We start from the raw sequence: 142,289 nt of genomic DNA, 5'->3' as shown, positions 1-142,289 counted from the left end.
CATAAAGGCTTCCTGGAGTTAAAGCACCGCTTTGACACACGCTGCCTTGGACCTGCCGCCTGCCTGTCTGTGTGACGAGAAAAAGAGAGCTTGAGCTCGAGGCTAGTAGTCCCATGTGGTTTACCTATTCACTAACAATCCTTAGTGAATCCCTTCAAAGCCTATTTTCCAAAGGGACCACAAAGCACTCTCCCTTTGCCTTCCTTCGATCTTTGGGGTTTCCCGGTGCTGTAGAAGGTAGTTACTTCTGTTGTTCACATTGACACCTTCTAGTGCCTTAAGAAAACTCTGAACGTTTTCAGGTCAGGTTTCAAGCCCTGTTCTCCACAGGGACCACAGAGCATTCCCCCTGCGCCTTTGTTCTGTGTTTTGTACTTCCCAGCTGCGGTAGAAGGGAGATACATCTGCTGTTCACATTTACACCTTGTAGTGGCTTATGGAAAGAAGGCCTCCATTGCCCTTCTTTTGGCATATAGTTGTCCTCAACTGAACGTGGCTTACATGTCCCACAAATGTCGGGCAGGCCTTCGCCTACATCTTAGAATCTAGTGCACAGCCTAGTGGCCTATGATATCGTAAGGGCTTTCTGGAGTTAAAGCACCGCTTTGACACAGGCTGCCTTGGACCTGGGGCCTGCCTATTTCTGTGACGAGAAACGGATTGTGTTAAGAAGAGAAGATATGGAACAACAGTGTTTCCCTGCCACAATTGAGACTGCAACACTCTAAATCCCAGTGAGGAGAAAAACGTTTCCCTTCAAGCTCTCTTTTCCAAAGAAAACACAGAGCATTCTCCCTGCACTTTCCTTTTGAGTTTTGTACTTCCCAGGTGTGGAAGAAGGGAGATACTTTTGCTGTTCACATTTACACCTTCTAGTGGCTTAAGGAAAGAAGGCCTCCATTGCCCTTCTTTTGGCGTATAGTTGTCCTCAACTGAACGTGGCCTACAGGTCCCGGCAGTTTCGGGCAGTCCGTCGTTTACATGTTGCATCCTAGTGCAGAGGCCCATGGCCTAAGACACCGTAAACGCTTCCTGCATTTCAAGCACCGCTTTGACACACGCTGCCTTGGACCTGCGGCTTGCTTGTCTGTGTGATGAGAAAAAGAGAGCTTGAGCTCGAGGCTAGTCGTCCCATGTGGTTTACCTATTCACTAACAATCCTTAGTGAATCCCTTCAAAGCCTGTTTTCCAAAGGCACCACAAAGCACTCTCCCTTTGCCTTCCTTCGGTCTTTGGGGCTTGCCGGTGCTGTAGAAGGTAGATACTTCTGTTGTTCACATTGACACCTTCTAGTGGCTTCAGAAATCCCTGAACGTTTTCAGGTCAGGTTTCAAGCCCTATTCTCCACAAGGACCACAGAGCATTCCCCCTGCGCCTTCGTTCTGTGTTTTGTACTTCCAAGCTGCGGTAGAAGTGAGATACATCTGCTGTTCGCATTTACACCTTCTAGTGGCTTAAGGAAAGAAGGCCTCCATTGCCCTTCTTTTGGCATATAGTTGTCCTCACCTGAAAGTGGCCTACAGGTCCCGGAAGTGTCGGGTAGTCCATCGCCTACATCTTAGAATCTAGTGCACAGCCTAGTGGCCTATGACATCATAAAGGCTTCCTGGAGTTAAAGCACCGCTTTGACACACGCTGCCTTGGACCTGCCGCCTGCCTGTCTGTGTGACGAGAAAAAGAGAGCTTGAGCTCGAGGCTAGTAGTCCCATGTGGTTTACCTATTCACTAGCAATCCTTAGTGAATCCCTTCAAACCCTGTTTTCCAAAGGGACCACAAAGCACTCTCCCTTTGCCTTCCTTCGGTCTTTGGGGCTTGCCGGTGCTGTAGAAGGTACTTACTTCTGTTGTTCACATTGACACCTTCTAGTGCCTTAAGAAAACTCTGAACGTTTTCAGGTCAGGTTTCAAGCCCTGTTCTCCACAGGGACCACAGAGCATTCCCCCTGCGCCTTTGTTCTGTGTTTTGTACTTCCCAGTTGCGGTAGAAGGGAGATACATCTGCTGTTCACATTTACACCTTCTAGTGGCTTATGGAAAGAAGGCCTCCATTGCCCTTCTTTTGGCATATAGTTGTCCTCAACTGAACGTGGCCTATAGGTCCCAGAACTGTCGGGCAGGCCTTCGCCTACATCTTAGAATCTAGTGCACAGCCTAGTGGCCTATGATTTCGTAAGGGCTTTCTGGAGTTAAAGCACTGCTTTGACACAGGCTGCCTTGGACCTGGGGCCTGCCTATTTCTGTGACGAGAAACGGATTGTGTTAAGAAGAGAAGATATGGAACAACAGTGTTTCCCTGCCACAATTGAGACTGCAACACTCTAAATCCCAGTGAGGAGAAAAACGTTTCCCTTCAAGCTCTCTTTTCCAAAGAAAACACAGAGCATTCTCCCTGCACTTTCCTTTTGAGTTTTGTACTTCCCAGGTGTGGAAGAAGGGAGATACTTTTGCTGTTCACATTTACACCTTCTAGTGGCTTAAGGAAAGAAGGCCTCCATTGCCCTTCTTTTGGCGTATAGTTGTCCTCAACTGAACTTGGCTTACACGTCCCAGAAGTTTCGGGCAGTCCGTCGTTTACATGTTGCATCCTAGTGCAGAGGCCCATGGCCTAAGACACCGTAAACGCTTCCTGCATTTCAAGCACCGCTTTGACACACGCTGCCTTGGACCTGCGGCTTGCTTGTCTGTGTGACGAGAAAAAGAGAGCTTGAGCTCGAGGCTAGTCGTCCCATGTGGTTTACCTATTCACTAACAAGCCTTAGGGAATCCCTTCAAAGCCTGTTTTCCAAAGGCACCACAAAGCACTCTCCCTTTGCCTTCCTTCGGTCTTTGGGGCTTGCCGGTGCTGTAGAAGGTAGATACTTCTGTTGTTCACATTGACACCTTCTAGTGGCTTCAGAAATCCCTGAACGTTTTCAGGTCAGGTTTCAAGCCCTATTCTCCACAAGGACCACAGAGCATTCCCCCTGCGCCTTCGTTCTGTGTTTTGTACTTCCAAGCTGCGGTAGAAGGGAGATACATCTGCTGTTCGCATTTACACCTTCTAGTGGCTTAAGGAAAGAAGGCCTCCATTGCCCTTCTTTTGGCATATAGTTGTCCTCACCTGAAAGTGGCCTACAGGTCCCGGAAGTGTCGGGTAGTCCATCGCCTACATCTTAGAATCTAGTGCACAGCCTAGTGGCCTATGACATCATAAAGGCTTCCTGGAGTTAAAGCACCGCTTTGACACACGCTGCCTTGGACCTGCCGCCTGCCTGTCTGTGTGACGAGAAAAAGAGAGCTTGAGCTCGAGGCTAGTCGTCCCATGTGGTTTACCTATTCACTAGCAATCCTTAGTGAATCCCTTCAAAGCCTGTTTTCCAAAGGGACCACAAAGCACTCTCCCTTTGCCTTCCTTCGGTCTTTGGGGCTTGCCGGTGCTGTAGAAGGTACTTACTTCTGTTGCTCACATTGACACCTTCTAGTGCCTTAAGAAAACTCTGAACGTTTTCAGGTCAGGTTTCAAGCCCTGTTCTCCACAGGGACCACAGAGCATTCCATCTGCGCCTTTGTTCTGTGTTTTGTACTTCCCAGCTGCGGTAGGAGGGAGATACATCTGCTGTTCACATTTACACCTTCTAGTGGCTTATGGAAAGAAGGCCTCCATTGCCCTTCTTTTGGCATATAGCTGTCCTCAACTGAACGTGGCCTACAGGTCCCAGAACTGTCGGGCAGGCCTTCGCCTACATCTTACAATCTAGTGCACAGCCTAGTGGCCTATGATTTCGTAAGGGCTTTCTGGAGTTAAAGCACTGCTTTGACACAGGCTGCCTTGGACCTGGGGCCTGCCTATTTCTGTGACGAGAAATGGATTGTGTTAAGAAGAGAAGATATGGAACAACAGTGTTTCCCTGCCACAATTGAGACTGCAACACTCTAAATCCCAGTGAGGAGAAAAACGTTTCCCTTCAAGCTCTCTTTTCCAAAGAAAACACAGAGCATTCTCCCTGCACTTTCCTTTTGAGTTTTGTACTTCCCAGGTGTGGAAGAAGGGAGATACTTTTGCTGTTCACATTTACACCTTCTAGTGGCTTAAGGAAAGAAGGCCTCCATTGCCCTTCTTTTGGCGTATAGTTGTCCTCAACTGAACGTGGCTTACACGTCCCAGAAGTTTCGGGCAGTCCGTCGTTTACATGTTGCATCCTAGTGCAGAGGCCCATGGCCTAAGACACCGTAAACGCTTCCTGCATTTCAAGCACCGCTTTGACACACGCTGCCTTGGACCTGCGGCTTGCTTGTCTGTGTGACGAGAAAAAGAGAGCTTGAGCTCGAGGCTAGTCGTCCCATGTGGTTTACCTATTCACTAACAAGCCTTAGGGAATCCCTTCAAAGCCTGTTTTCCAAAGGCACCACAAAGCACTCTCCCTTTGCCTTCCTTCGGTCTTTGGGGCTTGCCGGTGCTGTAGAAGGTAGATACTTCTGTTGTTCACATTGACACCTTCTAGTGGCTTCAGAAATCCCTGAACGTTTTCAGGTCAGGTTTCAAGCCCTATTCTCCACAAGGACCACAGAGCATTCCCCCTGCACCTTCGTTCTGTGTTTTGTACTTCCAAGCTGCGGTAGAAGGGAGATACATCTGCTGTTCGCATTTACACCTTCTAGTGGCTTAAGGAAAGAAGGCCTCCTTTGCCCTTCTTTTGGCATATAGTTGTCCTCACCTGAAAGTGGCCTACAGGTCCCGGAAGTGTCGGGTAGTCCATCGCCTACATCTTAGAATCTAGTGCACAGCCTAGTGGCCTATGACATCATAAAGGCTTCCTGGAGTTAAAGCACCGCTTTGACACACGCTGCCTTGGACCTGCCGCCTGCCTGTCTGTGTGACGAGAAAAAGAGAGCTTGAGCTCGAGGCTAGTCGTCCCATGTGGTTTACCTATTCACTAGCAATCCTTAGTGAATCCCTTCAAACCCTGTTTTCCAAAGGGACCACAAAGCACTCTCCCTTTGCCTTCCTTCGGTCTTTGGGGCTTGCCTGTGCTGTAGAAGGTACTTACTTCTGTTGTTCACATTGACACCTTCTAGTGCCTTAAGAAAACTCTGAACGTTTTCAGGTCAGGTTTCAAGCCCTGTTCTCCACAGGGACCACAGAGCATTCCCCCTGCGCCTTTGTTCTGTGTTTTGTACTTCCCAGCTGCGGTAGAAGGGAGATACATCTGCTGTTCACATTTACACCTTGTAGTGGCTTATGGAAAGAAGGCCTCCATTGCCCTTCTTTTGGCATATAGTTGTCCTCAACTGAACGTGGCCTATAGGTCCCAGAACTGTCGGACAGGCCTTCGCCTACATCTTAGAATCTAGTGCACAGCCTAGTGGCCTATGATTTCGTAAGGGCTTTCTGGAGTTAAAGCACTGCTTTGACACAGGCTGCCTTGGACCTGGGGCCTGCCTATTTCTGTGACGAGAAACGGATTGTGTTAAGAAGAGAAGATATGGAACAACAGTGTTTCCCTGCCACAATTGAGACTGCAACACTCTAAATCCCAGTGAGGAGAAAAACGTTTCCCTTCAAGCTCTCTTTTCCAAAGAAAACACAGAGCATTCTCCCTGCACTTTCCTTTTGAGTTTTGTACTTCCCAGGTGTGGAAGAAGGGAGATACTTTTGCTGTTCACATTTACACCTTCTAGTGGCTTAAGGAAAGAAGGCCTCCATTGCCCTTCTTTTGGCGTACAGTTGTCCTCAACTGAACGTGGCTTACACGTCCCAGAAGTTTCGGGCAGTCCGTCGTTTACATGTTGCATCCTAGTGCAGAGGCCCATGGCCTAAGACACCGTAAACGCTTCCTGCATTTCAAGCACCGCTTTGACACACGCTGCCTTGGACCTGTGGCTTGCTTGTCTGTGTGACGAGAAAAAGAGAGCTTGAGCTCGAGGCTAGTCGTCCCATGTGGTTTACCTATTCACTAACAAGCCTTAGGGAATCCCTTCAAAGCCTGTTTTCCAAAGGCACCACAAAGCACTCTCCCTTTGCCTTCCTTCGGTCTTTGGGGCTTGCCGGTGCTGTAGAAGGTAGATACTTCTGTTGTTCACATTGACACCTTCTAGTGGCTTCAGAAATCCCTGAACGTTTTCAGGTCAGGTTTCAAGCCCTATTCTCCACAAGGACCACAGAGCATTCCCCCTGCACCTTCGTTCTGTGTTTTGTACTTCCAAGCTGCGGTAGAAGGGAGATACATCTGCTGTTCGCATTTACACCTTCTAGTGGCTTAAGGAAAGAAGGCCTCCTTTGCCCTTCTTTTGGCATATAGTTGTCCTCACCTGAAAGTGGCCTACAGGTCCCGGAAGTGTCGGGTAGTCCATCGCCTACATCTTAGAATCTAGTGCACAGCCTAGTGGCCTATGACATCATAAAGGCTTCCTGGAGTTAAAGCACCGCTTTGACACACGCTGCCTTGGACCTGCCGCCTGCCTGTCTGTGTGACGAGAAAAAGAGAGCTTGAGCTCGAGGCTAGTCGTCCCATGTGGTTTACCTATTCACTAGCAATCCTTAGTGAATCCCTTCAAACCCTGTTTTCCAAAGGGACCACAAAGCACTCTCCCTTTGCCTTCCTTCGGTCTTTGGGGCTTGCCGGTGCTGTAGAAGGTACTTACTTCTGTTGTTCACATTGACACCTTCTAGTGCCTTAAGAAAACTCTGAACGTTTTCAGGTCAGGTTTCAAGCCCTGTTCTCCACAGGGACCACAGAGCATTCCCCCTGCGCCTTTGTTCTGTGTTTTGTACTTCCCAGCTGCGGTAGAAGGGAGATACATCTGCTGTTCACATTTACACCTTCTAGTGGCTTATGGAAAGAAGGCCTCCATTGCCCTTCTTTTGGCATATAGTTGTCCTCAACTGAACGTGGCCTCCAGGTCCCAGAACTGTCGGGCAGGCCTTCGCCTACATCTTAGAATCTAGTGCACAGCCTAGTGGCCTATGATTTCGTAAGGGCTTTCTGGAGTTAAAGCACTGCTTTGACACAGGCTGCCTTGGACCTGGGGCCTGCCTATTTCTGTGACGAGAAACGGATTGTGTTAAGAAGAGAAGATATGGAACAACAGTGTTTCCCTGCCACAATTGAGACTGCAACACTCTAAATCCCAGTGAGGAGAAAAACGTTTCCCTTCAAGCTCTCTTTTCCAAAGAAAACACAGAGCATTCTCCCTGCACTTTCCTTTTGAGTTTTGTACTTCCCAGGTGTGGAAGAAGGGAGATACTTTTGCTGTTCACATTTACACCTTCTAGTGGCTTAAGGAAAGAAGGCCTCCATTGCCCTTCTTTTGGCGTATAGTTGTCCTCAACTGAACGTGGCTTACACGTCCCAGAAGTTTCGGGCAGTCCGTCGTTTACATGTTGCATCCTAGTGCAGAGGCCCATGGCCTAAGACACCGTAAACGCTTCCTGCATTTCAAGCACCGCTTTGACACACGCTGCCTTGGACCTGCGGCTTGCTTGTCTGTGTGACGAGAAAAAGAGAGCTTGAGCACGAGGCTAGTCGTCCCATGTGGTTTACCTATTCACTAACAATCCTTAGGGAATCCCTTCAAAGCCTGTTTTCCAAAGGCACCACAAAGCACTCTCCCTTTGCCTTCCTTCGGTCTTTGGGGCTTGCCGGTGCTGTAGAAGGTAGATACTTCTGTTGTTCACATTGACACCTTCTAGTGGCTTCAGAAATCCCTGAACGTTTTCAGGTCAGGTTTCAAGCCCTATTCTCCACAAGGACCACAGAGCATTCCCCCTGCTCCTTCGTTCTGTGTTTTGTACTTCCAAGCTGCGGTAGAAGTGAGATACATCTGCTGTTCACATTTACACCTTCTAGTGGCTTAAGGAAAGAAGGCCTCCATTGCCCTTCTTTTGGCATATAGTTGTCCTCACCTGAAAGTGGCCTACAGGTCCCGGAAGTGTCGGGTAGTCCATCGCCTACATCTTAGAATCTAGTGCACAGCCTAGTGGCCTATGACATCATAAAGGCTTCCTGGAGTTAAAGCACCGCTTTGACACACGCTGCCTTGGACCTGCCGCCTGCCTGTCTGTGTGACGAGAAAAAGAGAGCTTGAGCTCGAGGCTAGTCGTCCCATGTGGTTTACCTATTCACTAGCAATCCTTAGTGAATCCCTTCAAACCCTGTTTTCCAAAGGGACCACAAAGCACTCTCCCTTTGCCTTCCTTCGGTCTTTGGGGCTTGCCGGTGCTGTAGAAGGTACTTACTTCTGTTGCTCACATTGACACCTTCTAGTGCCTTAAGAAAACTCTGAACGTTTTCAGGTCAGGTTTCAAGCCCTGTTCTCCACAGGGACCACAGAGCATTCCCCCTGCGCCTTTGTTCTGTGTTTTGTACTTCCCAGCTGCGGTAGAAGGGAGATACATCTGCTGTTCACATTTACACCTTGTAGTGGCTTATGGAAAGAAGGCCTCCATTGCCCTTCTTTTGGCATATAGTTGTCCTCAACTGAACGTGGCCTACAGGTCCCAGAACTGTCGGGCAGGCCTTCGCCTACATCTTAGAATCTAGTGCACAGCCTAGTGGCCTATGATTTCGTAAGGGCTTTCTGGAGTTAAAGCACTGCTTTGACACAGGCTGCCTTGGACCTGGGGCCTGCCTATTTCTGTGACGAGAAATGGATTGTGTTAAGAAGAGAAGATATGGAACAACAGTGTTTCCCTGCCACAATTGAGACTGCAACACTCTAAATCCCAGTGAGGAGAAAAACGTTTCCATTCAAGCTCTCTTTTCCAAAGAAAACACAGAGCATTCTCCCTGCACTTTCCTTTTGAGTTTTGTACTTCCCAGGTGTGGAAGAAGGGAGATACTTTTGCTGTTCACATTTACACCTTCTAGTGGCTTAAGGAAAGAAGGCCTCCATTGCCCTTCTTTTGGCGTATAGTTGTCCTCAACTGAACGTGGCTTACACGTCCCAGAAGTTTCGGGCAGTCCGTCGTTTACATGTTGCATCCTAGTGCAGAGGCCCATGGCCTAAGACACCGTAAACGCTTCCTGCATTTCAAGCACCGCTTTGACACACGCTGCCTTGGACCTGCGGCTTGCTTGTCTGTGTGACGAGAAAAAGAGAGCTTGAGCTCGAGGCTAGGCGTCCCATGTGGTTTACCTATTCACTAACAAGCCTTAGGGAATCCCTTCAAAGCCTGTTTTCCAAAGGCACCACAAAGCACTCTCCCTTTGCCTTCCTTCGGTCTTTGGGGCTTGCCGGTGCTGTAGAAGGTAGATACTTCTGTTGTTCACATTGACACCTTCTAGTGGCTTCAGAAATCCCTGAACGTTTTCAGGTCAGGTTTCAAGCCCTATTCTCCACAAGGACCACAGAGCATTCCCCCTGCTCCTTCGTTCTGTGTTTTGTACTTCCAAGCTGCGGTAGAAGGGAGATACATCTGCTGTTCGCATTTACACCTTCTAGTGGCTTAAGGAAAGAAGGCCTCCATTGCCCTTCTTTTGGCATATAGTTGTCCTCACCTGAAAGTGGCCTACAGGTCCCGGAAGTGTCGGGTAGTCCATCGCCTACATCTTAGAATCTAGTGCACAGCCTAGTGGCCTATGACATCATAAAGGCTTCCTGGAGTTAAAGCACCGCTTTGACACACGCTGCCTTGGACCTGCCGCCTGCCTGTCTGTGTGACGAGAAAAAGAGAGCTTGAGCTCGAGGCTAGTAGTCCCATGTGGTTTACCTATTCACTAACAATCCTTAGTGAATCCCTTCAAAGCCTGTTTTCCAAAGGGACCACAAAGCACTCTCCCTTTGCCTTCCTTCGATCTTTGGGGTTTCCCGGTGCTGTAGAAGGTAGTTACTTCTGTTGTTCACATTGACACCTTCTAGTGCCTTAAGAAAACTCTGAACGTTTACAGGTCAGGTTTCAAGCCCTGTTCTCCACAGGGACCACAGAGCATTCCCCCTGCGCCTTTGTTCTGTGTTTTGTACTTCCCAGCTGCGGTAGAAGGGAGATACATCTGCTGTTCACATTTACACCTTGTAGTGGCTTATGGAAAGAAGGCCTCCATTGCCCTTCTTTTGGCATATAGTTGTCCTCAACTGAACGTGGCCTACATGTCCCACAACTGTCGGGCAGGCCTTCGCCTACATCTTAGAATCTAGTGCACAGCCTAGTGGCCTATGATATCGTAAGGGCTTTCTGGAGTTAAAGCACCGCTTTGACACAGGCTGCCTTGGACCTGGGGCCTGCCTATTTCTGTGACGAGAAATGGATTGTGTTAAGAAGAGAAGATATGGAACAACAGTGTTTCCCTGCCACAATTGAGACTGCAGCACTCTAAATCCCAGTGAGGAGAAAAACGTTTCCCTTCAAGCTCTCTTTTCCAAAGAAAACACAGAGCATTCTCCCTGCACTTTCCTTTTGAGTTTTGTACTTCCCAGGTGTGGAAGAAGGGAGATACTTTTGCTGTTCACATTTACACCTTCTAGTGGCTTAAGGAAAGAAGGCCTCCATTGCCCTTCTTTTGGCGTATAGTTGTCCTCAACTGAACGTGGCCTACAGGTCCCGGCAGCTTCGGGCAGTCCGTCGTTTACATGTTGCATCCTAGTGCAGAGGCCCATGGCCTAAGACACCGTAAACGCTTCCTGCATTTCAAGCACTGCTTTGACACACGCTGCCTTGGACCTGCGGCTTGCTTGTCTGTGTGATGAGAAAAAGAGAGCTTGAGCTCGAGGCTAGTCGTCCCATGTGGTTTACCTATTCACTAACAATCCTTAGTGAATCCCTTCAAAGCCTGTTTTCCAAAGGCACCACAAAGCACTCTCCCTTTGCCTTCCTTCGGTCTTTGGGGCTTGCCGGTGCTGTAGAAGGTAGATACTTCTGTTGTTCACATTGACACCTTCTAGTGGCTTCAGAAATCGCTGAACGTTTTCAGGTCAGGTTTCAAGCCCTATTCTCCACAAGGACCACAGAGCATTCCCCCTGCGCCTTCGTTCTGTGTTTTGTACTTCCAAGCTGTGGTAGAAGGGAGATACATCTGCTGTTCGCATTTACACCTTCTAGTGGCTTAAGGAAAGAAGGCCTCCATTGCCCTTCTTTTGGCATATAGTTGTCCTCACCTGAAAGTGGCCTACAGGTCCCGGAAGTGTCGGGTAGTCCATCGCCTACATCTTAGAATCTAGTGCACAGCCTAGTGGCCTATGACATCATAAAGGCTTCCTGGAGTTAAAGCACCACTTTGACACACGCTGCCTTGGACCTGCCGCCTGCCTGTCTGTGTGACGAGAAAAAGAGAGCTTGAGCTCGAGGCTAGTAGTCCCATGTGGTTTACCTATTCACTAGCAATCCTTAGTGAATCCCTTCAAAGCCTGTTTTCCAAAGGGACCACAAAGCACTCTCCCTTTGCCTTCCTTCGGTCTTTGGGGCTTGCCGGTGCTGTAGAAGGTACTTACTTCTGTTGTTCACATTGACACCTTCTAGTGCCTTAAGAAAACTCTGAACGTTTTCAGGTCAGGTTTCAAGCCCTGTTCTCCACAGGGACCACAGAGCATTCCCCCTGCGCCTTTGTTCTGTGTTTTGTACTTCCCAGCTGCGGTAGAAGGGAGATACATCTGCTGTTCACATTTACACCTTCTAGTGGCTTATGGAAAGAAGGCCTCCATTGCCCTTCTTTTGGCATATAGTTGTCCTCAACTGAACATGGCCTATAGGTCCCAGAACTGTCGGGCAGGCCTTCCCCTACATCTTAGAATCTAATGCACAGCCTAGTGGGCTATGATTTCGTAAGGGCTTTCTGGAGTTAAAGCACTGCTTTGACACAGGCTGCCTTGGACCTGGGGCCTGCCTATTTCTGTGACGAGAAACGGATTGTGTTAAGAAGAGAAGATATGGAACAACAGTGTTTCCCTGCCACAATTGAGACTGCAACACTCTAAATCCCAGTGAGGAGAAAAACGTTTCCCTTCAAGCTCTCTTTTCCAAAGAAAACACAGAGCATTCTCCCTGCACTTTCCTTTTGAGTTTTGTACTTCCCAGGTGTGGAAGAAGGGAGATACTTTTGCTGTTCACATTTACACCTTCTAGTGGCTTAAGGAAAGAAGGCCTCCATTGCCCTTCTTTTGGCGTATAGTTGTCCTCAACTGAACGTGGCTTACACGTCCCAGAAGTTTCGGGCAGTCCGTCGTTTACATGTTGCATCCTAGTGCAGAGGCCCATGGCCTAAGACACCGTAAACGCTTCCTGCATTTCAAGCACCGCTTTGACACACGCTGCCTTGGACCTGCGGCTTGCTTGTCTGTGTGACGAGAAAAAGAGAGCTTGAGCTCGAGGCTAGTCGTCCCATGTGGTTTACCTATTCACTAACAATCCTTAGGGAATCCCTTCAAAGCCTGTTTTCCAAAGGCACCACAAAGCACTCTCCCTTTGCCTTCCTTCGGTCTTTGGGGCTTGCCGGTGCTGTAGAAGGTAGATACTTCTGTTGTTCACATTGACACCTTCTAGTGGCTTCAGAAATCCCTGAACGTTTTCAGGTCAGGTTTCAAGCCCTATTCTCCACAAGGACCACAGAGCATTCCCCCTGCTCCTTCGTTCTGTGTTTTGTACTTCCAAGCTGCGGTAGAAGTGAGATACATCTGCTGTTCACATTTACACCTTCTAGTGGCTTAAGGAAAGAAGGCCTCCATTGCCCTTCTTTTGGCATATAGTTGTCCTCACCTGAAAGTGGCCTACAGGTCCCGGAAGTGTCGGGTAATCCATCGCCTACATCTTAGAATCTAGTGCACAGCCTAGTGGCCTATGACATCATAAAGGCTTCCTGGAGTTAAAGCACCGCTTTGACACACGCTGCCTTGGACCTGCCGCCTGCCTGTCTGTGTGACGAGAAAAAGAGAGCTTGAGCTCGAGGCTAGTCGTTCCATGTGGTTTACCTATTCACTAGCAATCCTTAGTGAATCCCTTCAAACCCTGTTTTCCAAAGGGACCACAAAGCACTCTCCCTTTGCCTTCCTTCGGTCTTTGGGGCTTGCCGGTGCTGTAGAAGGTACTTACTTCTGTTGCTCACATTGACACCTTCTAGTGCCTTAAGAAAACTCTGAACGTTTTCAGGTCAGGTTTCAAGCCCTGTTCTCCACAGGGACCACAGAGCATTCCCCCTGCGCCTTTGTTCTGTGTTTTGTACTTCCCAGCTGCGGTAGAAGGGAGATACATCTGCTGTTCACATTTACACCTTCTAGTGGCTTATGGAAAGAAGGCCTCCATTGCCCTTCTTTTGGCATATAGTTGTCCTCAACTGAACGTGGCCTATAGGTCCCAGAACTGTCGGGCAGGCCTTCGCCTACATCTTAGAATCTAGTGCACAGCCTAGTGGCCTATGATTTCGTAAGGGCTTTCTGGAGTTAAAGCACTGCTTTGACACAGGCTGCCTTGGACCTGGGGCCTGCCTATTTCTGTGACGAGAAATGGATTGTGTTAAGAAGAGAAGATATGGAACAACAGTGTTTCCCTGCCACAATTGAGACTGCAACACTCTAAATCCCAGTGAGGAGAAAAACGTTTCCCTTCATGCTCTCTTTTCCAAAGAAAACACAGAGCATTCTCCCTGCACTTTCCTTTTGAGTTTTGTACTTCCCAGGTGTGGAAGAAGGGAGATACTTTTGCTGTTCACATTTACACCTTCTAGTGGCTTAAGGAAAGAAGGCCTCCATTGCCCTTCTTTTGGCGTATAGTTGTCCTCAACTGAACGTGGCCTACAGGTCCCGGCAGTTTCGGGCAGTCCGTCGTTTACATGTTGCATCCTAGTGCAGAGGCCCATGGCCTAAGACACCGTAAACGCTTCCTGCATTTCAAGCACCGCTTTGACACACGCTGCCTTGGACCTGCGGCTTGCTTGTCTGTGTGACGAGAAAAAGAGAGCTTGAGCTCGAGGCTAGTCGTCCCATGTGGTTTACCTATTCACTAACAATCCTTAGGGAATCCCTTCAAAGCCTGTTTTCCAAAGGCACCACAAAGCACTCTCCCTTTGCCTTCCTTCGGTCTTTGGGGCTTGCCGGTGCTGTAGAAGGTAGATACTTCTGTTGTTCACATTGACACCTTCTAGTGGCTTCAGAAATCCCTGAACGTTTTCAGGTCAGGTTTCAAGCCCTATTCTCCACAAGGACCACAGAGCATTCCCCCTGCGCTTTCGTTCTGTGTTTTGTACTTCCAAGCTGCGGTAGAAGGGCGATACATCTGCTGTTCGCATTTACACCTTCTAGTGGCTTAAGGAAAGAAGGCCTCCATTGCCCTTCTTTTGGCATATAGTTGTCCTCACCTGAAAGTGGCCTACAGGTCCCGGAAGTGTCGGGTAGTCCATCGCCTACATCTTAGAATCTAGTGCACAGCCTAGTGGCCTATGACATCATAAAGGCTTCCTGGAGTTAAAGCACCGCTTTGACACACGCTGCCTTGGACCTGCCGCCTGCCTGTCTGTGTGACGAGAAAAAGAGAGCTTGAGCTCGAGGCTAGTAGTCCCATGTGGTTTACCTATTCACTAACAATCCTTAGTGAATCCCTTCAAAGCCTGTTTTCCAAAGGGACCACAAAGCACTCTCCCTTTGCCTTCCTTCGATCTTTGGGGTTTCCCGGTGCTGTAGAAGGTAGTTACTTCTGTTGTTCACATTGACACCTTCTAGTGCCTTAAGAAAACTCTGAACGTTTTCAGGTCAGGTTTCAAGCCCTGTTCTCCACAGGGACCACAGAGCATTCCCCCTGCGCCTTTGTTCTGTGTTTTGTACTTCCCAGCTGCGGTAGAAGGGAGATACATCTGCTGTTCACATTTACACCTTGTAGTGGCTTATGGAAAGAAGGCCTCCAATGCCCTTCTGTTGGCATATAGTTGTCCTCAACTGAACGTGGCCTACATGTCCCACAACTGTCGGGCAGGCCTTCGCCTACATCTTAGAATCTAGTGCACAGCCTAGTGGCCTATGATATCGTAAGGGCTTTCTGGAGTTAAAGCACCGCTTTGACACAGGCTGCCTTGGACCTGGGGCCTGCCTATTTCTGTGACGAGAAATGGATTGTGTTAAGAAGAGAAGATATGGAACAACAGTGTTTCCCTGCCACAATTGAGACTGCAACACTCTAAATCCCAGTGAGGAGAAAAACGTTTCCCTTCAAGCTCTCTTTTCCAAAGAAAACACAGAGCATTCTCCCTGCACTTTCCTTTTGAGTTTTGTACTTCCCAGGTGTGGAAAAAGGGAGATACTTTTGCTGTTCACATTTACACCTTCTAGTGGCTTAAGGAAAGAAGGCCTCCATTGCCCTTCTTTTGGCGTATAGTTGTCCTCAACTGAACGTGGCCTACAGGTCCCGGCAGCTTCGGGCAGTCCGTCGTTTACATGTTGCATCCTAGTGCAGAGGCCCATGGCCTAAGACACCGTAAACGCTTCCTGCATTTCAAGCACCGCTTTGACACACGCTGCCTTGGACCTGCGGCTTGCTTGTCTGTGTGATGAGAAAAAGAGAGCTTGAGCTCGAGGCTAGTCGTCCCATGTGGTTTACCTATTCACTAACAATCCTTAGTGAATCCCTTCAAAGCCTGTTTTCCAAAGGCACCACAAAGCACTCTCCCTTTGCCTTCCTTCGGTCTTTGGGGCTTGCCGGTGCTGTAGAAGGTACTTACTTCTGTTGCTCACATTGACACCTTCTAGTGCCTTAAGAAAACTCTGAACGTTTTCAGGTCAGGTTTCAAGCCCTGTTCTCCACAGGGACCACAGAGCATTCCCCCTGCGCCTTTGTTCTGTGTTTTGTACTTCCAAGCTGCGGTAGAAGGGAGATACATCTGCTGTTCACATTTACACCTTCTAGTGGCTTATGGAAAGAAGGCCTCCATTGCCCTTCTTTTGGCATATAGTTGTCCTCAACTGAACGTGGCCTACAGGTCCCAGAACTGTCGGGCAGGCCTTCGCGTACATCTTAGAATCTAGTGCACAGCCTAGTGGCCTATGATTTCGTAAGGGCTTTCTGGAGTTAAAGCACTGCTTTGACACAGGCTGCCTTGGACCTGGGGCCTGCCTATTTCTGTGACGAGAAATGGATTGTGTTAAGAAGAGAAGATATGGAACAACAGTGTTTCCCTGCCACAATTGAGACTGCAACACTCTAAATCCCAGTGAGGAGAAAAACGTTTCCCTTCAAGCTCTCTTTTCCAAAGAAAACACAGAGCATTCTCCCTGCACTTTCCTTTTGAGTTTTGTACTTCCCAGGTGTGGAAGAAGGGAGATACTTTTGCTGTTCACATTTACACCTTCTAGTGGCTTAAGGAAAGAAGGCCTCCATTGCCCTTCTTTTGGCGTATAGTTGTCCTCAACTGAACGTGGCCTACAGGTCCCGGCAGTTTCGGGCAGTCCGTCGTTTACATGTTGCATCCTAGTGCAGAGGCCCATGGCCTAAGACACCGTAAACGCTTCCTGCATTTCAAGCACCGCTTTGACACACGCTGCCTTGGACCTGCGGCTTGCTTGTCTGTGTGACGAGAAAAAGAGAGCTTGAGCTCGAGGCTAGTCGTCCCATGTGGTTTACCTATTCACTAACAATCCTTAGGGAATCCCTTCAAAGCCTGTTTTCCAAAGGCACCACAAAGCACTCTCCCTTTGCCTTCCTTTGGTCTTTGGGGCTTGCCGGTGCTGTAGAAGGTAGATACTTCTGTTGTTCACATTGACACCTTCTAGTGGCTTCAGAAATGGCTGAACGTTTTCAGGTCAGGTTTCAAGCCCTATTCTCCACAAGGACCACAGAGCATTCCCCCTGCGCCTTCGTTCTGTGTTTTGTACTTCCAAGCTGCGGTAGAAGGGAGATACATCTGCTGTTCGCATTTACACCTTCTAGTGGCTTAAGGAAAGAAGGCCTCCATTGCCCTTCTTTTGGCATATAGTTGTCCTCACCTGAAAGTGGCCTACAGGTCCCGGAAGTGTCGGGTAGTCCATCGCCTACATCTTAGAATCTAGTGCACAGCCTAGTGGCCTATGACATCATAAAGGCTTCCTGGAGTTAAAGCACCGCTTTGACACACGCTGCCTTGGACCTGCCGCCTGCCTGTCTGTGTGACGAGAAAAAGAGAGCTTGAGCTCGAGGCTAGTAGTCCCATGTGGTTTACCTATTCACTAGCAATCCTTAGTGAATCCCTTCAAAGCCTGTTTTCCAAAGGGACCACAAAGCACTCTCCCTTTGCCTTCCTTCGGTCTTTGGGGCTTGCCGGTGCTGTAGAAGGTACTTACTTCTGTTGTTCACATTGACACCTTCTAGTGCCTTAAGAAAACTCTGAACGTTTTCAGGTCAGGTTTCAAGCCCTGTTCTCCACAGGGACCACAGAGCATTCCCCCTGCGCCTTTGTTCTGTGTTTTGTACTTCCCAGCTGCGGTAGAAGGGAGATACATCTGCTGTTCACATTTACACCTTGTAGTGGCTTATGGAAAGAAGGCCTCCATTGCCCTTCTTTTGGCATATAGTTGTCCTCAACTGAACATGGCCTATAGGTCCCAGAACTGTCGGGCAGGCCTTCCCCTACATCTTAGAATCTAATGCACAGCCTAGTGGGCTATGATTTCGTAAGGGCTTTCTGGAGTTAAAGCACTGCTTTGACACAGGCTGCCTTGGACCTGGGGCCTGCCTATTTCTGTGACGAGAAACGGATTGTGTTAAGAAGAGAAGATATGGAACAACAGTGTTTCCCTGCCACAATTGAGACTGCAACACTCTAAATCCCAGTGAGGAGAAAAACGTTTCCCTTCAAGCTCTCTTTTCCAAAGAAAACACAGAGCATTCTCCCTGCACTTTCCTTTTGAGTTTTGTACTTCCCAGGTGTGGAAGAAGGGAGATACTTTTGCTGTTCACATTTACACCTTCTAGTGGCTTAAGGAAAGAAGGCCTCCATTGCCCTTCTTTTGGCGTATAGTTGTCCTCAACTGAACGTGGCTTACACGTCCCAGAAGTTTCGGGAAGTCCGTCGTTTACATGTTGCATCCTAGTGCAGAGGCCCATGGCCTAAGACACCGTAAACGCTTCCTGCATTTCAAGCACCGCTTTGACACACGCTGCCTTGGACCTGCGGCTTGCTTGTCTGTGTGACGAGAAAAAGAGAGCTTGAGCTCGAGGCTAGTCGTCCCATGTGGTTTACCTATTCACTAACAATCCTTAGGGAATCCCTTCAAAGCCTGTTTTCCAAAGGCACCACAAAGCACTCTCCCTTTGCCTTCCTTCGGTCTTTGGGGCTTGCCGGTGCTGTAGAAGGTAGATACTTCTGTTGTTCACATTGACACCTTCTAGTGGCTTCAGAAATCCCTGAACGTTTTCAGGTCAGGTTTCAAGCCCTATTCTCCACAAGGACCACAGAGCATTCCCCCTGCCCCTTCGTTCTGTGTTTTGTACTTCCAAGCTGCGGTAGAAGTGAGATACATCTGCTGTTCACATTTACACCTTCTAGTGGCTTAAGGAAAGAAGGCCTCCATTGCCCTTCTTTTGGCATATAGTTGTCCTCACCTGAAAGTGGCCTACAGGTCCCGGAAGTGTCGGGTAATCCATCGCCTACATCTTAGAATCTAGTGCACAGCCTAGTGGCCTATGACATCATAAAGGCTTCCTGGAGTTAAAGCACCGCTTTGACACACGCTGCCTTGGACCTGCCGCCTGCCTGTCTGTGTGACGAGAAAAAGAGAGCTTGAGCTCGAGGCTAGTCGTCCCATGTGGTTTACCTATTCACTAGCAATCCTTAGTGAATCCCTTCAAACCCTGTTTTCCAAAGGGACCACAAAGCACTCTCCCTTTGCCTTCCTTCGGTCTTTGGGGCTTGCCGGTGCTGTAGAAGGTACTTACTTCTGTTGCTCACATTGACACCTTCTAGTGCCTTAAGAAAACTCTGAACGTTTTCAGGTCAGGTTTCAAGCCCTGTTCTCCACAGGGACCACAGAGCATTCCCCCTGCGCCTTTGTTCTGTGTTTTGTACTTCCCAGCTGCGGTAGAAGGGAGATACATCTGCTGTTCACATTTACACCTTCTAGTGGCTTATGGAAAGAAGGCCTCCATTGCCCTTCTTTTGGCATATAGTTGTCCTCAACTGAACGTGGCCTATAGGTCCCAGAACTGTCGGGCAGGCCTTCGCCTACATCTTACAATCTAGTGCACAGCCTAGTGGCCTATGATTTCGTAAGGGCTTTCTGGAGTTAAAGCACTGCTTTGACACAGGCTGCCTTGGACCTGGGGCCTGCCTATTTCTGTGACGAGAAATGGATTGTGTTAAGAAGAGAAGATATGGAACAACAGTGTTTCCCTGCCACAATTGAGACTGCAACACTCTAAATCCCAGTGAGGAGAAAAACGTTTCCCTTCATGCTCTCTTTTCCAAAGAAAACACAGAGCATTCTCCCTGCACTTTCCTTTTGAGTTTTGTACTTCCCAGGTGTGGAAGAAGGGAGATACTTTTGCTGTTCACATTTACACCTTCTAGTGGCTTAAGGAAAGAAGGCCTCCATTGCCCTTCTTTTGGCGTATAGTTGTCCTCAACTGAACGTGGCCTACAGGTCCCGGCAGTTTCGGGCAGTCCGTCGTTTACATGTTGCATCCTAGTGCAGAGGCCCATGGCCTAAGACACCGTAAACGCTTCCTGCATTTCAAGCACCGCTTTGACACACGCTGCCTTGGACCTGCGGCTTGCTTGTCTGTGTGACGAGAAAAAGAGAGCTTGAGCTCGAGGCTAGTCGTCCCATGTGGTTTACCTATTCACTAACAATCCTTAGGGAATCCCTTCAAAGCCTGTTTTCCAAAGGCACCACAAAGCACTCTCCCTTTGCCTTCCTTCGGTCTTTGGGGCTTGCCGGTGCTGTAGAAGGTAGATACTTCTGTTGTTCACATTGACACCTTCTAGTGGCTTCAGAAATCCCTGAACGTTTTCAGGTCAGGTTTCAAGCCCTATTCTCCACAAGGACCACAGAGCATTCCCCCTGCGCTTTCGTTCTGTGTTTTGTACTTCCAAGCTGCGGTAGAAGGGAGATACATCTGCTGTTCGCATTTACACCTTCTAGTGGCTTAAGGAAAGAAGGCCTCCATTGCCCTTCTTTTGGCATATAGTTGTCCTCACCTGAAAGTGGCCTACAGGTCCCGGAAGTGTCGGGTAGTCCATCGCCTACATCTTAGAATCTAGTGCACAGCCTAGTGGCCTATGACATCATAAAGGCTTCCTGGAGTTAAAGCACCGCTTTGACACACGCTGCCTTGGACCTGCCGCCTGCCTGTCTGTGTGACGAGAAAAAGAGAGCTTGAGCTCGAGGCTAGTAGTCCCATGTGGTTTACCTATTCACTAACAATCCTTAGTGAATCCCTTCAAAGCCTGTTTTCCAAAGGGACCACAAAGCACTCTCCCTTTGCCTTCCTTCGATCTTTGGGGTTTCCCGGTGCTGTAGAAGGTAGTTACTTCTGTTGTTCACATTGACACCTTCTCTTGCCTTAAGAAAACTCTGAACGTTTTCAGGTCAGGTTTCAAGCCCTGTTCTCCACAGGGACCACAGAGCATTCCCCCTGCGCCTTTGTTCTGTGTTTTGTACTTCCCAGCTGCGGTAGAAGGGAGATACATCTGCTGTTCACATTTACACCTTCTAGTGGCTTATGGAAAGAAGGCCTCCATTGCCCTTCTTTTGGCATATAGTTGTCCTCAACTGAACGTGGCCTACATGTCCCACAACTGTCGGGCAGGCCTTCGCGTACATCTTAGAATCTAGTGCACAGCCTAGTGGCCTATGATATCGTAAGGGCTTTCTGGAGTTAAAGCACCGCTTTGACACAGGCTGCCTTGGACCTGGGGCCTGCCTATTTCTGTGACGAGAAATGGATTGTGTTAAGAAGAGAAGATATGGAACAACAGTGTTTCCCTGCCACAATTGAGACTGCAACACTCTAAATCCCAGTGAGGAGAAAAACGTTTCCCTTCAAGCTCTCTTTTCCAAAGAAAACACAGAGCATTCTCCCTGCACTTTCCTTTTGAGTTTTGTACTTCCCAGGTGTGGAAGAAGGGAGATACTTTTGCTGTTCACATTTACACCTTTTAGTGGCTTAAGGAAAGAAGGCCTCCATTGCCCTTCTTTTGGCGTATAGTTGTCCTCAACTGAACGTGGCCTACAGGTCCCGGCAGTTTCGGGCAGTCCGTCGTTTACATGTTGCATCCTAGTGCAGAGGCCCATGGCCTAAGACACCGTAAACGCTTCCTGCATTTCAAGCACCGCTTTGACACACGCTGCCTTGGACCTGCGGCTTGCTTGTCTGTGTGACGAGAAAAAGAGAGCTTGAGCTCGAGGCTAGTCGTCCCATGTGGTTTACCTATTCACTAACAATCCTTAGGGAATCCCTTCAAAGCCTGTTTTCCAAAGGCACCACAAAGCACTCTCCCTTTGCCTTCCTTTGGTCTTTGGGGCTTGCCGGTGCTGTAGAAGGTAGATACTTCTGTTGTTCACATTGACACCTTCTAGTGGCTTCAGAAATGGCTGAACGTTTTCAGGTCAGGTTTCAAGCCCTATTCTCCACAAGGACCACAGAGCATTCCCCCTGCGCCTTCGTTCTGTGTTTTGTACTTCCAAGCTGCGGTAGAAGGGAGATACATCTGCTGTTCGCATTTACACCTTCTAGTGGCTTAAGGAAAGAAGGCCTCCATTGCCCTTCTTTTGGCATATAGTTGTCCTCACCTGAAAGTGGCCTACAGGTCCCGGAAGTGTCGGGTAGTCCATCGCCTACATCTTAGAATCTAGTGCACAGCCTAGTGGCCTATGACATCATAAAGGCTTCCTGGAGTCAAAGCACCGCTTTGACACACGCTGCCTTGGACCTGCCGCCTGCCTGTCTGTGTGACGAGAAAAAGAGAGCTTGAGCTCGAGGCTAGTAGTCCCATGTGGTTTACCTATTCACTAACAATCCTTAGTGAATCCCTTCAAAGCCTGTTTTCCAAAGGGACCACAAAGCACTCTCCCTTTGCCTTCCTTCGATCTTTGGGGTTTCCCGGTGCTGTAGAAGGTAGTTACTTCTGTTGTTCACATTGACACCTTCTAGTGCCTTAAGAAAACTCTGAACGTTTTCAGGTCAGGTTTCAAGCCCTGTTCTCCACAGGGACCACAGAGCATTCCCCCTGCGCCTTTGTTCTGTGTTTTGTACTTCCCAGCTGCGGTAGAAGGGAGATACATCTGCTGTTCACATTTACACCTTGTAGTGGCTTATGGAAAGAAGGCCTCCATTGCCCTTCTGTTGGCATATAGTTGTCCTCAACTGAACGTGGCCTACATGTCCCACAACTGTCGGGCAGGCCTTCGCCTACATCTTAGAATCTAGTGCACAGCCTAGTGGCCTATGATATCGTAAGGGCTTTCTGGAGTTAAAGCACCGCTTTGACACAGGCTGCCTTGGACCTGGGGCCTGCCTATTTCTGTGACGAGAAATGGATTGTGTTAAGAAGGGAAGATATGGAACAACAGTGTTTCCCTGCCACAATTGAGACTGCAACACTCTAAATCCCAGTGAGGAGAAAAACGTTTCCCTTCAAGCTCTCTTTTCCAAAGAAAACACAGAGCATTCTCCCTGCACTTTCCTTTTGAGTTTTGTACTTCCCAGGTGTGGAAGAAGGGAGATACTTTTGCTGTTCACATTTACACCTTCTAGTGGCTTAAGGAAAGAAGGCCTCCATTGCCCTTCTTTTGGCGTATAGTTGTCCTCAACTGAACGTGGCCTACAGGTCCCGGCAGTTTCGGGCAGTCCGTCGTTTACATGTTGCATCCTAGTGCAGAGGCCCATGGCCTAAGACACCGTAAACGCTTCCTGCATTTCAAGCACCGCTTTGACACACGCTGCCTTGGACCTGCGGCTTGCTTGTCTGTGTGATGAGAAAAAGAGAGCTTGAGCTCGAGGCTAGTCGTCCCATGTGGTTTACCTATTCACTAACAATCCTTAGGGAATCCCTTCAAAGCCTGTTTTCCAAAGGCACCACAAAGCACTCTCCCTTTGCCTTCCTTTGGTCTTTGGGGCTTGCCGGTGCTGTAGAAGGTACTTACTTCTGTTGCTCACATTGACACCTTCTAGTGGCTTCAGAAATCCCTGAACGTTTTCAGGTCAGGTTTCAAGCCCTATTCTCCACAAGGACCACAGAGCATTCCCCCTGCGCCTTCGTTCTGTGTTTTGTACTTCCAAGCTGCGGTAGAAGGGAGATACATCTGCTGTTCGCATTTACACCTTCTAGTGGCTTAAGGATAGAAGGCCTCCATTGCCCTTCTTTTGGCATATAGTTGTCCTCACCTGAAAGTGGCCTACAGGTCCCGGAAGTGTCGGGTAGTCCATCGCCTACATCTTAGAATCTAGTGCACAGCCTAGTGGCCTATGACATCATAAAGGCTTCCTGGAGTTAAAGCACCGCTTTGACACACGCTGCCTTGGACCTGCCGCCTGCCTGTCTGTGTGACGAGAAAAAGAGAGCTTGAGCTCGAGGCTAGTCGTCCCATGTGGTTTACCTATTCACTAACAATCCTTAGTGAATCCCTTCAAAGCCTGTTTTCCAAAGGGACCACAAAGCACTCTCCCTTTGCCTTCCTTCGATCTTTGGGGTTTCCCGGTGCTGTAGAAGGTAGTTACTTCTGTTGTTCACATTGACACCTTCTAGTGCCTTAAGAAAACTCTGAACGTTTTCAGGTCAGGTTTCAAGCCCTATTCTCCACAAGGACCACAGAGCATTCCCCCTGCGCCTTCGTTCTGTGTTTTGTACTTCCCAGCTGCGGTAGAAGGGAGATACATCTGCTGTTCGCATTTACACCTTCTAGTGGCTTAAGGAAAGAAGGCCTCCATTGCCCTTCTTTTGGCATATAGTTGTCCTCACCTGAAAGTGGCCTACATGTCCCGGAAGTGTCGGGTAGTCCATCGCCTACATCTTAGAATCTAGTGCACAGCCTAGTGGCCTATGACATCATAAAGGCTTCCTGGAGTTAAAGCACCGCTTTGACACACGCTGCCTTGGACCTGCCGCCTGCCTGTCTGTGTGACGAGAAAAAGAGAGCTTGAGCTCGAGGCTAGTCATCCCATGTGGTTTACCTATTCACTAACAATCCTTAGTGAATCCCTTCAAAGCCTGTTTTCCAAAGGGACCACAAAGCACTCTCCCTTTGCCTTCCTTCGATCTTTGGGGTTTCCCGGTGCTGTAGAAGGTAGTTACTTCTGTTGTTCACATTGACACCTTCTAGTGCCTTAAGAAAACTCTGAACGTTTTCAGGTCAGGTTTCAAGCCCTGTTCTCCACAGGGACCACAGAGCATTCCCCCTGCGCCTTTGTTCTGTGTTTTGTACTTCCCAGCTGCGGTAGAAGGGAGATACATCTGCTGTTCACATTTACACCTTGTAGTGGCTTATGGAAAGAAGGCCTCCATTGCCCTTCTGTTGGCATATAGTTGTCCTCAACTGAACGTGGCCTACATGTCCCACAACTGTCGGGCAGGCCTTCGCCTACATCTTAGAATCTAGTGCACAGCCTAGTGGCCTATGATATCGTAAGGGCTTTCTGGAGTTAAAGCACCGCTTTGACACAGGCTGCCTTGGACCTGGGGCCTGCCTATTTCTGTGACGAGAAATGGATTGTGTTAAGAAGGGAAGATATGGAACAACAGTGTTTCCCTGCCACAATTGAGACTGCAACACTCTAAATCCCAGTGAGGAGAAAAACGTTTCCCTTCAAGCTCTCTTTTCCAAAGAAAACACAGAGCATTCTCCCTGCACTTTCCTTTTGAGTTTTGTACTTCCCAGGTGTGGAAGAAGGGAGATACTTTTGCTGTTCACATTTACACCTTCTAGTGGCTTAAGGAAAGAAGGCCTCCATTGCCCTTCTTTTGGCGTATAGTTGTCCTCAACTGAACGTGGCCTACAGGTCCCGGCAGTTTCGGGCAGTCCGTCGTTTACATGTTGCATCCTAGTGCAGAGGCCCATGGCCTAAGACACCGTAAACGCTTCCTGCATTTCAAGCACCGCTTTGACACACGCTGCCTTGGACCTGCGGCTTGCTTGTCTGTGTGATGAGAAAAAGAGAGCTTGAGCTCGAGGCTAGTCGTCCCATGTGGTTTACCTATTCACTAACAATCCTTAGTGAATCCCTTCAAAGCCTGTTTTCCAAAGGCACCACAAAGCACTCTCCCTTTGCCTTCCTTCGGTCTTTGGGGCTTGCCGGTGCTGTAGAAGGTAGATACTTCTGTTGTTCACATTGACACCTTCTAGTGGCTTCAGAAATCGCTGAACGTTTTCAGGTCAGGTTTCAAGCCCTATTCTCCAAAAGGACCACAGAGCATTCCCCCTGCGCCTTCGTTCTGTGTTTTGTACTTCCAAGCTGCGGTAGAAGGGAGATACATCTGCTGTTCGCATTTACACCTTCTAGTGGCTTAAGGAAAGAAGGCCTCCATTGCCCTTCTTTTGGCATATAGTTGTCCTCACCTGAAAGTGGCCTACAGGTCCCGGAAGTGTCGGGTAGTCCATCACCTACATCTTAGAATCTAGTGCACAGCCTAGTGGCCTATGACATCATAAAGGCTTCCTGGAGTTAAAGCACCGCTTTGACACACGCTGCCTTGGACCTGCCGCCTGCCTGTCTGTGTGACGAGAAAAAGAGAGCTTGAGCTCGAGGCTAGTAGTCCCATGTGGTTTACCTATTCACTAACAATCCTTAGTGAATCTCTTCAAAGCCTGTTTTCCAAAGGGACCACAAAGCACTCTCCCTTTGCCTTCCTTCGATCTTTGGGGTTTCCCGGTGCTGTAGAAGGTAGTTACTTCTGTTGTTCACATTGACACCTTCTAGTGCCTTAAGAAAACTCTGAACGTTTTCAGGTCAGGTTTCAAGCCCTGTTCTCCACAGGGACCACAGAGCATTCCCCCTGCGCCTTTGTTCTGTGTTTTGTACTTCCCAGCTGCGGTAGAAGGGAGATACATCTGCTGTTCACATTTACACCTTGTAGTGGCTTATGGAAAGAAGGCCTCCATTGCCCTTCTGTTGGCATATAGTTGTCCTCAACTGAACGTGGCCTACATGTCCCACAACTGTCGGGCAGGCCTTCGCCTACATCTTAGAATCTAGTGCACAGCCTAGTGGCCTATGATATCGTAAGGGCTTTCTGGAGTTAAAGCACCGCTTTGACACAGGCTGCCTTGGATCTGGGGCCTGCCTATTTCTGTGACGAGAAATGGATTGTGTTAAGAAGAGAAGATATGGAACAACAGTGTTTCCCTGCCACAATTGAGACTGCAACACTCTAAATCCCAGTGAGGAGAAAAACGTTTCCCTTCAAGCTCTCTTTTCCAAAGAAAACACAGAGCATTCTCCCTGCACTTTCCTTTTGAGTTTTGTACTTCCCAGGTGTGGAAGAAGGGAGATACTTTTGCTGTTCACATTTACACCTTCTAGTGGCTTAAGGAAAGAAGGCCTCCATTGCCCTTCTTTTGGCGTATAGTTGTCCTCAACTGAACGTGGCTTACACGTCCCAGAAGTTTCGGGCAGTCCGTCGTTTACATGTTGCATCCTAGTGCAGAGGCCCATGGCCTAAGACACCGTAAACGCTTCCTGCATTTCAAGCACCGCTTTGACACACGCTGCCTTGGACCTGCGGCTTGCTTGTCTGTGTGACGAGAAAAAGAGAGCTTGAGCTCGAGGCTAGTCGTCCCATGTGGTTTACCTATTCACTAACAATCCTTAGGGAATCCCTTCAAAGCCTGTTTTCCAAAGGCACCACAAAGCACTCTCCCTTTGCCTTCCTTCGGTCTTTGGGGCTTGTCGGTGCTGTAGAAGGTAGATACTTCTGTTGTTCACATTGACACCTTCTAGTGGCTTCAGAAATCCCTGAACGTTTTCAGGTCAGGTTTCAAGCCCTATTCTCCACAAGGACCACAGAGCATTCCCCCTGCGCCTTCGTTCTGTGTTTTGTACTTCCCAGCTGCGGTAGAAGGGAGATACATCTGCTGTTCGCATTTACACCTTCTACTGGCTTAAGGAAAGAAGGCCTCCATTGCCCTTCTTTTGGCATATAGTTGTCCTCACCTGAAAGTGGCCTACAGGTCCCGGAAGTGTCGGGTAGTCCATCACCTACATCTTAGAATCTAGTGCACAGCCTAGTGGCCTATGACATCATAAAGGCTTCCTGGAGTTAAAGCACCGCTTTGACACACGCTGCCTTGGACCTGCCGCCTGCCTGTCTGTGTGACGAGAAAAAGAGAGCTTGAGCTCGAGGCTAGTAGTCCCATGTGGTTTACCTATTCACTAACAATCCTTAGTGAATCTCTTCAAAGCCTGTTTTCCAAAGGGACCACAAAGCACTCTCCCTTTGCCTTCCTTCGATCTTTGGGGTTTCCCGGTGCTGTAGAAGGTAGTTACTTCTGTTGTTCACATTGACACCTTCTAGTGCCTTAAGAAAACTCTGAACGTTTTCAGGTCAGGTTTCAAGCCCTGTTCTCCACAGGGACCACAGAGCATTCCCCCTGCGCCTTTGTTCTGTGTTTTGTACTTCCCAGCTGCGGTAGAAGGGAGATACATCTGCTGTTCACATTTACACCTTGTAGTGGCTTATGGAAAGAAGGCCTCCATTGCCCTTCTGTTGGCATATAGTTGTCCTCAACTGAACGTGGCCTACATGTCCCACAACTGTCGGGCAGGCCTTCGCCTACATCTTAGAATCTAGTGCACAGCCTAGTGGCCTATGATATCGTAAGGGCTTTCTGGAGTTAAAGCACCGCTTTGACACAGGCTGCCTTGGACCTGGGGCCTGCCTATTTCTGTGACGAGAAATGGATTGTGTTAAGAAGAGAAGATATGGAACAACAGTGTTTCCCTGCCACAATTGAGACTGCAACACTCTAAATCCCAGTGAGGAGAAAAACGTTTCCCTTCAAGCTCTCTTTTCCAAAGAAAACACAGAGCATTCTCCCTGCACTTTCCTTTTGAGTTTTGTACTTCCCAGGTGTGGAAGAAGGGAGATACTTTTGCTGTTCACATTTACACCTTCTAGTGGCTTAAGGAAAGAAGGCCTCCATTGCCCTTCTTTTGGCGTATAGTTGTCCTCAACTGAACGTGGCTTACACGTCCCAGAAGTTTCGGGCAGTCCGTCGTTTACATGTTGTATCCTAGTGCAGAGGCCCATGGCCTAAGACACCGTAAACGCTTCCTGCATTTCAAGCACCGCTTTGACACACGCTGCCTTGGACCTGCGGCTTGCTTGTCTGTGTGACGAGAAAAAGAGAGCTTGAGCTCGAGGCTAGTCGTCCCATGTGGTTTACCTATTCACTAACAATCCTTAGGGAATCCCTTCAAAGCCTGTTTTCCAAAGGCACCACAAAGCACTCTCCCTTTGCCTTCCTTCGGTCTTTGGGGCTTGCCGGTGCTGTAGAAGGTAGATACTTCTGTTGTTCACATTGACACCTTCTAGTGGCTTCAGAAATCCCTGAACATTTTCAGGTCAGGTTTCAAGCCCTATTCTCCACAAGGACCACAGAGCATTCCCCCTGCGCCTTCGTTCTGTGTTTTGTACTTCCCAGCTGCGGTAGAAGGGAGATACATCTGCTGTTCGCATTTACACCTTCTACTGGCTTAAGGAAAGAAGGCCTCCATTGCCCTTCTTTTGGCATATAGTTGTCCTCACCTGAAAGTGGCCTACAGGTCCCGGAAGTGTCGGGTAGTCCATCGCCTACATCTTAGAATCTAGTGCACAGCCTAGTGGTCTATGATATCGTAAGGGCTTCCTGGAGTTAAAGCACCGCTTTGACACACGCTGCCTTGGACCTGCCGCCTGCCTGTCTGTGTGACGAGAAAAAGAGAGCTTGAGCTCGAGGCTAGTAGTCCCATGTGGTTTACCTATTCACTAACAATCCTTAGTGAATCCCTTCAAAGCCTGTTTTCCAAAGGGACCACAAAGCACTCTCCCTTTGCCTTCCTTCGATCTTTGGGGTTTCCCGGTGCTGTAGAAGGTAGTTACTTCTGTTGTTCACATTGACACCTTCTAGTGCCTTAAGAAAACTCTGAACGTTTTCAGGTCAGGTTTCAAGCCCTGTTCTCCACAGGGACCACAGAGCATTCCCCCTGCGCCTTTGTTCTGTGTTTTGTACTTCCCAGCTGCGGTAGAAGGGAGATACATCTGCTGTTCACATTTACACCTTGTAGTGGCTTATGGAAAGAAGGCCTCCATTGCCCTTCTTTTGGCATATAGTTGTCCTCAACTGAACGTGGCCTACATGTCCCACAACTGTCGGGCAGGCCTTCGCCTACATCTTAGAATCTAGTGCACAGCCTAGTGGCCTATGATATCGTAAGGGCTTTCTGGAGTTAAAGCACCGCTTTGACACAGGCTGCCTTGGACCTGGGGCCTGCCTATTTCTGTGACGAGAAATGGATTGTGTTAAGAAGAGAAGATATGGAACAACAGTGTTTCCCTGCCACAATTGAGACTGCAACACTCTAAATCCCAGTGAGGAGAAAAACGTTTCCCTTCAAGCTCTCTTTTCCAAAGAAAACACAGAGCATTCTCCCTGCACTTTCCTTTTGAGTTTTGTACTTCCCAGGTGTGGAAGAAGGGAGATACTTTTGCTGTTCACATTTACACCTTCTAGTGGCTTAAGGAAAGAAGGCCTCCATTGCCCTTCTTTTGGCGTATAGTTGTCCTCAACTGAACGTGGCCTACAGGTCCCGGCAGTTTCGGGCAGTCCGTCGTTTACATGTTGCATCCTAGTGCAGAGGCCCATGGCCTAAGACACCGTAAACGCTTCCTGCATTTCAAGCACCGCTTTGACACACGCTGCCTTGGACCTGCGGCTTGCTTGTCTGTGTGATGAGAAAAAGAGAGCTTGAGCTCGAGGCTAGTCGTCCCATGTGGTTTACCTATTCACTAACAATCCTTAGTGAATCCCTTCAAACCCTGTTTTCCAAAGGCACCACAAAGCACTCTCCCTTTGCCTTCCTTCGGTCTTTGGGGCTTGCCGGTGCTGTAGAAGGTAGATACTTCTGTTGTTCACATTGACACCTTCTAGTGGCTTCAGAAATCGCTGAACGTTTTCAGGTCAGGTTTCAAGCCCTATTCTCCACAAGGACCACAGAGCATTCCCCCTGCGTCTTCGTTCTGTGTTTTGTACTTCCAAGCTGCGGTAGAAGGGAGATACATCTGCTGTTCGCATTTACACCTTCTAGTGGCTTAAGGAAAGAAGGCCTCCATTGCCCTTCTTTTGGCATATAGTTGTCCTCACCTGAAAGTGGCCTACAGGTCCCGGAAGTGTCGGGTAGTCCATCGCCTACATCTTAGAATCTAGTGCACAGCCTAGTGGCCTATGACATCATAAAGGCTTCCTGGAGTTAAAGCACCGCTTTGACACACGCTGCCTTGGACCTGCCGCCTGCCTGTCTGTGTGACGAGAAAAAGAGAGCTTGAGCTCGAGGCTAGTCGTCCCATGTGGTTTACCTATTCACTAGCAATCCTTAGTGAATCCCTTCAAAGCCTGTTTTCCAAAGGGACCACAAAGCACTCTCCCTTTGCCTTCCTTCGGTCTTTGGGGCTTGCCGGTGCTGTAGAAGGTACTTACTTCTGTTGCTCACATTGACACCTTCTAGTGCCTTAAGAAAACTCTGAACGTTTTCAGGTCAGGTTTCAAGCCCTGTTCTCCACAGGGACCACAGAGCATTCCCCCTGCGCCTTTGTTCTGTGTTTTGTACTTCCCAGCTGCGGTAGAAGGGAGATACATCTGCTGTTCACATTTACACCTTGTAGTGGCTTATGGAAAGAAGGCCTCCATTGCCCTTCTTTTGGCATATAGTTGTCCTCAACTGAACGTGGCCTACAGGTCCCACAACTGTCGGGCAGGCCTTCGCCTACATCTTAGAATCTAGTGCACAGCCTAGTGGCCTATGATTTCGTAAGGGCTTTCTGGAGTTAAAGCACTGCTTTGACACAGGCTGCCTTGGACCTGGGGCCTGCCTATTTCTGTGACGAGAAATGGATTGTGTTAAGAAGAGAAGATATGGAACAACAGTGTTTCCCTGCCACAATTGAGACTGCAACACTCTAAATCCCAGTGAGGAGAAAAACGTTTCCCTTCATGCTCTCTTTTCCAAAGAAAACACAGAGCATTCTCCCTGCACTTTCCTTTTGAGTTTTGTACTTCCCAGGTGTGGAAGAAGGGAGATACTTTTGCTGTTCACATTTACACCTTCTAGTGGCTTAAGGAAAGAAGGCCTCCATTGCCCTTCTTTTGGCATATAGTTGTCCTCACCTGAAAGTGGCCTACAGGTCCCGGAAGTGTCGGGTAGTCCATCGCCTACATCTTAGAATCTAGTGCACAGCCTAGTGGCCTATGACATCATAAAGGCTTCCTGGAGTTAAAGCACCGCTTTGACACACGCTGCCTTGGACCTGCCGCCTGCCTGTCTGTGTGACGAGAAAAAGAGAGCTTGAGATCGAGGCTAGTAGTCCCATGTGGTTTACCTATTCACTAACAATCCTTAGTGAATCCCTTCAAAGCCTGTTTTCCAAAGGCACCACAAAGCACTCTCCCTTTGCCTTCCTTCGATCTTTGGGGTTTCCCGGTGCTGTAGAAGGTAGTTACTTCTGTTGTTCACATTGACACCTTCTAGTGCCTTAAGAAAACTCTGAACGTTTTCAGGTCAGGTTTCAAGCCCTGTTCTCCACAGGGACCACATAGCATTCCCCCTGCGCCTTTGTTCTGTGTTTTGTACTTCCCAGCTGCGGTAGAAGGGAGATACATCTGCTGTTCACATTTACACCTTGTAGTGGCTTATGGAAAGAAGGCCTCCATTGCCCTTCTTTTGGCATATAGTTGTCCTCAACTGAACGTGGCCTACATGTCCCACAACTGTCGGGCAGGCCTTCGCCTACATCTTAGAATCTAGTGCACAGCCTAGTGGCCTATGATATCGTAAGGGCTTTCTGGAGTTAAAGCACCGCTTTGACACAGGCTGCCTTGGACCTGGGGCCTGCCTATTTCTGTGACGAGAAATGGATTGTGTTAAGAAGAGAAGATATGGAACAACAGTGTTTCCCTGCCACAATTGAGACTGCAACACTCTAAATCCCAGTGAGGAGAAAAACATTTCCCTTCAAGCTCTCTTTTCCAAAGAAAACACAGAGCATTCTCCCTGCACTTTCCTTTTGAGTTTTGTACTTCCCAGGTGTGGAAGAAGGGAGATACTTTTGCTGTTCACATTTACACCTTCTAGTGGCTTAAGGAAAGAAGGCCTCCATTGCCCTTCTTTTGGCGTATAGTTGTCCTCAACTGAACGTGGCCTACAGGTCCCGGCAGTTTCGGGCAGTCCGTCGTTTACATGTTGCATCCTAGTGCAGAGGCCCATGGCCTAAGACACCGTAAACGCTTCCTGCATTTCAAGCACCGCTTTGACACACGCTGCCTTGGACCTGTGGCTTGCTTGTCTGTGTGACGAGAAAAAGAGAGCTTGAGCTCGAGGCTAGTCGTCCCATGTGGTTTACCTATTCACTAACAATCCTTAGTGAATCCCTTCAAAGCCTGTTTTCCAAAGGCACCACAAAGCACTCTCCCTTTGCCTTCCTTCGGTCTTTGGGGCTTGCCGGTGCTGTAGAAGGTAGATACTTCTGTTGTTCACATTGACACCTTCTAGTGGCTTCAGAAATCGCTGAACGTTTTCAGGTCAGGTTTCAAGCCCTATTCTCCACAAGGACCACAGAGCATTCCCCCTGCGCCTTCGTTCTGTGTTTTGTACTTCCAAGCTGCGGTAGAAGGGAGATACATCTGCTGTTCGCATTTACACCTTCTAGTGGCTTAAGGAAAGAAGGCCTCCATTGCCCTTCTTTTGGCATATAGTTGTCCTCACCTGAAAGTGGCCTACAGGTCCCGGAAGTGTCGGGTAGTCCATCGCCTACATCTTAGAATCTAGTGCACAGCCTAGTGGCCTATGACATCATAAAGGCTTCCTGGAGTTAAAGCACCGCTTTGACACACGCTGCCTTGGACCTGCCGCCTGCCTGTCTGTGTGACGAGAAAAAGAGAGCTTGAGCTCGAGGCTAGTAGTCCCATGTGGTTTACCTATTCACTAACAATCCTTAGTGAATCCCTTCAAAGCCTGTTTTCCAAAGGGACCACAAAGCACTCTCCCTTTGCCTTCCTTCGATCTTTGGGGTTTCCCGGTGCTGTAGAAGGTAGTTACTTCTGTTGTTCACATTGACACCTTCTAGTGCCTTAAGAAAACTCTGAACGTTTTCAGGTCAGGTTTCAAGCCCTGTTCTCCACAGGGACCACAGAGCATTCCCCCTGCGCCTTTGTTCTGTGTTTTGTACTTCCCAGCTGCGGTAGAAGGGAGATACATCTGCTGTTCACATTTACACCTTGTAGTGGCTTATGGAAAGAAGGCCTCCATTGCCCTTCTTTTGGCATATAGTTGTCCTCAACTGAACGTGGCCTACATGTCCCACAACTGTCGGGCAGGCCTTCGCCTACATCTTAGAATCTAGTGCACAGCCTAGTGGCCTATGATATCGTAAGGGCTTTCTGGAGTTAAAGCACCGCTTTGACACAGGCTGCCTTGGACCTGGGGCCTGCCTATTTCTGTGACGAGAAATGGATTGTGTTAAGAAGAGAAGATATGGAACAACAGTGTTTCCCTGCCACAATTGAGACTGCAACACTCTAAATCCCAGTGAGGAGAAAAACGTTTCCCTTCAAGCTCTCTTTTCCAAAGAAAACACAGAGCATTCTCCCTGCACTTTCCTTTTGAGTTTTGTACTTCCCAGGTGTGGAAGAAGGGAGATACTTTTGCTGTTCACATTTACACCTTCTAGTGGCTTAAGGAAAGAAGGCCTCCATTGCCCTTCTTTTGGCGTATAGTTGTCCTCAACTGAACGTGGCTTACACGTCCCAGAAGTTTCGGGCAGTCCGTCGTTTACATGTTGCATCCTAGTGCAGAGGCCCATGGCCTAAGACACCGTAAACGCTTCCTGCATTTCAAGCACCGCTTTGACACACGCTGCCTTGGACCTGCGGCTTGCTTGTCTGTGTGACGAGAAAAAGAGAGCTTGAGCTCGAGGCTAGTCGTCCCATGTGGTTTACCTATTCACTAACAATCCTTAGTGAATCCCTTCAAAGCCTGTTTTCCAAAGGCACCACAAAGAACTCTCCCTTTGCCTTCCTTCGGTCTTTGGGGCTTGCCGGTGCTGTAGAAGGTAGATACTTCTGTTGTTCACATTGACACCTTCTAGTGGCTTCAGAAATCGCTGAACGTTTTCAGGTCAGGTTTCAAGCCCTATTCTCCACAAGGACCACAGAGCATTCCCCCTGCGCCTTCGTTCTGTGTTTTGTACTTCCAAGCTGCGGTAGAAGGGAGATACATCTGCTGTTCGCATTTACACCTTCTAGTGGCTTAAGGAAAGAAGGCCTCCATTGCCCTTCTTTTGGCATATAGTTGTCCTCACCTGAAAGTGGCCTACAGGTCCCGGAAGTGTCGGGTAGTCCATCGCCTACATCTTAGAATCTAGTGCACAGCCTAGTGGCCTATGACATCATAAAGGCTTCCTGGAGTTAAAGCACCGCTTTGACACACGCTGCCTTGGACCTGCCGCCTGCCTGTCTGTGTGACGAGAAAAAGAGAGCTTGAGCTCGAGGCTAGTAGTCCCATGTGGTTTACCTATTCACTAACAATCCTTAGTGAATCCCTTCAAAGCCTGTTTTCCAAAGGGACCACAAAGCACTCTCCCTTTGCCTTCCTTCGATCTTTGGGGTTTCCCGGTGCTGTAGAAGGTAGTTACTTCTGTTGTTCACATTGACACCTTCTAGTGCCTTAAGAAAACTCTGAACGTTTTCAGGTCAGGTTTCAAGCCCTGTTCTCCACAGGGACCACAGAGCATTCCCCCTGCGCCTTTGTTCTGTGTTTTGTACTTCCCAGCTGCGGTAGAAGGGAGATACATCTGCTGTTCACATTTACACCTTGTAGTGGCTTATGGAAAGAAGGCCTCCATTGCCCTTCTTTTGGCATATAGTTGTCCTCAACTGAACGTGGCCTACATGTCCCACAACTGTCGGGCAGGCCTTCGCCTACATCTTAGAATCTAGTGCACAGCCTAGTGGCCTATGATATCGTAAGGGCTTTCTGGAGTTAAAGCACCGCTTTGACACAGGCTGCCTTGGACCTGGGGCCTGCCTATTTCTGTGACGAGAAATGGATTGTGTTAAGAAGAGAAGATATGGAACAACAGTGTTTCCCTGCCACAATTGAGACTGCAACACTCTAAATCCCAGTGAGGAGAAAAACGTTTCCCTTCAAGCTCTCTTTTCCAAAGAAAACACAGAGCATTCTCCCTGCACTTTCCTTTTGAGTTTTGTACTTCCCAGGTGTGGAAGAAGGGAGATACTTTTGCTGTTCACATTTACACCTTCTAGTGGCTTAAGGAAAGAAGGCCTCCATTGCCCTTCTTTTGGCGTATAGTTGTCCTCAACTGAACGTGGCCTACAGGTCCCGGCAGTTTCGGGCAGTCCGTCGTTTACATGTTGCATCCTAGTGCAGAGGCCCATGGCCTAAGACACCGTAAACGCTTCCTGCATTTCAAGCACCGCTTTGACACACGCTGCCTTGGACCTGCGGCTTGCTTGTCTGTGTGATGAGAAAAAGAGAGCTTGAGCTCGAGGCTAGTCGTCCCATGTGGTTTACCTATTCACTAACAATCCTTAGTGAATCCCTTCAAAGCCTGTTTTCCAAAGGCACCACAAAGCACTCTCCCTTTGCCTTCCTTCGGTCTTTGGGGCTTGCCGGTGCTGTAGAAGGTAGATACTTCTGTTGTTCACATTGACACCTTCTAGTGGCTTCAGAAATCGCTGAACGTTTTCAGGTCAGGTTTCAAGCCCTATTCTCCACAAGGACCACAGAGCATTCCCCCTGCGTCTTCGTTCTGTGTTTTGTACTTCCAAGCTGCGGTAGAAGGGAGATACATCTGCTGTTCGCATTTACACCTTCTAGTGGCTTAAGGAAAGAAGGCCTCCATTGCCCTTCTTTTGGCATATAGTTGTCCTCACCTGAAAGTGGCCTACAGGTCCCGGAAGTGTCGGGTAGTCCATCGCCTACATCTTAGAATCTAGTGCACAGCCTAGTGGCCTATGACATCATAAAGGCTTCCTGGAGTTAAAGCACCGCTTTGACACACGCTGCCTTGGACCTGCCGCCTGCCTGTCTGTGTGACGAGAAAAAGAGAGCTTGAGCTCGAGGCTAGTCGTCCCATGTGGTTTACCTATTCACTAGCAATCCTTAGTGAATCCCTTCAAACCCTGTTTTCCAAAGGGACCACAAAGCACTCTCCCTTTGCCTTCCTTCGGTCTTTGGGGCTTGCCGGTGCTGTAGAAGGTACTTACTTCTGTTGCTCACATTGACACCTTCTAGTGCCTTAAGAAAACTCTGAACGTTTTCAGGTCAGGTTTCAAGCCCTGTTCTCCACAGGGACCACAGAGCATTCCCCCTGCGCCTTTGTTATGTGTTTTGTACTTCCCAGCTGCGGTAGAAGGGAGATACATCTGCTGTTCACATTTACACCTTGTAGTGGCTTATGGAAAGACGGCCTCCATTGCCCTTCTTTTGGCATATAGTTGTCCTCAACTGAACGTGGCCTCCAGGTCCCAGAACTGTCGGGCAGGCCTTCGCCTACATCTTAGAATCTAGTGCACAGCCTAGTGGCCTATGATTTCGTAAGGGCTTTCTGGAGTTAAAGCACTGCTTTGACACAGGCTGCCTTGGACCTGGGGCCTGCCTATTTCTGTGACGAGAAATGGATTGTGTTAAGAAGAGAAGATATGGAACAACAGTGTTTCCCTGCCACAATTGAGACTGCAACACTCTAAATCCCAGTGAGGAGAAAAACGTTTCCCTTCAAGCTCTCTTTTCCAAAGAAAACACAGAGCATTCTCCCTGCACTTTCCTTTTGAGTTTTGTACTTCCCAGGTGTGGAAGAAGGGAGATACTTTTGCTGTTCACATTTACACCTTCTAGTGGCTTAAGGAAAGAAGGCCTCCATTGCCCTTCTTTTGGCGTATAGTTGTCCTCAACTGAACGTGGCTTACACGTCCCAGAAGTTTCGGGCAGTCCGTCGTTTACATGTTGCATCCTAGTGCAGAGGCCCATGGCCTAAGACACCGTAAACGCTTCCTGCATTTCAAGCACCGCTTTGACACACGCTGCCTTGGACCTGCGGCTTGCTTGTCTGTGTGACGAGAAAAAGAGAGCTTGTGCTCGAGGCTAGTCGTCCCATGTGGTTTACCTATTCACTAACAATCCTTAGTGAATCCCTTCAAAGCCTGTTTTCCAAAGGCACCACAAAGCACTCTCCCTTTGCCTTCCTTCGGTCTTTGGGGCTTGCCGGTGCTGTAGAAGGTAGATACTTCTGTTGTTCACATTGACACCTTCTAGTGGCTTCAGAAATCCCTGAACGTTTTCAGGTCAGGTTTCAAGCCCTATTCTCCACAAGGACCACAGAGCATTCCCCCTGCGCCTTCGTTCTGTGTTTTGTACTTCCAAGCTGCGGTAGAAGGGAGATACATCTGCTGTTCGCATTTACACCTTCTAGTGGCTTAAGGAAAGAAGGCCTCCATTGCCCTTCTTTTGGCATATAGTTGTCCTCACCTGAAAGTGGCCTACAGGTCCCGGAAGTGTCGGGTAGTCCATCGCCTACATCTTAGAATCTAGTGCACAGCCTAGTGGCCTATGACATCATAAAGGCTTCCTGGAGTTAAAGCACCGCTTTGACACACGCTGCCTTGGACCTGCCGCCTGCCTGTCTGTGTGACGAGAAAAAGAGAGCTTGAGCTCGAGGCTAGTAGTCCCATGTGGTTTACCTATTCACTAACAATCCTTAGTGAATCCCTTCAAAGCCTGTTTTCCAAAGGGACCACAAAGCACTCTCCCTTTGCCTTCCTTCGATCTTTGGGGTTTCCCGGTGCTGTAGAAGGTACTTACTTCTGTTGTTCACATTGACACCTTCTAGTGCCTTAAGAAAACTCTGAACGTTTTCAGGTCAGGTTTCAAGCCCTGTTCTCCACAGGGACCACAGAGCATTCCCCCTGCGCCTTTGTTCTGTGTTTTGTACTTCCCAGCTGCGGTAGAAGGGAGATACATCTGCTGTTCACATTTACACCTTGTAGTGGCTTATGGAAAGAAGGCCTCCATTGCCCTTCTTTTGGCATATAGTTGTCCTCAACTGAACGTGGCCTACATGTCCCACAACTGTCGGGCAGGCCTTCGCCTACATCTTAGAATCTAGTGCACAGCCTAGTGGCCTATGATATCGTAAGGGCTTTCTGGAGTTAAAGCACCGCTTTGACACAGGCTGCCTTGGACCTGGGGCCTGCCTATTTCTGTGACGAGAAATGGATTGTGTTAAGAAGAGAAGATATGGAACAACAGTGTTTCCCTGCCACAATTGAGACTGCAACACTCTAAATCCCAGTGAGGAGAAAAACGTTTCCCTTCAAGCTCTCTTTTCCAAAGAAAACACAGAGCATTCTCCCTGCACTTTCCTTTTGAGTTTTGTACTTCCCAGGTGTGGAAGAAGGGAGATACTTTTGCTGTTCACATTTACACCTTCTAGTGGCTTAAGGAAAGAAGGCCTCCATTGCCCTTCTTTTGGCGTATAGTTGTCCTCAACTGAACGTGGCCTACAGGTCCCGGCAGTTTCGGGCAGTCCGTCGTTTACATGTTGCATCCTAGTGCAGAGGCCCATGGCCTAAGACACCGTAAACGCTTCCTGCATTTCAAGCACCGCTTTGACACACGCTGCCTTGGACCTGCGGCTTGCTTGTCTGTGTGATGAGAAAAAGAGAGCTTGAGCTCGAGGCTAGTCGTCCCATGTGGTTTACCTCTTCACTAACAATCCTTAGTGAATCCCTTCAAAGCCTGTTTTCCAAAGGCACCACAAAGCACTCTCCCTTTGCCTTCCTTCGGTCTTTGGGGCTTGCCGGTGCTGTAGAAGGTAGATACTTCTGTTGTTCACATTGATACCTTCTAGTGGCTTCAGAAATCCCTGAACGTTTTCAGGTCAGGTTTCAAGCCCTATTCTCCACAAGGACCACAGAGCATTCCCCCTGCGCCTTCGTTCTGTGTTTTGTACTTCCAAGCTGCGGTAGAAGGGTGATACATCTGCTGTTCGCATTTACACCTTCTAGTGGCTTAAGGAAAGAAGGCCTCCATTGCCCTTCTTTTGGCATATAGTTGTCCTCACCTGAAAGTGGCCTACAGGTCCCGGAAGTGTCGGGTAGTCCATCGCCTACATCTTAGAATCTAGTGCACAGCCTAGTGGCCTATGACATCATAAAGGCTTCCTGGAGTTAAAGCACCGCTTTGACACACGCTGCCTTGGACCTGCCGCCTGCCTGTCTGTGTGACGAGAAAAAGAGAGCTTGAGCTCGAGGCTAGTCGTCCCATGTGGTTTACCTATTCACTAACAATCCTTAGTGAATCCCTTCAAAGCCTGTTTTCCAAAGGGACCACAAAGCACTCTCCCTTTGCCTTCCTTCGATCTTTGGGGTTTCCCGGTGCTGTAGAAGGTAGTTACTTCTGTTGTTCACATTGACACCTTCTAGTGGCTTCAGAAATCCCTGAACGTTTTCAGGTCAGGTTTCAAGCCCTATTCTCCACAAGGACCACAGAGCATTCCCCCTGCGCCTTCGTTCTGTGTTTTGTACTTCCAAGCTGCGGTAGAAGGGAGATACATCTGCTGTTCGCATTTACACCTTCTAGTGGCTTAAGGAAAGAAGGCCTCCATTGCCCTTCTGTTGGCATATAGTTGTCCTCAACTGAACGTGGCCTACATGTCCCACAACTGTCGGGCAGGCCTTCGCCTACATCTTAGAATCTAGTGCACAGCCTAGTGGCCTATGATATCGTAAGGGCTTTCTGGAGTTAAAGCACCGCTTTGACACAGGCTGCCTTGGACCTGGGGCCTGCCTATTTCTGTGACGAGAAATGGATTGTGTTAAGAAGAGAAGATATGGAACAACAGTGTTTCCCTGCCACAATTGAGACTGCAACACTCTAAATCCCAGTGAGGAGAAAAACGTTTCCCTTCAAGCTCTCTTTTCCAAAGAAAACACAGAGCATTCTCCCTGCACTTTCCTTTTGAGTTTTGTACTTCCCAGGTGTGGAAGAAGGGAGATACTTTTGCTGTTCACATTTACACCTTCTAGTGGCTTAAGGAAAGAAGGCCTCCATTGCCCTTCTTTTGGCGTATAGTTGTCCTCAACTGAACGTGGCCTACAGGTCCCGGCAGTTTCGGGCAGTCCGTCGTTTACATGTTGCATCCTAGTGCAGAGGCCCATGGCCTAAGACACCGTAAACGCTTCCTGCATTTCAAGCACCGCTTTGACACACGCTGCCTTGGACCTGCGGCTTGCTTGTCTGTGTGATGAGAAAAAGAGAGCTTGAGCTCGAGGCTAGTCGTCCAATGTGGTTTACCTATTCACTAACAATCCTTAGTGAATCCCTTCAAAGCCTGTTTTCCAAAGGCACCACAAAGCACTCTCCCTTTGCCTTCCTTCGGTCTTTGGGGCTTGCCGGTGCTGTAGAAGGTAGATACTTCTGTTGTTCACATTGACACCTTCTAGTGGCTTCAGAAATCCCTGAACGTTTTCAGGTCAGGTTTCAAGCCCTATTCTCCACAAGGACCACAGAGCATTCCCCCTGCGCCTTCGTTCTGTGTTTTGTACTTCCAAGCTGCGGTAGAAGGGAGATACATCTGCTGTTCGCATTTACACCTTCTAGTGGCTTAAGGAAAGAAGGCCTCCATTGCCCTTCTTTTGGCATATAGTTGTCCTCACCTGAAAGTGGCCTACAGGTCCCGGAAGTGTCGGGTAGTCCATCGCCTACATCTTAGAATCTAGTGCACAGCCTAGTGGCCTATGACATCATAAAGGCTTCCTGGAGTTAAAGCACCGCTTTGACACACGCTGCCTTGGACCTGCCGCCTGCCTGTCTGTGTGACGAGAAAAAGAGAGCTTGAGCTCGAGGCTAGTAGTCCCATGTGGTTTACCTATTCACTAACAATCCTTAGTGAATCCCTTCAAAGCCTGTTTTCCAAAGGGACCACAAAGCACTCTCCCTTTGCCTTCCTTCGATCTTTGGGGTTTCCCGGTGCTGTAGAAGGTAGTTACTTCTGTTGTTCACATTGACACCTTCTAGTGCCTTAAGAAAACTCTGAACGTTTTCAGGTCAGGTTTCAAGCCCTGTTCTCCACAGGGACCACAGAGCATTCCCCCTGCGCCTTTGTTCTGTGTTTTGTACTTCCCAGCTGCGGTAGAAGGGAGATACATCTGCTGTTCACATTTACACCTTGTAGTGGCTTATGGAAAGAAGGCCTCCATTGCCCTTCTTTTGGCATATAGTTGTCCTCAACTGAACGTGGCCTACATGTCCCACAACTGTCGGGCAGGCCTTCGCCTACATCTTAGAATCTAGTGCACAGCCTAGTGGCCTATGATATCGTAAGGGCTTTCTGGAGTTAAAGCACCGCTTTGACACAGGCTGCCTTGGACCTGGGGCCTGCCTATTTCTGTGACGAGAAATGGATTGTGTTAAGAAGAGAAGATATGGAACAACAGTGTTTCCCTGCCACAATTGAGACTGCAACACTCTAAATCCCAGTGAGGAGAAAAACGTTTCCCTTCAAGCTCTCTTTTCCAAAGAAAACACAGAGCATTCTCCCTGCACTTTCCTTTTGAGTTTTGTACTTCCCAGGTGTGGAAGAAGGGAGATACTTTTGCTGTTTACATTTACACCTTCTAGTGGCTTAAGGGAAGAAGGCCTCCATTGCCCTTCTTTTGGCGTATAGTTGTCCTCAACTGAACGTGGCCTACAGGTCCCGGCAGTTTCGGGCAGTCCGTCGTTTACATGTTGCATCCTAGTGCAGAGGCCCATGGCCTAAGACACCGTAAACGCTTCCTGCATTTCAAGCACCGCTTTGACACACGCTGCCTTGGACCTGCGGCTTGCTTGTCTGTGTGATGAGAAAAAGAGAGCTTGAGCTCGAGGCTAGTCGTCCCATGTGGTTTACCTATTCACTAACAATCCTTAGTGAATCCCTTCAAAGCCTGTTTTCCAAAGGCACCACAAAGCACTCTCCCTTTGCCTTCCTTCGGTCTTTGGGGCTTGCCGGTGCTGTAGAAGGTAGATACTTCTGTTGTTCACATTGACACCTTCTAGTGGCTTCAGAAATCGCTGAACGTTTTCAGGTCAGGTTTCAAGCCCTATTCTCCACAAGGACCACAGAGCATTCCCCCTGCGCCTTCGTTCTGTGTTTTGTACTTCCAAGCTGCGGTAGAAGGGAGATACATCTGCTGTTCGCATTTACACCTTCTAGTGGCTTAAGGAAAGAAGGCCTCCATTGCCCTTCTTTTGGCATATAGTTGTCCTCACCTGAAAGTGGCCTACAGGTCCCGGAAGTGTCGGGTAGTCCATCGCCTACATCTTAGAATCTAGTGCACAGCCTAGTGGCCTATGACATCATAAAGGCTTCCTGGAGTTAAAGCACCGCTTTGACACACGCTGCCTTGGACCTGCCGCCTGCCTGTCTGTGTGACGAGAAAAAGAGAGCTTGAGCTCGAGGCTAGTCGTCCCATGTGGTTTACGTATTCACTAGCAATCCTTAGTGAATCCCTTCAAACCCTGTTTTCCAAAGGGACCACAAAGCACTCTCCCTTTGCCTTCCTTCGGTCTTTGGGGCTTGCCGGTGCTGTAGAAGGTAGTTACTTCTGTTGTTCACATTGACACCTTCTAGTGCCTTAAGAAAACTCTGAACGTTTTCAGGTCAGGTTTCAAGCCCTGTTCTCCACAGGGACCACAGAGCATTCCCCCTGCGCCTTTGTTCTGTGTTTTGTACTTCCCAGCTGCGGTAGAAGGGAGATACATCTGCTGTTCACATTTACACCTTGTAGTGGCTTATGGAAAGAAGGCCTCCATTGCCCTTCTTTTGGCATATAGTTGTCCTCAACTGAACGTGGCCTACATGTCCCACAACTGTCGGGCAGGCCTTCGCCTACATCTTAGAATCTAGTGCACAGCCTAGTGGCCTATGATATCGTAAGGGCTTTCTGGAGTTAAAGCACCGCTTTGACACAGGCTGCCTTGGACCTGGGGCCTGCCTATTTCTGTGACGAGAAATGGATTGTGTTAAGAAGAGAAGATATGGAACAACAGTGTTTCCCTGCCACAATTGAGACTGCAACACTCTAAATCCCAGTGAGGAGAAAAACGTTTCCCTTCAAGCTCTCTTTTCCAAAGAAAACACAGAGCATTCTCCCTGCACTTTCCTTCTGAGTTTTGTACTTCCCAGGTGTGGAAGAAGGGAGATACTTTTGCTGTTCACATTTACACCTTCTAGTGGCTTAAGGAAAGAAGGCCTCCATTGCCCTTCTTTTGGCGTATAGTTGTCCTCAACTGAACGTGGCCTACAGGTCCCGGCAGTTTCGGGCAGTCCGTCGTTTACATGTTGCATCCTAGTGCAGAGGCCCATGGCCTAAGACACCGTAAACGCTTCCTGCATTTCAAGCACCGCTTTGACACACGCTGCCTTGGACCTGCGGCTTGCTTGTCTGTGTGATGAGAAAAAGAGAGCTTGAGCTCGAGGCTAGTCGTCCCATGTGGTTTACCTATTCACTAACAATCCTTAGTGAATCCCTTCAAAGCCTGTTTTCCAAAGGCACCACAAAGCACTCTCCCTTTGCCTTCCTTCGGTCTTTGGGGCTTGCCGGTGCTGTAGAAGGTAGATACTTCTGTTGTTCACATTGACACCTTCTAGTGGCTTCAGAAATCGCTGAACGTTTTCAGGTCAGGTTTCAAGCCCTATTCTCCACAAGGACCAGAGAGCATTCCCCCTGCGCCTTCGTTCTGTGTTTTGTACTTCCAAGCTGCGGTAGAAGGGAGATACATCTGCTGTTCGCATTTACACCTTCTAGTGGCTTAAGGAAAGAAGGCCTCCATTGCCCTTCTTTTGGCATATAGTTGTCCTCAACTGAAAGTGGCCTACAGGTCCCGGAAGTGTCGGGTAGTCCATCGCCTACATCTTAGAATCTAGTGCACAGCCTAGTGGCCTATGACATCATAAAGGCTTCCTGGAGTTAAAGCACCGCTTTGACACACGCTGCCTTGGACCTGCCGCCTGCCTGTCTGTGTGACGAGAAAAAGAGAGCTTGAGCTCGAGGCTAGTCGTCCCATGTGGTTTACCTATTCACTAGCAATCCTTAGTGAATCCCTTCAAAGCCTGTTTTCCAAAGGGACCACAAAGCACTCTCCCTTTGCCTTCCTTCGGTCTTTGGGGCTTGCCGGTGCTGTAGAAGGTAGTTACTTCTGTTGTTCACATTGACACCTTCTAGTGCCTTAAGAAAACTCTGAACGTTTTCAGGTCAGGTTTCAAGCCCTGTTCTCCACAGGGACCACAGAGCATTCCCCCTGCGCCTTTGTTCTGTGTTTTGTACTTCCCAGCTGCGGTAGAAGGGAGATACATCTGCTGTTCACATTTACACCTTGTAGTGGCTTATGGAAAGAAGGCCTCCATTGCCCTTCTTTTGGCATATAGTTGTCCTCAACTGAACGTGGCCTACATGTCCCACAACTGTCGGGCAGGCCTTCGCCTACATCTTAGAATCTAGTGCACAGCCTAGTGGCCTATGATATCGTAAGGGCTTTCTGGAGTTAAAGCACCGCTTTGACACAGGCTGCCTTGGACCTGGGGCCTGCCTATTTCTGTGACGAGAAATGGATTGTGTTAAGAAGAGAAGATATGGAACAACAGTGTTTCCCTGCCACAATTGAGACTGCAACACTCTAAATCCCAGTGAGGAGAAAAACGTTTCCCTTCAAGCTCTCTTTTCCAAAGAAAACACAGAGCATTCTCCCTGCACTTTCCTTCTGAGTTTTGTACTTCCCAGGTGTGGAAGAAGGGAGATACTTTTGCTGTTCACATTTACACCTTCTAGTGGCTTAAGGAAAGAAGGCCTCCATTGCCCTTCTTTTGGCGTATAGTTGTCCTCAACTGAACGTGGCCTACAGGTCCCGGCAGTTTCGGGCAGTCCGTCGTTTACATGTTGCATCCTAGTGCAGAGGCCCATGGCCTAAGACACCGTAAACGCTTCCTGCATTTCAAGCACCGCTTTGACACACGCTGCCTTGGACCTGCGGCTTGCTTGTCTGTGTGATGAGAAAAAGAGAGCTTGAGCTCGAGGCTAGTCGTCCCATGTGGTTTACCTATTCACTAACAATCCTTAGTGAATCCCTTCAAAGCCTGTTTTCCAAAGGCACCACAAAGCACTCTCCCTTTGCCTTCCTTCGGTCTTTGGGGCTTGCCGGTGCTGTAGAAGGTAGATACTTCTGTTGTTCACATTGACACCTTCTAGTGGCTTCAGAAATCCCTGAACGTTTTCAGGTCAGGTTTCAAGCCCTATTCTCCACAAGGACCACAGAGCATTCCCCCTGCGCCTTCGTTCTGTGTTTTGTACTTCCAAGCTGCGGTAGAAGGGTGATACATCTGCTGTTCGCATTTACACCTTCTAGTGGCTTAAGGAAAGAAGGCCTCCATTGCCCTTCTTTTGGCATATAGTTGTCCTCACCTGAAAGTGGCCTACAGGTCCCGGAAGTGTCGGGTAGTCCATCGCCTACATCTTAGAATCTAGTGCACAGCCTAGTGGCCTATGACATCATAAAGGCTTCCTGGAGTTAAAGCACCGCTTTGACACACGCTGCCTTGGACCTGCCGCCTGCCTGTCTGTGTGACGAGAAAAAGAGAGCTTGAGCTCGAGGCTAGTCGTCCCATGTGGTTTACCTATTCACTAACAATCCTTAGTGAATCCCTTCAAAGCCTGTTTTCCAAAGGGACCACAAAGCACTCTCCCTTTGCCTTCCTTCGATCTTTGGGGTTTCCCGGTGCTGTAGAAGGTAGTTACTTCTGTTGTTCACATTGACACCTTCTAGTGGCTTCAGAAATCCCTGAACGTTTTCAGGTCAGGTTTCAAGCCCTATTCTCCACAAGGACCACAGAGCATTCCCCCTGCGCCTTCGTTCTGTGTTTTGTACTTCCAAGCTGCGGTAGAAGGGAGATACATCTGCTGTTCGCATTTACACCTTCTAGTGGCTTAAGGAAAGAAGGCCTCCATTGCCCTTCTGTTGGCATATAGTTGTCCTCAACTGAACGTGGCCTACATGTCCCACAACTGTCGGGCAGGCCTTCGCCTACATCTTAGAATCTAGTGCACAGCCTAGTGGCCTATGATATCGTAAGGGCTTTCTGGAGTTAAAGCACCGCTTTGACACAGGCTGCCTTGGACCTGGGGCCTGCCTATTTCTGTGACGAGAAATGGATTGTGTTAAGAAGAGAAGATATGGAACAACAGTGTTTCCCTGCCACAATTGAGACTGCAACACTCTAAATCCCAGTGAGGAGAAAAACGTTTCCCTTCAAGCTCTCTTTTCCAAAGAAAACACAGAGCATTCTCCCTGCACTTTCCTTTTGAGTTTTGTACTTCCCAGGTGTGGAAGAAGGGAGATACTTTTGCTGTTCACATTTACACCTTCTAGTGGCTTAAGGAAAGAAGGCCTCCATTGCCCTTCTTTTGGCGTATAGTTGTCCTCAACTGAACGTGGCCTACAGGTCCCGGCAGTTTCGGGCAGTCCGTCGTTTACATGTTGCATCCTAGTGCAGAGGCCCATGGCCTAAGACACCGTAAACGCTTCCTGCATTTCAAGCACCGCTTTGACACACGCTGCCTTGGACCTGCGGCTTGCTTGTCTGTGTGATGAGAAAAAGAGAGCTTGAGCTCGAGGCTAGTCGTCCCATGTGGTTTACCTATTCACTAACAATCCTTAGTGAATCCCTTCAAAGCCTGTTTTCCAAAGGCACCACAAAGCACTCTCCCTTTGCCTTCCTTCGGTCTTTGGGGCTTGCCGGTGCTGTAGAAGGTAGATACTTCTGTTGTTCACATTGACACCTTCTAGTGGCTTCAGAAATCGCTGAACGTTTTCAGGTCAGGTTTCAAGCCCTATTCTCCACAAGGACCACAGAGCATTCCCCCTGCGCCTTCGTTCTGTGTTTTGTACTTCCAAGCTGCGGTAGAAGGGAGATACATCTGCTGTTCGCATTTACACCTTCTAGTGGCTTAAGGAAAGAAGGCCTCCATTGCCCTTCTTTTGGCATATAGTTGTCCTCACCTGAAAGTGGCCTACAGGTCCCGGAAGTGTCGGGTAGTCCATCGCCTACATCTTAGAATCTAGTGCACAGCCTAGTGGCCTATGACATCATAAAGGCTTCCTGGAGTTAAAGCACCGCTTTGACACACGCTGCCTTGGACCTGCCGCCTGCCTGTCTGTGTGACGAGAAAAAGAGAGCTTGAGCTCGAGGCTAGTCGTCCCATGTGGTTTACCTATTCACTAGCAATCCTTAGTGAATCCCTTCAAAGCCTGTTTTCCAAAGGGACCACAAAGCACTCTCCCTTTGCCTTCCTTCGGTCTTTGGGGCTTGCCGGTGCTGTAGAAGGTAGTTACTTCTGTTGTTCACATTGACACCTTCTAGTGCCTTAAGAAAACTCTGAACGTTTTCAGGTCAGGTTTCAAGCCCTGTTCTCCACAGGGACCACAGAGCATTCCCCCTGCGCCTTTGTTCTGTGTTTTGTACTTCCCAGCTGCGGTAGAAGGGAGATACATCTGCTGTTCACATTTACACCTTGTAGTGGCTTATGGAAAGAAGGCCTCCATTGCCCTTCTTTTGGCATATAGTTGTCCTCAACTGAACGTGGCCTACATGTCCCACAACTGTCGGGCAGGCCTTCGCCTACATCTTAGAATCTAGTGCACAGCCTAGTGGCCTATGATATCGTAAGGGCTTTCTGGAGTTAAAGCACCGCTTTGACACAGGCTGCCTTGGACCTGGGGCCTGCCTATTTCTGTGACGAGAAATGGATTGTGTTAAGAAGAGAAGATATGGAACAACAGTGTTTCCCTGCCACAATTGAGACTGCAACACTCTAAATCCCAGTGAGGAGAAAAACGTTTCCCTTCAAGCTCTCTTTTCCAAAGAAAACACAGAGCATTCTCCCTGCACTTTCCTTCTGAGTTTTGTACTTCCCAGGTGTGGAAGAAGGGAGATACTTTTGCTGTTCACATTTACACCTTCTAGTGGCTTAAGGAAAGAAGGCCTCCATTGCCCTTCTTTTGGCGTATAGTTGTCCTCAACTGAACGTGGCCTACAGGTCCCGGAAGTTTCGGGCAGTCCGTCGTTTACATGTTGCATCCTAGTGCAGAGGCCCATGGCCTAAGACACCGTAAACGCTTCCTGCATTTCAAGCACCGCTTTGACACACGCTGCCTTGGACCTGCGGCTTGCTTGTCTGTGTGATGAGAAAAAGAGAGCTTGAGCTCGAGGCTAGTCGTCCCATGTGGTTTACCTATTCACTAACAATCCTTAGTGAATCCCTTCAAAGCCTGTTTTCCAAAGGCACCACAAAGCACTCTCCCTTTGCCTTCCTTCGGTCTTTGGGGCTTGCCGGTGCTGTAGAAGGTAGATACTTCTGTTGTTCACATTGACACCTTCTAGTGGCTTCAGAAATCCCTGAACGTTTTCAGGTCAGGTTTCAAGCCCTATTCTCCACAAGGACCACAGAGCATTCCCCCTGCGCCTTCGTTCTGTGTTTTGTACTTCCAAGCTGCGGTAGAAGGGTGATACATCTGCTGTTCGCATTTACACCTTCTAGTGGCTTAAGGAAAGAAGGCCTCCATTGCCCTTCTTTTGGCATATAGTTGTCCTCACCTGAAAGTGGCCTACAGGTCCCGGAAGTGTCGGGTAGTCCATCGCCTACATCTTAGAATCTAGTGCACAGCCTAGTGGCCTATGACATCATAAAGGCTTCCTGGAGTTAAAGCACCGCTTTGACACACGCTGCCTTGGACCTGCCGCCTGCCTGTCTGTGTGACGAGAAAAAGAGAGCTTGAGCTCGAGGCTAGTCGTCCCACGTGGTTTACCTATTCACTAACAATCCTTAGTGAATCCCTTCAAAGCCTGTTTTCCAAAGGGACCACAAAGCACTCTCCCTTTGCCTTCCTTCGATCTTTGGGGTTTCCCGGTGCTGTAGAAGGTAGTTACTTCTGTTGTTCACATTGACACCTTCTAGTGGCTTCAGAAATCCCTGAACGTTTTCAGGTCAGGTTTCAAGCCCTATTCTCCACAAGGACCACAGAGCATTCCCCCTGCGCCTTCGTTCTGTGTTTTGTACTTCCAAGCTGCGGTAGAAGGGAGATACATCTGCTGTTCGCATTTACACCTTCTAGTGGCTTAAGGAAAGAAGGCCTCCATTGCCCTTCTGTTGGCATATAGTTGTCCTCAACTGAACGTGGCCTACATGTCCCACAACTGTCGGGCAGGCCTTCGCCTACATCTTAGAATCTAGTGCACAGCCTAGTGGCCTATGATATCGTAAGGGCTTTCTGGAGTTAAAGCACCGCTTTGACACAGGCTGCCTTGGACCTGGGGCCTGCCTATTTCTGTGACGAGAAATGGATTGTGTTAAGAAGAGAAGATATGGAACAACAGTGTTTCCCTGCCACAATTGAGACTGCAACACTCTAAATCCCAGTGAGGAGAAAAACGTTTCCCTTCAAGCTCTCTTTTCCAAAGAAAACACAGAGCATTCTCCCTGCACTTTCCTTTTGAGTTTTGTACTTCCCAGGTGTGGAAGAAGGGAGATACTTTTGCTGTTCACATTTACACCTTCTAGTGGCTTAAGGAAAGAAGGCCTCCATTGCCCTTCTTTTGGCGTATAGTTGTCCTCAACTGAACGTGGCCTACAGGTCCCGGCAGTTTCGGGCAGTCCGTCGTTTACATGTTGCATCCTAGTGCAGAGGCCCATGGCCTAAGACACCGTAAACGCTTCCTGCATTTCAAGCACCGCTTTGACACACGCTGCCTTGGACCTGCGGCTTGCTTGTCTGTGTGATGAGAAAAAGAGAGCTTGAGCTCGAGGCTAGTCGTCCCATGTGGTTTACCTATTCACTAACAATCCTTAGTGAATCCCTTCAAAGCCTGTTTTCCAAAGGCACCACAAAGCACTCTCCCTTTGCCTTCCTTCGGTCTTTGGGGCTTGCCGGTGCTGTAGAAGGTAGATACTTCTGTTGTTCACATTGACACCTTCTAGTGGCTTCAGAAATCCCTGAACGTTTTCAGGTCAGGTTTCAAGCCCTATTCTCCACAAGGACCACAGAGCATTCCCCCTGCGCCTTCGTTCTGTGTTTTGTACTTCCCAGCTGCGGTAGAAGGGAGATACATCTGCTGTTCGCATTTACACCTTCTAGTGGCTTAAGGAAAGAAGGCCTCCATTGCCCTTCTTTTGGCATATAGTTGTCCTCACCTGAAAGTGGCCTACAGGTCCCGGAAGTGTCGGGTAGTCCATCGCCTACATCTTAGAATCTAGTGCACAGCCTAGTGGCCTATGACATCATAAAGGCTTCCTGGAGTTAAAGCACCGCTTTGACACACGCTGCCTTGGACCTGCCGCCTGCCTGTCTGTGTGACGAGAAAAAGAGAGCTTGAGCTCGAGGCTAGTAGTCCCATGTGGTTTACCTATTCACTAACAATCCTTAGTGAATCCCTTCAAAGCCTGTTTTCCAAAGGGACCACAAAGCACTCTCCCTTTGCCTTCCTTCGATCTTTGGGGTTTCCCGGTGCTGTAGAAGGTAGTTACTTCTGTTGTTCACATTGACACCTTCTAGTGCCTTAAGAAAACTCTGAACGTTTTCAGGTCAGGTTTCAAGCCCTGTTCTCCACAGGGACCACAGAGCATTCCCCCTGCGCCTTTGTTCTGTGTTTTGTACTTCCCAGCTGCGGTAGAAGGGAGATACATCTGCTGTTCACATTTACACCTTGTAGTGGCTTATGGAAAGAAGGCCTCCATTGCCCTTCTTTTGGCATATAGTTGTCCTCAACTGAACGTGGCCTACATGTCCCACAACTGTCGGGCAGGCCTTCGCCTACATCTTAGAATCTAGTGCACAGCCTAGTGGCCTATGATATCGTAAGGGCTTTCTGGAGTTAAAGCACCGCTTTGACACAGGCTGCCTTGGACCTGGGGCCTGCCTATTTCTGTGACGAGAAATGGATTGTGTTAAGAAGAGAAGATATGGAACAACAGTGTTTCCCTGCCACAATTGAGACTGCAACACTCTAAATCCCAGTGAGGAGAAAAACGTTTCCCTTCAAGCTCTCTTTTCCAAAGAAAACACAGAGCATTCTCCCTGCACTTTCCTTTTGAGTTTTGTACTTCCCAGGTGTGGAAGAAGGGAGATACTTTTGCTGTTTACATTTACACCTTCTAGTGGCTTAAGGAAAGAAGGCCTCCATTGCCCTTCTTTTGGCGTATAGTTGTCCTCAACTGAACGTGGCCTACAGGTCCCGGCAGTTTCGGGCAGTCCGTCGTTTACATGTTGCATCCTAGTGCAGAGGCCCATGGCCTAAGACACCGTAAACGCTTCCTGCATTTCAAGCACCGCTTTGACACACGCTGCCTTGGACCTGCGGCTTGCTTGTCTGTGTGATGAGAAAAAGAGAGCTTGAGCTCGAGGCTAGTCGTCCCATGTGGTTTACCTATTCACTAACAATCCTTAGTGAATCCCTTCAAAGCCTGTTTTCCAAAGGCACCACAAAGCACTCTCCCTTTGCCTTCCTTCGGTCTTTGGGGCTTGCCGGTGCTGTAGAAGGTAGATACTTCTGTTGTTCACATTGACACCTTCTAGTGGCTTCAGAAATCGCTGAACGTTTTCAGGTCAGGTTTCAAGCCCTATTCTCCACAAGGACCACAGAGCATTCCCCCTGCGCCTTCGTTCTGTGTTTTGTACTTCCAAGCTGCGGTAGAAGGGAGATACATCTGCTGTTCGCATTTACACCTTCTAGTGGCTTAAGGAAAGAAGGCCTCCATTGCCCTTCTTTTGGCATATAGTTGTCCTCACCTGAAAGTGGCCTACAGGTCCCGGAAGTGTCGGGTAGTCCATCGCCTACATCTTAGAATCTAGTGCACAGCCTAGTGGCCTATGACATCATAAAGGCTTCCTGGAGTTAAAGCACCGCTTTGACACACGCTGCCTTGGACCTGCCGCCTGCCTGTCTGTGTGACGAGAAAAAGAGAGCTTGAGCTCGAGGCTAGTCGTCCCATGTGGTTTACCTATTCACTAGCAATCCTTAGTGAATCCCTTCAAAGCCTGTTTTCCAAAGGGACCACAAAGCACTCTCCCTTTGCCTTCCTTCGGTCTTTGGGGCTTGCCGGTGCTGTAGAAGGTAGTTACTTCTGTTGTTCACATTGACACCTTCTAGTGCCTTAAGAAAACTCTGAACGTTTTCAGGTCAGGTTTCAAGCCCTGTTCTCCACAGGGACCACAGAGCATTCCCCCTGCGCCTTTGTTCTGTGTTTTGTACTTCCCAGCTGCGGTAGAAGGGAGATACATCTGCTGTTCACATTTACACCTTGTAGTGGCTTATGGAAAGAAGGCCTCCATTGCCCTTCTTTTGGCATATAGTTGTCCTCAACTGAACGTGGCCTACATGTCCCACAACTGTCGGGCAGGCCTTCGCCTACATCTTAGAATCTAGTGCACAGCCTAGTGGCCTATGATATCGTAAGGGCTTTCTGGAGTTAAAGCACCGCTTTGACACAGGCTGCCTTGGACCTGGGGCCTGCCTATTTCTGTGACGAGAAATGGATTGTGTTAAGAAGAGAAGATATGGAACAACAGTGTTTCCCTGCCACAATTGAGACTGCAACACTCTAAATCCCAGTGAGGAGAAAAACGTTTCCCTTCAAGCTCTCTTTTCCAAAGAAAACACAGAGCATTCTCCCTGCACTTTCCTTTTGAGTTTTGTACTTCCCAGGTGTGGAAGAAGGGAGATACTTTTGCTGTTCACATTTACACCTTCTAGTGGCTTAAGGAAAGAAGGCCTCCATTGCCCTTCTTTTGGCGTATAGTTGTCCTCAACTGAACGTGGCCTACAGGTCCCGGCAGTTTCGGGCAGTCCGTCGTTTACATGTTGCATCCTAGTGCAGAGGCCCATGGCCTAAGACACCGTAAACGCTTCCTGCATTTCAAGCACCGCTTTGACACACGCTGCCTTGGACCTGCGGCTTGCTTGTCTGTGTGATGAGAAAAAGAGAGCTTGAGCTCGAGGCTAGTCGTCCCATGTGGTTTACCTATTCACTAACAATCCTTAGTGAATCCCTTCAAAGCCTGTTTTCCAAAGGCACCACAAAGCACTCTCCCTTTGCCTTCCTTCGGTCTTTGGGGCTTGCCGGTGCTGTAGAAGGTAGATACTTCTGTTGTTCACATTGACACCTTCTAGTGGCTTCAGAAATCGCTGAACGTTTTCAGGTCAGGTTTCAAGCCCTATTCTCCACAAGGACCAGAGAGCATTCCCCCTGCGCCTTCGTTCTGTGTTTTGTACTTCCAAGCTGCGGTAGAAGGGAGATACATCTGCTGTTCGCATTTACACCTTCTAGTGGCTTAAGGAAAGAAGGCCTCCATTGCCCTTCTTTTGGCATATAGTTGTCCTCACCTGAAAGTGGCCTACAGGTCCCGGAAGTGTCGGGTAGTCCATCGCCTACATCTTAGAATCTAGTGCACAGCCTAGTGGCCTATGACATCATAAAGGCTTCCTGGAGTTAAAGCACCGCTTTGACACACGCTGCCTTGGACCTGCCGCCTGCCTGTCTGTGTGACGAGAAAAAGAGAGCTTGAGCTCGAGGCTAGTCGTCCCATGTGGTTTACCTATTCACTAGCAATCCTTAGTGAATCCCTTCAAAGCCTGTTTTCCAAAGGGACCACAAAGCACTCTCCCTTTGCCTTCCTTCGGTCTTTGGGGCTTGCCGGTGCTGTAGAAGGTAGTTACTTCTGTTGTTCACATTGACACCTTCTAGTGCCTTAAGAAAACTCTGAACGTTTTCAGGTCAGGTTTCAAGCCCTGTTCTCCACAGGGACCACAGAGCATTCCCCCTGCGCCTTTGTTCTGTGTTTTGTACTTCCCAGCTGCGGTAGAAGGGAGATACATCTGCTGTTCACATTTACACCTTGTAGTGGCTTATGGAAAGAAGGCCTCCATTGCCCTTCTTTTGGCATATAGTTGTCCTCAACTGAACGTGGCCTACATGTCCCACAACTGTCGGGCAGGCCTTCGCCTACATCTTAGAATCTAGTGCACAGCCTAGTGGCCTATGATATCGTAAGGGCTTTCTGGAGTTAAAGCACCGCTTTGACACAGGCTGCCTTGGACCTGGGGCCTGCCTATTTCTGTGACGAGAAATGGATTGTGTTAAGAAGAGAAGATATGGAACAACAGTGTTTCCCTGCCACAATTGAGACTGCAACACTCTAAATCCCAGTGAGGAGAAAAACGTTTCCCTTCAAGCTCTCTTTTCCAAAGAAAACACAGAGCATTCTCCCTGCACTTTCCTTTTGAGTTTTGTACTTCCCAGGTGTGGAAGAAGGGAGATACTTTTGCTGTTCACATTTACACCTTCTAGTGGCTTAAGGAAAGAAGGCCTCCATTGCCCTTCTTTTGGCGTATAGTTGTCCTCAACTGAACGTGGCCTACAGGTCCCGGCAGTTTCGGGCAGTCCGTCGTTTACATGTTGCATCCTAGTGCAGAGGCCCATGGCCTAAGACACCGTAAACGCTTCCTGCATTTCAAGCACCGCTTTGACACACGCTGCCTTGGACCTGCGGCTTGCTTGTCTGTGTGATGAGAAAAAGAGAGCTTGAGCTCGAGGCTAGTCGTCCCATGTGGTTTACCTATTCACTAACAATCCTTAGTGAATCCCTTCAAAGCCTGTTTTCCAAAGGCACCACAAAGCACTCTCCCTTTGCCTTCCTTCGGTCTTTGGGGCTTGCCGGTGCTGTAGAAGGTAGATACTTCTGTTGTTCACATTGACACCTTCTAGTGGCTTCAGAAATCGCTGAACGTTTTCAGGTCAGGTTTCAAGCCCTATTCTCCACAAGGACCACAGAGCATTCCCCCTGCGCCTTCGTTCTGTGTTTTGTACTTCCAAGCTGCGGTAGAAGGGAGATACATCTGCTGTTCGCATTTACACCTTCTAGTGGCTTAAGGAAAGAAGGCCTCCATTGCCCTTCTTTTGGCATATAGTTGTCCTCACCTGAAAGTGGCCTACAGGTCCCGGAAGTGTCGGGTAGTCCATCGCCTACATCTTAGAATCTAGTGCACAGCCTAGTGGCCTATGACATCATAAAGGCTTCCTGGAGTTAAAGCACCGCTTTGACACACGCTGCCTTGGACCTGCCGCCTGCCTGTCTGTGTGACGAGAAAAAGAGAGCTTGAGCTCGAGGCTAGTAGTCCCATGTGGTTTACCTATTCACTAACAATCCTTAGTGAATCCCTTCAAAGCCTGTTTTCCAAAGGGACCACAAAGCACTCTCCCTTTGCCTTCCTTCGATCTTTGGGGTTTCCCGGTGCTGTAGAAGGTAGTTACTTCTGTTGTTCACATTGACACCTTCTAGTGGCTTCAGAAATCCCTGAACGTTTTCAGGTCAGGTTTCAAGCCCTATTCTCCACAAGGACCACAGAGCATTCCCCCTGCGCCTTCGTTCTGTGTTTTGTACTTCCAAGCTGCGGTAGAAGTGAGATACATCTGCTGTTCACATTTACACCTTCTTGTGGCTTAAGGAAAGAAGGCCTCCATTGCCCTTCTTTTGGCATATAGTTGTCCTCACCTGAAAGTGGCCTACAGGTCCCGGAAGTGTCGGGTAGTCCATCGCCTACATCTTAGAATCTAGTGCACAGCCTAGTGGCCTATGACATCATAAAGGCTTCCTGGATTTAAAGCACCGCTTTGACACACGCTGCCTTGGACCTGCCGCCTGCCTGTCTGTGTGACGAGAAAAAGAGAGCTTGAGCTCGAGGCTAGTCGTCCCATGTGGTTTACCTATTCACTAGCAATCCTTAGTGAATCCCTTCAAACCCTGTTTTCCAAAGGGACCACAAAGCACTCTCCCTTTGCCTTCCTTCGGTCTTTGGGGCTTGCCGGTGCTGTAGAAGGTAGTTACTTCTGTTGTTCGCATTGACACCTTCTAGTGCCTTAAGAAAACTCTGAACGTTTTCAGGTCAGGTTTCAAGCCCTGTTCTCCACAGGGACCACAGAGCATTCCCCCTGCGCCTTTGTTCTGTGTTTTGTACTTCCCAGCTGCGGTAGAAGGGAGATACATCTGCTGTTCACATTTACACCTTGTAGTGGCTTATGGAAAGAAGGCCTCCATTGCCCTTCTTTTGGCATATAGTTGTCCTCAACTGAACGTGGCCTACAGGTCCCAGAACTGTCGGGCAGGCCTTCGCCTACATCTTAGAATCTAGTGCACAGCCTAGTGGCCTATGATTTCGTAAGGGCTTTCTGGAGTTAAAGCACTGCTTTGACACAGGCTGCCTTGGACCTGGGGCCTGCCTATTTCTGTGACGAGAAATGGATTGTGTTAAGAAGCGAAGATATGGAACAACAGTGTTTCCCTGCCACAATTGAGACTGCAACACTCTAAATCCCAGTGAGGAGAAAAACGTTTCCCTTCAAGCTCTCTTTTCCAAAGAAAACACAGAGCATTCTCCCTGCACTTTCCTTTTGAGTTTTGTACTTCCCAGGTGTGGAAGAAGGGAGATACTTTTGCTGTTCACATTTACACCTTCTAGTGGCTTAAGGAAAGAAGGCCTCCATTGCCCTTCTTTTGGCGTATAGTTGTCCTCAACTGAACGTGGCTTACACGTCCCAGAAGTTTCGGGCAGTCCGTCGTTTACATGTTGCATCCTAGTGCAGAGGCCCATGGCCTAAGACACCGTAAACGCTTCCTGCATTTCAAGCACCGCTTTGACACACGCTGCCTTGGACCTGCGGCTTGCTTGTCTGTGTGACGAGAAAAAGAGAGCTTGAGCTCGAGGCTAGTCGTCCCATGTGGTTTACCTATTCACTAGCAATCCTTAGTGAATCCCTTCAAACCCTGTTTTCCAAAGGGACCACAAAGCACTCTCCCTTTGCCTTCCTTCGGTCTTTGGGGCTTGCCGGTGCTGTAGAAGGTAGATACTTCTGTTGTTCACATTGACACCTTCTAGTGGCTTCAGAAATCGCTGAACGTTTTCAGGTCAGGTTTCAAGCCCTATTCTCCACAAGGACGACAGAGCATTCCCCCTGCGCCTTCGTTCTGTGTTTTGTACTTCCAAGCTGCGGTAGAAGTGAGATACATCTGCTGTTCACATTTACACCTTCTAGTGGCTTAAGGAAAGAAGGCCTCCATTGCCCTTCTTTTGGCATATAGTTGTCCTCACCTGAAAGTGGCCTACAGGTCCCGGAAGTGTCGGGTAGTCCATCGCCTACATCTTAGAATCTAGTGCACAGCCTAGTGGCCTATGACATCATAAAGGCTTCCTGGAGTTAAAGCACCGCTTTCACACACGCTGCCTTGGACCTGCCGCCTGCCTGTCTGTGTGACGAGAAAAAGAGAGCTTGAGGTCGAGGCTAGTAGTCCCATGTGGTTTACCTATTCACTAGCAATCCTTAGTGAATCCCTTCACACCCTGTTTTCCAAAGGGACCACAAAGCACTCTCCCTTTGCCTTCCTTCGGTCTTTGGGGCTTGCCGGTGCTGTAGAAGGTACTTACTTCTATTGTTCACATTGACACCTTCTAGTGCCTTAAGAAAACTCTGAACGTTTTCAGGTCAGGTTTCAAGCCCTGTTCTCCACAGGGACCACAGAGCATTCCCCCTGTGCCTTTGTTCTGTGTTTTGTACTTCCCAGCTGCGGTAGAAGGGAGATACATCTGCTGTTCACATTTACACCTTGTAGTGGCTTATGGAAAGAAGGCCTCCATTGCCCTTCTTTTGGCATATAGTTGTCCTCAACTGAACGTGGCCTCCAGGTCCCAGAACTGTCGGGCAGGCCTTCGCCTACATCTTAGAATCTAGTGCACAGCCTAGTGGCCTATGATATCGTAAGGGCTTTCTGGAGTTAAAGCACCGCTTTGACACAGGCTGCCTTGGACCTGGGGCCTGCCTATTTCTGTGATGGGAAATGGATTGTGTTAAGAAGAGAAGATATGGAACAACAGTGTTTCCCTGCCACAATTGAGACTGCAACACTCTAAATCCCAGTGAGGAGAAAAACGTTTCCCTTCAAGCTCTCTTTTCCAAAGAAAACACAGAGCATTCTCCCTGCACTTTCCTTCTGAGTTTTGTACTTCCCAGGTGTGGAAGAAGGGAGATACTTTTGCTGTTCACATTTACACCTTCTAGTGGCTTAAGGAAAGAAGGCCTCCATTGCCCTTCTTTTGGCGTATAGTTGTCCTCAACTGAACGTGGCCTACAGGTCCCGGCAGTTTCGGGCAGTCCGTCGTTTACATGTTGCATCCTAGTGCAGAGGCCCATGGCCTAAGACACCGTAAACGCTTCCTGCATTTCAAGCACCGCTTTGACACACGCTGCCTTGGACCTGCGGCTTGCTTGTCTGTGTGATGAGAAAAAGAGAGCTTGAGCTCGAGGCTAGTCGTCCCATGTGGTTTACCTATTCACTAACAATCCTTAGTGAATCCCTTCAAAGCCTGTTTTCCAAAGGCACCACAAAGCACTCTCCCTTTGCCTTCCTTCGGTCTTTGGGGCTTGCCGGTGCTGTAGAAGGTAGATACTTCTGTTGTTCACATTGACACCTTCTAGTGGCTTCAGAAATCGCTGAACGTTTTCAGGTCAGGTTTCAAGCCCTATTCTCCACAAGGACGACAGAGCATTCCCCCTGCGCCTTCGTTCTGTGTTTTGTACTTCCAAGCTGCGGTAGAAGGGAGATACATCTGCTGTTCGCATTTACACCTTCTAGTGGCTTAAGGAAAGAAGGCCTCCATTGCCCTTCTTTTGGCATATAGTTGTCCTCACCTGAAAGTGGCCTACAGGTCCCGGAAGTGTCGGGTAGTCCATCGCCTACATCTTAGAATCTAGTGCACAGCCTAGTGGCCTATGACATCATAAAGGCTTCCTGGAGTTAAAGCACCGCTTTGACACACGCTGCCTTGGACCTGCCGCCTGCCTGTCTGTGTGACGAGAAAAAGAGAGCTTGAGCTCGAGGCTAGTCGTCCCATGTGGTTTACCTATTCACTAGCAATCCTTAGTGAATCCCTTCAAAGCCTGTTTTCCAAAGGGACCACAAAGCACTCTCCCTTTGCCTTCCTTCGGTCTTTGGGGCTTGCCGGTGCTGTAGAAGGTAGTTACTTCTGTTGTTCACATTGACACCTTCTAGTGCCTTAAGAAAACTCTGAACGTTTTCAGGTCAGGTTTCAAGCCCTGTTCTCCACAGGGACCACAGAGCATTCCCCCTGCGCCTTTGTTCTGTGTTTTGTACTTCCCAGCTGCGGTAGAAGGGAGATACATCTGCTGTTCACATTTACACCTTGTAGTGGCTTATGGAAAGAAGGCCTCCATTGCCCTTCTTTTGGCATATAGTTGTCCTCAACTGAACGTGGCCTACATGTCCCACAACTGTCGGGCAGGCCTTCGCCTACATCTTAGAATCTAGTGCACAGCCTAGTGGCCTATGATATCGTAAGGGCTTTCTGGAGTTAAAGCACCGCTTTGACACAGGCTGCCTTGGACCTGGGGCCTGCCTATTTCTGTGACGAGAAATGGATTGTGTTAAGAAGAGAAGATATGGAACAACAGTGTTTCCCTGCCACAATTGAGACTGCAACACTCTAAATCCCAGTGAGGAGAAAAACGTTTCCCTTCAAGCTCTCTTTTCCAAAGAAAACACAGAGCATTCTCCCTGCACTTTCCTTTTGAGTTTTGTACTTCCCAGGTGTGGAAGAAGGGAGATACTTTTGCTGTTCACATTTACACCTTCTAGTGGCTTAAGGAAAGAAGGCCTCCATTGCCCTTCTTTTGGCGTATAGTTGTCCTCAACTGAACGTGGCCTACAGGTCCCGGCAGTTTCGGGCAGTCCGTCGTTTACATGTTGCATCCTAGTGCAGAGGCCCATGGCCTAAGACACCGTAAACGCTTCCTGCATTTCAAGCACCGCTTTGACACACGCTGCCTTGGACCTGCGGCTTGCTTGTCTGTGTGATGAGAAAAAGAGAGCTTGAGCTCGAGGCTAGTCGTCCCATGTGGTTTACCTATTCACTAACAATCCTTAGTGAATCCCTTCAAAGCCTGTTTTCCAAAGGCACCACAAAGCACTCTCCCTTTGCCTTCCTTCGGTCTTTGGGGCTTGCCGGTGCTGTAGAAGGTAGATACTTCTGTTGTTCACATTGACACCTTCTAGTGGCTTCAGAAATCGCTGAACGTTTTCAGGTCAGGTTTCAAGCCCTATTCTCCACAAGGACCAGAGAGCATTCCCCCTGCGCCTTCGTTCTGTGTTTTGTACTTCCAAGCTGCGGTAGAAGGGAGATACATCTGCTGTTCGCATTTACACCTTCTAGTGGCTTAAGGAAAGAAGGCCTCCATTGCCCTTCTTTTGGCATATAGTTGTCCTCACCTGAAAGTGGCCTACAGGTCCCGGAAGTGTCGGGTAGTCCATCGCCTACATCTTAGAATCTAGTGCACAGCCTAGTGGCCTATGACATCATAAAGGCTTCCTGGAGTTAAAGCACCGCTTTGACACACGCTGCCTTGGACCTGCCGCCTGCCTGTCTGTGTGACGAGAAAAAGAGAGCTTGAGCTCGAGGCTAGTCGTCCCATGTGGTTTACCTATTCACTAGCAATCCTTAGTGAATCCCTTCAAAGCCTGTTTTCCAAAGGGACCACAAAGCACTCTCCCTTTGCCTTCCTTCGGTCTTTGGGGCTTGCCGGTGCTGTAGAAGGTAGTTACTTCTGTTGTTCACATTGACACCTTCTAGTGCCTTAAGAAAACTCTGAACGTTTTCAGGTCAGGTTTCAAGCCCTGTTCTCCACAGGGACCACAGAGCATTCCCCCTGCGCCTTTGTTCTGTGTTTTGTACTTCCCAGCTGCGGTAGAAGGGAGATACATCTGCTGTTCACATTTACACCTTGTAGTGGCTTATGGAAAGAAGGCCTCCATTGCCCTTCTTTTGGCATATAGTTGTCCTCAACTGAACGTGGCCTACATGTCCCAGAACTGTCGGGCAGGCCTTCGCCTACATCTTAGAATCTAGTGCACAGCCTAGTGGCCTATGATATCGTAAGGGCTTTCTGGAGTTAAAGCACCGCTTTGACACAGGCTGCCTTGGACCTGGGGCCTGCCTATTTCTGTGACGAGAAATGGATTGTGTTAAGAAGAGAAGATATGGAACAACAGTGTTTCCCTGCCACAATTGAGACTGCAACACTCTAAATCCCAGTGAGGAGAAAAACGTTTCCCTTCAAGCTCTCTTTTCCAAAGAAAACACAGAGCATTCTCCCTGCACTTTCCTTTTGAGTTTTGTACTTCCCAGGTGTGGAAGAAGGGAGATACTTTTGCTGTTCACATTTACACCTTCTAGTGGCTTAAGGAAAGAAGGCCTCCATTGCCCTTCTTTTGGCGTATAGTTGTCCTCAACTGAACGTGGCCTACAGGTCCCGGCAGTTTCGGGCAGTCCGTCGTTTACATGTTGCATCCTAGTGCAGAGGCCCATGGCCTAAGACACCGTAAACGCTTCCTGCATTTCAAGCACCGCTTTGACACACGCTGCCTTGGACCTGCGGCTTGCTTGTCTGTGTGATGAGAAAAAGAGAGCTTGAGCTCGAGGCTAGTCGTCCCATGTGGTTTACCTATTCACTAACAATCCTTAGTGAATCCCTTCAAAGCCTGTTTTCCAAAGGCACCACAAAGCACTCTCCCTTTGCCTTCCTTCGGTCTTTGGGGCTTGCCGGTGCTGTAGAAGGTAGATACTTCTGTTGTTCACATTGACACCTTCTAGTGGCTTCAGAAATCGCTGAACGTTTTCAGGTCAGGTTTCAAGCCCTATTCTCCACAAGGACCACAGAGCATTCCCCCTGCGCCTTCGTTCTGTGTTTTGTACTTCCAAGCTGCGGTAGAAGGGAGATACATCTGCTGTTCGCATTTACACCTTCTAGTGGCTTAAGGAAAGAAGGCCTCCATTGCCCTTCTTTTGGCATATAGTTGTCCTCACCTGAAAGTGGCCTACAGGTCCCGGAAGTGTCGGGTAGTCCATCGCCTACATCTTAGAATCTAGTGCACAGCCTAGTGGCCTATGACATCATAAAGGCTTCCTGGAGTTAAAGCACCGCTTTGACACACGCTGCCTTGGACCTGCCGCCTGCCTGTCTGTGTGACGAGAAAAAGAGAGCTTGAGCTCGAGGCTAGTAGTCCCATGTGGTTTACCTATTCACTAACAATCCTTAGTGAATCCCTTCAAAGCCTGTTTTCCAAAGGGACCACAAAGCACTCTCCCTTTGCCTTCCTTCGATCTTTGGGGTTTCCCGGTGCTGTAGAAGGTAGTTACTTCTGTTGTTCACATTGACACCTTCTAGTGGCTTCAGAAATCCCTGAACGTTTTCAGGTCAGGTTTCAAGCCCTATTCTCCACAAGGACCACAGAGCATTCCCCCTGCGCCTTCGTTCTGTGTTTTGTACTTCCAAGCTGCGGTAGAAGTGAGATACATCTGCTGTTCACATTTACACCTTCTTGTGGCTTAAGGAAAGAAGGCCTCCATTGCCCTTCTTTTGGCATATAGTTGTCCTCACCTGAAAGTGGCCTACAGGTCCCGGAAGTGTCGGGTAGTCCATCGCCTACATCTTAGAATCTAGTGCACAGCCTAGTGGCCTATGACATCATAAAGGCTTCCTGGATTTAAAGCACCGCTTTGACACACGCTGCCTTGGACCTGCCGCCTGCCTGTCTGTGTGACGAGAAAAAGAGAGCTTGAGCTCGAGGCTAGTCGTCCCATGTGGTTTACCTATTCACTAGCAATCCTTAGTGAATCCCTTCAAACCCTGTTTTCCAAAGGGACCACAAAGCACTCTCCCTTTGCCTTCCTTCGGTCTTTGGGGCTTGCCGGTGCTGTAGAAGGTACTTACTTCTGTTGTTCACATTGACACCTTCTAGTGCCTTAAGAAAACTCTGAACGTTTTCAGGTCAGGTTTCAAGCCCTGTTCTCCACAGGGACCACAGAGCATTCCCCCTGCGCCTTTGTTCTGTGTTTTGTACTTCCCAGCTGCGGTAGAAGGGAGATACATCTGCTGTTCACATTTACACCTTGTAGTGGCTTATGGAAAGAAGGCCTCCATTGCCCTTCTTTTGGCATATAGTTGTCCTCAACTGAACGTGGCCTCCAGGTCCCAGAACTGTCGGGCAGGCCTTCGCCTACATCTTAGAATCTAGTGCACAGCCTAGTGGCCTATGATTTCGTAAGGGCTTTCTGGAGTTAAAGCACTGCTTTGACACAGGCTGCCTTGGACCTGGGGCCTGCCTATTTCTGTGACGAGAAATGGATTGTGTTAAGAAGCGAAGATATGGAACAACAGTGTTTCCCTGCCACAATTGAGACTGCAACACTCTAAATCCCAGTGAGGAGAAAAACGTTTCCCTTCAAGCTCTCTTTTCCAAAGAAAACACAGAGCATTCTCCCTGCACTTTCCTTTTGAGTTTTGTACTTCCCAGGTGTGGAAGAAGGGAGATACTTTTGCTGTTCACATTTACACCTTCTAGTGGCTTAAGGAAAGAAGGCCTCCATTGCCCTTCTTTTGGCGTATAGTTGTCCTCAACTGAACGTGGCTTACACGTCCCAGAAGTTTCGGGCAGTCCGTCGTTTACATGTTGCATCCTAGTGCAGAGGCCCATGGCCTAAGACACCGTAAACGCTTCCTGCATTTCAAGCACCGCTTTGACACACGCTGCCTTGGACCTGCGGCTTGCTTGTCTGTGTGACGAGAAAAAGAGAGCTTGAGCTCGAGGCTAGTCGTCCCATGTGGTTTACCTATTCACTAGCAATCCTTAGTGAATCCCTTCAAACCCTGTTTTCCAAAGGGACCACAAAGCACTCTCCCTTTGCCTTCCTTCGGTCTTTGGGGCTTGCCGGTGCTGTAGAAGGTAGATACTTCTGTTGTTCACATTGACACCTTCTAGTGGCTTCAGAAATCGCTGAACGTTTTCAGGTCAGGTTTCAAGCCCTATTCTCCACAAGGACGACAGAGCATTCCCCCTGCGCCTTCGTTCTGTGTTTTGTACTTCCAAGCTGCGGTAGAAGTGAGATACATCTGCTGTTCACATTTACACCTTCTAGTGGCTTAAGGAAAGAAGGCCTCCATTGCCCTTCTTTTGGCATATAGTTGTCCTCACCTGAAAGTGGCCTACAGGTCCCGGAAGTGTCGGGTAGTCCATCGCCTACATCTTAGAATCTAGTGCACAGCCTAGTGGCCTATGACATCATAAAGGCTTCCTGGAGTTAAAGCACCGCTTTCACACACGCTGCCTTGGACCTGCCGCCTGCCTGTCTGTGTGACGAGAAAAAGAGAGCTTGAGGTCGAGGCTAGTAGTCCCATGTGGTTTACCTATTCACTAGCAATCCTTAGTGAATCCCTTCACACCCTGTTTTCCAAAGGGACCACAAAGCACTCTCCCTTTGCCTTCCTTCGGTCTTTGGGGCTTGCCGGTGCTGTAGAAGGTACTTACTTCTATTGTTCACATTGACACCTTCTAGTGCCTTAAGAAAACTCTGAACGTTTTCAGGTCAGGTTTCAAGCCCTGTTCTCCACAGGGACCACAGAGCATTCCCCCTGTGCCTTTGTTCTGTGTTTTGTACTTCCCAGCTGCGGTAGAAGGGAGATACATCTGCTGTTCACATTTACACCTTGTAGTGGCTTATGGAAAGAAGGCCTCCATTGCCCTTCTTTTGGCATATAGTTGTCCTCAACTGAACGTGGCCTCCAGGTCCCAGAACTGTCGGGCAGGCCTTCGCCTACATCTTAGAATCTAGTGCACAGCCTAGTGGCCTATGATATCGTAAGGGCTTTCTGGAGTTAAAGCACCGCTTTGACACAGGCTGCCTTGGACCTGGGGCCTGCCTATTTCTGTGATGGGAAATGGATTGTGTTAAGAAGAGAAGATATGGAACAACAGTGTTTCCCTGCCACAATTGAGACTGCAACACTCTAAATCCCAGTGAGGAGAAAAACGTTTCCCTTCAAGCTCTCTTTTCCAAAGAAAACACAGAGCATTCTCCCTGCACTTTCCTTCTGAGTTTTGTACTTCCCAGGTGTGGAAGAAGGGAGATACTTTTGCTGTTCACATTTACACCTTCTAGTGGCTTAAGGAAAGAAGGCCTCCATTGCCCTTCTTTTGGCGTATAGTTGTCCTCAACTGAACGTGGCCTACAGGTCCCGGCAGTTTCGGGCAGTCCGTCGTTTACATGTTGCATCCTAGTGCAGAGGCCCATGGCCTAAGACACCGTAAACGCTTCCTGCATTTCAAGCACCGCTTTGACACACGCTGCCTTGGACCTGCGGCTTGCTTGTCTGTGTGATGAGAAAAAGAGAGCTTGAGCTCGAGGCTAGTCGTCCCATGTGGTTTACCTATTCACTAACAATCCTTAGTGAATCCCTTCAAAGCCTGTTTTCCAAAGGCACCACAAAGCACTCTCCCTTTGCCTTCCTTCGGTCTTTGGGGCTTGCCGGTGCTGTAGAAGGTAGATACTTCTGTTGTTCACATTGACACCTTCTAGTGGCTTCAGAAATCGCTGAACGTTTTCAGGTCAGGTTTCAAGCCCTATTCTCCACAAGGACCACAGAGCATTCCCCCTGCGCCTTCGTTCTGTGTTTTGTACTTCCAAGCTGCGGTAGAAGGGAGATACATCTGCTGTTCGCATTTACACCTTCTAGTGGCTTAAGGAAAGAAGGCCTCCATTGCCCTTCTTTTGGCATATAGTTGTCCTCACCTGAAAGTGGCCTACAGGTCCCGGAAGTGTCGGGTAGTCCATCGCCTACATCTTAGAATCTAGTGCACAGCCTAGTGGCCTATGACATCATAAAGGCTTCCTGGAGTTAAAGCACCGCTTTGACACACGCTGCCTTGGACCTGCCGCCTGCCTGTCTGTGTGACGAGAAAAAGAGAGCTTGAGCTCGAGGCTAGTAGTCCCATGTGGTTTACCTATTCACTAACAATCCTTAGTGAATCCCTTCAAAGCCTGTTTTCCAAAGGGACCACAAAGCACTCTCCCTTTGCCTTCCTTCGATCTTTGGGGTTTCCCGGTGCTGTAGAAGGTAGTTACTTCTGTTGTTCACATTGACACCTTCTAGTGCCTTAAGAAAACTCTGAACGTTTTCAGGTCAGGTTTCAAGCCCTGTTCTCCACAGGGACCACAGAGCATTCCCCCTGCGCCTTTGTTCTGTGTTTTGTACTTCCCAGCTGCGGTAGAAGGGAGATACATCTGCTGTTCACATTTACACCTTGTAGTGGCTTATGGAAAGAAGGCCTCCATTGCCCTTCTTTTGGCATATAGTTGTCCTCAACTGAACGTGGCCTACAGGTCCCAGAACTGTCGGGCAGGCCTTCGCCTACATCTTAGAATCTAGTGCACAGCCTAGTGGCCTATGATTTCGTAAGGGCTTTCTGGAGTTAAAGCACTGCTTTGACACAGGCTGCCTTGGACCTGGGGCCTGCCTATTTCTGTGACGAGAAATGGATTGTGTTAAGAAGCGAAGATATGGAACAACAGTGTTTCCCTGCCACAATTGAGACTGCAACACTCTAAATCCCAGTGAGGAGAAAAACGTTTCCCTTCAAGCTCTCTTTTCCAAAGAAAACACAGAGCATTCTCCCTGCACTTTCCTTTTGAGTTTTGTACTTCCCAGGTGTGGAAGAAGGGAGATACTTTTGCTGTTCACATTTACACCTTCTAGTGGCTTAAGGAAAGAAGGCCTCCATTGCCCTTCTTTTGGCGTATAGTTGTCCTCAACTGAACGTGGCTTACACGTCCCAGAAGTTTCGGGCAGTCCGTCGTTTATATGTTGCATCCTAGTGCAGAGGCCCATGGCCTAAGACACCGTAAACGCTTCCTGCATTTCAAGCACCGCTTTGACACACGCTGCCTTGGACCTGCGGCTTGCTTGTCTGTGTGACGAGAAAAAGAGAGCTTGAGCTCGAGGCTAGTCGTCCCATGTGGTTTACCTATTCACTAGCAATCCTTAGTGAATCCCTTCAAACCCTGTTTTCCAAAGGGACCACAAAGCACTCTCCCTTTGCCTTCCTTCGGTCTTTGGGGCTTGCCGGTGCTGTAGAAGGTAGATACTTCTGTTGTTCACATTGACACCTTCTAGTGGCTTCAGAAATCCCTGAACGTTTTCAGGTCAGGTTTCAAGCCCTATTCTCCACAAGGACCACAGAGCATTCCCCCTGCGCCTTCGTTCTGTGTTTTGTACTTCCAAGCTGCGGTAGAAGTGAGATACATCTGCTGTTCACATTTACACCTTCTAGTGGCTTAAGGAAAGAAGGCCTCCATTGCCCTTCTTTTGGCATATAGTTGTCCTCACCTGAAAGTGGCCTACAGGTCCCGGAAGTGTCGGGTAGTCCATCGCCTACATCTTAGAATCTAGTGCACAGCCTAGTGGCCTATGACATCATAAAGGCTTCCTGGAGTTAAAGCACTGCTTTGACACACGCTGCCTTGGACCTGCCGCCTGCCTGTCTGTGTGACGAGAAAAAGAGAGCTTGAGCTCGAGGCTAGTAGTCCCATGTGGTTTACCTATTCACTAGCAATCCTTAGTGAATCCCTTCAAACCCTGTTTTCCAAAGGGACCACAAAGCACTCTCCCTTTGCCTTCCTTCGGTCTTTGGGGCTTGCCGGTGCTGTAGAAGGTAGTTACTTCTGTTGTTCACATTGACACCTTCTAGTGCCTTAAGAAAACTCTGAACGTTTTCAGGTCAGGTTTCAAGCCCTGTTCTCCACAGGGACCACAGAGCATTCCCCCTGCGCCTTTGTTCTGTGTTTTGTACTTCCCAGCTGCGGTAGAAGGGAGATACATCTGCTGTTCACATTTACACCTTGTAGTGGCTTATGGAAAGAAGGCCTCCATTGCCCTTCTTTTGGCATATAGTTGTCCTCAACTGAACGTGGCCTACATGTCCCACAACTGTCGGGCAGGCCTTCGCCTACATCTTAGAATCTAGTGCACAGCCTAGTGGCCTGTGATATCGTAAGGGCTTTCTGGAGTTAAAGCACCGCTTTGACACAGGCTGCCTTGGACCTGGGGCCTGCCTATTTCTGTGACGAGAAATGGATTGTGTTAAGAAGAGAAGATATGGAACAACAGTGTTTCCCTGCCACAATTGAGACTGCAACACTCTAAATCCCAGTGAGGAGAAAAACGTTTCCCTTCAAGCTCTCTTTTCCAAAGAAAACACAGAGCATTCTCCCTGCACTTTCCTTCTGAGTTTTGTACTTCCCAGGTGTGGAAGAAGGGAGATACTTTTGCTGTTCACATTTACACCTTCTAGTGGCTTAAGGAAAGAAGGCCTCCATTGCCCTTCTTTTGGCGTATAGTTGTCCTCAACTGAACGTGGCCTACAGGTCCCGGCAGTTTCGGGCAGTCCGTCGTTTACATGTTGCATCCTAGTGCAGAGGCCCATGGCCTAAGACACCGTAAACGCTTCCTGCATTTCAAGCACCGCTTTGACACACGCTGCCTTGGACCTGCGGCTTGCTTGTCTGTGTGATGAGAAAAAGAGAGCTTGAGCTCGAGGCTAGTCGTCCCATGTGGTTTACCTATTCACTAACAATCCTTAGTGAATCCCTTCAAAGCCTGTTTTCCAAAGGCACCACAAAGCACTCTCCCTTTGCCTTCCTTCGGTCTTTGGGGCTTGCCGGTGCTGTAGAAGGTAGATACTTCTGTTGTTCACATTGACACCTTCTAGTGGCTTCAGAAATGGCTGAACGTTTTCAGGTCAGGTTTCAAGCCCTATTCTCCACAAGGACCACAGAGCATTCCCCCTGCGCCTTCGTTCTGTGTTTTGTACTTCCAAGCTGCGGTAGAAGGGAGATACATCTGCTGTTCGCATTTACACCTTCTAGTGGCTTAAGGAAAGAAGGCCTCCATTGCCCTTCTTTTGGCATATAGTTGTCCTCAACTGAACGTGGCCTACATGTCCCACAACTGTCGGGCAGGCCTTCGCCTACATCTTAGAATCTAGTGCACAGCCTAGTGGCCTATGACATCATAAAGGCTTCCTGGAGTTAAAGCACCGCTTTGACACACGCTGCCTTGGACCTGCCGCCTGCCTGTCTGTGTGACGAGAAAAAGAGAGCTTGAGCTCGAGGCTAGTCGTCCCATGTGGTTTACCTATTCACTAACAATCCTTAGTGAATCCCTTCAAAGCCTGTTTTCCAAAGGGACCACAAAGCACTCTCCCTTTGCCTTCCTTCGATCTTTGGGGTTTCCCGGTGCTGTAGAAGGTAGTTACTTCTGTTGTTCACATTGACACCTTCTAGTGGCTTCAGAAATCCCTGAACGTTTTCAGGTCAGGTTTCAAGCCCTATTCTCCACAAGGACCACAGAGCATTCCCCCTGCGCCTTCGTTCTGTGTTTTGTACTTCCAAGCTGCGGTAGAAGTGAGATACATCTGCTGTTCGCATTTACACCTTCTAGTGGCTTAAGGAAAGAAGGCCTCCATTGCCCTTCTTTTGGCATATAGTTGTCCTCACCTGAAAGTGGCCTACAGGTCCCGGAAGTGTCGGGCAGGCCTTCGCCTACATCTTAGAATCTAGTGCACAGCCTAGTGGCCTATGATATCGTAAGGGCTTTCTGGAGTTAAAGCACCGCTTTGACACAGGCTGCCTTGGACCTGGGGCCTGCCTATTTCTGTGACGAGAAATGGATTGTGTTAAGAAGAGAAGATATGGAACAACAGTGTTTCCCTGCCACAATTGAGACTGCAACACTCTAAATCCCAGTGAGGAGAAAAACGTTTCCCTTCAAGCTCTCTTTTCCAAAGAAAACACAGAGCATTCTCCCTGCACTTTCCTTTTGAGTTTTGTACTTCCCAGGTGTGGAAGAAGGGAGATACTTTTGCTGTTCACATTTACACCTTCTAGTGGCTTAAGGAAAGAAGGCCTCCATTGCCCTTCTTTTGGCGTATAGTTGTCCTCAACTGAACGTGGCCTACAGGTCCCGGCAGTTTCGGGCAGTCCGTCGTTTACATGTTGCATCCTAGTGCAGAGGCCCATGGCCTAAGACACCGTAAACGCTTCCTGCATTTCAAGCACCGCTTTGACACACGCTGCCTTGGACCTGCGGCTTGCTTCTCTGTGTGATGAGAAAAAGAGAGCTTGAGCTCGAGGCTAGTCGTCCCATGTGGTTTACCTATTCACTAACAATCCTTAGTGAATCCCTTCAAAGCCTGTTTTCCAAAGGCACCACAAAGCACTCTCCCTTTGCCTTCCTTCGGTCTTTGGGGCTTGCCGGTGCTGTAGAAGGTAGATACTTCTGTTGTTCACATTGACACCTTCTAGTGGCTTCAGAAATCGCTGAACGTTTTCAGGTCAGGTTTCAAGCCCTATTCTCCACAAGGACCACAGAGCATTCCCCCTGCGCCTTCGTTCTGTGTTTTGTACTTCCAAGCTGCGGTAGAAGGGAGATACATCTGCTGTTCGCATTTACACCTTCTAGTGGCTTAAGGAAAGAAGGCCTCCATTGCCCTTCTTTTGGCATATAGTTGTCCTCACCTGAAAGTGGCCTACAGGTCCCGGAAGTGTCGGGTAGTCCATCGCCTACATCTGAGAATCTAGTGCACAGCCTAGTGGCCTATGACATCATAAAGGCTTCCTGGAGTTAAAGCACCGCTTTGACACACGCTGCCTTGGACCTGCCGCCTGCCTGTCTGTGTGAAGAGAAAAAGAGAGCTTGAGCTCGAGGCTAGTCGTCCCATGTGGTTTACCTATTCACTAACAATCCTTAGTGAATCCCTTCAAAGCCTGTTTTCCAAAGGGACCACAAAGCACTCTCCCTTTGCCTTCCTTCGATCTTTGGGGTTTCCCGGTGCTGTAGAAGGTAGTTACTTCTGTTGTTCACATTGACACCTTCTAGTGGCTTCAGAAATCCCTGAACGTTTTCAGGTCAGGTTTCAAGCCCTGTTCTCCACAAGGACCACAGAGCATTCCCCCTGCGCCTTCGTTCTGTGTTTTGTACTTCCAAGCTGCGGTAGAAGTGAGATACATCTGCTGTTCACATTTACACCTTCTAGTGGCTTAAGGAAAGAAGGCCTCCATTGCCCTTCTTTTGGCATATAGTTGTCCTCACCTGAAAGTGGCCTACAGGTCCCGGAAGTGTCGGGTAGTCCATCGCCTACATCTTATAATCTAGTGCACAGCCTAGTGGCCTATGACATCATAAAGGCTTCCTGGAGTTAAAGCACCGCTTTGACACACGCTGCCTTGGACCTGCCGCCTGCCTGTCTGTGTGACGAGAAAAAGAGAGCTTGAGCTCGAGGCTAGTAGTCCCATGTGGTTTACCTATTCACTAGCAATCCTTAGTGAATCCCTTCAAACCCTGTTTTCCAAAGGGACCACAAAGCACTCTCCCTTTGCCTTCCTTCGGTCTTTGGGGCTTGCCGGTGCTGTAGAAGGTAGTTACTTCTGTTGTTCACATTGACACCTTCTAGTGCCTTAAGAAAACTCTGAACGTTTTCAGGTCAGGTTTCAAGCCCTGTTCTCCACAGGGACCACAGAGCATTCCCCCTGCGCCTTTGTTCTGTGTTTTGTACTTCCCAGCTGCGGTAGAAGGGAGATACATCTGCTGTTCACATTTACACCTTGTAGTGGCTTATGGAAAGAAGGCCTCCATTGCCCTTCTTTTGGCATATAGTTGTCCTCAACTGAACGTGGCCTACAGGTCCCAGAACTGTCGGGCAGGCCTTCGCCTACAGCTTAGAATCTAGTGCACAGCCTAGTGGCCTATGATATCGTAAGGGCTTTCTGGAGTTAAAGCACCGCTTTGACACAGGCTGCCTTGGACCTGGGGCCTGCCTATTTCTGTGACGAGAAATGGATTGTGTTAAGAAGAGAAGATATGGAACAACAGTGTTTCCCTGCCACAATTGAGACTGCAACACTCTAAATCCCAGTGAGGAGAAAAACGTTTCCCTTCAAGCTCTCTTTTCCAAAGAAAACACAGAGCATTCTCCCTGCACTTTCCTTCTGAGTTTTGTACTTCCCAGGTGTGGAAGAAGGGAGATACTTTTGCTGTTCACATTTACACCTTCTAGTGGCTTAAGGAAAGAAGGCCTCCATTGCCCTTCTTTTGGCGTATAGTTGTCCTCAACTGAACGTGGCCTACAGGTCCCGGCAGTTTCGGGCAGTCCGTCGTTTACATGTTGCATCCTAGTGCAGAGGCCCATGGCCTAAGACACCGTAAACGCTTCCTGCATTTCAAGCACCGCTTTGACACACGCTGCCTTGGACCTGCGGCTTGCTTGTCTGTGTGATGAGAAAAAGAGAGCTTGAGCTCGAGGCTAGTCGTCCCATGTGGTTTACCTATTCACTAACAATCCTTAGTGAATCCCTTCAAAGCCTGTTTTCCAAAGGCACCACAAAGCACTCTCCCTTTGCCTTCCTTCGGTCTTTGGGGCTTGCCGGTGCTGTAGAAGGTAGATACTTCTGTTGTTCACATTGACACCTTCTAGTGGCTTCAGAAATCGCTGAACGTTTTCAGGTCAGGTTTCAAGCCCTATTCTCCACAAGGACCACAGAGCATTCCCCCTGCACCTTCGTTCTGTGTTTTGTACTTCAAGCTGCGGTAGAAGGGAGATACATCTGCTGTTCGCATTTACACCTTCTAGTGGCTTAAGGAAAGAAGGCCTCCATTGCCCTTCTTTTGGCATATAGTTGTCCTCACCTGAAAGTGGCCTACAGGTCCCGGAAGTGTCGGGTAGTCCATCGCCTACATCTTAGAATCTAGTGCACAGCCTAGTGGCCTATGACATCATAAAGGCTTCCTGGAGTTAAAGCACCGCTTTGACACACGCTGCCTTGGACCTGCCGCCTGCCTGTCTGTGTGACGAGAAAAAGAGAGCTTGAGCTCGAGGCTAGTAGTCCCATGTGGTTTACCTATTCACTAACAATCCTTAGTGAATCCCTTCAAAGCCTGTTTTCCAAAGGGACCACAAAGCACTCTCCCTTTGCCTTCCTTCGATCTTTGGGGTTTCCCGGTGCTGTAGAAGGTAGTTACTTCTGTTGTTCACATTGACACCTTCTAGTGCCTTAAGAAAACTCTGAACGTTTTCAGGTCAGGTTTCAAGCCCTGTTCTCCACAGGGACCACAGAGCATTCCCCCTGCGCCTTTGTTCTGTGTTTTGTACTTCCCAGCTGCGGTAGAAGGGAGATACATCTGCTGTTCACATTTACACCTTGTAGTGGCTTATGGAAAGAAGGCCTCCATTGCCCTTCTTTTGGCATATAGTTGTCCTCAACTGAACGTGGCCTACATGTCCCACAACTGTCGGGCAGGCCTTCGCCTACATCTTAGAATCTAGTGCACAGCCTAGTGGCCTATGACATCATAAAGGCTTCCTGGAGTTAAAGCACCGCTTTGACACACGCTGCCTTTGACCTGCCGCCTGCCTGTCTGTGTGACGAGAAAAAGAGAGCTTGAGCTCGAGGCTAGTCGTCCCATGTGGTTTACCTATTCACTAACAATCCTTAGTGAATCCCTTCAAAGCCTGTTTTCCAAAGGGACCACAAAGCACTCTCCCTTTGCCTTCCTTCGATCTTTGGGGTTTCCCGGTGCTGTAGAAGGTAGTTACTTCTGTTGTTCACATTGACACCTTCTAGTGGCTTCAGAAATCCCTGAACGTTTTCAGGTCAGGTTTCAAGCCCTATTCTCCACAAGGACCACAGAGCATTCCCCCTGCGCCTTCGTTCTGTGTTTTGTACTTCCAAGCTGCGGTAGAAGTGAGATACATCTGCTGTTCGCATTTACACCTTCTAGTGGCTTAAGGAAAGAAGGCCTCCATTGCCCTTCTTTTGGCATATAGTTGTCCTCACCTGAAAGTGGCCTACAGGTCCCGGAAGTGTCGGGTAGTCCATCGCCTACATCTTAGAATCTAGTGCACAGCCTAGTGGCCTATGACATCATAAAGGCTTCCTGGAGTTAAAGCACCGCTTTGACACACGCTGCCTTGGACCTGCCGCCTGCCTGTCTGTGTGACGAGAAAAAGAGAGCTTGAGCTCGAGGCTAGTCGTCCCATGTGGTTTACCTATTCACTAGCAATCCTTAGTGAATCCCTTCAAACCCTGTTTTCCAAAGGGACCACAAAGCACTCTCCCTTTGCCTTCCTTCGGTCTTTGGGGCTTGCCGGTGCTGTAGAAGGTAGTTACTTCTGTTGTTCACATTGACACCTTCTAGTGCCTTAAGAAAACTCTGAACGTTTTCAGGTCAGGTTTCAAGCCCTGTTCTCCACAGGGACCACAGAGCATTCCCCCTGCGCCTTTGTTCTGTGTTTTGTACTTCCCAGCTGCGGTAGAAGGGAGATACATCTGCTGTTCACATTTACACCTTGTAGTGGCTTATGGAAAGAAGGCCTCCATTGCCCTTCTTTTGGCATATAGTTGTCCTCAACTGAACGTGGCCTACAGGTCCCAGAACTGTCGGGCAGGCCTTCGCCTACATCTTAGAATCTAGTGCACAGCCTAGTGGCCTATGATATCGTAAGGGCTTTCTGGAGTTAAAGCACCGCTTTGACACAGGCTGCCTTGGACCTGGGGCCTGCCTATTTCTGTGACGAGAAATGGATTGTGTTAAGAAGAGAAGATATGGAACAACAGTGTTTCCCTGCCACAATTGAGACTGCAACACTCTAAATCCCAGTGAGGAGAAAAACGTTTCTCTTCAAGCTCTCTTTTCCAAAGAAAACACAGAGCATTCTCCCTGCACTTTCCTTCTGAGTTTTGTACTTCCCAGGTGTGGAAGAAGGGAGATACTTTTGCTGTTCACATTTACACCTTCTAGTGGCTTAAGGAAAGAAGGCCTCCATTGCCCTTCTTTTGGCGTATAGTTGTCCTCAACTGAACGTGGCCTACAGGTCCCGGCAGTTTCGGGCAGTCCGTCGTTTACATGTTGCATCCTAGTGCAGAGGCCCATGGCCTAAGACACCGTAAACGCTTCCTGCATTTCAAGCACCGCTTTGACACACGCTGCCTTGGACCTGCGGCTTGCTTGTCTGTGTGATGAGAAAAAGAGAGCTTGAGCTCGAGGCTAGTCGTCCCATGTGGTTTACCTCTTCACTAACAATCCTTAGTGAATCCCTTCAAAGCCTGTTTTCCAAAGGCACCACAAAGCACTCTCCCTTTGCCTTCCTTCGGTCTTTGGGGCTTGCCGGTGCTGTAGAAGGTAGATACTTCTGTTGTTCACATTGACACCTTCTAGTGGCTTCAGAAATCCCTGAACGTTTTCAGGTCAGGTTTCAAGCCCTATTCTCCACAAGGACCACAGAGCATTCCCCCTGCGCCTTCGTTCTGTGTTTTGTACTTCCAAGCTGCTGGAGAAGGGTGATACATCTGCTGTTCGCATTTACACCTTCTAGTGGCTTAAGGAAAGAAGGCCTCCATTGCCCTTCTTTTGGCATATAGTTGTCCTCACCTGAAAGTGGCCTACAGGTCCCGGAAGTGTCGGGTAGTCCATCGCCTACATCTTAGAATCTAGTGCACAGCCTAGTGGCCTATGACATCATAAAGGCTTCCTGGAGTTAAAGCACCGCTTTGACACACGCTGCCTTGGACCTGCCGCCTGCCTGTCTGTGTGACGAGAAAAAGAGAGCTTTTGCTCGAGGCTAGTCGTCCCATGTGGTTTACCTATTCACTAACAATCCTTAGTGAATCCCTTCAAAGCCTGTTTTCCAAAGGGACCACAAAGCACTCTCCCTTTGCCTTCCTTCGATCTTTGGGGTTTCCCGGTGCTGTAGAAGGTAGTTACTTCTGTTGTTCACATTGACACCTTCTAGTGGCTTCAGAAATCCCTGAACGTTTTCAGGTCAGGTTTCAAGCCCTATTCTCCGCAGGGACCACAGAGCATTCCCCCTGCGCCTTCGTTCTGTGTTTTGTACTTCCAAGCTGCGGTAGAAGGGAGATACATCTGCTGTTCGCATTTACACCTTCTAGTGGCTTAAGGAAAGAAGGCCTCCATTGCCCTTCTTTTGGCATATAGTTGTACTCACCTGAAAGTGGCCTACAGGTCCCGGAAGTGTCGGGTAGTCCATCGCATACATCTGAGAATCTAGTGCACAGCCTAGTGGCCTATGACATCATAAAGGCTTCCTGGAGTTAAAGCACCGCTTTGACACACGCTGCCTTGGACCTGCCGCCTGCCTGTCTGTGTGAAGAGAAAAAGAGAGCTTGAGCTCGAGGCTAGTCGTCCCATGTGGTTTACCTATTCACTAACAATCCTTAGTGAATCCCTTCAAAGCCTGTTTTCCAAAGGGACCACAAAGCACTCTCCCTTTGCCTTCCTTCGATCTTTGGGGTTTCCCGGTGCTGTAGAAGGTAGTTACTTCTGTTGTTCACATTGACACCTTCTAGTGGCTTCAGAAATCCCTGAACGTTTTCAGGTCAGGTTTCAAGCCCTGTTCTCCACAAGGACCACAGTGCATTCCCCCTGCGCCTTCGTTCTGTGTTTTGTACTTCCAAGCTGCGGTAGAAGTGAGATACATCTGCTGTTCACATTTACACCTTCTAGTGGCTTAAGGAAAGAAGGCCTCCATTGCCCTTCTTTTGGCATATAGTTGTCCTCACCTGAAAGTGGCCTACAGGTCCCGGAAGTGTCGGGTAGTCCATCGCCTACATCTTATAATCTAGTGCACAGCCTAGTGGCCTATGACATCATAAAGGCTTCCTGGAGTTAAAGCACCGCTTTGACACACGCTGCCTTGGACCTGCCGCCTGCCTGTCTGTGTGACGAGAAAAAGAGAGCTTGAGCTCGAGGCTAGTCGTCCCATGTGGTTTACCTATTCACTAACAATCCTTAGTGAATCCCTTCAAAGCCTGTTTTCCAAAGGCACCACAAAGCACTCTCCCTTTGCCTTCCTTCGGTCTTTGGGGCTTGCCGGTGCTGTAGAAGGTAGATACTTCTGTTGTTCACATTGACACCTTCTAGTGGCTTCAGAAATCGCTGAACGTTTTCAGGTCAGGTTTCAAGCCCTATTCTCCACAAGGACCACAGAGCATTCCCCCTGCACCTTCGTTCTGTGTTTTGTACTTCCAAGCTGCGGTAGAAGGGAGATACATCTGCTCTTCGCATTTACACCTTCTAGTGGCTTAAGGAAAGAAGGCCTCCATTGCCCTTCTTTTGGCATATAGTTGTCCTCACCTGAAAGTGGCCTACAGGTCCCGGAAGTGTCGGGTAGTCCATCGCCTACATCTTAGAATCTAGTGCACAGCCTAGTGGCCTATGACATCATAAAGGCTTCCTGGAGTTAAAGCACCGCTTTGACACACGCTGCCTTGGACCTGCCGCCTGCCTGTCTGTGTGACGAGAAAAAGAGAGCTTGAGCTCGAGGCTAGTAGTCCCATGTGGTTTACCTATTCACTAACAATCCTTAGTGAATCCCTTCAAAGCCTGTTTTCCAAAGGGACCACAAAGCACTCTCCCTTTGCCTTCCTTCGATCTTTGGGGTTTCCCGGTGCTGTAGAAGGTAGTTACTTCTGTTGTTCACATTGACACCTTCTAGTGCCTTAAGAAAACTCTGAACGTTTTCAGGTCAGGTTTCAAGCCCTGTTCTCCACAGGGACCACAGAGCATTCCCCCTGCGCCTTTGTTCTGTGTTTTGTACTTCCCAGCTGCGGTAGAAGGGAGATACATCTGCTGTTCACATTTACACCTTGTAGTGGCTTATGGAAAGAAGGCCTCCATTGCCCTTCTTTTGGCATATAGTTGTCCTCAACTGAACGTGGCCTACAGGTCCCAGAACTGTCGGGCAGGCCTTCGCCTACATCTTAGAATCTAGTGCACAGCCTAGTGGCCTATGATATCGTAAGGGCTTTCTGGAGTTAAAGCACCGCTTTGACACAGGCTGCCTTGGACCTGGGGCCTGCCTATTTCTGTGGCGAGAAATGGATTGTGTTAAGAAGAGAAGATATGGAACAACAGTGTTTCCCTGCCACAATTGAGACTGCAACACTCTAAATCCCAGTGAGGAGAAAAACGTTTCCCTTCAAGCTCTCTTTTCCAAAGAAAACACAGAGCATTCTCCCTGCACTTTCCTTTTGAGTTTTGTACTTCCCAGGTGTGGAAGAAGGGAGATACTTTTGCTGTTCACATTTACACCTTCTAGTGGCTTAAGGAAAGAAGGCCTCCATTGCCCTTCTTTTGGCGTATAGTTGTCCTCAACTGAACGTGGCCTACAGGTCCCGGCAGTTTCGGGCAGTCCGTCGTTTACATGTTGCATCCTAGTGCAGAGGCCCATGGCCTAAGACACCGTAAACGCTTCCTGCATTTCAAGCACCGCTTTGACACACGCTGCCTTGGACCTGCGGCTTGCTTGTCTGTGTGATGAGAAAAAGAGAGCTTGAGCTCGAGGCTAGTCGTCCCATGTGGTTTACCTATTCACTAACAATCCTTAGTGAATCCCTTCAAAGCCTGTTTTCCAAAGGCACCACAAAGCACTCTCCCTTTGCCTTCCTTCGGTCTTTGGGGCTTGCCGGTGCTGTAGAAGGTAGATACTTCTGTTGTTCACATTGACACCTTCTAGTGGCTTCAGAAATCGCTGAACGTTTTCAGGTCAGGTTTCAAGCCCTATTCTCCACAAGGACCACAGAGCATTCCCCCTGCGCCTTCGTTCTGTGTTTTGTACTTCCAAGCTGCTGGAGAAGGGTGATACATCTGCTGTTCGCATTTACACCTTCTAGTGGCTTAAGGAAAGAAGGCCTCCATTGCCCTTCTTTTGGCATATAGTTGTCCTCACCTGAAAGTGGCCTACAGGTCCCGGAAGTGTCGGGTAGTCCATCGCCTACATCTTAGAATCTAGTGCACAGCCTAGTGGCCTATGACATCATAAAGGCTTCCTGGAGTTAAAGCACCGCTTTGACACACGCTGCCTTGGACCTGCCGCCTGCCTGTCTGTGTGACGAGAAAAAGAGAGCTTGAGCTCGAGGCTAGTCGTCCCATGTGGTTTACCTATTCACTAGCAATCCTTAGTGAATCCCTTCAAAGCCTGTTTTCCAAAGGGACCACAAAGCACTCTCCCTTTGCCTTCCTTCGGTCTTTGGGGCTTGCCGGTGCTGTAGAAGGTACTTACTTCTGTTGTTCACATTGACACCTTCTAGTGCCTTAAGAAAACTCTGAACGTTTTCAGGTCAGGTTTCAAGCCCTGTTCTCCACAGGGACCACAGAGCATTCCCCCTGCGCCTTTGTTCTGTGTTTTGTACTTCCCAGCTGCGGTAGAAGGGAGATACATCTGCTGTTCACATTTACACCTTGTAGTGGCTTATGGAAAGAAGGCCTCCATTGCCCTTCTTTTGGCATATAGTTGTCCTCAACTGAACGTGGCCTCCAGGTCCCAGAACTGTCGGGCAGGCCTTCGCCTACATCTTAGAATCTAGTGCACAGCCTAGTGGCCTATGATTTCGTAAGGGCTTTCTGGAGTTAAAGCACTGCTTTGACACAGGCCGCCTTGGACCTGGGGCTTGCCTATTTCTGTGACGAGAAATGGATTGTGTTAAGAAGCGAAGATATGGAACAACAGTGTTTCCCTGCCACAATTGAGACTGCAACACTCTAAATCCCAGTGAGGAGAAAAACGTTTCCCTTCAAGCTCTCTTTTCCAAAGAAAACACAGAGCATTCTCCCTGCACTTTCCTTTTGAGTTTTGTACTTCCCAGGTGTGGAAGAAGGGAGATACTTTTGCTGTTCACATTTACACCTTCTAGTGGCTTAAGGAAAGAAGGCCTCCATTGCCCTTCTTTTGGCGTATAGTTGTCCTCAACTGAACGTGGCTTACACGTCCCAGAAGTTTCGGGCAGTCCGTCGTTTACATGTTGCATCCTAGTGCAGAGGCCCATGGCCTAAGACACCGTAAACGCTTCCTGCATTTCAAGCACCGCTTTGACACACGCTGCCTTGGACCTGCGGCTTGCTTGTCTGTGTGACGAGAAAAAGAGAGCTTGAGCTCGAGGCTAGTCGTCCCATGTGGTTTACCTATTCACTAGCAATCCTTAGTGAATCCCTTCAAACCCTGTTTTCCAAAGGGACCACAAAGCACTCTCCCTTTGCCTTCCTTCGGTCTTTGGGGCTTGCCGGTGCTGTAGAAGGTAGATACTTCTGTTGTTCACATTGACACCTTCTAGTGGCTTCAGAAATCCCTGAACGTTTTCAGGTCAGGTTTCAAGCCCTATTCTCCACAAGGACCACAGAGCATTCCCCCTGCGCCTTCGTTCTGTGTTTTGTACTTCCAAGCTGCGGTAGAAGTGAGATACATCTGCTGTTCACATTTACACCTTCTAGTGGCTTAAGGAAAGAAGGCCTCCATTGCCCTTCTTTTGGCATATAGTTGTCCTCACCTGAAAGTGGCCTACAGGTCCCGGAAGTGTCGGGTAGTCCATCGCCTACATCTTATAATCTAGTGCACAGCCTAGTGGCCTATGACATCATAAAGGCTTCCTGGAGTTAAAGCACCGCTTTGACACACGCTGCCTTGGACCTGCCGCCTGCCTGTCTGTGTGACGAGAAAAAGAGAGCTTGAGGTCGAGGCTAGTCATCCCATGTGGTTTACCTATTCACTAGCAATCCTTAGTGAATCCCTTCAAACCCTGTTTTCCAAAGGGACCACAAAGCACTCTCCCTTTGCCTTCCTTCGGTCTTTGGGGCTTGCCGGTGCTGTAGAAGGTACTTACTTCTATTGTTCACATTGACACCTTCTAGTGCCTTAAGAAAACTCTGAACGTTTTCAGGTCAGGTTTCAAGCCCTGTTCTCCACAGGGACCACAGAGCATTCCCCCTGTGCCTTTGTTCTGTGTTTTGTACTTCCCAGCTGCGGTAGAAGGGAGATACATCTGCTGTTCACATTTACACCTTGTAGTGGCTTATGGAAAGAAGGCCTCCATTGCCCTTCTTTTGGCATATAGTTGTCCTCAACTGAACGTGGCCTACAGGTCCCAGAACTGTCGGGCAGGCCTTCGCCTACATCTTAGAATCTAGTGCACAGCCTAGTGGCCTATGATATCGTAAGGGCTTTCTGGAGTTAAAGCACCGCTTTGACACAGGCTGCCTTGGACCTGGGGCCTGCCTATTTCTGTGATGGGAAATGGATTGTGTTAAGAAGAGAAGATATGGAACAACAGTGTTTCCCTGCCACAATTGAGACTGCAACACTCTAAATCCCAGTGAGGAGAAAAACGTTTCCCTTCAAGCTCTCTTTTCCAAAGAAAACACAGAGCATTCTCCCTGCACTTTCCTTCTGAGTTTTGTACTTCCCAGGTGTGGAAGAAGGGAGATACTTTTGCTGTTCACATTTACACCTTCTAGTGGCTTAAGGAAAGAAGGCCTCCATTGCCCTTCTTTTGGCGTATAGTTGTCCTCAACTGAACGTGGCCTACAGGTCCCGGCAGTTTCGGGCAGTCCGTCGTTTACATGTTGCATCCTAGTGCAGAGGCCCATGGCCTAAGACACCGTAAACGCTTCCTGCATTTCAAGCACCGCTTTGACACACGCTGCCTTGGACCTGCGGCTTGCTTCTCTGTGTGATGAGAAAAAGAGAGCTTGAGCTCGAGGCTAGTCGTCCCATGTGGTTTACCTATTCACTAACAATCCTTAGTGAATCCCTTCAAAGCCTGTTTTCCAAAGGCACCACAAAGCACTCTCCCTTTGCCTTCCTTCGGTCTTTGGGGCTTGCCGGTGCTGTAGAAGGTAGATACTTCTGTTGTTCACATTGACACCTTCTAGTGGCTTCAGAAATCGCTGAACGTTTTCAGGTCAGGTTTCAAGCCCTATTCTCCACAAGGACCACAGAGCATTCCCCCTGCGCCTTCGTTCTGTGTTTTGTACTTCCAAGCTGCGGTAGAAGGGAGATACATCTGCTGTTCACATTTACACCTTCTAGTGGCTTAAGGAAAGAAGGCCTCCATTGCCCTTCTTTTGGCATATAGTTGTCCTCACCTGAAAGTGGCCTACAGGTCCCGGAAGTGTCGGGTAGTCCATCGCCTACATCTTAGAATCTAGTGCACAGCCTAGTGGCCTATGACATCATAAAGGCTTCCTGGAGTTAAAGCACCGCTTTGACACACGCTGCCTTGGACCTGCCGCCTGCCTGTCTGTGTGACGAGAAAAAGAGAGCTTGAGCTCGAGGCTAGTCGTCCCATGTGGTTTACCTATTCACTAACAATCCTTAGTGAATCCCTTCAAAGCCTGTTTTCCAAAGGGACCACAAAGCACTCTCCCTTTGCCTTCCTTCGATCTTTGGGGTTTCCCGGTGCTGTAGAAGGTAGTTACTTCTGTTGTTCACATTGACACCTTCTAGTGCCTTAAGAAAACTCTGAACGTTTTCAGGTCAGGTTTCAAGCCCTGTTCTCCACAGGGACCACAGAGCATTCCCCCTGCGCCTTTGTTCTGTGTTTTGTACTTCCCAGCTGCGGTAGAAGGGAGATACATCTGCTGTTCACATTTACACCTTGTAGTGGCTTATGGAAAGAAGGCCTCCATTGCCCTTCTTTTGGCATATAGTTGTCCTCAACTGAACAGGGCCTACATGTCCCACAACTGTCGGGCAGGCCTTCGCCTACATCTTAGAATCTAGTGCACAGCCTAGTGGCCTATGATATCGTAAGGGCTTTCTGGAGTTAAAGCACCGCTTTGACACAGGCTGCCTTGGACCTGGGGCCTGCCTATTTCTGTGACGAGAAATGGATTGTGTTAAGAAGAGAAGATATGGAACAACAGTGTTTCCCTGCCACAATTGAGACTGCAACACTCTAAATCCCAGTGAGGAGAAAAACGTTTCCCTTCAAGCTCTCTTTTCCAAAGAAAACACAGAGCATTCTCCCTGCACTTTCCTTTTGAGTTTTGTACTTCCCAGGTGTGGAAGAAGGGAGATACTTTTGCTGTTCACATTTGCACCTTCTAGTGGCTTAAGGAAAGAAGGCCTCCATTGCCCTTCTTTTGGCGTATAGTTGTCCTCAACTGAACGTGGCCTACAGGTCCCGGCAGTTTCGGGCAGTCCGTCGTTTACATGTTGCATCCTAGTGCAGAGGCCCATGGCCTAAGACACCGTAAACGCTTCCTGCATTTCAAGCACCGCTTTGACACACGCTGCCTTGGACCTGCGGCTTGCTTGTCTGTGTGATGAGAAAAAGAGAGCTTGAGCTCGAGGCTAGTCATCCCATGTGGTTTACCTATTCACTAACAATCCTTAGTGAATCCCTTCAAAGCCTGTTTTCCAAAGGCACCACAAAGCACTCTCCCTTTGCCTTCCTTCGGTCTTTGGGGCTTGCCGGTGCTGTAGAAGGTAGATACTTCTGTTGTTCACATTGACACCTTCTAGTGGCTTCAGAAATCGCTGAACGTTTTCAGGTCAGGTTTCAAGCCCTATTCTCCACAAGGACCACAGAGCATTCCCCCTGCGCCTTCGTTCTGTGTTTTGTACTTCCAAGCTGCGGTAGAAGGGAGATACATCTGCTGTTCGCATTTACACCTTCTAGTGGCTTAAGGAAAGAAGGCCTCCATTGCCCTTCTTTTGGCATATAGTTGTCCTCACCTGAAAGTGGCCTACAGGTCCCGGAAGTGTCGGGTAGTCCATCGCCTACATCTTAGAATCTAGTGCACAGCCTAGTGGCCTATGACATCATAAAGGCTTCCTGGAGTTAAAGCACCGCTTTGACACACGCTGCCTTGGACCTGCCGCCTGCCTGTCTGTGTGACGAGAAAAAGAGAGCTTGAGCTCGAGGCTAGTAGTCCCATGTGGTTTACCTATTCACTAACAATCCTTAGTGAATCCCTTCAAAGCCTGTTTTCCAAAGGGACCACAAAGCACTCTCCCTTTGCCTTCCTTCGATCTTTGGGGTTTCCCGGTGCTGTAGAAGGTAGTTACTTCTGTTGTTCACATTGACACCTTCTAGTGGCTTCAGAAATCCCTGAACGTTTTCAGGTCAGGTTTCAAGCCCTATTCTCCACAAGGACCACAGAGCATTCCCCCTGCGCCTTTGTTCTGTGTTTTGTACTTCCAAGCTGCGGTAGAAGTGAGATACATCTGCTGTTCACATTTACACCTTCTAGTGGCTTAAGGAAAGAAGGCCTCCATTGCCCTTCTTTTGGCATATAGTTGTCCTCACCTGAAAGTGGCCTACAGGTCCCGGAAGTGTCGGGTAGTCCATCACCTACATCTTAGAATCTAGTGCACAGCCTAGTGGCCTATGACATCATAAAGGCTTCCTGGAGTTAAAGCACCACTTTGACACACGCTGCCTTGGACCTGCCGCCTGCCTGTCTGTGTGACGAGAAAAAGAGAGCTTGAGCTCGAGGCTAGTCGTCCCATGTGGTTTACCTATTCACTAGCAATCCTTAGTGAATCCCTTCAAACCCTGTTTTCCAAAGGGACCACAAAGCACTCTCCCTTTGCCTTCCTTCGGTCTTTGGGGCTTGCCGGTGCTGTAGAAGGTACTTACTTCTGTTGCTCACATTGACACCTTCTAGTGCCTTAAGAAAACTCTGAACGTTTTCAGGTCAGGTTTCAAGCCCTGTTCTCCACAGGGACCACAGAGCATTCCCCCTGCGCCTTTGTTCTGTGTTTTGTACTTCCCAGCTGCGGTAGAAGGGAGATACATCTGCTGTTCACATTTACACCTTGTAGTGGCTTATGGAAAGAAGGCCTCCATTGCCCTTCTTTTGGCATATAGTTGTCCTCAACTGAACGTGGCCTACAGGTCCCACAACTGTCGGGCAGGCCTTCGCCTACATCTTAGAATCTAGTGCACAGCCTAGTGGCCTATGATTTCGTAAGGGCTTTCTGGAGTTAAAGCACTGCTTTGACACAGGCTGCCTTGGACCTGGGGCCTGCCTATTTCTGTGACGAGAAACGGATTGTGTTAAGAAGAGAAGATATGGAACAACAGTGTTTCCCTGCCACAATTGAGACTGCAACACTCTAAATCCCAGTGAGGAGAAAAACGTTTCCCTTCAAGCTCTCTTTTCCAAAGAAAACACAGAGCATTCTCCCTGCACTTTCCTTTTGAGTTTTGTACTTCCCAGGTGTGGAAGAAGGGAGATACTTTTGCTGTTCACATTTACACCTTCTAGTGGCTTAAGGAAAGAAGGCCTCCATTGCCCTTCTTTTGGCGTATAGTTGTCCTCAACTGAACGTGGCCTACAGGTCCCGGCAGTTTCGGGCAGTCCGTCGTTTACATGTTGCATCCTAGTGCAGAGGCCCATGGCCTAAGACACCGTAAACGCTTCCTGCATTTCAAGCACCGCTTTGACACACGCTGCCTTGGACCTGCGGCTTGCTTGTCTGTGTGATGAGAAAAAGAGAGCTTGAGCTCGAGGCTAGTCGTCCCATGTGGTTTACCTATTCACTAACAATCCTTAGTGAATCCCTTCAAAGCCTGTTTTCCAAAGGCACCACAAAGCACTCTCCCTTTGCCTTCCTTCGGTCTTTGGGGCTTGCCGGTGCTGTAGAAGGTAGATACTTCTGTTGTTCACATTGACACCTTCTAGTGGCTTCAGAAATCGCTGAACGTTTTCAGGTCAGGTTTCAAGCCCTATTCTCCACAAGGACCACAGAGCATTCCCCCTGCGCCTTCGTTCTGTGTTTTGTACTTCCAAGCTGCGGTAGAAGGGAGATACATCTGCTGTTCGCATTTACACCTTCTAGTGGCTTAAGGAAAGAAGGCCTCCATTGCCCTTCTTTTGGCATATAGTTGTCCTCACCTGAAAGTGGCCTACAGGTCCCGGAAGTGTCGGGTAGTCCATCGCCTACATCTTAGAATCTAGTGCACAGCCTAGTGGCCTATGACATCATAAAGGCTTCCTGGAGTTAAAGCACCGCTTTGACACACGCTGCCTTCGACCTGCCGCCTGCCTGTCTGTGTGACGAGAAAAAGAGAGCTTGAGCTCGAGGCTAGTCGTCCCATGTGGTTTACCTATTCACCAGCAATCCTTAGTGAATCCCTTCAAAGCCTGTTTTCCAAAGGGACCACAAAGCACTCTCCCTTTGCCTTCCTTCGGTCTTTGGGGCTTGCCGGTGCTGTAGAAGGTAGTTACTTCTGTTGTTCACATTGACACCTTCTAGTGCCTTAAGAAAACTCTGAACGTTTTCAGGTCAGGTTTCAAGCCCTGTTCTCCACAGGGACCACAGAGCATTCCCCCTGCGCCTTTGTTCTGTGTTTTGTACTTCCCAGCTGCGGTAGAAGGGAGATACATCTGCTGTTCACATTTACACCTTGTAGTGGCTTATGGAAAGAAGGCCTCCATTGCCCTTCTGTTGGCATATAGTTGTCCTCAACTGAACGTGGCCTACATGTCCCACAACTGTCGGGCAGGCCTTCGCCTACATCTTAGAATCTAGTGCACAGCCTAGTGGCCTATGATATCGTAAGGGCTTTCTGGAGTTAAAGCACCGCTTTGACACAGGCTGCCTTGGACCTGGGGCCTGCCTATTTCTGTGACGAGAAATGGATTGTGTTAAGAAGAGAAGATATGGAACAACAGTGTTTCCCTGCCACAATTGAGACTGCAACACTCTAAATCCCAGTGAGGAGAAAAACGTTTCCCTTCAAGCTCTCTTTTCCAAAGAAAACACAGAGCATTCTCCCTGCACTTTCCTTTTGAGTTTTGTACTTCCCAGGTGTGGAAGAAGGGAGATACTTTTGCTGTTCACATTTACACCTTCTAGTGGCTTAAGGAAAGAAGGCCTCCATTGCCCTTCTTTTGGCGTATAGTTGTCCTCAACTGAACGTGGCCTACAGGTCCCGGCAGTTTCGGGCAGTCCGTCGTTTACATGTTGCATCCTAGTGCAGAGGCCCATGGCCTAAGACACCGTAAACGCTTCCTGCATTTCAAGCACCGCTTTGACACACGCTGCCTTGGACCTGCGGCTTGCTTGTCTGTGTGATGAGAAAAAGAGAGCTTGAGCTCGAGGCTAGTCGTCCAATGTGGTTTACCTATTCACTAACAATCCTTAGTGAATCCCTTCAAAGCCTGTTTTCCAAAGGCACCACAAAGCACTCTCCCTTTGCCTTCCTTCGGTCTTTGGGGCTTGCCGGTGCTGTAGAAGGTAGATACTTCTGTTGTTCACATTGACACCTTCTAGTGGCTTCAGAAATCCCTGAACGTTTTCAGGTCAGGTTTCAAGCCCTATTCTCCACAAGGACCACAGAGCATTCCCCCTGCGCCTTCGTTCTGTGTTTTGTACTTCCAAGCTGCGGTAGAAGGGAGATACATCTGCTGTTCGCATTTACACCTTCTAGTGGCTTAAGGAAAGAAGGCCTCCATTGCCCTTCTTTTGGCATATAGTTGTCCTCACCTGAAAGTGGCCTACAGGTCCCGGAAGTGTCGGGTAGTCCATCGCCTACATCTTAGAATCTAGTGCACAGCCTAGTAGCCTATGACATCATAAAGGCTTCCTGGAGTTAAAGCACCGCTTTGACACACGCTGCCTTGGACCTGCCGCCTGCCTGTCTGTGTGACGAGAAAAAGAGAGCTTGAGCTCGAGGCTAGTAGTCCCATGTGGTTTACCTATTCACTAACAATCCTTAGTGAATCCCTTCAAAGCCTGTTTTCCAAAGGGACCACAAAGCACTCTCCCTTTGCCTTCCTTCGATCTTTGGGGTTTCCCGGTGCTGTAGAAGGTAGTTACTTCTGTTGTTCACATTGACACCTTCTAGTGCCTTAAGAAAACTCTGAACGTTTTCAGGTCAGGTTTCAAGCCCTGTTCTCCACAGGGACCACAGAGCATTCCCCCTGCGCCTTTGTTCTGTGTTTTGTACTTCCCAGCTGCGGTAGAAGGGAGATACATCTGCTGTTCACATTTACACCTTGTAGTGGCTTATGGAAAGAAGGCCTCCATTGCCCTTCTTTTGGCATATAGTTGTCCTCAACTGAACGTGGCCTACATGTCCCACAACTGTCGGGCAGGCCTTCGCCTACATCTTAGAATCTAGTGCACAGCCTAGTGGCCTATGATATCGTAAGGGCTTTCTGGAGTTAAAGCACCGCTTTGACACAGGCTGCCTTGGACCTGGGGCCTGCCTATTTCTGTGACGAGAAATGGATTGTGTTAAGAAGAGAAGATATGGAACAACAGTGTTTCCCTGCCACAATTGAGACTGCAACACTCTAAATCCCAGTGAGGAGAAAAACGTTTCCCTTCAAGCTCTCTTTTCCAAAGAAAACACAGAGCATTCTCCCTGCACTTTCCTTTTGAGTTTTGTACTTCCCAGGTGTGGAAGAAGGGAGATACTTTTGCTGTTCACATTTACACCTTCTAGTGGCTTAAGGAAAGAAGGCCTCCATTGCCCTTCTTTTGGCGTATAGTTGTCCTCAACTGAACGTGGCCTACAGGTCCCGGCAGTTTCGGGAAGTCCGTCGTTTACATGTTGCATCCTAGTGCAGAGGCCCATGGCCTAAGACACCGTAAACGCTTCCTGCATTTCAAGCACCGCTTTGACACACGCTGCCTTGGACCTGCGGCTTGCTTCTCTGTGTGATGAGAAAAAGAGAGCTTGAGCTCGAGGCTAGTCGTCCCATGTGGTTTACCTATTCACTAACAATCCTTAGTGAATCCCTTCAAAGCCTGTTTTCCAAAGGCACCACAAAGCACTCTCCCTTTGCCTTCCTTCGGTCTTTGGGGCTTGCCGGTGCTGTAGAAGGTAGATACTTCTGTTGATCACATTGACACCTTCTAGTGGCTTCAGAAATCGCTGAACGTTTTCAGGTCAGGTTTAAAGCCCTATTCTCCACAAGGACCACAGAGCATTCTCCCTGCGCCTTCGTTCTGTGTTTTGTACTTCCAAGCTGCGGTAGAAGGGAGATACATCTGCTCTTCGGATTTACACCTTCTAGTGGCTTAAGGAAAGAAGGCCTCCATTGCCCTTCTTTTGGCATATAGTTGTCCTCACCTGAAAGTGGCCTACAGGTCCCGGAAGTGTCGGGTAGTCCATCGCCTACATCTTAGAATCTAGTGCACAGCCTAGTGGCCTATGACATCATAAAGGCTTCCTGGAGTTAAAGCACCGCTTTGACACACGCTGCCCTGGACCTGCCGCCTGCCTGTCTGTGTGACGAGAAAAAGAGAGCTTGAGCTCGAGGCTAGTAGTCCCATGTGGTTTACCTATTCACCAGCAATCCTTAGTGAATCCCTTCAAACCCTGTTTTCCAAAGGGACCACAAAGCACTCTCCCTTTGCCTTCCTTCGGTCTTTGGGGCTTGCCGGTGCTGTAGAAGGTACTTATTTCTGTTGTTCACATTGACACCTTCCAGTGGCTTAGGAAAACGCTGAAGGTTTTCAGGTCAGTTTTCAAGCCCTGTTCTCCAAAAGGACCACAGAGCATTCCCCCTGCGACTTCGTTCTGTGTTTTGTACTTCCAAGCTGTGATAGAAGGGAGATACATCTGCTGTTCACATTTACACCTTGTAGTGGCTTATGGAAAGAAGGCCTCCATTGCCCTTCTTTTGGCATATAGTTGTCCTCAACTGAACGTGGCCTACAGGTCCCAGAACTGTCGGGCAGGCCTTCGCCTACATCTTAGAATCTAGTGCACAGCCTAGTGGCCTATGATATCGTAAGGGCTTTCTGGAGTTAAAGCACCGCTTTGACACAGGCTGCCTTGGACCTGGGGCCTGCCTATTTCTGTGACGAGAAATGGATTGTGTTAAGAAGAGAAGATATGGAACAACAGTGTTTCCCTGCCACAATTGAGACTGCAACTCTCTAAATCCCAGTGAGGAGAAAAACGTTTCCCTTCAAGCTCTCTTTTCCAAAGAAAACACAGAGCATTCTCCCTGCACTTTCCTTTTGAGTTTTGTACTTCCCAGGTGTGGAAGAAGGGAGATACTTTTGCTGTTCACATTTACACCTTCTAGTGGCTTAAGGAAAGAAGGCCTCCATTGCCCTTCTTTTGGCGTATAGTTGTCCTCAACTGAAAGTGGCTTACCCGTCCTAGAAGTTTCGGGCAGTCCGTCGTTTACATGTTGCATCCTAGTGCAGAGGCCCATGGCCTAAGACACCGTAAACGCTTCCTACATTTCAAGCACCGCTTTGACACACGCTGCCTTGGACCTGCGGCTTGCTTGTCTGTGAAACGAGAAAAAGAGAGCTTGAGCTCGAGGCTAGTCGTCCCATGTGGTTTACCTATTCACTAGCAATCCTTAGTGAATCCCTTCAAACCCTGTTTTCCAAAGGGACCACAAAGCACTCTCCCTTTGCCTTCCTTCGGTCTTTGGGGCTTGCCGGTGCTGTAGAAGGTACTTACTTCTGTTGTTCACATTGACACCTTCTAGTGCCTTAAGAAAACTCTGAACGTTTTCAGGTCAGGTTTCAAGCCCTGTTCTCCACAGGGACCACAGAGCATTCCCCCTGCGCCTTTGTTCTGTGTTTTCTACTTCCCAGCTGCGGTAGAAGGGAGATACATCTGCTGTTCACATTTACACCTTGTAGTGGCTTATGGAAAGAAGGCCTCCATTGCCCTTCTTTTGGCATATAGTTGTCCTCAACTGAACGTGGCCTACAGGTCCCAGAACTGTCGGGCAGGCCTTCGCCTACATCTTAGAATCTAGTGCACAGCCTAGTGGCCTATGATTTCGTAAGGGCTTTCTGGAGTTAAAGCACTGCTTTGACACAGGCTGCCTTGGACCTGGGGCCTGCCTATTTCTGTGACGAGAAATGGATTGTGTTAAGAAGAGAAGATATGGAACAACAGTGTTTCCCTGCCACAATTGAGACTGCAACACTCTAAATCCCAGTGAGGAGAAAAACGTTTCCCTTCAAGCTCTCTTTTCCAAAGAAAACACAGAGCATTCTCCCTGCACTTTCCTTTTGAGTTTTGTACTTCCCAGGTGTGGAAGAAGGGAGATACTTTTGCTGTTCACATTTACACCTTCTAGTGGCTTAAGGAAAGAAGGCCTCCATTGCCCTTCTTTTGGCGTATAGTTGTCCTCAACTGAACGTGGCTTACACGTCCCAGAAGTTTCGGGCAGTCCGTCGTTTATATGTTGCATCCTAGTGCAGAGGCCCATGGCCTAAGACACCGTAAACGCTTCCTGCATTTCAAGCACCGCTTTGACACACGCTGCCTTGGACCTGCGGCTTGCTTGTCTGTGTGACGAGAAAAAGAGAGCTTGAGCTCGAGGCTAGTCGTCCCATGTGGTTTACCTATTCACTAACAATCCTTAGTGAATCCCTTCAAAGCCTGTTTTCCAAAGGGACCACAAAGCACTCTCCCTTTGCCTTCCTTCCATCTTTGGGGTTTCCTGGTGCTTATAAGGTAGATACTTCTGTTGTTCCCATTGAAACCTTCTAGGGGCTTAAGAAAACGCTGAATATTTTCAGGTCAGGTTTCAAGCCCTATTCTCCACAAGGACCACAGAGCATTCCCCCTGCGCCTTCGTTCTGTGTTTTGTACTTCCAAGCTGCGGTAGAAGGGAGATACATCTGTGTTCACATTTACACGTTCTAGTGGCTTATGGAAAGAAGGCCTCCATTGCCCTTCTTTTGGCATATAGTTGTCCTCACCTGAACGTGGCTTAAAGGTCCCAGAAGTGTCGGGTAGTCTATCGCCTACATCTTAGAATCTAGTGCAGAGCCTCCTGGCCTATGACATCATAAAGGGTTCCCGGAGTTAAAGCACTGCTTTGACACACGCTGCCTTGGACCTGCCGCCTGCCTGTCTGTGTGACGAGAAAAAGAGAGCTTGAGCTCGAGGCTAGTCTTCCCATGTGGTTTACCTATTCACTAGCAATCCTTAGTGAATCCCTTCAAACCCTGTTTTCCAAAGGGACCACAAAGCACTCTCCCTTTGCCTTCCTTCGGTCTTTGGGGTTTCCCGGTTTTGTAGAAGGTAGATACTGCTGTTGTTCACTTTGACACCTTCCAGTGGCTTAGGAACATGCTGAACGTTTTCAGGTCAGTTTTCAAGCCCTGTTCTCCACAAGGACCACAGAGCATTCCCCCTGCACTTTCGTTCTGTGGTTTGTACTTCCAAGCTGCGGTAGAAGGGAGATACATCTGCTGTTCACATTTACACCTTCTAGTGGCTTATGGAAAGAAGGCCTCCATTGCCCTTCTTTTGGCATATAGTTGTCCTCAACTGAACGTGGCCTACAGGTCCCAGAATTGTCGGGCAAGCCTTCGCCTACATCTTAGAATCTAGTGCACAGCCTAGTGGCCTATGATATCGTAAGGGCTTTCTGGAGTTAAAGCACCGCTTTGACACAGGCTGCCTTGGACCTGGGGCCTGCCTATTTCTGTGACGAGAAATGGATTGTGTTAAGAAGAGAAGATATGGAAGAACAGTGTTTCCCTGCCACAATTGAGACTGCAACACTCTAAATCCCAGTGAGGAGAAAAACGTTTCCCTTCAAGCTCTCTTTTCCAAAGAAAACACAGAGCATTCTCCCTGCACTTTCCTTTTGAGTTTTGTACTTCCCAGGTGTGGAAGAAGGGAGATACTTTTGCTGTTCACATTTACACCTTCTAGTGGCTTAAGGAAAGAAGGCCTCCATTGCCCTTCTTTTGGCGTATAGTTGTCCTCAACTGAACGTGGCTTACACGTCCCAGAAGTTTCGGGCAGTCCGTCGTTTACATGTTGCATCCTAGTGCAGAGGCCCATGGCCTAAGACACCGTAAACGCTTCCTGCATTTCAAGCACCGCTTTGACACACGCTGCCTTGGACCTGCGTCTTGCTTGTCTGTGTGACGAGAAACAGAGAGCTTGAGCTCGAGGCTAGTCGGCCCATGTGGTTTACCTATTCACTAACAATCCTTAGTGAATCCCTTCAAAGCCTGTTTTCCAAAGGCACCACAAAGCACTCTCCCTTTGCCTTCCTTCGGTCTTTGGGGCTTGCCGGTGCTGTAGAAGGTAGATACTTCTGTTGTTCACATTGACACCTTCTAGTGGCTTCAGAAATCGCTGAACGTTTTCAGGTCAGGTTTCAAGCCCTGTTCTCCACAGGGACCACAGAGCATTCCCCCTGCGCTTTTGTTCTCTGTTTTCTACTTCCCAGCTGCGGTAGAAGGGAGATACATCTGCTGTTCACATTTACACCTTGTAGTGGCTTATGGAAAGAAGGCCTCCATTGCCCTTCTTTTGGCATATAGTTGTCCTCAACTGAACGTGGCCTACAGGTCCCAGAACTGTCGGGCAGGCCTTCGCCTACATCTTAGAATCTAGTGCACAGCCTAGTGGCCTATGATTTCGTAAGGGCTTTCTGGAGTTAAAGCACTGCTTTGACACAGGCTGCCTTGGACCTGGGGCCTGCCTATTTCTGTGACGAGAAATGGATTGTGTTAAGAAGAGAAGATATGGAACAACAGTGTTTCCCTGCCACAATTGAGACTGCAACACTCTAAATCCCAGTGAGGAGAAAAACGTTTCCCTTCAAGCTCTCTTTTCCAAAGAAAACACAGAGCATTCTCCCTGCACTTTCCTTTTGAGTTTTGTACTTCCCAGGTGTGGAAGAAGGGAGATACTTTTGCTGTTCACATTTACACCTTCTAGTGGCTTAAGGAAAGAAGGCCTCCATTGCCCTTCTTTTGGCGTATAGTTGTCCTCAACTGAACGTGGCTTACACGTCCCAGAAGTTTCGGGCAGTCCGTCGTTTATATGTTGCATCCTAGTGCAGAGGCCCATGGCCTAAGACACCGTAAACGCTTCCTGCATTTCAAGCACCGCTTTGACACACGCTGCCTTGGACCTGCGGCTTGCTTGTCTGTGTGACGAGAAAAAGAGAGCTTGAGCTCGAGGCTAGTCGTCCCATGTGGTTTACCTATTCACTAACAATCCTTAGTGAATCCCTTCAAAGCCTGTTTTCCAAAGGGACCACAAAGCACTCTCCCTTTGCCTTCCTTCCATCTTTGGGGTTTCCTGGTGCTTATAAGGTAGATACTTCTGTTGTTCCCATTGAAACCTTCTAGGGGCTTAAGAAAACGCTGAATATTTTCAGGTCAGGTTTCAAGCCCTATTCTCCACAAGGACCACAGAGCATTCCCCCTGCGCCTTCGTTCTGTGTTTTGTACTTCCAAGCTGCGGTAGAAGGGAGATACATCTGTGTTCACATTTACACGTTCTAGTGGCTTATGGAAAGAAGGCCTCCATTGCCCTTCTTTTGGCATATAGTTGTCCTCACCTGAACGTGGCTTAAAGGTCCCAGAAGTGTCGGGTAGTCCATCGCCTACATCTTAGAATCTAGTGCAGAGCCTCCTGGCCTATGACATCATAAAGTGTTCCCGGAGTTAAAGCACTGCTTTGACACACGCTGCCTTGGACCTGCCGCCTGCCTGTCTGTGTGACGAGAAAAAGAGAGCTTGAGCTCGAGGTTAGTCTTCCCATGTGGTTTACCTATTCACTAGCAATCCTTAGTGAATCCCTTCAAACCCTGTTTTCCAAAGGGACCACAAAGCACTCTCCCTTTGCCTTCCTTCGGTCTTTGGGGCTTCCCGGTTTTGTAGAAGGTAGATACTGCTGTTGTTCACTTTGACACCTTCCAGTGGCTTAGGAACACGCTGAACGTTTTCAGGTCAGTTTTCAAGCCCTGTTCTCCACAAGGACCACAGAGCATTCCCCCTGCACTTTCGTTCTGTGTTTTGTACTTCCAAGCTGCGGTAGAAGGGAGATACATCTGCTGTTCACATTTACACCTTCTAGTGGCTTATGGAAAGAAGGCCTCCATTGCCCTTCTTTTGGCATATAGTTGTCCTCAACTGAACGTGGCCTACAGGTCCCAGAATTGTCGGGCAGGCCTTCGCCTACATCTTAGAATCTAGTGCACAGCCTAGTGGCCTATGATATCGTAAGGGCTTTCTGGAGTTAAAGCACCGCTTTGACACAGGCTGCCTTGGACCTGGGGCCTGCCTATTTCTGTGACGAGAAATGGATTGTGTTAAGAAGAGAAGATATGGAACAACAGTGTTTCCCTGCCACAATTGAGACTGCAACACTCTAAATCCCAGTGAGGAGAAAAACGTTTCCCTTCAAGCTCTCTTTTCCAAAGAAAACACAGAGCATTCTCCCTGCACTTTCCTTTTGAGTTTTGTACTTCCCAGGTGTGGAAGAAGGGAGATACTTTTGCTGTTCACATTTACACCTTCTAGTGGCTTAAGGAAAGAAGGCCTCCATTGCCCTTCTTTTGGCGTATAGTTGTCCTCAACTGAACGTGGCTTACACGTCCCAGAAGTTTCGGGCAGTCCGTCGTTTACATGTTGCATCCTAGTGCAGAGGCCCATGGCCTAAGACACCGTAAACGCTTCCTGCATTTCAAGCACCGCTTTGACACACGCTGCCTTGGACCTGCGGCTTGCTTGTCTGTGTGACGAGAAAAAGAGAGCTTGAGCTCGAGGCTAGTCGTCCCATGTGGTTTACCTATTCACTAACAATCCTTAGGGAATCCCTTCAAAGCCTGTTTTCCAAAGGCACCACAAAGCACTCTCCCTTTGCCTTCCTTCGGTCTTTGGGGCTTGCCGGTGCTGTAGAAGGTAGATACTTCTGTTGTTCACATTGACACCTTCTAGTGGCTTCAGAAATCGCTGAAAGTTTTCAGGTCAGGTTTCAAGCCCTATTCTCCACAAGGACCACAGAGCATTCCCCCTGCGCCTTCGTTCTGTGTTTTGTATTTCCCAGTTACGGTAGAAGGGAGATACATCTGCTGTTCACATTTACACCTTCTAGTGGCTTATGGAAAGAAGGCCTCCATTGCCCTTCTTTTGGCATATAGTTGTCCTCAACTGAACGTGCCCTACATGTCCCACAACTGTCGGGCAGGCCTTCGCCTACATCCTAGAATCTAGTGCACAGCCTAGTGGCCTATGACATCATAAGGGGTTTCTGGAGTTAAAGCACCGCTTTGACACAGGCTGCCTTGGACCTGGGGCCTGCCTATTTCTGTGACGAGAAATGGATTGTGTTAAGAACAGAAGATATGGAACGACAGTGTTTCCCTGCCACAATTGAGACTGCAACACTCTAAATCCCAGTGAGGAGAAAAACGTTTCCCTTCAAGCTCTCTTTTCCAAAGAAAACACAGAGCATTCTCCCTGCACTTTCCTTTTGAGTTTTGTACTTCCCAGGTGTGGAAGAAGGGAGATACTTTTGCTGTTCACATTTACACCTTCTAGTGGCTTAAGGAAAGAAGGCCTCCATTGCCCTTCTTTTGGCGTATAGTTGTCCTCAACTGAACGTGGCTTACATGTCCCAGAAGTTTCGGGCAGTCCGTCGTTTATATGTTGCATCCTAGTGCAGAGGCCCATGGCCTAAGACACCGTAAACGCTTCCTGCATTTCAAGCACCGCTTTGACACACGCTGCCTTGGACCTGCGGCTTGCTTGTCTGTGTGACGAGAAAAAGAGAGCTTGAGCTCGAGGCTAGTCGTCCCATGTGGTTTACCTATTCACTAACAATCCTTAGTGAATCCCTTCAAAGCCTGTTTTCCAAAGGGACCACAAAGCACTCTCCCTTTGCCTTCCTTCCATCTTTGGGGTTTCCTGGTGCTTATAAGGTAGATACTTCTGTTGTTCCCATTGAAACCTTCTAGGGGCTTAAGAAAACGCTGAATATTTTCAGGTCAGGTTTCAAGCCCTATTCTCCACAAGGACCACAGAGCATTCCCCTGCGCCTTCGTTCTGTGTTTTGTACTTCCAAGCTGCGGTAGAAGGGAGATACATCTGTGTTCACATTTACACGTTCTAGTGGCTTATGGAAAGAAGGCCTCCATTGCCCTTCTTTTGGCATATAGTTGTCCTCACCTGAACGTGGCTTAAAGGTCCCAGAAGTGTCGGGTAGTCCATCGCCTACATCTTAGAATCTAGTGCAGAGCCTCCTGGCCTATGACATCATAAAGTGTTCCCGGAGTTAAAGCACTGCTTTGACACACGCTGCCTTGGACCTGCCGCCTGCCTGTCTGTGTGACGAGAAAAAGAGAGCTTGAGCTCGAGGTTAGTCTTCCCATGTGGTTTACCTATTCACTAGCAATCCTTAGTGAATCCCTTCAAACCCTGTTTTCCAAAGGGACCACAAAGCACTCTCCCTTTGCCTTCCTTCGGTCTTTGGGGCTTCCCGGTTTTGTAGAAGGTAGATACTGCTGTTGTTCACTTTGACACCTTCCAGTGGCTTAGGAACACGCTGAACGTTTTCAGGTCAGTTTTCAAGCCCTGTTCTCCACAAGGACCACAGAGCATTCCACCTGCACTTTCGTTCTGTGTTTTGTACTTCCAAGCTGCGGTAGAAGGGAGATACATCTGCTGTTCACATTTACACCTTCTAGTGGCTTATGGAAAGAAGGCCTCCATTGCCCTTCTTTTGGCATATAGTTGTCCTCAACTGAACGTGGCCTACTGGTCCCAGAATTGTCGGGCAGGCCTTCGCCTACATCTTAGAATCTAGTGCACAGCCTAGTGGCCTATGATATAGTAAGGGCTTTCTGGAGTTAAAGCACCACTTTGACACAGGCTGCCTTGGACCTGGGGCCTGCCTAGTTCTGTGACGAGAAATGGATTGTGTTAAGAAGAGAAGATATGGAACAACAGTGTTTCCCTGCCACAATTGAGACTGCAACACTCTAAATCCCAGTGAGGAGAAAAACGTTTCCCTTCAAGCTCTCTTTTCCAAAGAAAACACAGAGCATTCTCCCTGCACTTTCCTTTTGAGTTTTGTACTTCCCAGGTGTGGAAGAAGGGAGATACTTTTGCTGTTCACATTTACACCTTCTAGTGGCTTAAGGAAAGAAGGCCTCCATTGCCCTTCTTTTGGCGTATAGTTGTCCTCAACTGAACGTGGCTTACACGTCTCAGAAGTTTCGGGCAGTCCGTCGTTTACATGTTGCATCCTAGTGCAGAGGCCCATGGCCTAAGACACCGTAAACGCTTCCTGCATTTCATGCACCGCTTTGACACACGCTGCCTTATACCTGCGGCTTTCTTGTCTGTGTGACGAGAAAAAGAGAGCTTGAGCTCGAGGCTAGTCGTCCCATGTGGTTTACCTATTCACTAACAATCCTTAGTGAATCCCTTCAAAGCCTGTTTTCCAAAGGCACCACAAAGCACTCTCCCTTTGCCTTCCTTTGGTCTTTGGGGCTTGCCGGTGCTGTAGAAGGTAGATATTTCTGTTGTTCACATTGACACCTTCTAGTGTCTTCAGAAATCGCTGAACGTTTTCAGGTCAGGTTTCAAGCCCTATTCTCCACAAGGACCACAGAGCATTCTCCCTGCGCCTTCGTTCTGTGTTTTGTACTTCCAAGCTGCGGTAGAAGGGAGATACATCTGCTGTTCGCATTTACACCTTCTAGTGGCTTAAGGAAAGAAGGCCTCCATTGCCCTTCTTTTGGCATATAGTTGTCCTCACTTGAAAGTGGCCTACAGGTCCCGGAGGTGTCGGGTAGTCCATCGCCTACATCTTAGAATCTAGTGCACAGCCTAGTGGCCTATGACATCATAAAGGCTTCCTGGAGTTAAAGCACCGCTTTGACACACGCTGCCCTGGACCTGCCGCCTGCCTGTCTGTGTGACGAGAAACAGAGAGCTTGAGCTCGAGGCTAGTAGTCCCATGTGGTTTACCTATTCACTAGCAATCCTTAGTGAATCCCTTCAATCCCTGTTTTCCAAAGGGACCACAAAGCACTCTCCCTTTGCCTTCCTTCGGTCTTTGGGGCTTGCCGGTGCTGTAGAAGGTACTTACTTCTGTTGTTCACATTGACACCTTCTAGTGCCTTAAGAAAACTCTGAACGTTTTCAGGTCAGGTTTCAAGCCCTGTTCTCCACAGGGACCACAGAGCATTCCCCCTGCGCCTTTGTTCTGTGTTTTGTACTTCCCAGCTGCGGTAGAAGGGAGATACATCTGCTGTTCACATTTACACCTTGTAGTGGCTTATGGAAAGAAGGCCTCCATTGCCCTTCTTTTGGCATATAGTTGTCCTCAACTGAACGTGGCCTACAGGTCCCAGAACTGTCGGGCAGGCCTTCGCCTACATCTTAGAATCTAGTGCACAGCCTAGTGGCCTATGATATCGTAAGGGCTTTCTGGAGTTAAAGCACCGCTTTGACACAGGCTGCCTTGGACCTGGGGCCTGCCTATTTCTGTGACGAGAAATGGATTGTGTTAAGAAGAGAAGATATGGAAGAACAGTGTTTCCCTGCCACAATTGAGACTGCAACACTCTAAATCCCAGTAAGGAGAAAAACGTTTCCCTTCAAGCTCTCTTTTCCAAAGAAAACACAGAGCATTCTCCCTGCACTTTCCTTCTGAGTTTTGTACTTCCCAGGTGTGGAAGAAGGGAGATACTTTTGCTGTTCACATTTACACCTTCTAGTGGCTTAAGGAAAGAAGGCCTCCATTGCCCTTCTTTTGGCGTATAGTTGTCCTCAACTGAACGTGGCTTACACGTCCCAGAAGTTTCGGGCAGTCCGTCGTTTACATGTTGCATCCTAGTGCAGAGGCCCATGGCCTAAGACACCGTAAACGCTTCCTGCATTTCAAGCACCGCTTTGACACACGCTGCCTTGGACCTGCGGCTTGCTTGTCTGTGTGACGAGAAAAAGAGAGCTTGAGCTCGAGGCTAGTCGTCCCATGAGGTTTACCTATTCACTAGCAATCCTTAGTGAATCCCTTCAAACCCTGTTTTCCAAAGGGACCACAAAGCACTCTCCCTTTGCCTTCCTTCGGTCTTTGGGGCTTGCCGGTGCTGTAGAAGGTACTTACTTCTGTTGTTCACATTGACACCTTCTAGTGCCTTAAGAAAACTCTGAACGTTTTCAGGTCAGGTTTCAAGCCCTGTTCTCCACAGGGACCACAGAGCATTCCCCCTGCGCCTTTGTTCTGTGTTTTGTACTTCCCAGCTGCGGTAGAAGGGAGATACATCTGCTGTTCACATTTACACCTTGTAGTGGCTTATGGAAAGAAGGCCTCCATTGCCCTTCTTTTGGCATATAGTTGTCCTCAACTGAACGTGGCCTACAGGTCCCAGAACTGTCGGGCAGGCCTTCGCCTACATCTTAGAATCTAGTGCACAGCCTAGTGGCCTATGATATCGTAAGGGCTTTCTGGAGTTAAAGCACCGCTTTGACACAGGCTGCCTTGGACCTGGGGCCTGCCTATTTCTGTGACGAGAAATGGATTGTGTTAAGAAGAGAAGATATGGAACAACAGTGTTTCCCTGCCACAATTGAGACTGCAACACTCTAAATCCCAGTGAGGAGAAAAACGTTTCCCTTCAAGCTCTCTTTTCCAAAGAAAACACAGAGCATTCTCCCTGCACTTTCCTTTTGAGTTTTGTACTTCCCAGGTGTGGAAGAAGGGAGATACTTTTGCTGTTCACATTTACACCTTCTAGTGGCTTAAGGAAAGAAGGCCTCCATTGCCCTTCTTTTGGCGTATAGTTGTCCTCAACTGAACGTGGCTTACCCGTCCTAGAAGTTTCGGGCAGTCCGTCGTTTACATGTTGCATCCTAGTGCAGAGGCCCATGGCCTAAGACACCGTAAACACTTCCTGCATTTCAAGCACCGCTTTGACACACGCTGCCTTGGACCTGCGGCTTGCTTGTCTGTGTGACGAGAAAAAGAGAGCTTGAGCTCGAGGCTAGTCGTCCCATTTGGTTTACCTATTCACTAACAATCCTTAGTGAATCCCTTCAAAGCCTGTTTTCCAAAGGCACCACAAAGCACTCTCCCTTTGCCTTCCTTTGGTCTTTGGGGCTTGCCGGTGCTGTAGAAGGTAGATACTTCTGTTGTTCACATTGACACCTTCTAGTGGCTTCAGAAATGGCTGAACGTTTTCAGGTCAGGTTTCAAGCCCTATTCTCCACAAGGACCACAGAGCATTCCCCCTGCGCCTTCGTTCTGTGTTTTGTACTTCCAAGCTGCGGTAGAAGGGAGATACATCTGCTGTTCGCATTTACACCTTCTAGTGGCTTAAGGAAAGAAGGCCTCCATTGCCCTTCTTTTGGCATATAGTTGTCCTCACCTGAAAGTGGCCTACAGGTCCCGGAAGTGTCGGGTAGTCCATCGCCTACATCCTAGAATCTAGTGCACAGCCTAGTGGCCTATGACATCATAAAGGCTTCCTGGAGTTAAAGCACCGCTTTGACACACGCTGCCTTGGACCTGCCGCCTGCCTGTCTGTGTGACGAGAAAAAGAGAGCTTGAGCTCGAGGCTAGTAGTCCCATGTGGTTTACCTATTCACTAACAATCCTTAGTGAATCCCTTCAAAGCCTGTTTTCCAAAGGGACCACAAAGCACTCTCCCTTTGCCTTCCTTCGATCTTTGGGGTTTCCCGGTGCGGTAGAAGGTAGTTACTTCTGTTGTTCACATTGACACCTTCTAGTGCCTTAAGAAAACTCTGAACGTTTTCAGGTCAGGTTTCAAGCCCTGTTCTCCACAGGGACCACAGAGCATTCCCCCTGCGCCTTTGTTCTGTGTTTTGTACTTCCCAGCTGCGGTAGAAGGGAGATACATCTGCTGTTCACATTTACACCTTGTAGTGGCTTATGGAAAGAAGGCCTCCATTGCCCTTCTTTTGGCATATAGTTGTCCTCAACTGAACGTGGCCTACAGGTCCCAGAACTGTCGGGCAGGCCTTCGCCTACATCTTAGAATCTAGTGCACAGCCTAGTGGCCTATGATATCGTAAGGGCTTTCTGGAGTTAAAGCACCGCTTTGACACAGGCTGCCTTGGACCTGGGGCCTGCCTATTTCTGTGACGAGAAATGGATTGTGTTAAGAAGAGAAGATATGGAACAACAGTGTTTCCCTGCCACAATTGAGACTGCAACACTCTAAATCCCAGTGAGGAGAAAAACGTTTCCCTTCAAGCTCTCTTTTCCAAAGAAAACACAGAGCATTCTCCCTGCACTTTCCTTTTGAGTTTTGTACTTCCCAGGTGTGGAAGAAGGGAGATACTTTTGCTGTTCACATTTACACCTTCTAGTGGCTTAAGGAAAGAAGGCCTCCATTGCCCTTCTTTTGGCGTATAGTTGTCCTCACCTGAAAGTGGCCTACAGGTCCCGGAAGTGTCGGGTAGTCCATCGCCTACATCCTAGAATCTAGTGCACAGCCTAGTGGCCTATGACATCATAAAGGCTTCCTGGAGTTAAAGCACCGCTTTGACACACGCTGCCTTGGACCTGCCGCCTGCCTGTCTGTGTGACGAGAAAAAGAGAGCTTGAGCTCGAGGCTAGTCGTCCCATGTGGTTTACCTATTCACTAGCAATCCTTAGTGAATCCCTTCAAACCCTGTTTTCCAAAGGGACCACAAAGCACTCTCCCTTTGCCTTCCTTCGGTCTTTGGGGCTTGCCGGTGCTGTAGAAGGTACTTACTTCTGTTGTTCACATTGACACCTTCTAGTGCCTTAAGAAAACTCTGAACGTTTTCAGGTCAGGTTTCAAGCCCTGTTCTCCACAGGGACCACAGAGCATTCCCCCTGCGCCTTTGTTCTGTGTTTTGTACTTCCCAGCTGCGGTAGAAGGGAGATACATCTGCTGTTCACATTTACACCTTGTAGTGGCTTATGGAAAGAAGGCCTCCATTGCCCTTCTTTTGGCATATAGTTGTCCTCAACTGAACGTGGCCTACAGGTCCCAGAACTGTCGGGCAGGCCTTCGCCTACATCTTAGAATGTAGTGCACAGCCTAGTGGCCTATGATATCGTAAGGGCTTTCTGGAGTTAAAGCACCGCTTTGACACAGGCTGCCTTGGACCTGGGGCCTGCCTATTTCTGTGACGAGAAATGGATTGTGTTAAGAAGAGAAGATATGGAACAACAGTGTTTCCCTGCCACAATTGAGACTGCAACACTCTAAATCCCAGTGAGGAGAAAAACGTTTCCCTTCAAGCTCTCTTTTCCAAAGAAAACACAGAGCATTCTCCCTGCACTTTCCTTCTGAGTTTTGTACTTCCCAGGAGTGGAAGAAGGGAGATACTTTTGCTGTTCACATTGACACCTTCTAGTGGCTTCAGAAATGGCTGAACGTTTTCAGGTCAGGTTTCAAGCCCTATTCTCCACAAGGACCACAGAGCATTCCCCCTGCGCCTTCGTTCTGTGTTTTGTACTTCCAAGCTGCGGTAGAAGGGAGATACATCTGCTGTTCGCATTTACACCTTCTAGTGGCTTAAGGAAAGAAGGCCTCCATTGCCCTTCTTTTGGCATATAGTTGTCCTCACCTGAAAGTGGCCTACAGGTCCCGGAAGTGTCGGGTAGTCCATCGCCTACATCCTAGAATCTAGTGCACAGCCTAGTGGCCTATGACATCATAAAGGCTTCCTGGAGTTAAAGCACCGCTTTGACACACGCTGCCTTGGACCTGCCGCCTGCCTGTCTGTGTGACGAGAAAAAGAGAGCTTGAGCTCGAGGCTAGTCGTCCCATGTGGTTTACCTATTCACTAGCAATCCTTAGTGAATCCCTTCAAACCCTGTTTTCCAAAGGGACCACAAAGCACTCTCCCTTTGCCTTCCTTCGGTCTTTGGGGCTTGCCGGTGCTGTAGAAGGTACTTACTTCTGTTGTTCACATTGACACCTTCTAGTGCCTTAAGAAAACTCTGAACGTTTTCAGGTCAGGTTTCAAGCCCTGTTCTCCACAGGGACCACAGAGCATTCCCCCTGCGCCTTTGTTCTGTGTTTTGTACTTCCCAGCTGCGGTAGAAGGGAGATACATCTGCTGTTCACATTTACACCTTGTAGTGGCTTATGGAAAGAAGGCCTCCATTGCCCTTCTTTTGGCATATAGTTGTCCTCAACTGAACGTGGCCTACAGGTCCCAGAACTGTCGGGCAGGCCTTCGCCTACATCTTAGAATCTAGTGCACAGCCTAGTGGCCTATGATATCGTAAGGGCTTTCTGGAGTTAAAGCACCGCTTTGACACAGGCTGCCTTGGACCTGGGGCCTGCCTATTTCTGTGACGAGAAATGGATTGTGTTAAGAAGAGAAGATATGGAACAACAGTGTTTCCCTGCCACAATTGAGACTGCAACACTCTAAATCCCAGTGAGGAGAAAAACGTTTCCCTTCAAGCTCTCTTTTCCAAAGAAAACACAGAGCATTCTCCCTGCACTTTCCTTTTGAGTTTTGTACTTCTCAGGTGTGGAAGAAGGGAGATACTTTTGCTGTTCACATTTACACCTTCTAGTGGCTTAAGGAAAGAAGGCCTCCATTGCCCTTCTTTTGGCGTATAGTTGTCCTCACCTGAAAGTGGCCTACAGGTCCCGGAAGTGTCGGGTAGTCCATCGCCTACGTCCTAGAATCTAGTGCACAGCCTAGTGGCCTATGACATCATAAAGGCTTCCTGGAGTTAAAGCACCGCTTTGACACACGCTGCCTTGGACCTGCCGCCTGCCTGTCTGTGTGACGAGAAAAAGAGAGCTTGAGCTCGAGGCTAGTCGTCCCATGTGGTTTACCTATTCACTAGCAATCCTTAGTGAATCCCTTCAAACCCTGTTTTCCAAAGGGACCACAAAGCACTCTCCCTTTGCCTTCCTTCGGTCTTTGGGGCTTGCCGGTGCTGTAGAAGGTACTTACTTCTGTTGTTCACATTGACACCTTCTAGTGCCTTAAGAAAACTCTGAACGTTTTCAGGTCAGGTTTCAAGCCCTGTTCTCCACAGGGACCACAGAGCATTCCCCCTGCGCCTTTGTTCTGTGTTTTGTACTTCCCAGCTGCGGTAGAAGGGAGATACATCTGCTGTTCACATTTACACCTTGTAGTGGCTTATGGAAAGAAGGCCTCCATTGCCCTTCTTTTGGCATATAGTTGTCCTCAACTGAACGTGGCCTACAGGTCCCAGAACTGTCGGGCAGGCCTTCGCCTACATCTTAGAATGTAGTGCACAGCCTAGTGGCCTATGATATCGTAAGGGCTTTCTGGAGTTAAAGCACCGCTTTGACACAGGCTGCCTTGGACCTGGGGCCTGCCTATTTCTGTGACGAGAAATGGATTGTGTTAAGAAGAGAAGATATGGAACAACAGTGTTTCCCTGCCACAATTGAGACTGCAACACTCTAAATCCCAGTGAGGAGAAAAACGTTTCCCTTCAAGCTCTCTTTTCCAAAGAAAACACAGAGCATTCTCCCTGCACTTTCCTTCTGAGTTTTGTACTTCCCAGGAGTGGAAGAAGGGAGATACTTTTGCTGTTCACATTGACACCTTCTAGTGGCTTCAGAAATGGCTGAACGTTTTCAGGTCAGGTTTCAAGCCCTATTCTCCACAAGGACCACAGAGCATTCCCCCTGCGCCTTCGTTCTGTGTTTTGTACTTCCAAGCTGCGGTAGAAGGGAGATACATCTGCTGTTCGCATTTACACCTTCTAGTGGCTTAAGGAAAGAAGGCCTCCATTGCCCTTCTTTTGGCATATAGTTGTCCTCACCTGAAAGTGGCCTACAGGTCCCGGAAGTGTCGGGTAGTCCATCGCCTACATCCTAGAATCTAGTGCACAGCCTAGTGGCCTATGACATCATAAAGGCTTCCTGGAGTTAAAGCACCGCTTTGACACACGCTGCCTTGGACCTGCCGCCTGCCTGTCTGTGTGACGAGAAAAAGAGAGCTTGAGCTCGAGGCTAGTCGTCCCATGTGGTTTACCTATTCACTAGCAATCCTTAGTGAATCCCTTCAAACCCTGTTTTCCAAAGGGACCACAAAGCACTCTCCCTTTGCCTTCCTTCGGTCTTTGGGGCTTGCCGGTGCTGTAGAAGGTACTTACTTCTGTTGTTCACATTGACACCTTCTAGTGCCTTAAGAAAACTCTGAACGTTTTCAGGTCAGGTTTCAAGCCCTGTTCTCCACAGGGACCACAGAGCATTCCCCCTGCGCCTTTGTTCTGTGTTTTGTACTTCCCAGCTGCGGTAGAAGGGAGATACATCTGCTGTTCACATTTACACCTTGTAGTGGCTTATGGAAAGAAGGCCTCCATTGCCCTTCTTTTGGCATATAGTTGTCCTCAACTGAACGTGGCCTACAGGTCCCAGAACTGTCGGGCAGGCCTTCGCCTACATCTTAGAATGTAGTGCACAGCCTAGTGGCCTATGATATCGTAAGGGCTTTCTGGAGTTAAAGCACCGCTTTGACACAGGCTGCCTTGGACCTGGGGCCTGCCTATTTCTGTGACGAGAAATGGATTGTGTTAAGAAGAGAAGATATGGAACAACAGTGTTTCCCTGCCACAATTGAGACTGCAACACTCTAAATCCCAGTGAGGAGAAAAACGTTTCCCTTCAAGCTCTCTTTTCCAAAGAAAACACAGAGCATTCTCCCTGCACTTTCCTTCTGAGTTTTGTACTTCCCAGGAGTGGAAGAAGGGAGATACTTTTGCTGTTCACATTGACACCTTCTAGTGGCTTCAGAAATGGCTGAACGTTTTCAGGTCAGGTTTCAAGCCCTATTCTCCACAAGGACCACAGAGCATTCCCCCTGCGCCTTCGTTCTGTGTTTTGTACTTCCAAGCTGCGGTAGAAGGGAGATACATCTGCTGTTCGCATTTACACCTTCTAGTGGCTTAAGGAAAGAAGGCCTCCATTGCCCTTCTTTTGGCATATAGTTGTCCTCACCTGAAAGTGGCCTACAGGTCCCGGAAGTGTCGGGTAGTCCATCGCCTACATCCTAGAATCTAGTGCACAGCCTAGTGGCCTATGACATCATAAAGGCTTCCTGGAGTTAAAGCACCGCTTTGACACACGCTGCCTTGGACCTGCCGCCTGCCTGTCTGTGTGACGAGAAAAAGAGAGCTTGAGCTCGAGGCTAGTCGTCCCATGTGGTTTACCTATTCACTAGCAATCCTTAGTGAATCCCTTCAAACCCTGTTTTCCAAAGGGACCACAAAGCACTCTCCCTTTGCCTTCCTTCGGTCTTTGGGGCTTGCCGGTGCTGTAGAAGGTACTTACTTCTGTTGTTCACATTGACACCTTCTAGTGCCTTAAGAAAACTCTGAACGTTTTCAGGTCAGGTTTCAAGCCCTGTTCTCCACAGGGACCACAGAGCATTCCCCCTGCGCCTTTGTTCTGTGTTTTGTACTTCCCAGCTGCGGTAGAAGGGAGATACATCTGCTGTTCACATTTACACCTTGTAGTGGCTTATGGAAAGAAGGCCTCCATTGCCCTTCTTTTGGCATATAGTTGTCCTCAACTGAACGTGGCCTACAGGTCCCACAACTGTCGGGCAGGCCTTCGCCTACATCTTAGAATCTAGTGCACAGCCTAGTGGCCTATGATATCGTAAGGGCTTTCTGGAGTTAAAGCACCGCTTTGACACAGGCTGCCTTGGACCTGGGGCCTGCCTATTTCTCTGACGAGAAATGGATTGTGTTAAGAAGAGAAGATATGGAACAACACTGTTTCCCTGCCACAATTGAGACTGCAACACTCTAAATCCCAGTGAGGAGAAAAACGTTTCCCTTCAAGCTCTCTTTTCCAAAGAAAACACAGAGCATTCTCCCTGCACTTTCCTTCTGAGTTTTGTACTTCCCAGGTGTGGAAGAAGGGAGATACTTTTGCTGTTCACATTTACACCTTCTAGTGGCTTAAGGAAAGAAGGCCTCCATTGCCCTTCTTTTGGCGTATAGTTGTCCTCAACTGAACGTGGCTTACCCGTCCCAGAAGTTTCGGGCAGTCCGTCGTTTACACGTTGCATCCTAGTGCAGAGGCCCATGGCCTAAGACACCGTAAACGCTTCCTGCATTTCATGCACCGCTTTGACACACGCTGCCTTGGACCTGCGGCTTGCTTGTCTGTGTGACGAGAAAAAGAGAGCTTGAGCTCGAGGCTAGTCGTCCCATGTGGTTTACTTATTCACTAACAATCCTTAGTGAATCCCTTCAAAGCCTGTTTTCCAAAGGCACCACAAAGCACTCTCCCTTTGCCTTCCTTCGGTCTTTGGGGCTTGCCAGTGCTGTAGAAGGTAGATACTTCTGTTGTTCACATTGACACCTTCTAGTGGCTTCAGAAATGGCTGAACGTTTTCAGGTCAGGTTTCAAGCCCTATTCTCCACAAGGACCACAGAGCATTCCCCCTGCGCCTTCGTTCTGTGTTTTGTACTTCCAAGCTGCGGTAGAAGGGAGATACATCTGCTGTTCGCATTTACACCTTCTAGTGGCTTAAGGAAAGAAGGCCTCCATTGCCCTTCTTTTGGCATATAGTTGTCCTCACCTGAAAGTGGCCTACAGGTCCCGGAAGTGTCGGGTAGTCCATCGCCTACATCTTAGAATCTAGTGCACAGCCTAGTGGCCTATGACATCATAAAGGCTTCCTGGAGTTAAAGCACCGCTTTGACACACGCTGCCCTGGACCTGCCGCCTGCCTGTCTGTGTGACGAGAAAAAGAGAGCTTGAGCTCGAGGCTAGTCGTCCCATGTGGTTTACCTATTCACTAGCAATCCTTAGTGAATCCCTTCAAACCCTGTTTTCCAAAGGGACCACAAAGCACTCTCCCTTTGCCTTCCTTCGGTCTTTGGGGCTTGCCGGTGCTGTAGAAGGTACTTACTTCTGTTGTTCACATTGACACCTTCTAGTGCCTTAAGAAAACTCTGAATGTTTTCAGGTCAGGTTTCAAGCCCTGTTCTCCACAGGGACCACAGAGCATTCCCCCTGCGCCTTTGTTCTGTGTTTTGTACTTCCCAGCTGCGGTAGAAGGGAGATACATCTGCTGTTCACATTTACACCTTGTAGTGGCTTATGGAAAGAAGGCCTCCATTGCCCTTCTTTTGGCATATAGTTGTCCTCAACTGAACGTGGCCTACAGGTCCCAGAACTGTCGGGCAGGCCTTCGCCTACATCTTAGAATCTAGTGCACAGCCTAGTGGCCTATGATATCGTAAGGGCTTTCTGGAGTTAAAGCACCGCTTTGACACAGGCTGCCTTGGACCTGGGGCCTGCCTATTTCTGTGACGAGAAATGGATTGTGTTAAGAAGAGAAGATATGGAACAACAGTGTTTCCCTGCCACAATTGAGACTGCAACACTCTAAATCCCAGTGAGGAGAAAAACGTTTCCCTTCAAGCTCTCTTTTCCAAAGAAAACACAGAGCATTCTCCCTGCACTTTCCTTCTGAGTTTTGTACTTCCCAGGTGTGGAAGAAGGGAGATACTTTTGCTGTTCACATTTACACCTTCTAGTGGCTTAAGGAAAGAAGGCCTCCATTGCCCTTCTTTTGGCGTATAGTTGTCCTCAACTGAACGTGGCATACAGGTCCCGGAAGTTTCGGGCAGTCCGTCGTTTACATGTTGCATCCTAGTGCAGAGGCCCATGGCCTAAGACACCGTAAACGCTTCCTGCATTTCAAGCACCGCTTTGACACACGCTGCCTTGGACCTGCGGCTTGCTTGTCTGTGTGACGAGAAAAAGAGAGCTTGAGCTCGAGGCTAGTCGTCCCATGTGGTTTACCTATTCACTAACAATCCTTAGTGAATCCCTTCAAAGCCTGTTTTCCAAAGGCACCACAAAGCACTCTCCCTTTGCCTTCCTTCGGTCTTTGGGGCTTGCCGGTGCTGTAGAAGGTAGATACTTCTGTTGTTCACTTTGACACCTTCTAGTGGCTTCAGAAATCCCTGAACGTTTTCAGGTCAGGTTTCAAGCCCTATTCTCCACAAGGACCACAGAGCATTCCCCCTGCGCCTTCGTTCTGTGGTTTGTACTTCCAAGCTGCGGTAGAAGGGAGATACATCTGCTGTTCGCATTTACACCTTCTAGTGGCTTAAGGAAAGAAGGCCTCCATTGCCCTTCTTTTGGCATATAGTTGTCCTCACCTGAAAGTGGCCTACAGGTCCCGGAAGTGTCGGGTAGTCCATCGCCTACATCTTAGAATCTAGTGCACAGCCTAGTGGCCTATGACATCATAAAGGCTTCCTGGAGTTAAAGCACCGCTTTGACACACGCTGCCTTGGACCTGCCGCCTGCCTGTCTGTGTGACGAGAAAAAGAGAGCTTGAGCTCGAGGCTAGTAGTCCCATGTGGTTTACCTATTCACTAGCAATCCTTAGTGAATCCCTTCAAACCCTGTTTTCCAAAGGGACCACAAAGCACTCTCCCTTTGCCTTCCTTCGATCTTTGGGGTTTCCCGGTGCTGTAGAAGGTAGTTACTTCTGTTGTTCACATTGACACCTTCTAGAGCCTTAAGAAAACTCTGAACGTTTTCAGGTCAGGTTTCAAGCCCTGTTCTCCACAGGGACCACAGAGCATTCCCCCTGCGCCTTTGTTCTGTGTTTTGTACTTCCCAGCTGCGGTAGAAGGGAGATACATCTGCTGTTCACATTTACACCTTGTAGTGGCTTATGGAAAGAAGGCCTCCATTGCCCTTCTTTTGGCATATAGTTGTCCTCAACTGAACGTGGCCTACAGGTCCCAGAACTGTCGGGCAGGCCTTCGCCTACATCTTAGAATCTAGTGCACAGCCTAGTGGCCTATGATATCGTAAGGGCTTTCTGGAGTTAAAGCACCGCTTTGACACAGGCTGCCTTGGACCTGGGGCCTGCCTATTTCTGTGACGAGAAATGGATTGTGTTAAGAAGAGAAGATATGGAAGAACAGTGTTTCCCTGCCACAATTGAGACTGCAACACTCTAAATCCCAGTGAGGAGAAAAACGTTTCCCTTCAAGCTCTCTTTTCCAAAGAAAACACAGAGCATTCTCCCTGCACTTTCCTTCTGAGTTTTGTACTTCCCAGGTGTGGAAGAAGGGAGATACTTTTGCTGTTCACATTTACACCTTCTAGTGGCTTAAGGAAAGAAGGCCTCCATTGCCCTTCTTTTGGCGTATAGTTGTCCTCAACTGAACGTGGCTTACACGTCCCAGAAGTTTCGGGCAGTCCGTCGTTTACATGTTGCATCCTAGTGCAGAGGCCCATGGCCTAAGACACCGTAAACGCTTCCTGCATTTCAAGCACCGATTTGACACACGCTGCCTTGGACCTGCGGCTTGCTTGTCTGTGTGACGAGAAAAAGAGAGCTTGAGCTCGAGGCTAGTCGTCCCATGTGGTTTACCTATTCACTAGCAATCCTTAGTGAATCCCTTCAAACCCTGTTTTCCAAAGGGACCACAAAGCACTCTCCCTTTGCCTTCCTTCGATGTTTGGGGTTTCCTGGTGCTTATAGGGTAGATATTTCTGTTGTTCACATTGACACCTTCTAGTGGCTTAAGAAAACGCTGAACATTTTCAGGTCAGGTTTCAAGCCCTATTCTCCACAAGGACCACAGAGCATTCCCCTGCGCCTTCGTTCTGTGTTTTTTACTTCCAAGCTGCGGTAGAAGGGAGATATATCTGTGTTCACATTTACACGTTCTAGTGGCTTATGGAAAGAAGGCCTCCATTGCCCTTCTTTTGGCATATAGTTGTCCTCACCTGAACGTGGCTTAAAGGTCCCAGAAGTGTCGGGTAGTCCATCGCCTACATCTTAGAATCTAGTGCAGAGCCTCCTGGCCTATGACATCATAAAGGGTTCCCGGAGTTAAAGCACTGCTTTGACACACGCTGCCTTGGACCTGCCGCCTGCCTGTCTGTGTGACGCGAAAAAGAGAGCTTGAGCTCGAGGTTAGTCTTCCCATGTGGTTTACCTATTCACGAGCAATCCTTAGTGAATCCCTTCAAACCCTGTTTTCCAAAGGGACCACAAAGCACTCTCCCTTTGCCTTCCTTCGGTCTTTGGGGCTTCCCGGTTTTGTAGAAGGTAGATACTGCTGTTGTTCACTTTGACACCTTCCAGTGGCTTAGGAACACGCTGAACGTTTTCAGGTCAGTTTTCAAGCCCTGTTCTCCACAAGGACCACAGAGCATTCCCCCTGCACTTTCGTTCTGTGTTTTGTTCTTCCAAGCTGCGGTAGAAGGGAGATACATCTGCTGTTCACATTTACACCTTCTAGTGGCTTATGGAAAGAAGGCCTCCATTGCCCTTCTTTTGGCATATACTTGTCCTCAACTGAACGTGGCCTACAGGTCCCAGAATTGTCGGGCAGGCCTTCGCCTACATCTTAGAATCTAGTGCACAGCCTAGTGGCCTATGATATCGTAAGGGCTTTCTGGAGTTAAAGCACCGCTTTGACACAGGCTGCCTTGGACCTGGGGCCTGCCTATTTCTGTGACGAGAAATGGATTGTGTTAAGAAGAGAAGATATGGAACAACAGTGTTTCCCTGCCACAATTGAGACTGCAACACTCTAAATCCCAGTGAGGAGAAAAACGTTTCCCTTCAAGCTCTCTTTTCCAAAGAAAACACAGAGCATTCTCCCTGCACTTTCCTTTTGAGTTTGGTACTTCCCAGGTGTGGAAGAAGGGAGATACTTTTGCTGTTCACATTTACACCTTCTAGTGGCTTAAGGAAAGAAGGCCTCCATTGCCCTTCTTTTGGCGTATAGTTGTCCTCAACTGAACGTGGCTTACACGTCCCAGAAGTTTCTGGCAGTTCGTCGTTTACACGTTGCATCCTAGTGCAGAGGCCCACGGCCTAAGACACCGTAAACGCTTCCTGCATTTCATGCACCGCTTTGACACACGCTGCCTTGGACCTGCGGCTTGCTTGTCTGTGTGACGAGAAAAAGAGAGCTTGAGCTCGAGGCTAGTCGTCCCATGTGGTTTACCTATTCACTAACAATCCTTAGTGAATCCCTTCAAAGCCTGTTTTCCAAAGGCACCACAAAGCACTCTCCCTTTGCCTTCCTTTGGTCTTTGGGGCTTGCCGGTGCTGTAGAAGGTAGATACTTCTGTTGTTCACATTGACACCTTCTAGTGGCTTCAGAAATGGCTGAACGTTTTCAGGTCAGGTTTCAAGCCCTATTCTCCACAAGGACCACAGAGCATTCCCCCTGCGCCTTCGTTCTGTGTTTTGTACTTCCAAGCTGCGGTAGAAGGGAGATACATCTGCTGTTCGCATTTACACCTTCTAGTGGCTTAAGGAAAGAAGGCCTCCATTGCCCTTCTTTTGGCATATAGTTGTCCTCACCTGAAAGTGGCCTACAGGTCCCGGAAGTGTTGGGTAGTCCATCGCCTACATCCTAGAATCTAGTGCACAGCCTAGTGGCCTATGACATCATAAAGGCTTCCTGGAGTTAAAGCACCGATTTGATACACGCTGCCTTGTACCTGCCGCCTGCCTGTCTGTGTGACGAGAAAAAGAGAGCTTGAGCTCGAGGCTAGTAGTCCCATGTGGTTTACCTATTCACTAGCAATCCTTAGTGAATCCCTTCAAACCCTGTTTTCCAAAGGGACCACAAAGCACTCTCCCTTTGCCTTCCTTCGGTCTTTGGGGCTTGCCGGTGCTGTAGAAGGTACTTACTTCTGTTGTTCACATTGCCACCTTCTAGTGCCTTAAGAAAACTCTGAACGTTTTCAGGTCAGGTTTCAAGCCCTGTTCTCCACAGGGACCACAGAGCATTCCCCCTGCGCCTTTGTTCTGTGTTTTGTACTTCCCAGCTGCGGTAGAAGGGAGATACATCTGCTGTTCACATTTACACCTTGTAGTGGCTTATGGAAAGAAGGCCTCCATTGCCCTTCTTTTGGCATATAGTTGTCCTCAACTGAACGTGGCCTACAGGTCCCACAACTGTCGGGCAGGCCTTCGCCTACATCTTAGAATCTAGTGCACAGCCTAGTGGCCTATGATATCGTAAGGGCTTTCTGGAGTTAAAGCACCGCTTTGACACAGGCTGCCTTGGACCTGGGGCCTGCCTATTTCTCTGACGAGAAATGGATTGTGTTAAGAAGAGAAGATATGGAACAACACTGTTTCCCTGCCACAATTGAGACTGCAACACTCTAAATCCCAGTGAGGAGAAAAACGTTTCCCTTCAAGCTCTCTTTTCCAAAGAAAACACAGAGCATTCTCCCTGCACTTTCCTTCTGAGTTTTGTACTTCCCAGGAGTGGAAGAAGGGAGATACTTTTGCTGTTCACATTGACACCTTCTACTGGCTTCAGAAATGGCTGAACGTTTTCAGGTCAGGTTTCAAGCCCTATTCTCCACAAGGACCACAGAGCATTCCCCCTGCGCCTTCGTTCTGTGTTTTGTACTTCCAAGCTGCGGTAGAAGGGAGATACATCTGCTGTTCGCATTTACACCTTCTAGTGGCTTAAGGAAAGAAGGCCTCCATTGCCCTTCTTTTGGCATATAGTTGTCCTCACCTGAAAGTGGCCTACAGGTCCCGGAAGTGTCGGGTAGTCCATCGCCTACATCCTAGAATCTAGTGCACAGCCTAGTGGCCTATGACATCATAAAGGCTTCCTGGAGTTAAAGCACCGCTTTGACACACGCTGCCCTGGACCTGCCGCCTGTCTGTCTGTGTGACGAGAAAAAGAGAGCTTGAGCTCGAGGCTAGTCGTCCCATGTGGTTTACCTATTCACTAGCAATCCTTAGTGAATCCCTTCAAACCCTGTTTTCCAAAGGGACCACAAAGCACTCTCCCTTTGCCTTCCTTTGGTCTTTGGGGCTTGCCGGTGCTGTAGAAGGTACTTACTTCTGTTGTTCACATTGACACCTTCTAGTGCCTTAAGAAAACTCTGAACGTTTTCAGGTCAGGTTTCAAGCCCTGTTCTCCACAGGGACCACAGAGCATTCCCCCTGCGCCTTTGTTCTGTGTTTTGTACTTCCCAGCTGCGGTAGAAGGGAGATACATCTGCTGTTCACATTTACACCTTGTAGTGGCTTATGGAAAGAAGGCCTCCATTGCCCTTCTTTTGGCATATAGTTGTCCTCAACTGAACGTGGCCTACAGGTCCCAGAACTGTCGGGCAGGCCTTCGCCTACATCTTAGAAAGTAGTGCACAGCCTAGTGGCCTATGATATCGTAAGGGCTTTCTGGAGTTAAAGCACCGCTTTGACACAGGCTGCCTTGGACCTGGGGCCTGCCTATTTCTGTGACGAAAAATGGATTGTTTTAAGAAGAGAAGATATGGAACAACAGTGTTTCCCTGCCACAATTGAGACTGCAACACTCTAAATCCCAGTGAGGAGAAAAACGTTTCCCTTCAAGCTCTCTTTTCCAAAGAAAACACAGAGCATTCTCCCTGCACTTTCCTTTTGAGTTTTGTACTTCCCAGGTGTGGAAGAAGGGAGATACTTTTGCTGTTCACATTTACACCTTCTAGTGGCTTAAGGAAAGAAGGCCTCCATTGCCCTTCTTTTGGCGTACAGTTGTCCTCAACTGAACGTGGCTTACACGTCCCAGAAGTTTCGGGCAGTCCGTCGTTTACATGTTGCATCCTAGTGCAGAGGCCCATGGCCTAAGACACCGTAAATGCTTCCTGCATTTCAAGCACCGATTTGACACACGCTGCCTTGGACCTGCGGCTTGCTTGTCTGTGTGACGAGAAAAAGAGAGCTTGAGCACGAGGCTAGTCGTCCCATGTGGTTTACCTATTCACTAGCAATCCTTAGTGAATCCCTTCAAACCCTGTTTTCCAAAGGGACCACAAAGCACTTTCCCTTTGCCTTCCTTCGATCTTTGGGGTTTCCTGGTGCTTATAAGGTAGATATTTCTGTTGTTCACATTGACACCTTCTAGTGGCTTCAGAAAACGCTGAACGTTTTCAGGTCAGGTTTCAAGCCCTGTTCTCCACAAGGACCACAGAGCATTCCCTTGCGCCTTCGTTCTGTGTTTTGTACTTCCCAGCTGCGGTAGAAGGGAGATACATCTGCTGTTCGCATTTACACCTTCTAGTGGCTTAAGGAAAGAAGGCCTCCATTGCCCTTCTTTTGGCATATAGTTGTCCTCACCTGAAATTGGCCTACAGGTCCCGGAAGTGTCGGGTAGTCCATCGCCTACATCCTAGAATCTAGTGCACAGCCTAGTGGCCTATGACATCATAAAGGCTTCCTGGAGTTAAAGCACCGCTTTGACACACGCTGCCTTGGACCTGCCGCCTGCCTGTCTGTGTGACGAGAAAAAGAGAGCTTGAGCTCGAGGCTAGTAGTCCCATGTGGTTTACCTATTCACTAGCAATCCTTAGTGAATCCCTTCAAACCCTGTTTTCCAAAGGGACCACAAAGCACTCTCCCTTTGCCTTCCTTCGGTCTTTGGGGCTTGCCGGTGCTGTAGAAGGTACTTACTTCTGTTGTTCACATTGACACCTTCTAGTGCCTTAAGAAAACTCTGAACGTTTTCAGGTCAGGTTTCAAGCCCTGTTCTCCACAGGGACCACAGAGCATTCCCCCTGCGCCTTTGTTCTGTGTTTTGTACTTCCCAGCTGCGGTAGAAGGGAGATACATCTGCTCTTCACATTTACACCTTCTAGTGGCTTATGGAAAGAAGGCCTCCATTGCCCTTCTTTTGGCATATAGTTGTCCTCAACTGAACGTGGCCTACATGTCCCACAACTGTCGGGCAGGCCTTCGCCTACATCTTAGAATGTAGTGCACAGCCTAGTGGCCTATGATATCGTAAGGGCTTTCTGGAGTTAAAGCACCGCTTTGACACAGGCTGCCTTGGACCTGGGGCCTGCCTATTTCTGTGACGAGAAATGGATTGTGTTAAGAAGAGAAGATATGGAACAACAGTGTTTCCCTGCCACAATTGAGACTGCAACACTCTAAATCCCAGTGAGGAGAAAAACGTTTCCCTTCAAGCTCTCTTTTCCAAAGAAAACACAGAGCATTCTCCCTGCACTTTCCTTCTGAGTTTTGTACTTCCCAGGAGTGGAAGAAGGGAGATACTTTTGCTGTTCACATTGACACCTTCTAGTGGCTTCAGAAATGGCTGAACGTTTTCAGGTCAGGTTTCAAGCCCTATTCTCCACAAGGACCACAGAGCATTCCCCCTGCGCCTTCGTTCTGTGTTTTGTACTTCCAAGCTGCGGTAGAAGGGAGATACATCTGCTGTTCGCATTTACACCTTCTAGTGGCTTAAGGAAAGAAGGCCTCCATTGCCCTTCTTTTGGCATATAGTTGTCCTCACCTGAAAGTGGCCTACAGGTCCCGGAAGTGTCGGGTAGTCCATCGCCTACATCCTAGAATCTAGTGCACAGCCTAGTGGCCTATGACATCATAAAGGCTTCCTGGAGTTAAAGCACCGCTTTGACACACGCTGCCCTGGACCTTCCACCTGCCTGTCTGTGTGACGAGAAAAAGAGAGCTTGAGCTCGAGGCTAGTAGTCCCATGTGGTTTACCTATTCACTAGCAATCCTTAGTGAATCCCTTCAAACCCTGTTTTCCAAAGGGACCACAAAGCACTCTCCCTTTGCCTTCCTTCGGTCTTTGGGGCTTGCCGGTGCTGTAGAAGGTACTTACTTCTGTTGTTCACATTGACACCTTCTAGTGCCTTAAGAAAACTCTGAACGTTTTCAGGTCAGGTTTCAAGCCCTGTTCTCCACAGGGACCACAGAGCATTCCCCCTGCGCCTTTGTTCTGTGTTTTGTACTTCCCAGCTGCGGTAGAAGGGAGATACATCTGCTGTTCACATTTACACCTTGTAGTGGCTTATGGAAAGAAGGCCTCCATTGCCCTTCTTTTGGCATATAGTTGTCCTCAACTGAACGTGGCCTACAGGTCCCAGAACTGTCGGGCAGGCCTTCGCCTACATCTTAGAATCTAGTGCACAGCCTAGTGGCCTATGATATCGTAAGGGCTTTCTGGAGTTAAAGCACTGCTTTGACACAGGCTGCCTTGGACCTGGGGCCTGCCTATTTCTGTGACGAGAAATGGATTGTGTTAAGAAGAGAAGATATGGAAGAACAGTGTTTCCCTGCCACAATTGAGACTGCAACACTCTAAATCCCAGTGAGGAGAAAAACGTTTCCCTTCAAGCTCTCTTTTCCAAAGAAAACACAGAGCATTCTCCCTGCACTTTCCTTCTGAGTTTTGTACTTCCCAGGTGTGGACGAAGGGAGATACTTTTGCTGTTCACATTTACACCATCTAGTGGCTTAAGGAAAGAAGGCCTCCATTGCCCTTCTTTTGGCGTATTGTTGTCCTCAACTGAACGTGGCCTACAGGTCCCGGAAGTTTCGGGCAGTCCGTTGTTTACATGTTGCATCCTAGTGCAGAGGCCCATGGCCTAAGACACCGTAAACGCTTCCTGCATTTCAAGCACCGCTTTGACACACGCTGCCTTGGACCTGCGGCTTGCTTGTCTGTGTGACGAGAAAAAGAGAGCTTGAGCTCGAGGCTAGTCGTCCCATGTGGTTTACCTATTCACTAACAATCCTTAGTGAATCCCTTCAAAGCCTGTTTTCCAAAGGCACCACAAAGCACTCTCCCTTTGCCTTCCTTCGGTCTTTGGGGCTTGCCGGTGCTGTAGAAGGTAGATACTTCTGTTGTTCACATTGACACCTTCTAGTGGCTTCAGAAATCCCTGAACGTTTTCAGGTCAGGTTTCAAGCCCTATTCTCCACAAGGACCACAGAGCATTCCCCCTGCGCCTTCGTTCTGTGGTTTGTACTTCCAAGCTGCGGTAGAAGGGAGATACATCTGCTGTTCGCATTTACACCTTCTAGTGGCTTAAGGAAAGAAGGCCTCCATTGCCCTTCTTTTGGCATATAGTTGTCCTCACCTGAAAGTGGCCTACAGGTCCCGGAAGTGTCGGGTAGTCCATCGCCTACATCCTAGAATCTAGTGCACAGCCTAGTGAGCTATGACATCATAAAGGCTTCCTGGAGTTAAAGCACCGCTTTGACACACGCTGCCTTGGACCTGCCGCCTGCCTGTCTGTGTGACGAGAAAAAGAGAGCTTGAGCTCGAGGCTAGTCATCCCATGTGGTTTACCTATTCACTAGCAATCCTTAGTGAATCCCTTCAAACCCTGTTTTCCAAAGGGACCACAAAGCACTCTCCCTTTGCCTTCCTTCGGTCTTTGGGGCTTGTCGGTGCTGTAGAAGGTACTTACTTCTGTTGTTCACATTGACACCTTCTAGTGCCTTAAGAAAACTCTGAACGTTTTCAGGTCAGGTTTCAAGCCCTGTTCTCCACAGGGACCACAGAGCATTCCCCCTGCGCCTTTGTTCTGTGTTTTGTACTTCCCAGCTGCGGTAGAAGGGAGATACATCTGCTGTTCACATTTACACCTTCTAGTGGCTTATGGAAAGAAGGCCTCCATTGCCCTTCTTTTGGCATATAGTTGTCCTCAACTGAACGTGGCCTACAGGTCCCAGAACTGTCGGGCAGGCCTTCGCCTATATCTTAGAATCTAGTGCACAGCCTAGTGGCCTATGATATCGTAAGGGCTTTCTGGAGTTAAAGCACCGCTTTGACACAGGCTGCCTTGGACCTGGGGCCTGCCTATTTCTGTGACGAGAAATGGATTGTGTTAAGAAGAGAAGATATGGAACAACAGTGTTTCCCTGCCACAATTGAGACTGCAACACTCTAAATCCCAATGAGGAGAAAAACGTTTCCCTTCAAGCTCTCTTTTCCAAAGAAAACACAGAGCATTCTCCCTGCACTTTCCTTTTGAGTTTTGTACTTCCCAGGTGTGGAAGAAGGGAGATACTTTTGCTGTTCACATTTACACCTTCTAGTGGCTTAAGGAAAGAAGGCCTCCATTGCCCTTCTTTTGGCGTATAGTTGTCCTCAACTGAACGTGGCTTACCCGTCCTAGAAGTTTCGGGCAGTCCGTCGTTTACATGTTGCATCCTAGTGCAGAGGCCCATGGCCTAAGACACCGTAAACGCTTCCTGCATTTCAAGCACCGCTTTGACACACGCTGCCTTGGACCTGCGGCTTGCTTGTCTGTGTGACGAGAAAAAGAGAGCTTGAGCTCGAGGCTAGTCGTCCCATGTGGTTTACCTATTCACTAACAATCCTTAGTGAATCCCTTCAAAGCCTGTTTTCCAAAGGCACCACAAAGCACTCTCCCTTTGCCTTCCTTTGGTCTTTGGGGCTTGCCGGTGCTGTAGAAGGTAGATACTTCTGTTGTTCACATTGACACCTTCTACTGGCTTCAGAAATCCCTGAACGTTTTCAGGTCAGGTTTCAAGCCCTATTCTCCACAAGGACCACAGAGCATTCCCCCTGCGCCTTCGTTCTGTGTTTTGTACTTCCAAGCTGCGGTAGAAGGGAGATACACCTGCTGTTCGCATTTACACCTTCTAGTGGCTTAAGGAAAGAAGGCCTCCATTGCCCTTCTTTTGGCATATAGTTGTCCTCACCTGAAAGTGGCCTACAGGTCCCGGAAGTGTCGGGTAGTCCATCGCCTACATCCTATAATCTAGTGCACAGCCTAGTGGCCTATGACATCATAAAGGCTTCCTGGAGTTAAAGCACCGCTTTGACACACGCTGCCCTGGACCTGCCGCCTGCCTGTCTGTGTGATGAGAAAAAGAAAGCTTGAGCTCGAGGCTAGTAGTCCCATGTGGTTTACCTATTCACTAGCAATCCTTAGTGAATCCCTTCAAACCCTGTTTTCCAAAGGGACCACAAAGCACTCTCCCTTTGCCTCCCTTCGGTCTTTGGGGCTTGCCGGTGCTGTAGAAGGTACTTACTTCTGTTGTTCACATTGACACCTTCTAGTGCCTTAAGAAAACTCTGAACGTTTTCAGGTCAGGTTTCAAGCCCTGTTCTCCACAGGGACCACAGAGCATTCCCCCTGCGCCTTTGTTCTGTGTTTTGTACTTCCCAGCTGCGGTAGAAGGGAGATACATCTGCTGTTCACATTTACACCTTGTAGTGGCTTATGGAAAGAAGGCCTCCATTGCCCTTCTTTTGGCATATAGTTGTCCTCAACTGAACGTGGCCTACAGGTCCCAGAACTGTCGGGCAGGCCTTCGCCTACATCTTAGAATCTAGTGCACAGCCTAGTGGCCTATGATATCGTAAGGGCTTTCTGGAGTTAAAGCACCGCTTTGACACAGGCTGCCTTGGACCTGGGGCCTGCCTATTTCTGTGACGAGAAATGGATTGTGTTAAGAAGAGAAGATATGGAACAACAGTGTTTCCCTGCCACAATTGAGACTGCAACACTCTAAATCCCAGTGAGGAGAAAAACGTTTCCCTTCAAGCTCTCTTTTCCAAAGAAAACACAGAGCATTCTCCCTGCACTATCCTTCTGAGTTTTGTACTTCCCAGGAGTGGAAGAAGGGAGATATTTTGCTGTTCACATTGACACCTTCTAGTGGCTTCAGAAATGGCTGAACGTTTTCAGGTCAGGTTTCAAGCCCTATTCTCCACAAGGACCACAGAGCATTCCCCCTGCGCCTTCGTTCTGTGTTTTGTACTTCCAAGCTGCGGTAGAAGGGAGATACATCTGCTGTTCGCATTTACACCTTCTAGTGGCTTAAGGAAAGAAGGCCTCCATTGCCCTTCTTTTGGCATATAGTTGTCCTCACCTGAAAGTGGCCTACAGGTCCCGGAAGTGTCGGGTAGTCCATCGCCTACATCCTAGAATCTAGTGCACAGCCTAGTGGCCTATGACATCATAAAGGCTTCCTGGAGTTAAAGCACCGCTTTGACACACGCTGCCCTGGACCTGCCGCCTGCCTGTCTGTGTGACGAGAAAAAGAGAGCTTGAGCTCGAGGCTAGTAGTCCCATGTGGTTTACCTATTCACTAGCAATCCTTAGTGAATCCCTTCAAACCCTGTTTTCCAAAGGGACCACAAAGCACTCTCCCTTTGCCTCCCTTCGGTCTTTGGGGCTTGCCGGTGCTGTAGAAGGTACTTACTTCTGTTGTTCACATTGACACCTTCTAGTGCCTTAAGAAAACTCTGAACGTTTTCAGGTCAGGTTTCAAGCCCTGTTCTCCACAGGGACCACAGAGCATTCCCCCTGCGCCTTTGTTCTGTGTTTTGTACTTCCCAGCTGCGGTAGAAGGGAGATACATCTGCTGTTCACATTTACACCTTGTAGTGGCTTATGGAAAGAAGGCCTCCATTGCCCTTCTTTTGGCATATAGTTGTCCTCAACTGAACGTGGCCTACAGGTCCCAGAACTGTCGGGCAGGCCTTCGCCTACATCTTAGAATCTAGTGCACAGCCTAGTGGCCTATGATATCGTAAGGGCTTTCTGGAGTTAAAGCACCGCTTTGACACAGGCTGCCTTGGACCTGGGGCCTGCCTATTTCTGTGACGAGAAATGGATTGTGTTAAGAAGAGAAGATATGGAACAACAGTGTTTCCCTGCCACAATTGAGACTGCAACACTCTAAATCCCAGTGAGGAGAAAAACGTTTCCCTTCAAGCTCTCTTTTCCAAAGAAAACACAGAGCATTCTCCCTGCACTATCCTTCTGAGTTTTGTACTTCCCAGGAGTGGAAGAAGGGAGATATTTTGCTGTTCACATTGACACCTTCTAGTGGCTTCAGAAATGGCTGAACGTTTTCAGGTCAGGTTTCAAGCCCTATTCTCCACAAGGACCACAGAGCATTCCCCCTGCGCCTTCGTTCTGTGTTTTGTACTTCCAAGCTGCGGTAGAAGGGAGATACATCTGCTGTTCGCATTTACACCTTCTAGTGGCTTAAGGAAAGAAGGCCTCCATTGCCCTTCTTTTGGCATATAGTTGTCCTCACCTGAAAGTGGCCTACAGGTCCCGGAAGTGTCGGGTAGTCCATCGCCTACATCCTAGAATCTAGTGCACAGCCTAGTGGCCTATGACATCATAAAGGCTTCCTGGAGTTAAAGCACCGCTTTGACACACGCTGCCCTGGACCTGCCGCCTGCCTGTCTGTGTGACGAGAAAAAGAGAGCTTGAGCTCGAGGCTAGTAGTCCCATGTGGTTTACCTATTCACTAGCAATCCTTAGTGAATCCCTTCAAAGCCTGTTTTCCAAAGGGACCACAAAGCACTCTCCCTTTGCCTTCCTTCGGTCTTTGGGGCTTGCCGGTGCTGTAGAAGGTACTTACTTCTGTTGTTCACATTGACACCTTCTAGTGCCTTAAGAAAACTCTGAACGTTTTCAGGTCAGGTTTCAAGCCCTGTTCTCCACAGGGACCACAGAGCATTCCCCCTGCGCCTTTGTTCTGTGTTTTGTACTTCCCAGCTGCGGTAGAAGGGAGATACATCTGCTGTTCACATTTACACCTTGTAGTGGCTTATGGAAAGAAGGCCTCCATTGCCCTTCTTTTGGCATATAGTTGTCCTCAACTGAACGTGGCCTACAGGTCCCAGAACTGTCGGGCAGGCCTTCGCCTACATCTTAGAATCTAGTGCACAGCCTAGTGGCCTATGATATCGTAAGGGCTTTCTGGAGTTAAAGCACCGCTTTGACACAGGCTGCCTTGGACCTGGGGCCTGCCTATTTCTGTGACGAGAAACGGATTGTGTTAAGAAGAGAAGATATGGAACAACAGTGTTTCCCTGCCACAATTGAGACTGCAACACTCTAAATCCCAGTGAGGAGAAAAACGTTTCCCTTCAAGCTCTCTTTTCCAAAGAAAACACAGAGCATTCTCCCTGCACTTTCCTTTTGAGTTTTGTACTTCCCAGGTGTGGAAGAAGGGAGATACTTTTGCTGTTCACATTTACACCTTCTAGTGGCTTAAGGAAAGAAGGCCTCCATTGCCCTTCTTTTGGCGTATAGTTGTCCTCAACTGAACGTGGCTTACACGTCCCAGAAGTTTCGGGCAGTCCGTCGTTTACACGTTGCATCCTAGTGCAGAGGCCCATGGCCTAAGACACCGTAAACGCTTCCTGCATTTCATGCACCGCTTTGACACACGCTGCCTTGGACCTGCGGCTTGCTTGTCTGTGTGACGAAAAAAAGAGAGCTTGAGCTCGAGGCTAGTCGTCCCATGTGGTTTACCTATTCACTAACAATCCTTAGTGAATCCCTTCAAAGCCTGTTTTCCAAAGGCACCACAAAGCACTCTCCCTTTGCCTTCCTTTGGTCTTTGGGGCTTGCCGGTGCTGTAGAAGGTAGATACTTCTGTTGTTCACATTGACACCTTCTAGTGGCTTCAGAAATGGCTGAAAGTTTTCAGGTCAGGTTTCAAGCCCTATTCTCCACAAGGACCACAGAGCATTCCCCCTGCGCCTTCGTTCTGTGTTTTGTACTTCCAAGCTGCGGTAGAAGGGAGATACATCTGCTGTTCGCATTTACACCTTCTAGTGGCTTAAGGAAAGAAGGCCTCCATTGCCCTTCTTTTGGCATATAGTTGTCCTCACCTGAAAGTGGCCTACAGGTCCCGGAAGTGTCGGGTAGTCCATCGCCTACATCCTAGAATCTAGTGCACAGCCTAGTGGCCTATGACATCATAAAGGCTTCCTGGAGTTAAAGCACCGCTTTGACACACGCTGCCTTGGACCTGCCGCCTGCCTGTCTGTGTGACGAGAAAAAGAGAGCTTGAGCTCGAGGCTAGTCGTCCCATGTGGTTTACCTATTCACTAGCAATCCTTAGTGAATCCCTTCAAACCCTGTTTTCCAAAGGGACCACAAAGCACTCTCCCTTTGCCTTCCTTCGGTCTTTGGGGCTTGCCGGTGCTGTAGAAGGTACTTACTTCTGTTGTTCACATTGACACCTTCTAGTGCCTTAAGAAAACTCTGAACGTTTTCAGGTCAGGTTTCAAGCCCTGTTCTCCACAGGGACCACAGAGCATTCCCCCTGCGGCTTTGTTCTGTGTTTTGTACTTCCCAGCTGCGGTAGAAGGGAGATACATCTGATGTTCACATTTACACCTTCTAGTGGCTTATGGAAAGAAGGCCTCCATTGCCCTTCTTTTGGCATATAGTTGTCCTCAACTGAACGTGGCCTACAGGTCCCAGAACTGTCGGGCAGGCCTTCGCCTACATCTTAGAATGTAGTGCACAGCCTAGTGGCCTATGATATCGTAAGGGCTTTCTGGAGTTAAAGCACCGCTTTGACACAGGCTGCCTTGGACCTGGGGCCTGCCTATTTCTGTGACGAGAAATGGATTGTGTTAAGAAGAGAAGATATGGAACAACAGTGTTTCCCTGCCACAATTGAGACTGCAACACTCTAAATCCCAGTGAGGAGAAAAACGTTTCCCTTCAAGCTCTCTTTTCCAAAGAAAACACAGAGCATTCTCCCTGCACTATCCTTCTGAGTTTTGTACTTCCCAGGAGTGGAAGAAGGGAGATATTTTGCTGTTCACATTGACACCTTCTAGTGGCTTCAGAAATGGCTGAACGTTTTCAGGTCAGGTTTCAAGCCCTATTCTCCACAAGGACCACAGAGCATTCCCCCTGCGCCTTCGTTCTGTGTTTTGTACTTCCAAGCTGCGGTAGAAGGGAGATACATCTGCTGTTCGCATTTACACCTTCTAGTGGCTTAAGGAAAGAAGGCCTCCATTGCCCTTCTTTTGGCATATAGTTGTCCTCACCTGAAAGTGGCCTACAGGTCCCGGAAGTGTCGGGTAGTCCATCGCCTACATCCTAGAATCTAGTGCACAGCCTAGTGGCCTATGACATCATAAAGGCTTCCTGGAGTTAAAGCACCGCTTTGACACACGCTGCCCTGGACCTGCCGCCTGCCTGTCTGTGTGACGAGAAAAAGAGAGCTTGAGCTCGAGGCTAGTAGTCCCATGTGGTTTACCTATTCACTAGCAATCCTTAGTGAATCCCTTCAAACCCTGTTTTCCAAAGGGACCACAAAGCACTCTCCCTTTGCCTTCCTTCGGTCTTTGGGGCTTGCCGGTGCTGTAGAAGGTACTTACTTCTGTTGTTCACATTGACACCTTCTAGTGCCTTAAGAAAACTCTGAACGTTTTCAGGTCAGGTTTCAAGCCCTGTTCTCCACAGGGATCACAGAGCATTCCCCCTGCGCCTTTGTTCTGTGTTTTGTACTTCCCAGCTGCGGTAGAAGGGAGATACATCTGCTGTTCACATTTACACCTTGTAGTGGCTTATGGAAAGAAGGCCTCCATTGCCCTTCTTTTGGCATATAGTTGTCCTCAACTGAACGTGGCCTACAGGTCCCAGAACTGTCGGGCAGGCCTTCGCCTACATCTTAGAATGTAGTGCACAGCCTAGTGGCCTATGATATCGTAAGGGCTTTCTGGAGTTAAAGCACCGCTTTGACACAGGCTGCCTTGGACCTGGGGCCTGCCTATTTCTGTGACGAGAAATGGATTGTGTTAAGAAGAGAAGATATGGAACAACAGTGTTTCCCTGCCACAATTGAGACTGCAACACTCTAAATCCCAGTGAGGAGAAAAACGTTTCCCTTCAAGCTCTCTTTTCCAAAGAAAACACAGAGCATTCTCCCTGCACTTTCCTTTTGAGTTTTGTACTTCCCAGGTGTGGAAGAAGGGAGATACTTTTGCTGTTCACATTTACACCTTCTAGTGGCTTAAGGAAAGAAGGCCTCCATTGCCCTTCTTTTGGCGTATAGTTGTCCTCAACTGAACGTGGCTTACACGTCCCAGAAGTTTCGGGCAGTCCGTCGTTTACACGTTGCATCCTAGTGCAGAGGCCCATGGCCTAAGACACCGTAAACGCTTCCTGCATTTCATGCACCGCTTTGACACACGCTGCCTTGGACCTGCGGCTTGCTTGTCTGTGTGACGAAAAAAAGAGAGCTTGAGCTCGAGGCTAGTCGTCCCATGTGGTTTACCTATTCACTAACAATCCTTAGTTAATCCCTTCAAAGCCTGTTTTCCAAGGCACTACAAAGCACTCTCCCTTTGCCTTCCTTTGGTCTTTGGGGCTTGCCGGTGCTGTAGAAGGTAGATACTTCTGTTGTTCACATTGACACCTTCTAGTGGCTTCAGAAATGGCTGAACGTTTTCAGGTCAGGTTTCAAGCCCTATTCTCCACAAGGACCACAGAGCATTCCCCCTGCGCCTTCGTTCTGTGTTTTGTACTTCCAAGCTGCGGTAGAAGGGAGATACATCTGCTGTTCGCATTTACACCTTCTAGTGGCTTAAGGAAAGAAGGCCTCCATTGCCCTTCTTTTGGCATATAGTTGTCCTCACCTGAAAGTGGCCTACAGGTCCCGGAAGTGTCGGGTAGTCCATCGCCTACATCCTAGAATCTAGTGCACAGCCTAGTGGCCTATGACATCATAAAGGCTTCCTGGAGTTAAAGCACCGCTTTGACACACGCTGCCTTGGACCTGCCGCCTGCCTGTCTGTGTGACGAGAAAAAGAGAGCTTGAGCTCGAGGCTAGTCGTCCCATGTGGTTTACCTATTCACTAGCAATCCTTAGTGAATCCCTTCAAACCCTGTTTTCCAAAGGGACCACAAAGCACTCTCCCTTTGCCTTCCTTCGGTCTTTGGGGCTTGCCGGTGCTGTAGAAGGTACTTACTTCTGTTGTTCACATTGACACCTTCTAGTGCCTTAAGAAAACTCTGAACGTTTTCAGGTCAGGTTTCAAGCCCTGTTCTCCACAGGGACCACAGAGCATTCCCCCTGCGGCTTTGTTCTGTGTTTTGTACTTCCCAGCTGCGGTAGAAGGGAGATACATCTGATGTTCACATTTACACCTTCTAGTGGCTTATGGAAAGAAGGCCTCCATTGCCCTTCTTTTGGCATATAGTTGTCCTCAACTGAATGTGGCCTACAGGTCCCAGAACTGTCGGGCAGGCCTTCGCCTACATCTTAGAATGTAGTGCACAGCCTAGTGGCCTATGATATCGTAAGGGCTTTCTGGAGTTAAAGCACCGCTTTGACACAGGCTGCCTTGGACCTGGGGCCTGCCTATTTCTGTGACGAGAAATGGATTGTGTTAAGAAGAGAAGATATGGAACAACAGTGTTTCCCTGCCACAATTGAGACTGCAACACTCTAAATCCCAGTGAGGAGAAAAACGTTTCCCTTCAAGCTCTCTTTTCCAAAGAAAACACAGAGCATTCTCCCTGCACTTTCCTTCTGAGTTTTGTACTTCCCAGGAGTGGAAGAAGGGAGATACTTTTGCTGTTCACATTGACACCTTCTAGTGGCTTCAGAAATGGCTGAACGTTTTCAGGTCAGGTTTCAAGCCCTATTCTCCACAAGGACCACAGAGCATTCCCCCTGCGCCTTCGTTCTGTGTTTTGTACTTCCAAGCTGCGGTAGAAGGGAGATACATCTGCTGTTCGCATTTACACCTTCTAGTGGCTTAAGGAAAGAAGGCCTCCATTGCCCTTCTTTTGGCATATAGTTGTCCTCACCTGAAAGTGGCCTACAGGTCCCGGAAGTGTCGGGTAGTCCATCGCCTACATCCTAGAATCTAGTGCACAGCCTAGTGGCCTATGACATCATAAAGTCTTCCTGGAGTTAAAGCACCGCTTTGACACACGCTGCCTTGGACCTGCCGCCTGCCTGTCTGTGTGACGAGAAAAAGAGAGCTTGAGCTCGAGGCTAGTCGTCCCATGTGGTTTACCTATTCACTAGCAATCCTTAGTGAATCCCTTCAAACCCTGTTTTCCAAAGGGACCACAAAGCACTCTCCCTTTGCCTTTCTTCGGTCTTTGGGGCTTGCCGGTGCTGTAGAAGGTAGTTACTCCTGTTGTTCACATTGACACCTTCTAGTGCCTTAAGAAAACTCTGAAAGTTTTCAGGTCAGGTTTCAAGCCCTGTTCTCCACAGGGACCACAGAGCATTCCCCCTGCGCCTTTGTTCTGTGTTTTGTACTTCCCAGCTGCGGTAGAAGGGAGATACATCTGCTGTTCACATTTACACCTTCTAGTGGCTTATGGAAAGAAGGCCTCCATTGCCCTTCTTTTGGCATATAGTTGTCCTCAACTGAACGTGGCCTACAGGTCCCAGAACTGTCGGGCAGGCCTTCGCCTACATCTTAGAATCTAGTGCACAGCCTAGTGGCCTATGATATCGTAAGGGCTTTCTGGAGTTAAAGCACCGCTTTGACACAGGCTGCCTTGGACCTGGGGCCTGCCTATTTCTGTGACGAGAAAAGGATTGTGTTAAGAAGAGAAGATATGGAACAACAGAGTTTCCCTGCCACAATTGAGACGGCAACACTCTAAATCCCAGTGAGGAGAAAAACGTTTCCCTTCAAGCTCTCTTTTCCAAAGAAAACACAGAGCATTCTCCCTGCACTTTCCTTTTGAGTTTTGTACTTCCCAGGTGTGGAAGAAGGGAGATACTTTTGCTGTTCACATTTACACCTTCTAGTGGCTTAAGGAAAGAAGGCCTCCATTGCCCTTCTTTTGGCATATAGTTGTCCTCAACTGAACGTGGCCTACAGGTCCTGGAAGTTTCGGGCAGTCCGTCGTTTACATGTTGCATCCTAGTGCAGAGGCCCATGGCCTAAGACACCGTAAACGCTTCCTGCATTTCAAGCACCGCTTTGACACACGCTGCCTTGGACCTGCGGCTTGCTTGTCTGTGTGACGAGAAAAAGAGAGCTTGAGCTCGAGGCTAGTCGTCCCATGTGGTTTACCTATTCACTAACAATCCTTAGTGAATCCCTTCAAAGCCTGTTTTCCAAAGGCACCACAAAGCACTCTCCCTTTGCCTTCCTTTGGTCTTTGGGGCTTGCCGGTGCTGTAGAAGGTAGATACTTCTGTTGTTCACATTGACACCTTCTAGTGGCTTCAGAAATCCCTGAACGTTTTCAGGTCAGGTTTCAAGCCCTATTCTCCACAAGGACCACAGAGCATTCCCCCTGCGCCTTCGTTCTGTGGTTTGTACTTCCAAGCTGCGGTAGAAGGGAGATACATCTGCTGTTCGCATTTACACCTTCTAGTGGCTTAAGGAAAGAAGGCCTCCATTGCCCTTCTTTTGGCATATAGTTGTCCTCACCTGAAAGTGGCCTACAGGTCCCGGAAGTGTCGGGTAGTCCATCGCCTACATCCTAGAATCTAGTGCACAGCCTAGTGAGCTATGACATCATAAAGGCTTCCTGGAGTTAAAGCACCACTTTGACACACGCTGCCTTGGACCTGCCGCCTGCCTGTCTGTGTGACGAGAAAAAGAGAGCTTGAGCTCGAGGCTAGTCATCCCATGTGGTTTACCTATTCACTAGCAATCCTTAGTGAATCCCTTCAAACCCTGTTTTCCAAAGGGACCACAAAGCACTCTCCCTTTGCCTTCCTTCGGTCTTTGGGGCTTGTCGGTGCTGTAGAAGGTACTTACTTCTGTTGTTCACATTGACACCTTCTAGTGCCTTAAGAAAACTCTGAACGTTTTCAGGTCAGGTTTCAAGCCCTGTTCTCCACAGGGACCACAGAGCATTCCCCCTGCGCCTTTGTTCTGTGTTTTGTACTTCCCAGCTGCGGTAGAAGGGAGATACATCTGCTGTTCACATTTACACCTTCTAGTGGCTTATGGAAAGAAGGCCTCCATTGCCCTTCTTTTGGCATATAGTTGTCCTCAACTGAACGTGGCCTACAGGTCCCAGAACTGTCGGGCAGGCCTTCGCCTATATCTTAGAATCTAGTGCACAGCCTAGTGGCCTATGATATCGTAAGGGCTTTCTGGAGTTAAAGCACCGCTTTGACACAGGCTGCCTTGGACCTGGGGCCTGCCTATTTCTGTGACGAGAAATGGATTGTGTTAAGAAGAGAAGATATGGAACAACAGTGTTTCCCTGCCACAATTGAGACTGCAACACTCTAAATCCCAATGAGGAGAAAAACGTTTCCCTTCAAGCTCTCTTTTCCAAAGAAAACACAGAGCATTCTCCCTGCACTTTCCTTTTGAGTTTTGTACTTCCCAGGTGTGGAAGAAGGGAGATACTTTTGCTGTTCACATTTACACCTTCTAGTGGCTTAAGGAAAGAAGGCCTCCATTGCCCTTCTTTTGGCGTATAGTTGTCCTCAACTGAACGTGGCTTACCCGTCCTAGAAGTTTCGGGCAGTCCGTCGTTTACATGTTGCATCCTAGTGCAGAGGCCCATGGCCTAAGACACCGTAAACGCTTCCTGCATTTCAAGCACCGCTTTGACACACGCTGCCTTGGACCTGCGGCTTGCTTGTCTGTGTGACGAGAAAAAGAGAGCTTGAGCTCGAGGCTAGTCGTCCCATGTGGTTTACCTATTCACTAACAATCCTTAGTGAATCCCTTCAAAGCCTGTTTTCCAAAGGCACCACAAAGCACTCTCCCTTTGCCTTCCTTTGGTCTTTGGGGCTTGCCGGTGCTGTAGAAGGTAGATACTTCTGTTGTTCACATTGACACCTTCTAGTGCCTTAAGAAAACTCTGAACGTTTTCAGGTCAGGTTTCAAGCCCTGTTCTCCACAGGGACCACAGAGCATTCCCCCTGCGCCTTTGTTCTGTGTTTTGTACTTCCCAGCTGCGGTAGAAGGGAGATACATCTGCTGTTCACATTTACACCTTGTAGTGGCTTATGGAAAGAAGGCCTCCATTGCCCTTCTTTTGGCATATAGTTGTCCTCAACTGAACGTGGCCTACAGGTCCCAGAACTGTCGGGCAGGCCTTCGCCTACATCTTAGAATCTAGTGCACAGCCTAGTGGCCTATGATATCGTAAGGGCTTTCTGGAGTTAAAGCACCGCTTTGACACAGGCTGCCTTGGACCTGGGGCCTGCCTATTTCTGTGACGAGAAATGGATTGTGTTAAGAAGAGAAGATATGGAACAACAGTGTTTCCCTGCCACAATTGAGACTGCAACACTCTAAATCCCAGTGAGGAGAAAAACGTTTCCCTTGAAGCTCTCTTTTCCAAAGAAAACACAGAGCATTCTCCCTGCACTATCCTTCTGAGTTTTGTACTTCCCAGGAGTGGAAGAAGGAGATATTTTGCTGTTCACATTGACACCTTCTAGTGGCTTCAGAAATGGCTGAACGTTTTCAGGTCAGGTTTCAAGCCCTATTCTCCACAAGGACCACAGAGCATTCCCCCTGCGCCTTCGTTCTGTGTTTTGTACTTCCAAGCTGCGGTAGAAGGGAGATACATCTGCTGTTCGCATTTACACCTTCTAGTGGCTTAAGGAAAGAAGGCCTCCATTGCCCTTCTTTTGGCATATAGTTGTCCTCACCTGAAAGTGGCCTACAGGTCCCGGAAGTGTCGGGTAGTCCATCGCCTACATCCTAGAATCTAGTGCACAGCCTAGTGGCCTATGACATCATAAAGGCTTCCTGGAGTTAAAGCACCGCTTTGACACACGCTGCCCTGGACCTGCCGCCTGCCTGTCTGTGTGACGAGAAAAAGAGAGCTTGAGCTCGAGGCTAGTAGTCCCATGTGGTTTACCTATTCACTAGCAATCCTTAGTGAATCCCTTCAAAGCCTGTTTTCCAAAGGGACCACAAAGCACTCTCCCTTTGCCTTCCTTCGGTCTTTGGGGCTTGCCGGTGCTGTAGAAGGTACTTACTTCTGTTGTTCACATTGACACCTTCTAGTGCCTTAAGAAAACTCTGAACGTTTTCAGGTCAGGTTTCAAGCCCTGTTCTCCACAGGGACCACAGAGCATTCCCCCTGCGCCTTTGTTCTGTGTTTTGTACTTCCCAGCTGCGGTAGAAGGGAGATACATCTGCTGTTCACATTTACACCTTGTAGTGGCTTATGGAAAGAAGGCCTCCATTGCCCTTCTTTTGGCATATAGTTGTCCTCAACTGAACGTGGCCTACAGGTCCCAGAACTGTCGGGCAGGCCTTCGCCTACATCTTAGAATCTAGTGCACAGCCTAGTGGCCTATGATATCGTAAGGGCTTTCTGGAGTTAAAGCACCGCTTTGACACAGGCTGCCTTGGACCTGGGGCCTGCCTATTTCTGTGACGAGAAACGGATTGTGTTAAGAAGAGAAGATATGGAACAACAGTGTTTCCCTGCCACAATTGAGACTGCAACACTCTAAATCCCAGTGAGGAGAAAAACGTTTCCCTTCAAGCTCTCTTTTCCAAAGAAAACACAGAGCATTCTCCCTGCACTTTCCTTTTGAGTTTTGTACTTCCCAGGTGTGGAAGAAGGGAGATACTTTTGCTGTTCACATTTACACCTTCTAGTGGCTTAAGGAAAGAAGGCCTCCATTGCCCTTCTTTTGGCGTATAGTTGTCCTCAACTGAACGTGGCTTACACGTCCCAGAAGTTTCGGGCAGTCCGTCGTTTACACGTTGCATCCTAGTGCAGAGGCCCATGGCCTAAGACACCGTAAACGCTTCCTGCATTTCATGCACCGCTTTGACACACGCTGCCTTGGACCTGCGGCTTGCTTGTCTGTGTGACGAGAAAAAGAGAGCTTGAGCTCGAGGCTAGTCGTCCCATGTGGTTTACCTATTCACTAACAATCCTTAGTGAATCCCTTCAAAGCCTGTTTTCCAAAGGCACCACAAAGCACTCTCCCTTTGCCTTCCTTTGGTCTTTGGGGCTTGCCGGTGCTGTAGAAGGTAGATACTTCTGTTGTTCACATTGACACCTTCTAGTGGCTTCAGAAATGGCTGAAAGTTTTCAGGTCAGGTTTCAAGCCCTATTCTCCACAAGGACCACAGAGCATTCCCCCTGCGCCTTCGTTCTGTGTTTTGTACTTCCAAGCTGCGGTAGAAGGGAGATACATCTGCTGTTCGCATTTACACCTTCTAGTGGCTTAAGGAAAGAAGGCCTCCATTGCCCTTCTTTTGGCATATAGTTGTCCTCACCTGAAAGTGGCCTACAGGTCCCGGAAGTGTCGGGTAGTCCATCGCCTACATCCTAGAATCTAGTGCACAGCCTAGTGGCCTATGACATCATAAAGGCTTCCTGGAGTTAAAGCACCGCTTTGACACACGCTGCCTTGGACCTGCCGCCTGCCTGTCTGTGTGACGAGAAAAAGAGAGCTTGAGCTCGAGGCTAGTCGTCCCATGTGGTTTACCTATTCACTAGCAATCCTTAGTGAATCCCTTCAAACCCTGTTTTCCAAAGGGACCACAAAGCACTCTCCCTTTGCCTTCCTTCGGTCTTTGGGGCTTGCCGGTGCTGTAGAAGGTACTTAATTCTGTTGTTCACATTGACACCTTCTAGTGCCTTAAGAAAACTCTGAACGTTTTCAGGTCAGGTTTCAAGCCCTGTTCTCCACAGGGACCACAGAGCATTCCCCCTGCGGCTTTGTTCTGTGTTTTGTACTTCCCAGCTGCGGTAGAAGGGAGATACATCTGATGTTCACATTTACACCTTCTAGTGGCTTATGGAAAGAAGGCCTCCATTGCCCTTCTTTTGGCATATAGTTGTCCTCAACTGAATGTGGCCTACAGGTCCCAGAACTGTCGGGCAGGCCTTCGCCTACATCTTAGAATCTAGTGCACAGCCTAGTGGCCTATGATATCGTAAGGGCTTTCTGGAGTTAAAGCACCGCTTTGACACAGGCTGCCTTGGACCTGGGGCCTGCCTATTTCTGTGACGAGAAATGGATTGTGTTAAGAAGAGAAGATATGGAACAACAGTGTTTCCCTGCCACAATTGAGACTGCAACACTCTAAATCCCAGTGAGGAGAAAAACGTTTCCCTTCAAGCTCTCTTTTCCAAAGAAAACACAGAGCATTCTCCCTGCACTTTCCTTCTGAGTTTTGTACTTCCCAGGAGTGGAAGAAGGGAGATACTTTTGCTGTTCACATTGACACCTTCTAGTGGCTTCAGAAATGGCTGAACGTTTTCAGGTCAGGTTTCAAGCCCTATTCTCCACAAGGACCACAGAGCATTCCCCCTGCGCCTTCGTTCTGTGTTTTGTACTTCCAAGCTGCGGTAGAAGGGAGATACATCTGCTGTTCGCATTTACACCTTCTAGTGGCTTAAGGAAAGAAGGCCTCCATTGCCCTTCTTTTGGCATATAGTTGTCCTCACCTGAAAGTGGCCTACAGGTCCCGGAAGTGTCGGGTAGTCCATCGCCTACATCCTAGAATCTAGTGCACAGCCTAGTGGCCTATGACATCATAAAGGCTTCCTGGAGTTAAAGCACCGCTTTGACACACGCTGCCTTGGACCTGCCGCCTGCCTGTCTGTGTGACGAGAAAAAGAGAGCTTGAGCTCGAGGCTAGTCGTCCCATGTGGTTTACCTATTCACTAGCAATCCTTAGTGAATCCCTTCAAACCCTGTTTTCCAAAGGGACCACAAAGCACTCTCCCTTTGCCTTTCTTCGGTCTTTGGGGCTTGCCGGTGCTGTAGAAGGTAGTTACTCCTGTTGTTCACATTGACACCTTCTAGTGCCTTAAGAAAACTCTGAAAGTTTTCAGGTCAGGTTTCAAGCCCTGTTCTCCACAGGGACCACAGAGCATTCCCCCTGCGCCTTTGTTCTGTGTTTTGTACTTCCCAGCTGCGGTAGAAGGGAGATACATCTGCTGTTCACATTTACACCTTCTAGTGGCTTATGGAAAGAAGGCCTCCATTGCCCTTCTTTTGGCATATAGTTGTCCTCAACTGAACGTGGCCTACAGGTCCCAGAACTGTCGGGCAGGCCTTCGCCTACATCTTAGAATCTAGTGCACAGCCTAGTGACCTATGATATCGTAAGGGCTTTCTGGAGTTAAAGCACCGCTTTGACACAGGCTGCCTTGGACCTGGGGCCTGCCTATTTCTGTGACGAGAAAAGGATTGTGTTAAGAAGAGAAGATATGGAACAACAGAGTTTCCCTGCCACAATTGAGACGGCAACACTCTAAATCCCAGTGAGGAGAAAAACGTTTCCCTTCAAGCTCTCTTTTCCAAAGAAAACACAGAGCATTCTCCCTGCACTTTCCTTTTGAGTTTTGTACTTCCCAGGTGTGGAAGAAGGGAGATACTTTTGCTGTTCACATTTACACCTTCTAGTGGCTTAAGGAAAGAAGGCCTCCATTGCCCTTCTTTTGGCATATAGTTGTCCTCAACTGAACGTGGCCTACAGGTCCTGGAAGTTTCGGGCAGTCCGTCGTTTACATGTTGCATCCTAGTGCAGAGGCCCATGGCCTAAGACACCGTAAACGCTTCCTGCATTTCAAGCACCGCTTTGACACACGCTGCCTTGGACCTGCGGCTTGCTTGTCTGTGTGACGAGAAAAAGAGAGCTTGAGCTCGAGGCTAGTCGTCCCATGTGGTTTACCTATTCACTAACAATCCTTAGTGAATCCCTTCAAAGCCTGTTTTCCAAAGGCACCACAAAGCACTCTCCCTTTGCCTTCCTTTGGTCTTTGGGGCTTGCCGGTGCTGTAGAAGGTAGATACTTCTGTTGTTCACATTGACACCTTCTAGTGGCTTCAGAAATCCCTGAACGTTTTCAGGTCAGGTTTCAAGCCCTATTCTCCACAAGGACCACAGAGCATTCCCCCTGCGCCTTCGTTCTGTGTTTTGTACTTCCAAGCTGCGGTAGAAGGGAGATACATCTGCTGTTCGCATTTACACCTTCTAGTGGCTTAAGGAAAGAAGGCCTCCATTGCCCTTCTTTTGGCATATAGTTGTCCTCACCTGAAAGTGGCCTACAGGTCCCGGAAGTGTCGGGTAGTCCATCGCCTACATCCTAGAATCTAGTGCACAGCCTAGTGGCCTATGACATCATAAAGGCTTCCTGGAGTTAAAGCACCGCTTTGACACACGCTGCCCTGGACCTGCCGCCTGCCTGTCTGTGTGACGAGAAAAAGAGAGCTTGAGCTCGAGGCTAGTAGTCCCATGTGGTTTACCTATTCACTAGCAATCCTTAGTGAATCCCTTCAAACCCTGTTTTCCAAAGGGACCACAAAGCACTCTCCCTTTGCCTTCCTTCGGTCTTTGGGGCTTGCCGGTGCTGTAGAAGGTACTTACTTCTGTTGTTCACATTGACACCTTCTAGTGCCTTAAGAAAACTCTGAACGTTTTCAGGTCAGGTTTCAAGCCCTGTTCTCCACAGGGACCACAGAGCATTCCCCCTGCGCCTTTGTTCTGTGTTTTGTACTTCCCAGCTGCGGTAGAAGGGAGATACATCTGCTGTTCACATTTACACCTTCTAGTGGCTTATGGAAAGAAGGCCTCCATTGCCCTTCTTTTGGCATATAGTTGTCCTCAACTGAACGTGGCCTACAGGTCCCAGAACTGTCGGGCAGGCCTTCGCCTACATCTTAGAATCTAGTGCACAGCCTAGTGGCCTATGATATCGTAAGGGCTTTCTGGAGTTAAAGCACCGCTTTGACACAGGCTGCCTTGGACCTGGGGCCTGCCTATTTCTGTGACGAGAAATGGATTGTGTTAAGAAGAGAAGATATGGAACAACAGTGTTTCCCTGCCACAATTGAGACTGCAACACTCTAAATCCCAGTGAGGAGAAAAACGTTTCCCTTCAAGCTCTCTTTTCCAAAGAAAACACAGAGCATTCTCCCTGCACTTTCCTTTTGAGTTTTGTACTTCCCAGGTGTGGAAGAAGGGAGATACTTTTGCTGTTCACATTTACACCTTCTAGTGGCTTAAGGAAAGAAGGCCTCCATTGCCCTTCTTTTGGCGTATAGTTGTCCTCAACTGAACGTGGCTTACACGTCCCAGAAGTTTCGGGCAGTCCGTCGTTTACACGTTGCATCCTAGAGCAGAGGCCCATGGCCTAAGACACCGTAAACGCTTCCTGCATTTCATGCACCGATTTGACACACGCTTCCTTGGACCTGCGGCTTGCTTGTCTGTGTGACGAGAAAAAGAGAGCTTGAGCTCGAGGCTAGTCGTCCCATGTGGTTTACCTATTCACTAACAATCCTTAGTGAATCCCTTCAAAGCCTGTTTTCCAAAGGCACCACAAAGCACTCTCCCTTTGCCTTCCTTCGGTCTTTGGGGCTTGCCAGTGCTGTAGAAGGTAGATACTTCTGTTGTTCACATTGACACCTTCTAGTGGCTTCAGAAATGGCTGAACGTTTTCAGGTCAGGTTTCAAGCCCTATTCTCCACAAGGACCACAGAGCATTCCCCCTGCGCCTTCGTTCTGTGTTTTGTACTTCCAAGCTGCGGTAGAAGGGAGATACATCTGCTGTTCACATTTACACCTTCTAGTGGCTTAAGGAAAGAAGGCCTCCATTGCCCTTCTTTTGGCATATAGTTGTCCTCACCTGAAAGTGGCCTACAGGTCCCGGAAGTGTCTGGTAGTCCATCGCCTACATCTTAGAATCTAGTGCACAGCCTAGTGGCCTATGACATCATAAAGGCTTCCTGGAGTTAAAGCACCGCTTTGACACACGCTGCCCTGGACCTGCCGCCTGCCTGTCTGTGTGACGAGAAAAAGAGAGCTTGAGCTCGAGGCTAGTCATCCCATGTGGTTTACCTATTCACTAACAATCCTTAGTGAATCCCTTCAAAGCCTGTTTTCCAAAGGCACCACAAAGCACTCTCCCTTTGCCTTCCTTCGGTCTTTGGGGCTTGCCGGTGCTCTAGAAGGTAGATACTTCTGTTGTTCACATTGACACCTTCTAGTGGCTTCAGAAATGGCTGAACGTTTTCAGGTCAGGTTTCAAGCCCTATTCTCCACAAGGACCACAGAGCATTCCCCTGCGCCTTCGTTCTGTGTTTTGTACTTCCAAGCTGCGGTAGAAGGGAGATACATCTGTGTTCACATTTACACGTTCTAGTGGCTTATGGAAAGAAGGCCTCCATTGCCCTTCTTTTGGCATATAGTTGTCCTCACCTGAACGTGGCTTAAAGGTCCCAGAAGTGTCGGGTAGTCCATCGCCTACATCTTAGAATCTAGTGCAGAGCCTCCTGGCCTATGACATCATAAAGGGTTCCCGGAGTTAAAGCACTGCTTTGACACACGCTGCCTTGGACCTGCCGCCTGCCTGTCTGTGTGACGAGAAAAAGAGAGCTTGAGCTCGAGGTTAGTCTTCCCATGTGGTTTACCTATTCACTAACAATCCTTAGTGAATCCCTTCAAAGCCTGTTTTCCAAAGGCACCACAAAGCACTCTCCCTTTGCCATCCTTCCGTCTTTGGGGCTTGCCGGTGCTGTAGAAGGTACTTACTTCTGTTGTTCACATTGACACCTTCTAGTGCCTTAAGAAAACTCTGAACGTTTTCAGGTCAGGTTTCAAGCCCTGTTCTCCACAGGGACCACAGAGCATTCCCCCTGCGCCTTTGTTCTGTGTTTTGTACTTCCCAGCTGCGGTAGAAGGGAGATACATCTGCTGTTCACATTTACACCTTGTAGTGGCTTATGGAAAGAAAAACTCCATTGCCCTTCTTTTGGCATATAGTTGTCCTCAACTGAACGTGGCCTACATGTCCCACAACTGTCGGGCAGGCCTTCGCCTACATCGTAGAATCTAGTGCACAGCCTAGTGGCCTATGATATCGTAAGGGCTTTCTGGAGTTAAAGCACCGCTTTGACACAGGCTGCCTTGGACCTGGGGCCTGCCTATTTCTGTGACGAGAAATGGATTGTGTTAAGAAGAGAAGATATGGAACAACAGTGTTTCCCTGCCACAATTGACACTGCAACACTCTAAATCCCAGTGAGGAGAAAAACGTTTCCCTTCAAGCTCTCTTTTCCAAAGAAAACACAGAGCATTCTCCCTGCACTTTCCTTTTGAGTTTTGTACTTCCCAGGGGTGGAAGAAGGGAGATACTTTTGCTGTTCACATTTACACCTTCTAGTGGCTTAAGGAAAGAAGGCCTCCATTGCCCTTCTTTTGGCGTATAGTTGTCCTCAACTGAACGTGGCTTACACGTCCCAGAAGTTTCGGGCAGTCCGTCGTTTACATGTTGCATCCTAGTGCAGAGGCCCATGGCCTAAGACACCGTAAACGCGTCCTGCATTTCATGCACCGCTTTGACACACGCTGCCTTGGACCTGCGGCTTGCTTGTCTGTGTGACGAGAAAAAGAGAGCTTGAGCTCGAGGCTAGTCGTCCTATGTGGTTTACCTATTCACTAACAATCCTTAGTGAATCCCTTCAAACCCTGTTTTCAAAAGGGACCACAAAGCACTCTCCCTTTGTCTTCCTTCGGTCTTTGGGTCTTGCCGGTGCTGCAGAAGGTAGTTACTCCTGTTGTTCACATTGACACCTTCTAGTGCCTTAAGAAAACTCTGAACGTTTTCAGGTCAGGTTTCAAGCCCTGTTCTCCACAGGGACCACAGAGCATTCCCCCTGCGCCTTTGTTCTGTGTTTTGTACTTCCCAGCTGCGGTAGAAGGGAGATACATCTGATGTTCACGTTTACACCTTGTAGTGGCTTATGGAAAGAAGGCCTCCATTGCCCTTCTTTTGGCATATAGTTGTCCTCAACTGAACGTGGCCTACAGGTCCCAGAACTGTCGGGCAGGCCTTTGCCTACATCTTAGAATCTAGTGCACAGCCTAGTGGCCTATGATATCGTAAGGGCTTTCTGGAGTTAAAGCACCGCTTTGACACAGGCTGCCTTGGACCTGGGGCCTGCCTATTTCTGTGATGAGAAATGGATTGTGTTAAGAAGAGAAGATATGGAACAACAGTGTTTCCCTGCCACAATTGAGACTGCAACACTCTAAATCCCAGTGAGGAGAAAAACGTTTCCCTTCAAGCTCTCTTTTCCAAAGAAAACACAGAGCATTCTCCCTGCACTTTAGTTTTGAGTTTTGTACTTCCCAGGTGTGGAAGAAGGGAGATACTTTTGCTGTTCACATTTACACCTTCTAGTGGCTTAAGGAAAGAAGGCCTCCATTGCCCTTCTTTTGGCGTATAGTTGTCCTCAACTGAACGTGGCTTACACGTCCCAGAAGTTTCGGGCAGTCCGTCGTTTACATGTTGCATCCTAGTGCAGAGGCCCATGGCCTAAGACACCGTAAACGCTTCCTGCATTTCAAGCACCGATTTGACACACGCTGCCTTGGACCTGCGGCTTGCTTGTCTGTGTGACGAGAAAAAGAGAGCTTCAGCTCGAGGCTAGTTGTCCCATGTGGTTTACCTATTCACTAGCAATCCTTAGTGAATCCCTTCCAACCCTGTTTTCCAAAGGGACCACAAAGCACTCTCCCTTTGCCTTCCTTCGATCTTTGGGGTTTCCTGGTGCTTATAAGGTAGATATTTCTGTTGTTCACATTGACACCTTCTAGTGGCTTAAGAAAACGCTGAACGTTTTCAGGTCAGGTTTCAAGCCCTATTCTCCACAAGGACCACAGAGCATTCCCCTGCGCCTTCGTTCTGTGTTTTGTACTTCCAAGTTGCGGTAGAAGGGAGATATATCTGCTGTTCGCATTTACACCTTCTAGTGGCTTAAGGAAAGAAGGCCTCCATTGCCCTTCTTTTGGCGGATAGTTGTCCTCAACTGAACGTGGCCTACAGGTCCCGGAAGTTTCGGGCAGTCCGTCGTTTACATGTTGCATCCTAGTGCAGAGGCCCATGGCCTAAGACACCGTAAACGCTTCCTGCATTTCAAGCACCGCTTTGACACACGCTGCCTTGGACCTGCGGCTTGCTTGTCTGTGTGACGAGAAAAAGAGAGCTTGAGCTCGAGGCTAGTCATCCCATGTGGTTTACCTATTCACTAACAATCCTTAGTGAATCCCTTCAAAGCCTGTTTTCCAAAGGCACCACAAAGCACTCTCCCTTTGCCTTCCTTCGGTCTTTGGGGCTTGCCGGTGCTGTAGAAGGTAGATACTTCTGTTGTTCACATTGACACCTTCTAGTGGCTTCAGAAATCGCTGAACGTTTTCAGGTCAGGTTTCAAGCCCTATTCTCCACAAGGACCACAGAGCATTCCCCCTGCGCCTTCGTTCTGTGTTTTGTACTTCCAAGCTGCGGTAGAAGGGAGAAACATCTGCTGTTCTCATTTACACCTTCTAGTGGCTTAAGGAAAGAAGGCCTCCATTGCCCTTCTTTTGGCATATAGTTGTCCTCACCTGAAAGTGGCCTACAGGTCCCGGAAGTGTCTGGTAGTCCATCGCCTACGTCCTAGAATCTAGTGCACAGCCTAGTGGCCTATGACATCATAAAGGCTTCCTGGAGTTAAAGCACCGCTTTGACACACGCTGCCTTGGACCTGCCGCCTGCCTGTCTGTGTGACGAGAAAAAGAGAGCTTGAGCTCGAGGCTACTCGTCCCATGTGGTTTACCTATTCACTAGCAATCCTTAGTGAATCCCTTCAAACCCTGTTTTCCAAAGTGCCCACAAAGCACTCTCCCTTTGCCTTCCTTCCGTCTTTGGGGCTTGCTGGTGCTGTAGAAGGTACTTACTTCTGTTGTTCACATTGACACCTTCTAGTGCCTTAAGAAAACTCTGAACGTTTTCAGGTCAGGTTTCAAGCCCTGTTCTCCACAGGGACCACAGAGCATTCCCCCTGCGCCTTCGTTCTGTGTTTTGTACTTCCATGCTGAGGTAGAAGGGAGATACATCTGCTGTTCGCATTTACACTTTCTAGTGGCTTAAGGAAAGAAGGCCTCCATTGCCCTTCTTTTGGCATATAGTTGTCCTCACCTGAAAGTGGCCTACAGGTCCCGGAAGTGTCGGGTAGTCCATCGCCTACATCTTAGAATCTAGTGCACAGCCTAGTGGCCTATGACATGGTAAAGGCTTCCTGGAGTTAAAGCACCACTTTGACACAGGCTGCCTTGGACCTGGGGCCTGCCTATTTCTGTGACGAGAAATGGATTGTGTTAAGAAGAGAAGATATGGAACAACAGTGTTT

This window comes from Hyperoodon ampullatus, assembly GCF_949752795.1.
Source record: "Hyperoodon ampullatus genome assembly, chromosome: 10".
NCBI classification, from domain to species: Eukaryota; Metazoa; Chordata; class Mammalia; order Artiodactyla; family Ziphiidae; genus Hyperoodon; species Hyperoodon ampullatus.
Note: the sequence above shows the minus strand (reverse complement) of the source record.